This window comes from Girardinichthys multiradiatus, chromosome Y (assembly GCF_021462225.1).
Source record: "Girardinichthys multiradiatus isolate DD_20200921_A chromosome Y, DD_fGirMul_XY1, whole genome shotgun sequence".
NCBI classification, from domain to species: domain Eukaryota; kingdom Metazoa; phylum Chordata; class Actinopteri; order Cyprinodontiformes; family Goodeidae; genus Girardinichthys; species Girardinichthys multiradiatus.
This window is the reverse complement of record NC_061818.1, coordinates 5,771,806-5,915,984: the sequence shown is the minus strand read 5'-3', so window position 1 is coordinate 5,915,984 and position 144,179 is coordinate 5,771,806. Positions and strand designations below refer to the sequence as shown.

Sequence of the window (144,179 nt, the reverse complement as noted above, 5' to 3'; positions counted from 1 at the left end):
GATGGTTTTGTTTCTCTATCTCCACCATCTCCAGGCGCTTTCATCATGCCTTGGCAGGCATTTCCATTTAGATAGTTAGGCTTTCATGATCTCCGCCATTGGCCTGCGCATTCATTCATGCCTTTACAGGCGTATCTGTTTGGTTAGTTAGGCTTCTCTACCTTCACCATCTCCAGGCGCTTTTATTCATGCCTTAATAGGGATCTCAATCTAGTTGGTTGGGCTTCTCTATCTCCGCCATCTCCAGGCGCTTCAATCATGCCTTGACAGACATCTCATTTAGATGGTTAGGCTTTTCTATCTCCGCCATCTTCAGGCGCTTTCAATCATGCTATGGCAGGCATTCCCATTTAGATGGTTAAGCATCATGATCTCCGCCATTGGCAGGTGCTTTCGATCATGCCTTTACAAGCATCTCTACTTAGTAGGTAGGCATTCCTATGTAGATAATTAAGCTTACCTACATTGGCAGGCTCGTTCCATCATACCTCGGCAGGCATCTCATTTAGTTATTATGCTCATCTGCCTGTCAGACAATTCTTCTCTAGGCCTTGTCAGGCAACCTTTATATGGTTTAACTATCTTCATCCTAGGACTGAGCACCTCATCCTGCTCGTGATTTCAAGAGTTCATAACTCCCTCTCTAATATCAGCCTCAGCTCGGCCTCGACTTTTGGGGGAAGACATACCTAATCCTAAATTACTCTAACTAGCTCTCTTCATCCTCAGAGCATACGTCTTCCTCCAGGGTCCGAGCGCCAAACAGATATTTTTATTTATAAACCTGCTAAACATAATCTTGTTGTTTCGCTCCTTTGTGAGTCTTTCCAGGTTGAAATAAAAACTGTTTACCAATTGAAATAACTAAACTGGGTAAACTGACTTATAACTAGAAACTTAATGGAATGTATGCAATGGATTTTTATACTGTCTGTATGATTGAATTGCATTCACTATATACAGGGGTTGGACAATGAAACTGAAACACGTGTCATTTTAGTGTGGGAGGTTTCATGGCTAAATTGGACCAGCCTGGTAGCCAGTCTTCATTGATTGCACATTGCACAAGTAACAGCAGAGTGTGAAGGTTCAATTAGCAGGGTAAGAGCACAGTTTTGCTCAAAATATTGAAATGCACACATTATGGGCGACATACCAGAGTTCAAAAGAGGACAAATTGTTGGTGCACGTCTTGCTGGCGCATCTGTGACCAAGACAGCAAGTCATTGTGATGTATCAAGAGCCATGGTATCCAGGGTAATGTCAGGATACCACCAAGAAGGACGAACCACATCCAACAGGATTAACTGTGGACGCAAGAGGAAGCTGTCTGAAAGGGATGTTCGGGTGCTAACCCGGATTGTATCCAAAAAACATAAAACCACGGCTGTCCAAATCACGGCAGAATTAAATGTGCACCTCAACTCTCCTGTTTCCACCAGAACTGTCCGTCGGGAGCTCCACAGGGTCAATATACACGGCTGGGCTGCTATAGCCAAACCTTTGGTCACTCATGCCAAAGCCAAACATCAGTTTCAATGGTGCAAGGAGCGCAAATCTTGGGCTGTGGACAATGTGAAACATGTATTGTTCTCTGATGAGTCCACCTTTACTGTTTTCCCCACATCCGGGAGAGTTACGGTGTGGAGAAGCCCCAAAGAAGCGTACCACCCAGACTGTTGCATGCCCAGAGTGAAGCATGGCGGTGGATCAGTGATGGTTTGGGCTGCCATATCATGGCATTCCCTTGGCCCAATACTTGTGCTAGATGGGCTGCCAAGGACTACTGAACCATTCTTGAGGACCATGTGCATCCAATGGTTCAAACATTGTATCCTGAAGGCAGTGCTGTGTATCAGGATGACAATGCACCAATACACACAGCAAGACTGGTGAAAGATTGGTTTGATGAACATGAAAGTGAAGTAGAACATTTCCCATGGCCTGCACAGTCACCAGATCTAAATATTATTGAGCCACTTTGGGGTGTTTTGGAGGAGCGAGTCAGGAAACGTTTTCCTCCACCAGTATCATGTAGTGACCTGGCCACTATCCTGCAAGAAGAATGGCTTAAAATCCCTCTGACCACTGTGCAGGACTTGTATATGTCATTCCCAAGACGAATTGACGTTGTATTGGCCGCAAAAGAAGGAACTACACCATACTAATAAATTATTGTGGTCTAAAACCAGGTGTTTCAGTTTCATTGTCCAACCCCTGTATTTCTGTATATGAACGGAACCTTTTTGTAAAGTAATTTGATGACATGTTGTGAATTAGCACTATATTAATAAACTGATTTGAATAAAAGAACATGTTGAACATACGATATGCAGCTCAGAAGGAATAATGTGTCCATGGAATAAGCATACAATTTAAAATGAGAAGAAGGCTTTATTTACTGGTCTCTTAATTCATATAAAAACAAAGCTGTCCTCGTGAAGATGGTGTTTTCCAGTTCTTCAAAGCAACAACAATGAACAAGCAGATGGTCTGTTTGTAGGAAAGAATCTATTTGGTTTTGTTGATGCTTCAGAAATAATGAAAGCTGTGTTGATTCAGTGCTGCAAAAAAAGAAAGAAAACATGTTAAGTTAACCTAAAACATTACTCTAACAAGATGCTTTTTAAATGATAATAATAAAAATAATAACAAGCATTAATTACTATTATTGGCAATGGTATTATCAACAGCAGTAATAATAATAAGAAGCGGGAAAGGATGAAGAATTTTGTAAGCATAATAAACCAACTGTGACAAAGTGTGTGAGAATACCATTTCCCCAGAGAGTTTAGTCTATTATAATTTTAATCTTTATTATTTAGTCTGCAAATATTTACTATCACCCAGTTTTTATTTAGAAAAAACTGTTGTAACCTGATGAAGTCAATTCTAGGTTTTTTATTTCCCTTATTTTTGTATTTGTTGTGTGAGGTAATGGCTACACTCTAAAAGTTGTTTGTCTGTTGCTGGTATGAAGTAGCATCAATAAGTTGATTATTGTAATGTTTAGTCTTACCCTTTCTATGGAATATTCAGTTGGAAACTATTTTGTTGGAATAGCTTGAAAGTACAGTGATTTGCGAAAGTACTCGGCCCCCTTGAACTGGTCAACCTCTTGCCACATTTCAGGCTTCAAACATAAAGATATCAAATTCTAATTTTTTGTGAAGAATCAACAACAAGTGGGACACAATCGTGAAGTGGAAGGAAATTTATTGGATGTGTCAAACTTTTTTAACAAATAAAAAAACTGAAAAGTAGGCCATGCAAATCTCCCAATACCCAGCCATCCCTTTAAACTTTCACCTCGAACAGGGAGAAAACTGATCAGAGATGCAGCCAAGAGGCCCGTGATCACTCTGGATGAACTGCAGAGATCTACAGCTGAGGTGGGAGAGTCTGTCCATAGGACAACAATCAGTCATACACTGCACAAATCTGGCCTTTACGGAAGAGTGGCAAGAAGAAAGCCATTTCTCAAAGATTTCCATAAAAAGTCAAGTTTAAAGTTTGCCACAAGCCACCTGGGAGACACACCAAACATGTGAAGAAGGTGCTCTGGTCAGATGAAACCAAAATCGAACTGTTTGGCCACAATGCAAAACGATATGTTTGGCGTAAAAGCAACACAGCTCATCACCCTGAACACACCATCCCCACTGGACAACAATCAGTCGTACACTGCACAAATCAAATACAGGACCATTCTGGAAGAAAACCTGTTGGAGTCTGTAAGAGACCTGAGACTGGGACGGAGATTTATCTTCCAACAAGACAATGATCTAAAACATGAAGCCAAATCTACAATGGAATGGTTCACAAATAAACGTATCCAGGTGTTGGAATGGCCAAGTCAAAGTCCAGACCTGAATCCAATCGAGAATCTGTGGAAAGAGCTGAAGACTGCTGTTCACGAACGCTCTTCATCCAACCTCACTGAGCTCCAGCTGTTTTGCAAGGAAGAATGGGCAAGAATTTCAGTCTCTCGATGTGCAAAACTGATAGAGACAAACCCCAAGCAACCTGCAGCTGTAATAGCAGCAAAGGGTGGCGCTACAAAGTATTAACGCAAGGGGGCTGAATAATATTGCACGCCCCACTATTGAGTTTTTTATTTGTTAAAAAAGTTTGACACATCCAATAAATTTCATTCCACTTCATGATTGTGTCCCACTTGTTGCTGATTCTTCACAAAAAATTGGAATTTTATATCTTTATGTTTGAAGCCTGAAATGTGGCAAGAGGTTGACCAGTTCAAGGGGGCCGAATACGTTCGCAAGGCACTGTATTTAAACAACAGGATACAGTTGTTCAGGAGGAAAGAACCATGTCAGGGTAACTGAGTGCACTTGATGCTAATTTCAGTTTCTTTAAGTTCAGTTAGGTTTATTAACATAGTTAATAGGTTTTGAATTTTTGTAAAAATAAATGTGTCACACTTTTTGTTAAGTAAACCACCTGCTACACTGGACAACATCTGTCTACTGCCCTTCTTCAGCCACTTTGGCCAGGCTGTCCTACACAAACATTAATTACTATTAATATTATCATTTCTGTAAATACTACTACTAATAAAAATAATAGCATTAATAATAATAACAATAATAATAATTGGCCTTAGTTTAATCTTTTTCTTTTGTATCATTATTTTAAATTTGGAAATAAACCTTACATTTAAAGTGTTGAAATAAATAAAGTTAATAATTTGTGGCAATTTTAACCAAGAGTGTTTTTAAAAACATATCTGCCATTTGATTTTCTAAATGAAATCCTCTATGCACAGCTGCATTAAAGACATAGTTTGACATGTGTACCTTAAAGTCCCAGATTACCATGGCTCCATCCAGACCTACACTGCTGTAGCTCTCCACTTTGGCTTCCACCCCTGATACAATACACAGCTGCCTGCAGAACAAAGCATATTACAGTTGTAAGAAATGCCTTCAACCATCGAGCCAGTTTTACCTTCCCACAGTGACAGCATGTTGAGACTCTAAAAGAAGGGAAATGTTTAGAGAGGAATTCAAAATGTCAACAGTTGAAGAAGGGAAGAACTGCTCCTGAGGTTCTTCCTCATCCACAACCGTGCACGCACACATGTGGCTTGACCGTCCACTCTTTCAAAAGACTGACATGGAATACTTGATGGTTCTTCGGATGGTCTGTTTAGCTGCGTTTCAGATGAAGACACTAAGCTACTACTGCCATTAGATCTTTACGTTTCTTTAACTTAGAAAGTAGTCCTGGGTCAGTGTTTCTCCTTTTTTGTGTGTATACTATATATTCTCAAACATCCAATCATTCAAGGCAGATGGCCGCTCACACTGAGCCAGTTTCTGGTTTTGCTGGAGGTTTTTCTTGTTAAGAGGAAGTTTTACTTTCCCGTTCCTAGATGCTGGCCCAGAAGGAGTTAATGCTGCAGGTCTGTGACTCAATGATTTCCTTAGAAAGAAAACTTCATTACCAATTGAATTATTAAAGTGAACTTGAGGGCATTGTTTGATAGCGAGGATTACATTGCAATATATGTAACTGAGTCTGAATCTGTTTGTATGATTGGGTTTGACTCTTATTGTAAAGTGCTGTTAGACAACATTTTATGTAAATTGTGCTAGATAAATAAACTGAATTGAATTAAATCTACAAAATATAAAAGGATTAAAAATAAAGTTTGTACATTATGCTGTTCTGATGAAGAGCTTCTACTTCGTTGCTGTCCTCCTCAGTGGCCTTCTTGTCCAAGTTGCGGAAGTGCTGCATGGCTGACAAACTGCCTTTGGATGTCTGCTTTGGGACATCCAGCTTCTTCACAAACTCCAGGGCACCTGGACCTCTATAGGAGAACTGGTAGGGGCAACAACCGTGGCCCTGACATGGACAGAGGACATTAAACCGCATCAAGGACAAAGTCACCAGTTAAAATATGTTTGTGTAGATGAGGCATTTTTTTAAGGGTTTTGCTGATCAGGGAGAAATCACTGGAAATGGGTTCGACAAATATTGTAATAGAAGTCCTACAACCATGTACGGTGCCACAATTCAATAAATAAGTAAGCTATGGAATGATTACCTATGTGCATAATTTATTAATTAAAATTAGATGCAATAACATGGATACTTTTTAAAATAGGTTAACTAAATGTTAATAATAAATAAAAACCAATATATTTTATTTGAAAGAAACAATAATAATTATGTCAATGCTCATTTTTCAAGGTAATGTGTTTTAAAACATCCTGAATTGATCTTATCCATCAGCCTTACCAATAAAAGTTAGAGGGCAGAGCTATTGCTGCTTAGCTCAGTTTAATTGGTTTGAAGTAGACATGCTTTGCAGGGTAAACCAATCAGCTGTTGGGTTGTGTTTGATGTCCTGCGCTGACAGTTTAAATAATTTTATTATTTGGCTCTAATTCACAAGAACTTAAAGGCACTAAAATACTTCTAAACAGTTTAAACAGTTAATTCATGAATGAAAGTTATTTCATTATGTATTTCATAAATTGACACATTACAATATCATAAGTAATAACATTTAACTATTTATTAATGCATTTGTTTATTTACACTTTTGTTCTAACTCATGTCATATATAAATAATTTTATAATGAACTATTTATTGGTTACATTGTAACACTTTTGACACTCCACACTTAAAGTCACCAGATTTATTTTTATGTGTTGGCGGTAAGCAGAAGGCTGCTGATTCTCTAGGTGTGAATTTTCTAATTTTTTACTTAGATTCTTTGTTGACTCATGAAATCAACATCTTATATTTGTAATCCTGTTTGCTCAGAGAGGCTCTTGAAGCCTTTGTTCAATAATATTCCTCCTTATCCCCTGAATTATCTGTTGTTTTAATTCTTAGAGGCTTTCGAGAAATATTCTTCACCTGTCTGCCTTTTTTCTTTTTGAATATATCCAATGTTAATATACATTTTTGCAGAATACATTTTGGAATTAAATACTCAGCACACACACAAACAGTGAACATGTATTATTTACCGCAGCAACAATCTCCGTAGGGCTGACAAAAAGGACGCTCAGCAGCGGCAGAAGCTCTGTGGTCAGCTGGGTTACCCTGAGTTGAAGGTAGGAATACGCTATACTGTAAGATGCAACAATAAGATAGCACGAAGACTGCATGATTTAACTCTCATTTGTCTTTTAGCATAGACATAGCAACTGTACTCACTCCTTCCCCTGTGCAGCATCAATCACAGTGATGCTGCTGTTGTGGGCCACCCAGGCCAACTGGTCCCCACTAGCGGAGAAGGAGACGCTGTGCACCCACCCACCACAGTCTTTATGCTCCAGCAGCAACTCCCCAAAAGGCATCTTGGCCCCCCAAGGTGTGGGGCCGGGCTTGTCCTCGATGTCCTTGATGTAGGCTGAGAAAACTCTGAGAAGCACAGAGAGCATCTGAACTCACCGAGACTGACTTTTATGATTTGTAGCTGTGCTTCCAGCTTTAACCGCTACACTGTTTTGATTTGATTTAATGAAAACTATTTTCTGCCACAACCTTGGGTTTTAATAAAAGCAAGAAAATGTTTAACAATGGCACAAAAACCCATGAAGGTTTTAGGTTCCTAGCTGATCTAAAGAAGGTTAGAGTCTGGCCTTACCTACAGTGAAGATCTGCAGAGCCAGCTGCCAGCAGGACGTTGTTGGGATGCCAGTCCAGACTCAGAACTGTGGAACGGATGGACTTCTTAATGTGCTTGCTCAGCCACCTGAGACAGATAAAACTCCGTGTCTGATCTGCTCAAAATTCTCAACAATCTGCTTGTCAAATAAGGTTGACACGATGATATAAGAATAAATCTTTTCCACATTTGGTCCAGTACCAACCACAAACGTCAATGTATTATATCCCAATTTAATAAGGCCAATCATGCAATAAGATTCTGTCTTGAGATGTTGAGAAAATCTATCCTGGCACATATAGGCAAGCAGCTTTTCTATATGGTATCCCCGATATGCCAGACAGGACACGTTAAAAAAAGATTACACAGAGCTCTGTTCAATCCATCCTCTTCCCATGTTCGGAAGATGGACCAAATACAAGAATGCCAAGACATGGCCATCTACCTAGACCGGGGGTCTGCAACGTTTACAATCCAAAGAGCCATTTTGCCCTCAGTCCAGCTAAATAAAATAAATTTAGAGTCGCAAACATTACATGACTTTTAGAAAAAACACAACTTAAATTCTGCAATAAATATGTACTATAAGAAAACTGTTGTCTGTTTTGTAGAACCCCAGTTTTATTTCTATTTTTGTGTTTTAATATGAAGAAAAAGTAAAACCTTCACAAAAAGAAGATACATTTTCTTCTATGGGGTGTTACATTTCTGCAGTTTTTTTGTAGTTTTTTTCATTTCTAGTAAATAGTGTTGTTTTTTATGCGCAAACAAACATACATTCGTACATTTTTTTAATTACCCTACTAAGTAGCATATTTCTTTTAATATGAGTGGGTTGGACAATGAAACTGAAACACCTGTAATTTTAGTGTGGGAGGTTTCATGGCTAAATTGGACCAGCCTGGTAGCCAGTCTTCATTGATTGCACATTGCACCAGTAAGAGCAGAGTGTGAAGGTTCAATTAGCAGGGTAAGAGCACAGTTTTGCTCAAAATATTGAAATGCACACAACATTATGGGTGACATACCAGAGTTCAAAAGAGGACAAATTGTTGGTGCACGTCTTGCTAGTGCATCTGTGACCAAGACAGCAAGTCATTGTGATGTATCAAGAGCCACGGTATCCAGGGTAATGTCAGGATACCACCAAGAAGGATGAACCACATCCAACAGGATTAACTGTGGACGCAAGAGGAAGCTGTCTGAAAGGGATGTTCGGGTGCTAACCCAGATTGTATCCAAAAAACATAAAACCACGGCTGCCCAAATCACGGCAGAATTAAATGTGCACCTCAACTCTCCTGTTTCCACCAGAACTGTCCGTCGGGAGCTCCACAGGGTCAATATACACGGCCGGGCTGCTATAGCCAAACCTTTGGTCACTCATGCCAAAGCCAAACGTTGGTTTCAATGGTGCAAGGAGCGCAAATCTTGGGCTGTGGACAATATGAAACATGTATTGTTCTCTGATGAGTCCACCCTTACTGTTTTCCCCACATCCGGAAGAGTTGCAGTGTGGAGAAGCCCCAAAGAAGCGTACCACCCAGACTGTTGCATGTCCAGAGTGAAGCATGGGGGTGGATCAGTGATGGTTTGGGCTGCCATATCATGGCATTCCCTTGGCCCAATACTTGTGCTAGATGGGCGCGTCACTGCCAAGGACTACCGAACCATTCTTGAGGACCATGTGCATCCAATGGTTCAAACATTGTATCCTGAAGGCGGTGCCGTGAATCAGGATGACAATGCACCAATACACACAGCAAGAATGGTGAAAGATTGGTTTGATGAACATGAAAGTGAAGTTGAACATCTCCCATGGCCTGCACAGTCACCAGATCTAAATATTATTGAGCCACTTTGGGGTCTTTTGGAGGAACGAGTCAGGAAACGTTTTCCTCCACCAGCATCACGTAGTGACCTGGCCACTATCCTGCAAGAAGAATGGCTTAAAATCCCTCTGACCACTGTGCAGGACTTGTATATGTCATTCCCAAGACGAATTGACGCTGTATTGGCCGCAAAAGGAGGCCCTACACCATACTAATAAATTATTGTGGTCTAAAACCAGGTGTCTCAGTTTCATTGTCCAACCCCTGTACATTGTAATGGTAAATCAAAGCATATTTATGTGTTAGGATGATCCAGTCAAAGTCCAGTCCTACAACTGAGAATATGTGGCAAGACTTGGTTGTCAGAGCTGCTATCCTTCTAATCTGGCTGAGTTAAATTTTTTGTAAAGTATGGATAAAAATCTTTGCCTGTAGATGTTCAAAGCTGGTAGAGATATTCTTTAAAAGACCTGCTGCTGGATCTAACGAAAAAGCTGGCTCTACAAAGTATTGAATAAATAAAAATGCACTCCACATTTTCAGGTTTGTAAAGAAAATTAAACCTATGTAACATTTTCTGTTTGCTTTACAATTATATACTACTTTGTGTTGGTCAATCCTATGAAATTTTAATAAAACTAATGTTTGTGGTTGAAACTTCACAAAATGTGGACAGGTTCAGTGGGCATGAATACTTTTGTATGCCTCAATAGAATAATTATTAAACATTATAATTGAATCTAATCAGAACTTTCTAAGCTTGATCCGTGTTAGTATGAAATGCAGATAAGGGAACAATTTAATGGACTTTTTCTCTTGATGTCCTCAAGTTAGCAGTTCTTCATTCAGGACTGGTTACTCTTGGCAGTTTCTGCGGAGTCATCATTTTAATCCTAATCTTGCTCACCAGTCATTCTCCTTCTCAAAGTAGCAGACAGAGATAAGCCGAGCTCCACTGCCCAGAGCAAACTTGTTCTCCTGTGGGGACCATTTCACACAGGTGGCTGCACGGTTGATGCGCACCAGGACCAGTGTGGGCTTCCACACACCATCTTTTAGTGTCCACACATAGGCATTCCGATCAGAGGCACAGGTCACAATACGGTTGGACACCGGTGCCCAATCAATACCTGTGGACAGCAGATCCTTCTGTCAGCAAAAGCAGTTAACTTTAAGTCTTAACTATTTTATCATTTGGGAATAAAACGATGTAATATCCATTAACACAGTTTTCCTTAGGTAGAGGTTCTAATAAAGTAAACCTGTTCTTTTTTTACATGTACAGTAGGGTCCACATTTTGTACTGGGACATTTGTAAACAAGTGAAAACCAGTGAAATCCAGTACTTCTCAGCTGGAGCTACAGTACCTGTGATTTGTCCACTGTGCTCAGTCAGCTCGTGGATCTTAACCCAGTCTTCGCCTTTCTTCTCATAGATGTTTACCACAGTGTTGTTAGGACTCACAGCAATTTCTGCAAGCAAGTATGTGTCATGTAATGTTATCATAATGGCAAAAAGAACACAATCTATGAAATGTATTAAAGCCAGTCAGTTGAGGTGAAATTTCAGTATTTGTCCAAAATAACTCTGCTTGCTGCAGTGAAGGTGTGATGCTCATACAGGATTTTTATTCTTTTTTTACCATTTCCGATTGGCACATGTGTGCCATGAGGTTTTGTACCTCTGCGTTACTTTATGTTTGCACACAATTCACTGATATTTTCATTTATATCTCTTTATGCATCATGGCTTACTCTTGTTGGATCTTGTTGAAAGTATTAGCAGGTTATGGAATAACCTGAGTAACCAGTGGCTGTAAGGAATAACTTTTGTTCATTCTGGTACACTTCAGCAAACATAACACTTGGTTGATTACCATCACTCAGTTTAATAGTGAATCACTTTAAAGGGAACAAAGGATCCTGGCTCTCTGGTTCTCAGTGCAATGATGAGAAACAAAATTTTAAAGTCCAGTAATATGTTCAAAGTCCTGAAAAGTAAACTACAGTGCCTTGCGAAAGTACCCGGCCCCCTTGAACTGGTCAACCTCTTGCCACATTTCAGGCATCAAACATAAAGATATAAAATTCTAATTTTTTGTGAAGAATCAACAACAAGTGGGACACAATCGTGAAGTGGAATGAAATTTATTGGATGTGTCAAACTTTTTTAACAAATAAAAAACTGAAAAGTGGGGCGTGCAATATTATTCAGCCCTTGCGTTAATACTTTGTAGCGCCACCCTTGCGTCTCTCTAAACTTTCATCTCGAACAAGGAGAAGACTGATCAGAGATGTGGCCAAGAGGCCCATGATCACTCTGGATGAACTGCAGAGATCTACAGCTGAGGTGGGACAGTCTGTCCATAGGACAACAATCAGTCGTACACTGCACAAATCTGGCCTTTATGGAAGAGTGGCAAGAAGAAAGCCATTTCTCAAAGATGTCCATAAAAAGTCTTGTTTAAAGTTTGCCACAAGCCACCTGGGAGACACACCAAACATGTGGAAGAAGGTGCTCTGGTCAGATGAAACCAAAATTGAACTATTTGGCCACAATGCAAAACGATATGTTTGCCGTAAAAGCAACACAGCTCAACACCCTGAACACACCATTCCCTCTGGACTACAATCAGTCGTACACTGCACAAATCAAATACAGGACCATTCTGGAAGAAAAACTGCTGGAGTCTGCAAGAGACCTGAGTTTTGGACGGTGATTTATCTTCCAACAAGACAATGATCCAAAACATAAAGCCGAATCTACAATGGAATGGTTCACAAATAAACGTATCCAGGTGTTGGAATGGCCAAGTCAAAGTCCAGACCTGAATCCAATCGAGAATCTGTGGAAAGAGCTGAAGACTGCTGTTCACGAACGCTCTCCATCCAACCTCATTGAGCTACAGCTGTTTTTCAAGGAAGAATGGGCAAGAATTTCAGTCTCTCGATGTGCAAAATTGATAGAGACAAACCCCAAGCAACTTGCAGCTATAACTGCAGCAAAGGGTGGCGCTACAAAGTATTAACACAAGGGGGCTGAATAATATTGCACGCCCCACTTTTCAGTTTTTTATTTGTTAAAAAAGTTTGACACATACAATAAATTTCATTCCACTTCATGATTGTGTCCCACTTGTTGCTGATTCTTCACAAAATATTAGAATTTTATATCTTTATGTTTGAAGCCTGAAATGTCGCAAGAGGTTGACCAGTTCAAGGCACTGTAACTCCCCGCCTTGCAGCTAATACTTAAGGTCAGGCCAGATTATAACACTCTAAATGCAATGCATAGCAGCAGGTCATGTAATGATACTAATTTGTTACATTTTCTTTTTTTTATGTATCCTCGAGAGGTGGTATCGATTAAGGTCTGCTTCATACTGCTCAGCATAAATGTTGTGCTCAGTTAACCTTGGATGTCAGAACTCAGATCAGGGAATGATGTCAGCTGCAAGTAGAATTTTCTTATTATTGAGTCAATTTACTAGGCTAATGTTACATTCCACTGAGTTCTTGGATGTCAGAAGTCCAGAGTTTCAGGTAAGAAACAGGAAGTTGGAAATCTGACTTGGAAAATAAGCACAATATCTAAAATGGCTGTTGCATGGATAAAATATAGTGCTAGTTGCAATTGTTATCAAGGATGCTGACCTTGTTCGTGAACTGAAACCATTGAAGATACTCTGGTTAAAACCTCAACAATCATCTGGATCAGTGACTACCTAAAAATACACCACAGTTTGTGAGACTGAAGGGTTGTGTGTCTAACCAGGTAGTCAGCAGCACAAGAGCATCACACGGGACTGTACTCTCACCATTCATTTTCCCTCTGCACACCTCAGACTACCAGTTCAAGACAGACCCCTGTCATCTGCAGAAATACTCTGATGATGATGATTCTGCAGGCGTGCGGTGGATCAGAGATGGAGAAGAAGCTGAGTACAGAGAACTAGTGGACCACTTTGTGGTATGGTGTAGACACAGTCAAGCATCTTGAATGTAATGAAATCAAATGATTTGTAGATTATTTGTAGAGATGATTGTAGATTTCAGACTAAACTGGAATAGGTCAAACACTTTTTTCATCATGGGAGAAGACGTGGAGGTGGTGGAGGAGAATAAATACCTCTGGGTTCACCTGGACAACGGACTGGAGTGGAGATGCAGCTGTGAAGCCGTCTACAAGAAGGGACAGAGAAGACTGTACGTCTTGAGGAAGATAAGGACCTTCTGTGTTTGCAGCAATATGCTGCATATTGTCTGTAAGTCTGCTGTGGAAAGTGTGATCTCTTCTGCCATCATCTGCTGGGGTAGTAGCATCAGAGCCAGGGACTTAAAAAAGCTCAACAAGCTTGTTCTGTACTGGGGACTGCTATAGAACCTCTGGAGATGACTGTGCGAAGAAAGATGTTTTATAAAATGAAGAACAAATACAGACAACCCTGAGCATCGTCTTCATCAGAATCTATTACAACAACAGTGTCTTCAGTCAGAGGCTTCTCATAATACTAGCCGCTACAGGAGATCCTTCCTACCCCCAGCCATCATCATCTACAACTTTTTGAAGAAACCTGTAGGAGTTACAACATTCAATTTCTATTTGAGATTAAGAAAGTATTTTTAAATTTGAATTCAACCGATAAAAGTGTTCAGTTCACCAGCACTGTCCAAACTTCCATCTGTCCAATCCTCCTTCTGCTTGAAGCCCATGATCCCTTCATCCCTGAGCACACAGCTTTGATGTACACTACCGGTCAAAAGTTTTAGATACGCTTTCTCACTTAAAGGGTCTCTTTCCTTTCATGACTATTTAAATTGTAGATTCTCACCAAAGACAACAAAACTATGAATGAACACACATGGAATTATATAGTAAACAAAAAGTGTAAAATAACTAAACATTTTTATATTTTAGATTCTTCCAAATAGCCACCTTTTGCTTTGATTACTGCTTTGATCTCTTGGCATTCTCTCCATGAGCTTCATGAAGTCGTCACCTGGAATGGTTTTCCAAAGAGCCTTCGAAGAATTTCCAAGAGTTGCTTTCAGAGACGACCAAAGGTTAATATTTTAGTCATCACAGCAAAGGTCAGCTTTTTTAAGGAATCTCAAAAAAAAACAAAAAAAAACATATTTATAGTTCTAATTTCACATGTGTTCCTTCACAGTTTTGATGCCTTCACTGAACATAACATAAAGATACATAAAGAAAACCACTACAAGAGAAAGTGTATCTAAAATGATTGACCAGTAGTGTAGTTATGCTGGAGCTTGCCCTCCAGCATTTTTCCATACACCTCCTCTGCTGTCTCTAATCGTGACTTCTAAGTTGCTTCTGTATACTTGTCAATAATTCCTTGTCTCCCTCTCTGAAGGTTTCTTTTTTTCTTATTTAGCAAGTTCCCTCTGGTCACTGGTGATGCATCTCACTGTTCTGGTCGGGATGGTGTTATCCACACAGAAGTTTATAGTGTTGATGACACACTGAGTCATTGCATTTATGTCCTCTCAATGAGGCTGGCATAGTGCATCCCAGTCTGTAGCCTCAACCTATCTTCAACTTTCTATGAAAATCTCCTAACAGCTCTTTTTATCATAGGTAGTCTCTGCACCAGAGGTTATTATGATCAACAGGTACTACTTTTGAGATGTATGCATAATATAAACCCAACACATTTGTTTTCACAGCTGACAAACTATCACAGCCTTGTAAGTGTAGTAGAGAGTGATGCATGTCTTAAATGACCAGATATCACTACAAATGTAGATGGGGGTTATGTCTGTATGTTAGAAACAACTGAACCACTCATCACAATCAGTCTGCAAGAGCTGATGGTGGAATGTATACTGTTGCCAAACACTGAAAAAACTCCCTTGGTACATTACAGGTCCTTCTCAAAATATTAGCATATTGTGATAAAGTTCATTATTTTCCATAATGTCATGATGAAAATTTAACATTCATATATTTTAGATTCATTGCACACTAACTGAAATATTTCAGGTCTTTTATTGTCTTAATACAGATGATTTTGGCATACAGCTCATGAAAACCCAAAATTCCTATCTCACAAAATTAGCATATTTCATCCAACCAATAAAAGAAAAGTGTTTTTAATACAAAAAACGTCAACCTTCAAATAATCATGTACAGTTATGCACTCAATACTTGGTCGGGAATCCTTTTGCAGAAATGACTGCTTCAATGCGGCGTGGCATGGAGGCAATCAGCCTGTGGCACTGCTGAGGTCTTATGGAGGCCCAGGATGCTTCGATAGCGGCCTTTAGCTCATCCAGAGTGTTGGGTCTTGAGTCTCTCAACGTTCTCTTCACAATATCCCACAGATTCTCTAAAGGGGTTCAGGTCAGGAGAGTTGGCAGGCCAATTGAGCACAGTGATACCATGGTCAGTAACCCATTTACCAGTGGTTTTGGCACTGTGAGCAGGTGCCAGGTCGTGCTGAAAAATGAAATCTTCATCTCCATAAAGCTTTTCAGCAGATGGAAGCATGAAGTGCTCCAAAATCTCCTGATAGCTAGCGGCATTGACCCTGCCCTTGATAAAACACAGTGGACCAACACCAGCAGCTGACACGGCACCCCAGACCATCACTGACTGTGGGTACTTGACACTGGACTTCTGGCATTTTGGCATTTCTTTCTCCCCAGTCTTCCTCCAGACTCTGACACCTTGATTTCCGAATGACATGCAGAATTTGCTTTCATCCGAAAAAAGTACTTTGGACCACTGAGCAACAGTCCAGTGCTGCTTCTCTGTAGCCCAAGTCTGGCGAATGCGGCACCTGTAGCCCATTTCCTGCACACGCCGGTGCACGGTGGCTCTGGATGTTTCTACTCCAGACTCAGTCCACTGCTTCCGCAGGTCCCCCAAGGTCTGGAATCGGCCCTTCTCCACAATCTTCCTCAGGGTCCGGTCACCTCTTCTCGTTGTGCAGCGTTTTCTGCCACACTTTTTCCTTCCCACAGACTTCCCACTGAGGTGCCTTGATACAGCACTCTGGGAACAGCCTATTCGTTCAGAAATTTCTTTCTGTGTCTTACCCTCTTGCTTGAGGGTGTCAATAGTGGCCTTCTGGACAGCAGTCAGGTCGGCAGTCTTACCCATGATTAGGGTTTTGAGTGATGAACCAGGCTGGGAGTTTTAAAGGCCTCAGGAATCTTTTGCAGGTGTTTAGAGTTAACTCGTTGATTCAGATGATTAGGTTCATAGCTCGTTTAGAGACCCTTTTAATGATATGCTAATTTTGTGAGATAGGAATTTTGGGTTTTCATGAGCTGTATGCCAAAATCATCCGTATTAAGACAATAAAAGACCTGAAATATTTCAGTTAGTGTGCAATGAATCTAAAATATATGAATGTTAAATTTTCATCATGACATTATGGAAAATAATGAGCTTTATCACAATATGCTAATATTTTGAGAAGGACCTGTATATGGACAAAATGTTGTTGACAAGCAGTGCTATTCAACTTCCTTTGTTTTTGCTTTTGCCTCTCCTGCTCAAATCTTTTTCTTCTTGTATCATTAGAAAACTGAGCAGAGAGATATTGGAGTCAGCAATGTGATCCTGCAGCCATGGTTCATAGTGAACACTTAATGCTGCATATCCAATAGTCCAGTTGGGTCCTTGTTTGTCCTTAAAGTGTATCCATTTTGTTTGCAAGAGATCTTGTTTTTTTAATCATTATCAATTAAAGAGATAGGTTAAACCTCTTAATCCTCTTTCCACATTACTACTGCACATTACTACATCCATTATATCTCCTATTTTAATCATTTTGGATATAGGGTTCCAATTTTGGTATTATTTGAGCGTTTAAGTTGTTGATCATCTGCTCCTGGTTGTACAACCGACATTGTTGATACGGTTCTACTTTAAGGCAACTGTCCAAAAGTAAAAAAGTTGCGACAAAAATCCTTTCACCACAGCATCCAAAACACAGAAAAATCTTTCAAAAAGGCAATGTGACATTGTGTGGTTGCAGAGGAGGGCCCAGGCACAGACAGGGGGGTTAGGTGAATGCAGTAATTTATTAAATAAAGATAGAGAACATACAGGAGGCACAAGGGAAACAGGACAAGGAACACAGACATGAGAACGAGTGTAACAGTAGGAGAACAATGAAAACCAGTAAGAATATATACTGCAGGACAAGTGGAGAGTAGCACTGAATGCAGGTGTAAGTAATCAGGGGGATGTGTGGCTCAGCTGAGGCAGAAGGAAAGCGAGGAGACTGGGAAGGGAGCTGAACAGAAAAACAGAGAAGGAGTATCTCACAGACTTCTATCAGGAAATAATCTAGATATACAAAGAACACAACAAGAAACTAGAATGAACAGAAAACAGAACACAAGAAATAAGAAACTTAACCTATAAGAATGAACTGCTATGGCAAAAACTAGAGAGCATAAACAACACCCAAGGAACATAATAGGCAATGTTTCAACTAGAAAAATGAGGATGAACTTTTTAAAAGAATAAAATCACAAGCAGTGCAGCAAAGCTAACAAGCTGCTATTCTGCAACTATTAAAACACTGTTAAAATGGGTGAGACATCATTCCCAGATATGAGTCTGACCTCCAAAACATATAAAACAAAGCATAACTATAATTAGGAATGCATTGAGAAAATCACGTTTTTTCAGCATTTTATACAATCAAACACTGCAGCAACATGTTGACAAACAGGAGGTTGATTTATTGTTAAATGTTATTGTCAGAAGTGAAAATAGAAAATAGATGGTTTATTACGGCTCACAAGAAAAATATACCCCAACTTCAGGGGGTGCTGCAGTGGTCCAGGAACTTTAAAGATCTGAGTTCCAGGAACAAACAAATGCACTATTACGCTTTTTTATTTATTTAAATGATGATATTGTTCATAAAAAAAAAATATTTTTTCTACTTTTATTAAAATGTGAAAATTAATGTTTACATACACTTGCCACATAAAAATATATATGTTATTTTGGAAAATAATTTTCTGTTGCTAGAATGATTAAGTACAAAATTATGTACCTTTAAATAAATGATCCTTATCTACTTAAAGGACTTCTTTAGGCCATTAATTAATAAGTGCTCTCTATGAAGGGAATAGAAATGCATGTAACAACAATCAGAAACGTGATTTTATATAATCCAGCTAACAGTGGGGTGAGGCGTAGAACAAGCCAAAGAGCTATGTGTCTGCATTAAAGCTCTTTCACTCCATTTCCTGTATTGATAATTAGATTCCCTGTGGTTCTCCTACCAGCATTAACACAATTAGGACAGGAAGAACGTATAGGCCCACAGCATATCAAGTTTAATTCTTATTTTTTAATAAACCAACAGTTTATGGTGAACGAGCATGAAGGGTAGTAACATTTTTTGCCACAGAAATGCTTTTATGTTAGTATGAATGCAGTTTCACATACGTGTCCTATCTTTGTTCCAGGCGTGGCAAGAGAGCGGCTCAAGCCCAAAGCTATGGAGCGACATGTCTGAGCAGGAGGAGAGGCCACTGGAATGTGAGTGTTTTGCAGATGTGCTGCTGCGGGCTCCAGGATAAGATCAGGAAAAAAAAACAGGGACACGAACAAAAAAGAAAATCTTAAAACAAACAAAAACATCTTTACTTGTTGCATACATATTATATATTTAGGTAGAAAATGATACAAGAAGTGAGTTAAACACTTTTACAAAATATTTTATAGACATTGTTTTATACACAACACCCTAACACAGTTTACACTTGCCTATTTCATTGGCAGACTGTTGCACCTTTATACATTTCCTAGTTAGCAAAGTGAGTCATGACTTTAAGGTAAGCTTTATCAGATACTGTTCACATAGTGAAAATGTGTTGTAAATGTTTTGCTCAATCATTAACAGCACTGCAGTTTGAGCTGTAAAACCTTTGGATGTTAGACCATAGAGATAAATTCTACATCTTTAATAAACACATGATATTTGATAGTCTGAGATGTTATATGATTAGGAAGATTACATATGATCTAAGTGCCTTTTGCTAAGTTTCTCCTGACTTAAGCAAACAACTTCAGCAAATAGAAGCATGCAGTATCATGAAAACATAAGCTATTGTCTCAGCATATTCAAGTGTAAAGGTTTCAGATGGAATTATACTTTAATGTAGCTGTTTGCATTCCATGGAAAGCTTAAAACTAAAGCTATGCTGATACTCTTGGTAAAAACAATGAGAAGTGAGATCTTTGCTTACCTTTACTGTGTAAGGTGGTCACTTGAATTGGTGGTGATTGTGAAGCTAAGCGGAGCCGTATTCGTGGACTCTGGACAGTCGACACGAATAGAGCTGTACGGTCTGGCTGAGTAAAGTAAGTGGCTGTGGTGTAACTGTAAGGAGTGGGAGAAAGGTGGGTGTGTCCGCTAATAGTTGAGCCTGCATCTCATCCGAAGTAATTATGTAAAGAATACAGCTTTTTCATAAATACACCTAAAACAAAACATTCCTGTTTGCCTTTTAAGTTGATATTTTAAGAATTTACTTCAGAGTCAATTCTGTGGAGTAATTATCAGTAGTCAGTATGTTACCTGCTATAGCCAACATTAAAACAGCCCTAGTTATAAAAATGTTAAAGAAGATCAAGCAAATGTTAGATCACTAACAAGCCCTGCATTAAAAATAATAAAACAGTCATACAGTCAGAATGAGGTAAAACAATTTAAAAATCAATCTCAGATGATGTCAATGCCAGGGAGAAGAGATGGGTTTTAAAAGGGGACCAGGTTGGGTTTATTAAAAATCAGTGTACAATAAATAATACAAGAAGACTAATCAATTTAATACATTTTTGTAACATCCAAAATAAAAGCAGTTTCATTGTTTCATTAAATGCAGAGATGGGTTTTGACAAGGTTAACTGGAAATTTCTATTTGCTTATACAAATTTGGTTTTTGACACACTTTTTTGTCATGGATCAAACTACTATATAGCTCACCTAATGTTTGTGTAAAAGCAAAGGACTGGATTTCTCAGAGCTTCAGTCTTGATAGGAGCACCATACAGGGCTGTCCACTCTCCCCCTCACAGTTTGCTAAATTCATTGAACCACTGGCAGCTGCAATTCATCAAAGCAAAAATATTGGTAGAATTCAAACAGCTAATAGAATCTATAAAATGTGTACATACAGTACAGACCAAAAGTTTGGACACACCTTCTCATTCAAAGAGTTGTCTTTATTTTCATGACTATGAATATTGTAGCTTCACACTGAAGGCATCAAAACTATGAATTAACACATGTGGAATTATATACTGAACAAAAAAGTGTGAAACAACTGAAAATATGTCTTATATTCTATGTTCTTCAAAGTAGCCACCTTTTGCTTTGATTACTGCTACGCACACTCTTGGCATTCTGTTGATGAGCTTCAAGAGGTAGTCACCTGAAATGGTTTTCACTTCACAGGTGTGTCCTGTCAGGTTTAATAAGTGGGATTTCAAGTCTTATAAATGGGGTTGGGACCATCAGTTGTGTTGTGCAGGAGGTGGATACAGTACACAGCTGATAGTCCTACAGAATAGATTGTTAGAATTTGTATTATGGCAAGAAAAAAGCAGCTAAGTAAGGAAAAACGAGTGGCTGCTAGGAAACCACTGCTGAGGATAGGCAACAAGCAGAAGAGACTTGTTTGGGCTAAAGAACACAAGGAATGGACATTAGACCAGTGGAAATCTGTGCTTTGGTCTGATGAGTCCAAGTTTGAGATCTTTGGTTCCAACCACCGTGTTTTTGTGCCTCGCAGAAGAGGTGAACGGATGGACTCTACATGCCTGGTTCCCACCGTGAAGCATGGAGGAGGAGGTGTGATGGTGTGGGGGTGCTTCGCTGGTGACACTGTTGGGAAATTATTCAAAATTGAAGGCATACTGAACCAGCATGGCTACCACAGCGTCTTGCAGCGGCATGCTATTCCATCCGGTTTGCGTTTAGTTGGACCATCTTTTATTTTTCAACAGAACAATGACCCCAAACACACCTCCAGGTTGTGTAAGGGCTATTTGACCAAGAAGGAGAGTGATGGGGTGCCGCGCCAGATGACCTGGCCTCCATAGTCACCGGACCTGAACCCAATCGAGATGGTTTGGGTTGAGCTGGACCGCAGAGTGAAGGCAAAAGGGCCAACAAGTGCTAAGCATCTCTGGGAACTCTTTCAAGACTGTTGGAAAACCATTTCAGGTGACTACCTCTTGAAGCTCATCAACAGAATGCCAAGAGTGTGCGGAGCAGTAATCAAAGCAAAAGGTGGCTACTTTGAAGAACCTAGAATATAAGATATATTTTCAGTTGTTTCACACTTTTTTGTTCAGTATATAATTCCACATGTGTTAATTCATAGTTTTGATGCCTTCAGTGTGAAGCTACAATATTCATAGTCATGAAAATAAAGACAACTCTTTGAATGAGAAGGTGTGTCCAAAGTTATGGTCTGTACTGTACATGCTGATGATGTGTTGCTTTTCCTGGAAAATGCTAATCCGTCTTTAAGAGAGACAACAAGCCTAACAAATAAGTTCTCAAAAAATTTAGATTAATTTGAACAAATCAAAGGCACTTGATATGTCCTCTAATAATCATCTTTATCCAACCATTCCTTTACAGATTGGGTGTCAGAGTCTGGGAATTTTCTGTTTGTGTTTTTGCCTGCAACTAACTTTGCTTGGTCACTAGAGGGCACTGGAGCACCAGGTGGTGAAGGAACAGGTGTTCGTCATTCCCTGATTGCTCTTGGGTGTATTGAAGCCGGAGGCTGCCAGCACTTCAGCGCCTGAGTATTAGCCTTCAGTGGTACAGACTCACACCAAGACTCTTAAACTTTGCCTATAGTTTCTCTAGTGCCTCAACTTGCCTTTTGTGTGGTTCTTCTCAGTTTCAGACTGCACAGTCCTGCCATTCACTTTGATCAAGTGGACTCTTAGAAACCTGGTTGTCTTCCTGGAATTCAAGACTGAAACATCTAGTTATCTTCCTGGAATCCTGGCTGGCAGCTTCCTGGCAGCCTCTCCACGTGCCCCCCAGCAAGCCTCCTTCACCTGTGATCCTCTCAAATTACCTGCCCAATCTTTATGGTGAGAAGACCAAGCCTCTCCTACCTCCGGCAGAAGTCAAGAGGATCTTCACGTACTAAGCTCCCAGACTCCACAGCTCTGTTCCCCCTGGCGGTTCCTCTCCCTACTTATAGTAAAACAGAATTAAACTTAACCATTGCTTTACATTTTCCTCCTCCCACTTCCTCCTCACCTGTTTCCGTTCTTTTGTGCAGTTGGCGGTTCCTGGTTCCAGATCTGAGTTTAACTTTGTTGTGCAATAAACATCTTAAAATCTGTGTGATTATCTCCTGAGTGTTTATCTGCATGTGGGTCAAACAAATTCCTAAAACTATGATTTTGGGAACATAAGGTACCTGAGCAGGCTAAATGAACTAACTCAATTAAATTATACCCCATGAATCAAATTCATAGCAGACGACCTCACATGCGATAAAGTCCTATTGGCTGTACAGCACACAAGGCTGAAAACTAAGGGTGATAGAGCTTTTGCAACAGTATCTCCCCGACTCTGGAACTCTATCCCCTTGTGTATAAGGACTGCGGATTCAGTGGTGTCTTTTAAAAAACAGCTAAAAACTCATCTTTTTAGGCTTGCGTTTGGTTAGTTTATTTTTGATTTTATCTTATCTTCTATTTTACATTTATAAATATATTATTCCAATTGTGCTTTGTATTAGTGTTGTGAAGCACTTTGTGATCTGTGTCTTGAGAGGTGCTATATAAATAAAATTTTACTTACTTACTTACTTACACTATGGAGAACTCACTCTTTGTCATTCATAGGAAGAGTGTCTGCAATTAAAATGATGGTCATCACTAAAATAACCTGCATCTTTTCTATGATCCCAGGCAAACCACCCCAGACTTGGTGTAAAAGATTAGATTATATCATATCAAAAATTATATGGGTATTTAAACCCCTACGCATAAGTTTAAGTTTAGCCTAGTTTCCGTGTCTCCTGGGGTAACAGATTTGCCCTTTGTTTCTGAGATGTCCAGCTAGTAAGAGAATGACTGTTTGGTCATTGTCAGCTGTTTCATGTGGAGAAACGCTGATTTGGTGCTCTCCTATAGCCGCTTTAGTCTCTTTCCATCTGAGCCTCAACGGGCAGCAATACTTCTGTCCCTTTGCCCCTGCTATTTGACCAAAAGATAAGGGCTAATGTTATGTTGCTGCCTTGTTGTTGCCAGTTTTTATGTAAAAATCAAAACTCATAGCACCCTGTCACAGCTGTTTGACCTCTCATGTACCCGTGTCTACCTGGTTGTCTGTTTATGCTGTCAGTGATTGATCAGCAAGTTTGCAATGTGATTTGTAATGTGGTCTTATTGCTAGCAATTTGGCTCAATATTACTAATTACCTCTGTTTTAGCTTCCTGGTGTGCCTGTTGGCCTGCTACCTGCCATGAAATTTGTACTCGCTGACGTTTTCCCTTGGGGAAAAGAACATATGCCGTTGACCCAGCCCTCGCTGTAGAATTTTGGACTCTGAATGCACAAACCAAATTGACTGATTGCATTACTGGGAATTGTAGCCTGAATGTGAACATTTCCATCTGTGATGCTATCATGGTGGGATGGTACTCAGGCTGTTTTCTGTTGCAGGCACTGAGGCTCCAAATGTTGCCAGTGGTGACCCCTGGTGGTGGTGTCTTGTTTTGTGAGCCTTTGGAGCACCCCTTTTTTTTTTTGGTTTGCTGTGTTTTGTAGTGTCTAGGGCAGAAGTCACAGATTAGGGGACCAGAGTCCGGATCCAAACCCCTGTGTGGTCCAATCCAGACACAACCTGATTTTAAACATTTATATATCTCTGCATGTGGTGCAACAATGTCTAACTTCGATTGTGCCGCATCTGCCACCAGCCTGGTTAACAAAGCCCGGAAACCACACTGACACTCTCCCTTTCCCCCACACCCCCCCTTTTTTTGCTGACAGGACACCTGTAACCTGTAACTCTATGCGTTACATTAACGCTCAGCTTGGACTCCTGCTTACTTGCACTGCTTTACTTGCACAATGATCACCTGCACTGTTGTATTGCTCTTGCATCTTATACTGCTCTATATTTACTCTCACTCACTTAAAACTGTGCACTTATATTTATATTATATTGTAGATATGTTTGTACTGTTTAATTTGTACTGTATTGCACCGACTACGCCAAAACAAATTCCTTGTATGTCCAAAAACGTACTTGGCAATAAAGCTTTTCTGATTCTGATTCTGATTCTGATTCTCGTGTTAATATGGTATATATAGCACTGTGGAGCGTCTGACCGTGATGCAAGTCAGGCAATGAGCTGCTTCAGTCAGGGCTGCTGCTGCTACCCTAACCGTGAAGCATTTTCTCATTTACTATGTAGATATAAACATTTTATTCCTGCTGGCTACTGCGTCTGACCGGGGGAACGGACAGCTATGTAGGTCAGTGACTTTCGGGTCCACAATCCAAGCCAGCTGGTGGCAGTAATGCACCACCTCGTTGTTTGCCAACCACCAGAAAATGACAAGGAAGAAGCTATGCGGGTCCTTCAACACGGATTGCTAAGTTACTGGGAGCTTATGCTTCCTGATAGTACAATGACTTGGTGGTGCACAGATGAGTGAGTAAAAGAAAATGGCTTCATCAAAATTACATAAAGTGGACTATGAAAATCACACATTTAAAGATGAATGGACAGAAGCACACGATCACTTACAGCTCAACAGTGAGCATACGAGTGCTCACTGTACAGTGGATTTTGGGAAAACACAAAAAGCCTTTCACTGACTGGGAAATGATCAAAGAGTGCATTGAAACTGTGGCAGAAACACTTTAAGATGGAAAAGAAGGACAACAACAAGGAAAATGTTAAGCATTTTACCCCAAATTACCCTGCCTGTCACAAGTACAACAAGGAGATCAGAATTATACTAATTTGCACAGACCCAGCTCGACTGAGCCATTCAAAATGCATTTAATATTGGTACTTGAATTGCTCTTTTCTGTTCAGTGTGTGATCAGTAGTTTAAACAACTCTGATGTTAATTAAATGTTAAATAAAGATGAAAGAAAATATTTTTGTCTCTTAATTTAAAATGTTCGGACCCCAAAGTGTTTGGAGGAGGGACAAAGTGGACCTCGTGCTATTTTAATTGTGGACCCCTGGTCTAGGGTGTCCCTCCTTCTTCACTGGAAGCTGTCCGGTTATTTATACTTTACACTGAAAAAGAAAACCACATATTCTTCTTTACCAATATCATTATCTCAGATATTCAATTTAATTAGGCAGCACAGCTGTTTTAAAAACATCAACAGCAGTACATCTCCAACAGCCTGGTGCTAATATCTTAAAATTAATAGCTCTTCAACTCTCCCACACAGGCGGATACCTATTTGGCACAACCCAGCACCCTTCAAAATAAAAGGGCTCTTAACTTGTTAACATAAAGCAGTAAAGGAATAAATCATTTAGAGGACATGTTTGATGAAAAAAGATTTCATAGACTTTAATATTTTAGAAGAATCATATGGCAATGATAAAAATAAACTCTAAAATCTATCACCCAGTCCAAATTTAAGATTAAACAAGTTGACATAGAACTTAATCTAGGACAGGGACAGACTGCTCACCCTCTACCGATGATCCACTTGGCCCTGTCTTTCAGTGTTTAACCCTTTCTCTCTCCTAGACATAGCTACTGACTGAGCTTTTACTGTAACTAATTATATGTGCTTTCTTTCATTCTCTAACCTTGAAAACTGGCTCAGAGTTTATCTGTTCTTTCTTTCTAGATGAAACGACTAAAGAAGCTACATCATTAACATTTACTTTTCCTTCCCATAGAAAGTACTCCTGGATCAGTGCTTCTGTGTTCTTTTTGTGAATAAACAAGTTAATCAAAGATGGTTAAAAACCATGACCAATATAGTGATGTAATATTACCATGCAATAATTATGTTTGAGAACCAAGGATTATCTTGAAGAATCTGGAAATGAAGTTAAGTTTGTCTTGAAACTAACTTAACTTCATTGGCATACCTTTAGACAACCATTCACAATGCAAGATCAGATAAAAAATAATTTTAATAAAATAACATTTTAAAGAATGATTTGTTGAATATAACCAACCTTCTGGATGACCAATTCTCAACAGTGTTTAATTAGCTGCCTTTATTTAAAGAAATATCAAGGAAATAGGAAAATAATATTTAAGAAAATATTATTTTGAAAGGGAACCAAACCTTTCTGGATAAATAGGTCTTAATGGTGTTTAATTAGTTATCAAGTTTTGTGAAATAATATTTAGGGAAATATTATTTCCTAGATTGGAAACTAACATCCTTTTTGGGTAAATGATATTGACTCATAAAGAGGGCGAGCACGTGTTCTTAGCTGTTAGCGGTTGGGGCTAACAAAAGAAAGTAAATCTGATCACTAGAATCAAACACATACAAAAACAAACATCATTAAATTAACATTTTGAGTATTTAACTCTAAACTAATCTTCTCTGCCCAGACACTACCTCTTACGTGAAGCGTGCTGAGGAGGAGTTGTCCGGGGCATCGAGGAAAATACATCCACGTCTGGGTAACAAAGGTTTAACTTGCAGCTAACCTCCATAGCTGTGGGAAAGGGCTTGAGCTGGCCTGGCCGAACCATAAGACAAAGGCACCTTTGGCTCCTTGAGTGGCCATGTGGCAGGGTAGCTCTCGCTAAATTGGACATACACGCAGGAAGGCGTGCGATGCGGTCCCAATATCAGTTCTTTACATTATCTCCAAACCATGCATCATTGCAGGTCTCACTACCATCCTGCAAACCTTCCCTTTAAGTTTTGTAGCTAATGTATCTTTCTGTCACAATTCGCATCTGACCCTCATCTCTGTCCACTCTATCAATCCTGTGCTCTCTTGTGCTCTGTCCATTGCTTTGAATATTTCACGTATCAGAATTAATACATTTTAATGTTTAGTGACTGAAGTACAGTCTATGATTTTATTTTATTTGTATTATCTTTATCTTTGAGGGAGCTTATCTCTTTTTGCCATGGTATGTACAAAACATTGGTTATCAGCTGTTATCAGTTGTTTTAAATATTCTTTATGAATGTACCAGACTAGACTTATAGCCATTTTCCTAGAGCTTCGGTATAGTACTTGTTAAACCACAATAGCATTTAAGAAGGTCCAGTCAGAGGCTTTCAGTTACGGTTATTCCATCTTTTGCCTGTTTGGCAGATTGGTGAGTTTCTCCCTTTCATCCTGCTCCTATCAGCCTCCAGGCTAGGTTCTGAGGGTCTCTGCTTGGTCAGTACATGTAGCATCTGATTGTCCCTTCTGCTTGCCACAATCCAGAGCTGCTATATGAACTGTCCAATTCTCTACTCCAGTTTGCCCTTCAAACCTTTCACAACTGGTCCAAATCTGTGCTTTACGCATTATTTTTTCCTGACTACTTTGCCTCTGCCCTGCCTGCACTCTTTTCTTCACATTTCTTGTTCTGTGTGTTGTTTTGGAAAGTTGACCCTGTGTAATTAAATGTATCCACTTTCATCACCTCTACTCATTGCTTCACTATTTATTTTAAATAAATATTGGGTGATCTATCACCTCCATGTGAAAAAGCTTCTTAGCTGTTACTGAGTGGTGATGCAATAATTATATTACCGATTGCCTTTGTTTATTTTGCTTGTGGGCAATAAAGCAATAATAAAGCCAGCGCTAACTTTCCCAGGGGTCATCATCAAGTATTAGTATGCCTAGGCGTGAGTAAATGCCACAACTACCTTACTACTTCAAACTGTCTATGTCAGGCACAGCATATAGTGCAGCTAGAGGATGTCATACCAGCTTGTGTTTTTGTTATATTACCTGGTCTAGTCCTTTGTTTTCTGTCGTCCTGCACCCCCAGCCCACACCTGTTCTGTATTTTCCCCTGGTTGTCTGGTCCCGTGTGTAATTGGTTCCCCCTGCTGTCCAGTCATATAAAAGCCCGTTTATTTCCTTTGTTCCCTGCTGGTTCCTTGTGTTTCCTTGTGCCTGTTTGCTACCCTATCTGTTCTTGCCATGAGCATAAAAACTCATCTTACCTGCAAACCTCAAGCTTCTTGAGTCCCTCAATGCACATTGGTCCATCAAAAAACCCCTTTATGACAGAAGGAACCAGCCAATGGAACCAAGCAGTAAGAACGGAGAGGGAGTTCAAAAGAGGTGAAGTCCTTGTAAAATTTTTATCTTTATTTTTCTCTCCCAGCTCCCCATGGAGGAGGTTGGAAATAGCTGGCGGCCTTCAAGACTGGATGGAGGTGTGGAAGGATTTTTTTTTTTTCAAGATCCTCGGATCCACCACACCATAGAGGTCGAGCGTCAAAGGGCCCTGGGTGAAATCGTCGGTTCTATGAGGAGGCCTCCTGCTCCTACCTCCACTCGCCTCTCCACCGAAGCTCGAGCTGACTTTCCTGCTCATGGTTTGGCTCCTGATCAGCCATTGCCGCTGCCCACGACTCCTAATGCTGTTCCTAGTCCTGTTCCGGAGGGGTTCATGGATGAACCGTGTAGCGACTTGTTCTTAATAAAAACGAATGTAAGCCACTGAGAGGCTGCTCACTGGCATTTAGTTGACGCATTGTCCTCCTGGATCCAATGAATGAACACTTGAGGTTCTATGGTTGAAGAGCATTTATTGATCAGGTGCTCTCAAATGTTGGGGGTTATGATTTTTGATTGATTAATCTTGATCGATAATTATAATTAAAAATCCTAATTTGACAAAATCAATTTCTTAACCAAAATCCTCATTTATGAATCGAGACCAGAGATGTTTCTAGTGTTGTAATTGTGGCTCAACGCCTTTGACAATTACAACCGTTAAATACTAATAATAATTAATAACTATTGCCGGGGATGTCACTGTTTAATCGACGGTTTCTGCCGAAACGTGTGGAACTTTAACCTTATCTTGACTGATCATTTAACATTCGCACACAATGAACACAAAACGCTCTCTCTTTATCTATGTGGATATTTATTAATCTTCACCTACTCAACATGCAAAATTCTACATAACAAGGGTAACACATCTAACTAAGCAAAAATAAAGAAAATAGCAGTGGGGGTGTATTGAATCAACCAGCGGTTATGGCAAAATTGAGAATATGACGAAGAGGTGTGGTGGTGAGTGGAGAGTGGGGGGCGCAACTCCACTGTAACTCAGTTATTCTGAGTCATAAAACTTCCCCCAACTCCTGAGCAGACAAAGGGTTATAAAGCTTTTGGCGGCAAGCTAGCGAGCAGTGATATTGGAAACAAAGGAAAATGGAGAATTTTACCATGAGGTTATTTTAACAGTCCAGTCTTACAACGCACCTGCGTTGACTCTCATGTGGTAAAACACGCACAGAGCTGGGAGCGCAGCAGCTTCAGACATCAACAAAACACATCAAAGTTCCAATAAGCAAGGTTACATGCACATATCATTCAGAACACATGAGATCCTAACTAGCGATTCTGATCGCTCTACAACCTCTGACCCTGCCCAGGCCTTCTAATAAAGAAATAAAAGATTAAATAAAAGATGGGTTTTACTTGGTGAAGATCCTTCTGGGGCAGTGAGTGAGAGGGAAAAAGGGGGGGTTTGAAGCGTTGTTGCGCGTCCGCAGTTACACTCCAAGAGAGCGGTCAGTCCCGTCCTTTGGCCTTCTTGATGAAAAGGAAAAATAGGATCTGACCATCAGCAGTCGACTAGGGATGAAACACGGTGGCGGTTCGTTTCCTCGAACTCCGTGTTTTTAGTTACGTGTTAAACTCACGTCTTCGATCGGCAAAGTGAAATTTCTGGCCTTCCTAGTCCAGAAACCTCAGTTATAAATTGTTCGTGGGCCAACGAGAGAGAATAAATGAAGACTCCACGTGGGATCTCTTCTTCTCCAGAGGATGCTTCAGTTGTGTGGTAACCGTGTCAAGATTTCCAGCTGAAGGCGGGGTTTTTAAAACGGAGCCTTCCTATATAGCATCCTGTGACGTCAGACTTGGGACGCCCAGTCATATCAGTCGCAATGCTCGATGGGATATGTAGGAGCAGGCTGTCCTGGATACAAAATGGCCGATGCCATTGGAGAGGCACAGTGACGTCCAACAACATGCAGATAGTCCAATAATCAGCAACAAGTGGTCCAACACAAACAAGATGCGAATTGTAATGTTGCACACTTCAACCTATAACCAAAGGATTTTACATTTTGCCGCAACGCAGTGATCAACAACAAATGACGACAATAGTCAAAAACTGTATGTTTCCGCCATAATCAGCACACCTGCTGCTCGGCTACGTGTGATTCCATTTAAACATATGAAGCCACCCACTGTGATTTTCAGGTATTACACCAAACAAGAAAATAAACACAAAAAACCCCAAATATGGTTCTAACAAACCGTCTTCATACCATAATCCTGCTCCTGGTCTTGTTCTGGAGGGGTTCTTGGATGAACCGCCTCCACACCCTGGTCCTGTTCCTGGTTCTGTTCCGGAGGGGTCCCAAGCTGCACCACCATCACACTGTTCCTGTCCGTGAGAGGCTCGTGAATGGACTGCCTCCTCTTCCTGCTCCTGTTCCCAGTCCTGTTCTGGAGGGTTCCGGGGACGAACTGCTTCCATCTCTGGTTACCGTTCTGGCGGAGTTCATAGACAAGCTCATCCACTTCCTGTTCCTGTCCCTGAGGGGTGTGAGGACGCACCTTCTCCGCCTGCTGTGCCTCAGCGGCTCTGCTGCAGATCTCCATAGCCTCGCCGAAGGTCCCAGGGGTCTCTGCACCGCTTGCCTGGGTTCCAGTGGTTGCTGCAACGCGCCTCTGAGCTCCATCATGGGTTCTCCTGGTCCCACCGCCGGCCTTCAGATCTCAAGCTCCTGCGTTCTCCGGCCTGCAGACCACCAGCTCCTGCGTCGCCGGCCTGCAGACCACCAGATCCTGCGTCGCCGGCTGGCAGACCGCTGGCTCCTACGTCACCGTCTACCTGAACCATGGGTCTGCCGGGGACGACCCACGGGCCGTCCGCCTAAACTCTGGATCTGCCGGGGACAGCTTCCGCCTGAACTCTTGCTCTCCTTCTGAGGGCCCCTCCGCCCACCCTGGTCGAGTTGTTTTGTTTTTTGTTCTCATGCACCTGAACAGGTTTTCAATTATGTTGAGGAAGATGCACATCCTGTTAAAGTTTCCAAGTGGACTTGACCTAAGTCAAGTCAAGTTTATTTATATAGTGCTTTTCATCAACAAGGCACTCAAGGCGCTGTACACAAGGAGAAAAATTACAGTGATACAGAAAATCAAACAACAGAGGTAATTTAAAAAAATAAAATAAAGAGAATAGAATGATGGATAAGAAAATGAAAGGAAAATTGGACTGAAAACGTAACTAATAATGTTTAAATGGCACAGTCAAAGGCCACTCTAAACAAATAAGTTTTTTATCTTGACTTAAAGCAACTTAGGGTTTCTGCGCTTTTACAGTTTTCTGGGAGTTTATTCCAGATTAGTGGAGCATAAGAACTAAAAGCTGCTTCTCCACGTTTAGTTCAGGTTCTCGGGATGCAGAGTAGATTTGAGCCAGAAGACCTGAGAGGTCTGGGTGTTTGATACACTGACAACAAGTCTGTAATGTATTTTGGTGCTAAGCCATTCAGTGATTTATAGACTAACAGAAGTATTTTAAACTCTATTCTCTGAGCTACAGGGAGCCAGTGTAAGGACTTCAGAACCGGGGTGATGTGCTCCACTTAGTTCTAGTGAAAACACGGGCAGCAGCGTTCTGGTTCAACTGCAGCTGACTTTTTAGGCAGACCTGTGAAGACACAGTTGCAGTAATCAATTCTACTAGATGAACGCATTAATTAGTTTTTCAAGGTCCTGCTGAGACATTAGTCCTTTAATCCTGGAGATGTTCTTTAGGTGATAGAAGGCTGACCTTGTTACTACGTTTATGTGCCTCTGAAGGTTCAGGTCTGAGTCCATCACTACACCCAGGTTTCGAGCCTGACTGGTGGTTTCTAGCTGTATTAACTGAAGCTGTGTGCTAACTTTTAACCGCTCTTCCTTTGGTCCAAAGATTATAACTTCAGTTTTGCTTTGATTCAGCAAGAAAATTTTGGTACATCCATGCATTGATTTCTTCTAAGCATTTACCCAGCGCTTGAATGGGTTCATGGTCACCTGGTGACATCGTAACGTATAGCTGTGTGTCGTCTGCATAGTTATGATAACTTACGTTGTTGTTTATTAAAATCTGAGTTAGGGGGAGGATGTAGATATTGAATAGGAGGGGCCCTAAGATGGACCCTTGGGGAACGCCACATGTGATTTTTGTGGTTTCTGATGTAAAGTTACCTACTGACACAAAAAAGTCCCTGTCCTTCAAGTAGGATTTAAACCAGTTGAGTGCTAATGATCCTAGAGGCTATGTTGTCTGGGGCCTAAATGCCCCTGGTAGGGTCTCCCATGGCAAACAGGCTTTAGGTGATGGGTCAGACAAAGAATTGTTCAAGAACCCCTCATGAAGAACAAAATATCGAGGCACGTGACGTCGCCCGGTACGGCGGAGCCGGGGTCCCACCCTGGAGCCAGGCCTGGGGTCGGGACTCGTCGGAGAGCGCCTGGTGGCCGTGTTGCTCCTCGCAGGATCCGGCCGGGCCAAGCCCGAACGAAAGACGCGAGGCCATCCCCCAGTGGGCCCACCACCTGCAGGGGGAACCGTGAGGGACCGGTGCAAAGAGGATTGGGTGGCGGACGAAGGTGGAGACATCAGCGGCCCGATCCCCGGATGCTTAGGCTGGCTCTAGGGACGTGGAATGTCACCTCGCTGGGGGGGAAGGAGCCTGAGCATGTGCGGGAGTTCGAGAGATATCGACTAGAAATAGTCGGGCTCGCCTCCACGCACAGCGTGGGCTCTGGAACCCATCTCCTTGAGAGGGGTTGGACTCTCTTCTACTCTGGAGTGGCCCACGGGGAGAGGCGGCGGGCTGGTGTGGGTTTGCTTGTTGCCCCCCAGCTCAGCCGTCTCGTGTTGGGGTTTACCCCAGTGGATGAGAGGGTTGTATCCCTGCGCCTTCGGGTTGGGGAGAGGTCTCTGACTATCATTTCAGCCTACGGGCCGAGTGGTAGTGCAGAGTACCCTGCCTTCTTGGCGTCCCTGTCGGGGGTGCTGGATAGTGCCCCTCCCGGGGACTCCATTATTCTGCTGGGGGACTTCAACGCCCACATGGGGAACGACAGTGACACCTGGAGAGGCGTGATCGGGAGGAATGGCCTCCCCGATCTGAATCCGAGTGGTGTTTTGTTATTGGACTTCTGTGCTAGTCACGGATTGTCCATAACGAACACCATGTTCAAACATAAGGGTGTCCATCAGTGCACTTGGCACCAGGACACCCTAGGCAGGAGGTCGATGATCGACTTTGTTGTCGTATCATCAGACCTTCGGCCGCATGTTTTGGACACTCGGGTGAAGAGAGGGGCTGAGCTGTCCACTGATCATCACCTGGTGGTGAGTTGGATCCGCTGGAGGAGGAGAAAGCCAGACAGACTTGACAGGCCCAAGTGCATAGTGAGGGTCTGCTGGGAACGCCTGGCGGAGCCCTCGGCCAGGGATGTATTCAACTCCCACCTCCGGGAGAGCTTCGACCAGATCCCGGGGGACGTTGGAGACATAGAGTCCGAGTGGACCATGTTCTCTGCATCTATTGTCGATGCTGCTGCCCATAGCTGCAGCCGTAAGGTCTGCGGTGCCTGTTGTGGCGGCGATCCCAGAACCCGGTGGTGGGCACCGGCAGTAAGGGATGCTATTAAGCTGAAGAAGGAGTCCTATCGGCTGTGGTTGGCTTGTGGGACTCTTGAGGCGGCTGACGGGTACCGTGAGGCCAAGCGTGCTGCGGCCCGGGCTGTGGCAGAGGCAAAAACTCGGGCCTGGGAAGAGTTCGGTGAGGCCATGGAGAAGGACTACCGGTTGGCCTCGAAGCGATTCTGGCACACCGTCCGGCGCCTCAGGAGGGGGAAGCAGTGCTTTGCCAACACTGTTTATAGTGGGGGCAGGAGACCGCTGACCTCGACTGAGGACATTATCGGGCGGTGGAAGGAGTACTTCGAGGATCTCCTCAATCCTGCCATCACGCATTCCGTGGTGGAAACAGAGGCTGGGGACTCGGGGTTGGACTCTTTCATCACCCAGGCTGAAGTCACCGAGGTGGTTAAAAAGCTCCGCGGTGGCAAGGCTTCGGGGGTGGATGAGATCCGCCCTGAGTACCTCAAGTGTCTGGATGTTGTAGGGCTGTCATGGTTGACACGCCTCTTCAACATTGCGTGGCGGTCGGGGACAGTGCCTCTGGACTGGCAGACTGGGGTGGTGGTCCCCCTTTATAAGAAGGGGGACCGGAGGGTGTGTTCCAACTACAGGGGGATCACACTCCTCAGCCTCCCTGGTAAGGCCTACGCCAGGATATTGGAGCGGAGAGTCCGACCGATAGTCGAACCTCGGCTTCAGGAGGAACAGTGTGGTTTTCGTCCCAGCCGTGGAACACTGGACCAGCTCTATACCCTCTACAGGGTGCTCGAGGGTTCATGGGAGTTTGCCCAACCGGTTCACATGTGTTTTGTGGACCTGGAGACGCAGCCAAGGGCCGGAGGGGGTCTGGTTTGGGGACCATTGGATTTCGTCTCTTCTTTTTGCGGATGACGTGGTCCTGCTGGCCCCCTCTAGCCAAGATCTACAGCATGCACTGGGGCGGTTCGCAGCCGAGTGTGAAGCGGCTGGGATGAGGATCAGCTCCTCCGAGTCCGAGGCCATGGTACCCGACTGGAAAAGGGTGGCTTGTCCTCTTCAGGTTGGAGGGGAGTTCCTGCCTCAAGTGGAGGAGTTTAAGTATCTCGGGGTCTTGTTCACGAGTGAGGGAAGAATGGAGCGGGAGATCGACAGACGGATCGGTGCGGCTGCCACAGTAATGGGGGCGCTGTGCCGGTCCATTGTGGTGAAGAGAGAGCTGAGCCGAAAAGCAAAGCTCTCAATTTACTGGTCGGTCTACGTTCCTACCCTCACCTATGGCCATGAACTTTGGGTCATGACCGAAAGAACGAGATCACGGATACAAGCGGCTGAAATGAGCTTCCTCCGTAGGGTGGCCGGGCACTCCCTTAGAGATAGGGTGAGGAGCTCGGCCATCCGGGAGGAGCTCGGAGTAGAGCCGCTGCTCCTCCACATCAAGAGGAGCCAGTTGAGGTGGCTCGGGCATCTATACCGGATGCCTCCTGGACGCCTTCCTCGGGAGGTGTTCCAGGCACGTCCCACCGGGAGGAGGCCCAGGGGACGGCCCAGGACACGCTGGAGGGACTATGTCTCTCGGCTGGCCTGGGAACGCCTTGGGCTCCCCCTGGAGGAGCTGGAGGAGGTGTCTGGAGAGAGGGACGTCTGGGCGTCTCTGCTGAGTCTGCTGCCCCCGCGACCCGGTCCTGGATAAGCGGAAGACGACGAACGAACAAACGAACGAACGAACAAACGAGTGCTATTCCAGAAATACCGACCCAGTTTTCCAGGTGCTCTAATAAAATGGAGTGATCAACAGTGTCAAATGCTGCACTAAGGTCTTCCACAGTCTGCATTTATATGGATGTCATTGAACACCTTGACAAGAGCAGTCTCTGTACTGTGGTGAGCAGGAAGCCTGACTGGAAGACATCGAAGCCGTCCCACGTGCTGCACTGGGCCAATCCGACCACATCATGGTCCACCTGATTCCTGCATACAGGCAGAAACTAAAGCTCTGTTGTGAGGACGACAAGGAAGTGGAGCAGTGAGGCTGTGGAGAATCTCCAGGCGTGTTTAGGCTGTACAGACTGGGATGTGTTCAGGACTACTACCAACAGTCTGGACGAGTACACAGAGGCTGTGACTTCCTACATCAGCTTCTGTGAGGACAGCTGTGTACCATCATGCACCAGGGTGAGTTACAACAACGACAAACCCTGGTTCACAGCTAAACTCAGAAGGTTAAGACTGGATAAGGAAGAGATCTTCAGGAGTGGGGACAAAGACATATACAGAGAGGCAAAGTACAAGTTTGGCAAGGCAGTGAAAGAGGCCAAACGACTGTACTCTGAGAAGCTCCAAAACCAGTTCTCAGCCAACGACTCTGCGTCTGTCTGGAAAGGGCTCAAGCAAATCACCAACTACAAGCCGAAAGCCCCCCACTCCATCAACGACCGACGCCTCCCCAACGACCTGAACGAGTTCTACTGCCCCTTTGAAAGAAAGGGACAGTCTTGCAACCATCCCCCACGACGCCCCCCAACAGCTGCAGCCACAATCCACCACCCCCACCTCCCCAACCTCAAGAGGGGCCTTGGCTCCTCCAACCCCCACCCTGAAGTTCCCCCCCACCAGCCCCCTACCCACGCCGAGGACGGCTCTTTCCATCCAGGAGAGGGACGTCAACAAACTCTTCAGGAGACAGAACCCCCGGAAAGCTGCTGGTCCGGATTCTGTCTCACCAGCCAGCCTGAAGCACTGCGCTGATCAGCTGTCTCCAGTCTTCACAGACATTTTTAACACCTCACTGGAGACATGTCATGTGCCACCCTGCTTCAAGTCCTCCACCATCGTCCCTGTTCCCAAGAAGCCAAGGACCACAGGGCTTAATGACTTCAGACCCGTCGCCCTGACCTCTGTGGTGATGAAGTCCTTTGAGCGCCTTGTGCTCTCACACCTAAAAGACATCACCGACCCCCTCCTGGACCCCCTGCAGTTTGCCTACAGAGCCAACAGGTCTGTAGATGATGCAGTCAACCTAGCCCTTCACTTCATCCTCCGGCACCTGGACTCCACAGGAACCTATGCCAGGATCCTGTTTGTGGATTTCAGCGCTGCCTTCAACACCATCGTCCCAGTTCTGCTACAGGAGAAGCTCTCCCAGCTGAGTGTGCCCGACTCCACCTGCAGGTAGATCACTGACTTCCTGTCTGACAGGAAGCAGCGCGTGAGGCTGGGGAAGCACGTCTCTGACTCCCTGACCATCAGCACCGGTTCCCCCCAAGGCTGTGTTCTCTCTCCTCTGCTCTTCTCCCTGTACACCAACAGCTGCACCTCCAGTCACCAGTCTGTCAAGCTTCTGAAGTTTGCGGACGACACCACCCTGATCGGACTCATCTCTGATGGTGACGAGTCCGCGTACAGATGGGAGGTGGACCATCTGTTGGACTGGTGCAGCCAGAACAACCTTGAGCTCAACGCTCTAAAGACAGTGGAGATGGTTGTGGACTTCAGGCAGAACCCAGCCCCACCTGCCCCCATCACCCTCTGTGACTCCACAATTGACACTGTGGAATCCTTCAGCTTCCTGGGAACCATCATCTCCCAGGATCTCAAGTGGGAGCCAAACATCAGCTCCCTCATCAAGAAAGCCCAGCAGAGGATGTTCTTCCTGCGGCAGCTGAAGAAATTCAACCTGCCAAAGACTATGATGGTGCACTTCTACACAGCCATCATTGAGTCCATCCTCACCTCCTCCGTCACCATCTGGTACGCCGCTGCTACAGCCAAGGATAAGGGCAGGCTGCAGCGTGTCATTCGGTCTGCTGAGAAGGTGATTGGCTGCAGTCTACTGTCGCTCCAGGAACTGTACACCTCCAGGACCCTGAAGCGGGCAGGGAAGATTCTGGCTGATCCCTCCCACCCCGGTCACAGACTCTTTGAGACTCTCCCCTCTGGCAGGAGGCTGCGGTCCATCCGGACCAAAACCTCACGCCACAAGAACAGTTTTTTCCCATCTGCCACCAGCCTGGTTAACAAAGCCCGGAAACCACCCTGACACTCTCCCTTTCCCCCACACCCCCCCCCCCCCCCCCTTTTTTGCTGACAGGACACCTGTAACCTGTAACTCTATGCGTTACATTAATGCTCAGCATGGACTCCTGCTTTACTTGCACTGCCATACTTGCACAATGATCACCTGCACTGTTGTATTGCTCTTGCATCTTATACTGCTCTATATTTACTCTGACTCACTTACAAACTCAGGATATTAGGAGCATCTCTTTTCATCAAAAAAGTTACCGTCTCTCCAGCTGTACGACTGGGGCACGCTTCAGCTTTAATGAAGGCAAATGCTCTGTATGCACTTTCACGTGTGAATGTAAAAACATATTCCATCCCTGAAAATTCAAGGGTATGCAACCAAGATAATCTTTTCTTAGGCGTCTTTCCCAAGTATGTGGTGATTGCGTTACTGGATCATGATGCTTTTACAGGAACACGCAATCTCAATCCGTTTGACTTTAATCATTTTGATATGTAATATTTAGCTTTGTGTAAGGATGGCAGACAAATTCCTGCTAAAGCCTTCCAGCCCAATTTTAACCAAGGTCATTCAGTGAGAGAGTATTACAACTTGTTTACGGCTACAGGACAACATCTAAAAGATCTTCCACTGAGTATAACACGTCAGGAATTTAATCAAGGATACTCTCTATTCACATTTAATCTTAACCCGGGCGAGGACACAGATGCTCTATCTCCAGTTTCCAGAGGAAATTTAAGATTGGAAATGCGCTTCAGAAACCCGTTGCCTCATACCACCACGCTGATCATCTACGCTTGTATGACTCTATTTTAGAGATTGATTCAAAGAGGCGTGTGCTGGTGGATTATTATTAATCTAATCAGACATGAATAATCATGAAATTGAGAGCCTGATGCGTCATCTGCTGGGAGATTTGTTTTGTGGTGTATGGCCGTGCGACCAGCTGCCACTGCTAGCTGACAAATTCCCAGGGCCGGCCTACTTTATTGTGAACACAAATCCTTCACACATGCCGGGAGAACACTGGCTAGCTCTGACTTTGGATGAGAATGGTCAATCCAGCTTTTTTGACTCTTATGGATTCTCTCCGGATTTCGAGTTCTACCCGTCAAGCATCGTAACATTTTTAGAAGACAGATCCTCAAAAATATTGTATCATAATAATCAGCTTCAAAACACTCTGTCCATTGTGTGCGGTCACCATTGCATTTTTTATCTATGTCATAGAGCGTGCGGATTATCAATGCAGCAAGTGTTGTCGAAATACACCGGAGATGTGATTAAGAATGATTTAATGGTATCTAACTTTGTGAAAAAATATCAGAAATGTGTCGTTAATCAAAGTTGTACATTTTATACTCACGGAACATGCTCTTTGGAGATATTTATGGATTGTTATGGAATTTAAATTGTCTTATTTTTTTTTCATTGATTGTTTTTTTTTTTTCTTCTTATGATTTAATATTTGTGTAATGATATCATATGTTAGTGTGTGAAGTAGAGAACGAAGTTAGACTTGAAAAATATAATCAATAAATATTTTATTGAATAAAAGAAATAGGCTACATGTTTCATTTTCTTATAACGGTTTATGGTGAAAATGTAATCCATCGGGGTGGTAGTGTCGTCTTACGAAGAGACCTTTTTGATCTCCCATCAGCATTTTTTGGATCTTCCAGCTCAGATCTCGACCAGTAGGGAGAATAAGTTATATGCCTTCTTCTTCTTTTTCTTCTCTGCTTAACGCTGGGGGGTGTACCCCCATTTTCAATCGATGTACCCTCTGTTTTGAAACGTCTATATTCTTCACGAGCATAAGGGTTAATGACTGAAGATATAGGGATGTTTACCTCTGACAAGGTGTGTAGAAAGTCAGACCATCCTCGGGTTTGTGATGCTCCAGATTTTTTAAACGGAAGCATGAGATTTTTCAACAAATCAATCATGTGGGACCCTTTTATAACATTTCCTTTAAATACAAATTCACCTCGCGAAGTCCAACTCTCACTTCTTTCGGATAATTTCTTCAAAATGTACTCAGCATTTTTACGGTTGTGTTTAGGTAGGCTTTTCAGTACTTCGTAAGAACTTGATCCTTAGGGGCCTCGTCCTGCCCTGGGCCCTGTTTTTCTTGGGACCGCTCATGTTCAGGAACCTCTGTGTCACGCTGCAGCGTTAAACTTACCCGCTGTTTTTCTTCTTTGACACCTTGCTTAAGTAAAGGCAGATACCTCTGGAGAAGAGCATCGTATCTCTTGATTTTTTTCATAAGAAGTCAAACCCGGCTCGTTTAATATCGCTCTCATTTCAGCATCCAAATTCTCCTCCGCCGTCTGTCTGATGGACGTGTCTGACTGGGTCAGATGCTTGAATTGATGAGGTGAAATGAGAAACATCTTCTGCGATGTTCTGAGAGACATTATCTCCTGAAGATTCCACCCACTAGATCACCGATCAAGGGGGCAAGGGCCGTTAAGATGGGGAGGATAAAACCACCTCGTTGCTTTTTGAGAGCCAGCTGTTTAGTTTTTATCCCGGTTCTTTTATCACCCAACAATCTGATGATATTTCTTTGTTTCTTCAATTGTCGGTGTTGAGAGGGTGATAGTTTAATGTTACCTTTTAGGATATTCAGTGCAATCTCGCACAGAGCCTGAATAAAGTCGGGAGAGCAGTGTGCGAGAATATCTTTACGTTTCTGTGGACAGGCCTGGTACAAAGCTCTGAATAATGGTAAATTCCTTTTTATACGCGCAGACATGATGACTTACTTTGTTCTGGGTACGTACACAGCAGGCCACTGCTGAGGAAGTATCCCCGTTCTCAGTCTGAAATGTTCTGGGCAGGTAGGCGTAAAATCGATGATTAAATATCCATGAGCTTCTCTCGTTGCGTCTTCAAAACTCTCCAAGAAGAGACCCTTTTGAGATGGAAACATTTGGTGGGCCAGTATATTCAGCTGGAGTTTATCTCTCGGGTTTTTAAACAACACCATATAATTAGCGTTCAGGCTAATGGTGCGACTGAACCTTCCTTGATGAAAAACATTCTGAGTCAGCATAATAACGCTCATATTTCGATGATGTCGATACTGGGTAAAGACCTTCATCACGTTTTCATCATCTGAGGCTTGAGCAATAACATCGTCTAGAATAATCAGATGATTCTGAACAGGAGGAAACAGGTTTTCATCTTCAAAAGAATGAGGCAATCCTTCCACAAAGGTAATATTTTTATTCATCTTCTGCAATTCAGCATACATGGGCTGAAAAGATGTGTAAATCCATACAATATTTTCTGGAACAACATCCATGACATGATTACAGTTTTGTAAAATACTTTTTACAAAGAAAGTTTTCCCGCAGCCGCTGGGTCCAACTATCATACATGAGAAAGGTGCTCTAAATCTAGGATCAAAATCAATCTCCTGTAAATCCATGTGACTTTTTATTTTATTTCTTCTTCTTCTTCAACTCTAATAACCGAAAGGCAGGGTTGTCCCGTCAGAAAAAAGACGTCTCTTATCATACACCAATCGAAACTTTTTAAGAAATGTCGCGTTTGTCAAACAGAATCTCTTTTTATCCCTCCTGATCGTGTGTTGAGGGATTTCAATGACACCCTCACTTGACCCCTGTAAGTAGCCCTCGACCAGCCCTTTGATGCTGTCAAAATTGACCCTCTCGCTGCATTCATGCGTCTGAGTGATGCCTTTAGCACGTATCACTACTTTTTTACGGTTTTTAGTTTGGTATGCATAACTCTTGGGTCCTGTCGATGCAAACTCCGAAATGCTGTCACCATCTAACTCGTCAGTAAGATCACCCAGATAATTTCCCAATTCCAGAGGAGTTTCACCACTTTTTGTCACATAAATCAAACTGTCCGTGTCAATATAAATCAATCTGTCCTGTAACTTCTCCATGCTGCTGAGAAGTTTTAAACGTGCATAAGCGGTGGTGAATGCTGCAATAAACACATTGTTTGCCTTGCTTGGAGGAGAGATGACACGTTTACTGAAATTCCACTGCACTACACACATTTCAGGGTTGAAAAAATGAAAATAGTTAACCCTGTATTTACTCGAGAACATGAAGCTGAAAAATTCTTCAGGGTTAGTGATGACTGTGGTCTGAGACAGATCACTTCTTTGCGCAAATTTCCCCCAAAAACTGTTTAAACACAATTTTGCAACCTGCCTTTTGGCAGGATTCACCTCGATTTTCTCAGGGTCTAATTGGTTGCCCTGATGCAGTTTGTAGTCGCTTATATACTTTGACTTACTCTCCTGATCCACTGCTTCAGACGGATAGCCTGAAGCCTCCTGCTTACCCTTTAAAAAGCAATGAATGTAACCTTTAAAGATTGTATCACTTCTCTTTTCAAAATGACACACCTCTGTGATTTTAGCAAGACGATACCCACATTGTAATGCTTTACAGAGTTCTACACTCACCCATACACCCGTCAGAGCTCTGTCCTTATGCAGGGACCTGACTGGTTATTTATTTCAGCGCATGTGCGGCAGAGAGTGAACACAAGTTTACCTTGGGATGTTCTGTAAGGTAAAACAGGGAACAACAGGTTACGTGGTGGGTAGACCACAGCTTTGATTATCCCGAAGTAGCTGCTGGGGTCATCAAAATCTTTGTAAATGATTGTGGGGTGTCCGAGGGGAAAAACGCAGTTGGCGTTTACATAAGGGTACAGAGATGTGTAATCCACATAGTGTACAGTTTCATCCGGCCCCGCTGTGTACCTCAACCTCATAGGACAGGTGCGTCCACCATACAGAGCATCCCGGGGTGATAGCGGTTCGGGTGCATTAACTTTCTCAAGAAAGCTGATCACCCCTGGGTCTGATTTTTTCATTTCAGTCCACTCATGCTCCCATATGAACTCGAGACGAAGGCCATACACAGTTTGTAACACTTTACTTCTCTCAACAGTGGCTGCGTAAAACTGTTCAAATGCGACCCCTCTCAACGGACACTTGTCATGAGGCATGTAACACTTTTTACAGCCGTGGAAAAAACAGCCGTAAAATTCAAACGCAACTTTGACACCGTTAATCTCTGCATACCCATCCACTGAATATGGGCCGATTTTCTTTTCACCCCTATTTAATGCATGCTCGATAAATATGGCTCTGCTGTCTGCAATCCAGCCGAGCCATTGAATGGACGCGCTGGAGAACGTTTTACTGCTACGTCTGTAGTCCAGAGGTGATGGAATGGCTAAGGTTTGAGGAGGAAGGAAATTGGTTACAAAAACCTTCATGCAGGCTGATGCTATTGTGATACATTTAAACGGATCCACACTTGTCTCCTTAAAGAACTCGTCTCTGAATTTTTTAAGCATCCTTGAGAAAGAATTTCAACGTCATTTTTACAATAACGAATAGCTTCTTTCTTAAAGTCAAAGACCTCTTTGCTCGCTTCTCTGTACCAGCTGCAAAACACCTGTTGTTCTTGAACACTCATGCGTTCTACAGCGTAGCAGGATGGAGGAGGAAAAGGCCCCACATACTGGAGACGTTGTTCAGAGGAAAATAGGTGGGGAAAAAAACCCTTGCTTTGATCGGTAAAGCCTAACGCATTCGGCATGGCACTCAGCTTCATACACATGAAGGACAGGCTATCAATGTATTTTAACCTGTAATCAGGGTCGGTTAAACAGAGAACTTTACTTCCTAGCATGATGAGATGAGGTTTAATGCCTAACTGCAGCATTGCTGTAAGGATCAGGTAACCATCGTACCCACGCGCATTGTGCGCTATTAAGGTGAAGCCTCTGTACTTCGGCCTCCTGAAATGCAGGAGAAATTTTTGGGTGCAATTCAGTCCATAAGCATGCCATTTATCACCTTTCAACGTTTTAGCACAGACCAGAAAGGGGGTATGCACGCCGCTCTCATTGACGAGGCATTCGAAATCATAAAAAAATCAGTTTATCATCAAGCTGATTAATTGCACTGCAAGGCTGAATGTAACACTTATGATCATTGCATGTAATGTCTAGGCTGGGAGGTACATTTTCACCGCAAATACTGCATTTTACATTACACACGTGTGGTTTATTCGGTTTACTGATTGGAATAACGTATATCCATTTGCATACTTTACACAGTTTTACCAACTCACAGTCACTCATAGGACGGTGAGCACTATTTCTGATGCGCGGTTCCCTGTGTCTGCTGAAACATGAGGAATTACGACAGATTCTTTGACAGCCTGCACAGCTTACAGGATTGCTAATTTCTTGCATACATTTATATGTTCGACACACTGGACAATAACCTTCACAATGGTGTGTGTTTGCATTCTCATAGCTGGTGTAACAGTAATTACAAATATATCTGCACCCCATAAAACCTTTGAGATTTTTTATCCCACAGTAATGACCTTGAAATAACAGCAAAAACACAGGGTTTGAACGATCAGGGAAACTGGTCTCAAATTTACCCAGAGCAGTAGAGCCCGTGGTTCTGTGAAACACTACAATTTTTCTCTTCAGAATGGTTTCAAATTTACCAATATCACTAAAAGTAACTGCTGTTTGCTCATCGAGGTCTGCCTGGTCCTGCCATTTCCTCCCCAGTTCTACAGCACGGTGATCCGTGAGCTCAGGATCAGAGACGTGTGCGAGGCTGATTGCAAAACATAACTGATTACCGGTATTGTTTATAATATACAAATGACGCATTTTCTTATTAAACAGTTCACAGTCTAACGTTCCTGCAGCTTTACACTTAGAACCTCCTGCTGGGTCATTAACAACCTGAAGAACAAATTCCATGTTATTATCTACAGGTATATTTGCATTCGATTGTACTAAATCGTCGAGGATGTTCTCGAAAGCAGGCAGGATCATATTTCCATCATCTGTGACAGTAAATGTGATGTGACGATTGAGATTTTCACCCACTAATTCCAGCTGCACAACGTCGTTACGTCTGGTTAAAGATCTTGCAGCGTCGGCTAATTCAATGAGAATACGCATGATGTTTGTATAGAATGCGGCTAAATCTGGAACGTTACTTGGACAGGGCGGCGGTATGGTAAAAGGCCTCCTTATTTCATGGTTATTAAAATGTTCACGTTCAACCACGGGTGGTGGATCTCGCCCTATTTGATCAGAACTAACCGCTACTTCCGTATTGAAATGACCCCCGTGCTGATCTGCGGCGTGTGACGTAGAAGGATTTTGATGACTGTCAGGTGAATCATTTTGCTGAATGCTGAGTGGAGACGGTGCTCTATTTAAATCTTCAAGAGCCTGATTGATTACGTTTAAAAAGTCACCGTGCTGATCTGCGGCGTGTGACGTAGAAGGATTTTGATGAGTGTTAGGTGAATCATTTTGCTGAATGCTGAGTGGAGACGGTGCTCTATTTAAATCTTCAAGAGCCTGATTGATTACGTTTAAAAAGTCACCGTGCTGATCTTCATTTATTACATTTTCACTGTTAGCAGGAGATGCATTTAAAACGATGTTATCTGCTACTTCTGCATTAACGGGAATTTCGTTAAGTTCAATTACTAAATTTCTTATTTCATCCAGGGCAAGTCTGATTCGGTTATCCATTTCTATGAACATAAGAAAAAAAATTAAATAAAACTAACCTACAGAAAAAAACAAAACAAAACACAGTGATCAGTTCAGTTTAAAATCACCTTGATGTCATGCTTCTTTAACAGAATCTGACGTGCTGCCAGAAGCGTTAACGATGAGGCCTTATTACGAAGATCCCGTGAGGCTGTAGAGACTGTCTTCCTGCGCTGTCCGTTTCTGTAGCCAATCTGTCCTACCATCAACGTTACCTCTGTAAGGAGAATGAACAAAAATAAATAAATAAAAATATGTATACATATATATATATATATATATATATATATATATATATATTGAAATAAACACATTAAAGCTGAAAAAAACAAAAAAAGGGGAATTCAAATTAATTCAGTATGTATGAATTAAAACGTACCGTTCATTAAACCTCTCACTAGCGTAGCTCTGGTTTGTAGCGCAGAGAGTCGCTGTCTTTTGGCCGGGGTTAAATATTCTGTAAAAACAGAAGACAATAAAAGTTATCTTATGCTGCGCTGCACAGCGTTCATAAATAAACGATAATAGTTTTTAAAATACACAAGTTTTGTTTTTTTTTAAGGGGGAAAAAAAAACAAACAAAAAGAAAAACTATTTTTTTTTTATCTTACTCCGATTCTGTGCGGTAAAACCTCCAGATTTCACTTCTTGTTGGACTGAAACGGTGCCTCTCTGCTGAAAGCTGTCTTGATCTTTGAAAAGCGACCTTCTGGTGGGTGGATTCAGTGTGGCATCTGTAAACAGGTTTATATGATATTTTATTGAACTATGCTTAAAATATATTGTTGTTTTTATTTTATTTTTATTTTTTTCTACCCTGCTGCTTGACAGCTGTGTCTTCCACAGAGCTCTCTGTCGAATCTGAAAACAGTTTTATCTGATGTTTAAAACAAAGTCTCTAATAACACATAAAGAAAATACATTCACTCTCAAAGAAAAACAGATAATTCTTAGGACTTACTTTCTGGAGGTGCCGGTAACTTATCCGGTGTGTCTTCAGGGGAAATTATGATAATTGGCGGAGGAGTATTCAAAGAATCAGTATTAATTTCTGTGTTAGAAGAAAGTTCAGATGTTTTTGGGGGTTTTTCTTGTTTGGAAATAATTCGCCTTCTCAATTTTGACTGTCGATTCCAGCCGCTGAATCCTCCAACTTGATCATTCGGGTTTACCTCTCTCATCAAATCTATAAATTGAAACATTGTCAAGGGTTAACTATAACATATATATATATTTTATTGCATTTAACATTTACTTACCATATTCTGATTGTGTCAAGATGAAATCATCAAGGTCATCAGCGGTGGGTTCTATGACAAAGAAACAAATATATATATATATATATAAACAATATATATAAACAATATTAGAGAACATTCACATGCATTTAATGATTTCTTAAAGATGAATACTTACTTACTTACTTACTTACTTTTAAAGATGTCATTGTACTTTTGTGAATCATTAGAAGTAGAAGCCACAATTTCCAGGTTTCCTGAAATATTTACCGACATTTTTTTCTTGTCAGTACTGGTATTTTTTCAATGTAACAAGTGTTGTGTTTCAAAGACATTCAGCATTTGAAGACCCTGACACTGAGGTTAGCCAATGAAACAGAGCCCCCGAACAACATTTACACACAGTATTTATACCAGAACATGACAGTGTTATCTGTTGTGGAATTTTCCTAACCATCAAAACTTCTGATAATGGTTTTTGCAGCTTTCTCCAATAACACAGAGGTTCAGAGGGATGAGTCAACCCAAATGACAGTGTTATCTCAACTGCAAAGACTCTATGTTTTAAGACCAAAACCCTTCTTGAGTTCAAAGGTGATATGGTTATCTAAGGAACAGACCTAACTGCCCTTCCTGACATCGCCCCTAACAGATGGATATAGAATAACTGTAACCCCCTGAATAACCTTTTACTCTAAGATGAAAAAAGTAAATGTTTTAGAAAAGCTACAGGTAACTAAAATTATCATTCCTTTTTCCTAAAATGGAGTCTCTCATGATTCAAAACAAAACACATCATTGCTAGAGTCAATTTATAACTTGGAAACAGTATACTGAGGGATTGTAACGTTTTTTTTTTGTTTTTTGTTTTTTCTGTTAATCTCATATTCGTCTTACCTCTTTCATCTGCTTTCCTGTCTGTTGACGCAGAAGCTGAAGGTTTTCTTGTTCCATCGATGTAGGGAAGCACAATCTTTTATTTACTTTTTTTTTTTTAGGTCTTTTCTATTTTGAACTGATTTAGACTGGCTCATATATTCAACAAATAGGTCCTGCTGTAAAGCAAAATTAACTTACAGTTCTGTCAGGTTACATAGTTCATTTATTAGGATTTAATGTGATAGGTCAACATTAAGTTGATTATACCTTTAAAATATAAAAGGATGCATGTCTTTTTGTTTTTAGATGTATTAACGCCTGAAAAACATACAGATTATTAATAACACCCTTAAACACACCCCTGTGTGTTTTAATTGGCTCATTTAAGGCCTTCCCCGTAACACCCTTAAACACACCCCTGTGTTTTAATTGACTCACTTAAGGTATCGCCCCTAATGACGACAACCAATCAGCATCCACTGTTACGCCCCTTGGACACACACCCCCTGCTTGACCACGTGACCTCCGGCCCACATGGCCCCCACATGTCGCCAACCGGAAGTCCCGCCCTCACCGGAAGTCCCGCCCACCTGTCAAAAAGTTTGACGAAAGGTTGTACTTCAATTCTCTTACGTATATATATATATATACGTATATATATATATATATATATATATACAGGGGTTGGACAATGAAACTGAAACACCTGGTTTTAGACCACAATAATTTATTAGTATGGTGTAGGGCCTCCTTTTACAGCCAATACAGCGTCAATTCGTCTTGGGAATGACATATACAAGTCCTGCACAGTGGTCAGAGGGATTTTAAGCCATTCTTCTTGCAGGATAGTGGCCAGGTCACTACGTGATACTGGTGGAGGAAAACGTTTCCTGACTCGCTCCTCCAAAACACCCCAAAGTGGCTCAATAATATTTAGATCTGGTGACTGTGCAGGCCATGGGAGATGTTCAACTTCAATTTCATGTTCATCAAACCAGTCTTTCACCAGTCTTGCTGTGTGTATTGGTGCATTGTCATCCTGATACACGGCACCGCCTTCAGGATACAATGTTTGAACCATTGGATGCACATGGTCCTCAAGAATGGTTCAGTAGTCCTTGGCAGTGACGCGCCCATCTAGCACAAGTATTGGGCCAAGGGAATGCCATGATATGGCAGCCCAAACCATCACTGATCCACCTCCATGCTTCACTCTGGGCATGCAACAGTCTGGGTGGTACGCTTCTTTGGGGCTTCTGCACACCGTAACTCTCTTGGACGTGGGGAAAACAGTAAAGGTGGACTCATCAGAGAACAATACATTTCACATTGCCCACAGCCCAAGATTTGCGCTCCTTGCACCATTGAAACCAACGTTTGGCATTGGCATGAGTGACCAAAGGTTTGGCTATAGCAGCCCGGCCGTGTATATTGACCCTGTGGAGCTCCCAACGGACAGTTCTGGTGGAAACAGGTGAGTTGAGTTGCACATTTAATTCTGCCGTGATTTGGGCAGCCGTGGTTTTATGTTTTTTGGATACAATCCGGGTTAGCACCCGAACATCCCTTTCGGACAGCTTCCTCTTGCATCCACAGTTAATCCTGTTGGATGTGGTTCGTTCTTCTTGGTGATATGCTGACATTACCCTGGATACCGTGGCTCTTGATTCATCACAAGGACTTGCTGTCTTGGTCACAGATGCGCCAGCAGGATGTGCACCAACAATTTGTCCTCTTTTGAACTCTGGTATGTCACCCATAATGTTGTGTGCATTTCAATATTTGGAGCAAAACTGTGCTCTTACCCTGCTAATTGAACCTTCACACTCTGCTCTTACTGGTGCAATGTGCAATCAATGAAGACTGGCTACCAGGCTGGTCCAATTTAGCCATGAAACCTCCCACACTAAAATGACCGGTGTTTCAGTTTCATTGTCCAACCCCTGTATATATATATATATATAAACGTATATATACATATATACGTATATATATATATATATATATATATATATACGTACATATATATATATATATATATATATATATATATATATATTTATATATACAGTGTGTGTGTGTGTGTATGTGTTAATTTTTACACACACACAATTGTTATATATTGTGTGTGTGTGTGTTAATTGTTACTCTCATCTGTGGCCCTCTCGAGATCTCTCTCTCTCAGCAAAGTCCAAACTCAGACTAATTAAAATGTATCAATATTTTACTTTACTGTAGGCTGTCTGTATAAGGCAAGTTTTATCTATATCTATATATATATATCTATATATATATATCTATATATATATATATATTTATATATATATATATATTTGTATTGTTAAAGAACTGCCATGTATGAAACAGTGATAAACCATTTTCTGATGCATAACTTTTCTTCAGTTTCCATCTTCTCTTTTGAACAAAGAAGGAATGGTTCTCTTCATTGTGGTCAAGTTTTGATTTCATTTAAATTAAAAATTTGACAGTTCAGTTGTTTTTGCGGTTTTTATTTAAAAGTCTGTAGATGTTAAGTGATTTATTGTTCGTCCTGTCCTAATGCAAGTCGCGTTTATTATGTCTGTGCACCACCTGTGTAAAATCTCCCAGTCCATTAAATCGAATGCACCGATCTCCTTGGCAACTGTTCTGTTTTGGAGGTAAGCGCGCATGCGCTCTCGTGTAGTGTATCTCTGGTCATAAGCGGTGTTTTCGAGCTGTACTGTGTTGTTGTAATTCAGCAAAATAACATGAAACACAGCTAGTTACTCTCCCTTTGCTTTTAACTGGAACATTTAGCAGCAAGCAGACAGACATTAAACGTAGCGGTGCTCGTTTTAAAGGCCGGCCGTTCACAAAAGCCTTGAGCTCCGAGGAGAGAGAAGCAAAGCAAGAGCATTGAGGCTCCATCATAGCAGAACAGTTCAGAAACTATTTGGAATGAGGGGAAAAAAGCTATATTTATAAACAGATTAGGTCTTGTTTTAGACTGCCTGTTGATAGCGGATCTGATTTTCTTTGTGAGCTCGTGAATTTTGGCAGCCGCAACTGGTTCTGGATGACGGCTTCATAGCAGACAGCTTTTCTTCCCTCTTCCCGGTACTGTGTACCGGCGCAGAATCTTTTAGTGGTACGCAGTACCGGACCGTACCGGCTCACTTTCAACCCTGCTCCTGCGTCGTCGTCCGCCTGAACTCTGGATCTGCCGGGGACGGCCTCGGCCTGAATTTTTGCCCTCCTTCCGAGGCCCCATCCGCCCACCCTGGTCGGGTTGTTTTGTTTTTGGTTCTCATGCACCTGAAAAGGTTTTCAATTATGTTGAGGAAGATGCAAATCCTGTTAAAGTTTCCAAGTGGACTTGACCTACCTTTTACAGCCTCCTGTCTCTCCTAAGAGCCCAGTCCAGTTTTTGCTTTACCATGAGACTGGCAGATTTCAAGGGTTTCTATACAGAGGCCTCTTCAGTTCCTGTCTTTTCATCTTCTTCCTGGCTGAAAAATCTGTGAGTTTCTGCCTGAATTGCTGGTTCCACCATCTCCAGGAACGCTCTGTGCTAGGTCAGTGTAGACTTATAGTCACTGCCCTTCTTATTTACCCCTCCTTGATACACACTCTATCTGCCCAGCCTCAGATTTCTTTACAGCCTTGTCACACCTGCTCACAATCTATGATCACTTCACTTATTGTTCCTGCTTGAATTCTTCCCTGTGCAGATCCTTGTCAATGTGGTTAGCTGTTGTTTGCTACTGCCTGCTGTGTTTAAGCATGTTTTTTTCAAGGCTAGGGCATCATTATGTGTAGTGGAGTCCCTCCGAAGATCTGCCTCCATTTATGTTCTGCTTTCTTTACAAATAATGAATTCTACCTCCTTAGTACTATGTGTGGATCCACAGATCAATTAGAAGAATGTGGTAAAAATGTATCAGGCAACTATAATGTGCGTGGTGTGTCTCTGTTACCATACCAGTTTTTTTTTTTTTTTCATTGTTCCCTATGTCCTTTTATTTCTGAGTCTTTGTCTCCCCCTGTCTGTGTCTCTAGCTCTATGTAGCCTCTCCAGGAAGGGCGTGCTGATCCCTTCCAGTGTTTCTAACACCGCTGTTTGTCTCCAGGCATGCCATAATTGCCTTGGTTATATCAAGCAGCATCGGCAGGAAGTAAATTTCCTGAGTTATCTGGCTTCTTCCTGTACTGTCTGCATAATCTACCATCACAGACTCATGTACACACACACACACACACACACACAGGAATCCTGGGTTGAACAACAAATCACTGTTTTGTTTTTTGCAAAACACAACTTCTCATTTAAGCCAATGGGATTTAACATAAAAAGTGGTAAAAAGATTTTCAGTTAATGTCTGATAAGATTAATAACTTCATGCAAGGTTTAACATATACACTCAGCATGATGATGATCAATAAACACATTAACATCTTTGCACAAGGAGGTGTTTGTGAATAACTTATCAGGTTGTGTTTGGTTGCTACATTTCGTGTGAAGTTGTTACTCAAAAGGACCATCTCTCTTGTATAACGAAAATGTCTGTGGCGTTCCCTGGAGAGGGCATCTCTTATCTTTGTAATTTTTGCAAATAACTCCTTTAAAGCAGGTCTCAGTTATCGATATTGAATGAAATTATATAATACAGATTTATCCTCTGTAGAAGTCATGTTTTAGAGGAGGGAGTGCCCCTGATTGGCACATAAGATGTTGTAGTTGTCCTGAACCAGCATGCCGCGAAGTGAGTAGTTGAGTTTAATAATAATAACAAAGCAAGAACTTACAGATATAACTGGTCATGGGACGCAGGCAGGAAACAAAGACTCAAGCAGATAGATATCAGGGGAGCGAACAGTTAGCAAACAAGAGGAACCAGTTGAGAACAATAAAAACCAGAGAATAAATACTGAGGTAAAGTGGGGAATGGACCAATGAACACTGGGAACTAATCAGAGGGAGCAGCTGGTGAGAGTGAGACAGCAAGAAACTGGAGGAGGGAGGCTGAATAACACAGATGAACAAAGAATGAGAGAATTACAGGGGGATACGCCAAAGAACATAAACATCTAAACACAAGGATAAAACTCAAAACCTAACAGAGACAGATCATGACATAAACGGAGTGTGTTTATAGTATAATAGAGCTACATCTCAATTACTTGGCTTTTACTGGATTATAATAATTTCACTCTGCACTCTGTTGCACGTGTCACTTTAAAGGGAATGCAGTACATTTCCTGAAGAATACTGAGAAGATGTTTGCCTCACAGCTCAGTTCATGAAGGTGATTCCTTCATGTTCTTTGAATTGGGATTGGGAGATAACAGCTAACCATTACAGGTTGGATTTGCAGTTGTCTGTTCTAGAAAGGGCAGGTTTTACTGCAACGAGAAAACCTCAACACCTGAGTCCATCCCCACCTTACAGCTAGTTCTGCATGCCTTTTAGCTATCAGGCTTCATCTAGTAGACTGTTATGCTGAATCCTCACATAAAGCTGAACTTAGAGTAGATTTCTAAAGGGCTCTTTTGTTTTCTTTTTCATGTAATTTCATTATAAGCAGATACAGAGCTTGTTTATGTGATCTTTAATATGAGCACTTTCATGACCTATTTATTGTGAATGTACAGAAAGACCAGAGAGGTTTGGACATGGTAACTTCATAGGGATTCCAGTCAGAACAAAGAAGCCATTTCACAAACTGACTGGGCTGCAGCAGCCCATCTGCTTTAAAGTTCCACGTTTTGTATGTTCAGGGATTCTGTCAAAGGTGATGGATTTCGGAGTAGGAAATGCAGGCAAGCAGGCAGAGGTTAAGTGAAAAATGTTTTAAGAAATAACAAAAGGAAATACTAACAGGAGGCAGGCGGTAGTAGATGCAGGCATCAACATGGACAGGCTTGGCATGACAAACAGTATTCTCCAGCAAGGAGTAAAAAGAATGCATAAGTAAATATAGGGCATGGCACAGGTAGAAACAATGAGACTGATGGGCATGGAGCAGGTGGACCAAATAAAGCTTTTTATGGTCTGACAGTAGCAGGGAGCGGTAACAAAAACATGAATGAGCTAAACAAAGATGCAAGAAAGCAATCTAACCAAAGAAAGTTCTTACAGGTGTAACAAAACAAAAACGCATCCTGAATAGAATACATGACTTATTAAGGAACTAAACCCAAGGATTAAGATAAAACACCACATGGAAAACATAATCATAATCAGAGGAAAAACCCAAAACAAAACTCAAACACCTTCGAATAATGACAGGTTCTGCATACCTTGGTTGTAGCCAGTGGTTATTTAAGACTCTGATGCATTTCTATCATGATGAACCAGTGTTCCCATTCTCCTCTGACATTAACAAGGCATTTTCATCCACACAGTTGCTGATGGAACTTTTCTCTTTTTTAGACCATTCTCTGTAAACCTGAGACATGGTCATGTTAAGTTCAATAGTTAATAGGTAACATTTTTATGACTGATGTTCCATTCTATCTATTTTTATATGTACTGTTTACATGTCACAAACTGAAACATCTACAGTAAGAAATGGTTTAATAAAAAATATGTTTAAAACTGAATTTGTCAGTCAGGCCTTACTCCTTCACTGTCTACATTGCTGCTACAATGGGACTCTTCCTCACTGTCTTGATTGTGAGAAGTCATGTAGGAGCAGTACATGCTCAGTGTTGCGCTAACCTCTATAAAAGCCAAAGATGTTTATGTAAATAATTTTTTTTCAACTTTTAAACCATCAACATGTTTGCATTTACACTAAATCAAGTTATTATTTACATAGGACATGTACAGGGGTTGGACAATGAAACTGAAACACTTGGTTTTAGACCACAATAATTTATTAGTATGGTGTAGGGCCTCCTTTTACAGCCAATAAAGCATCAATTCGTCTTGGGAATGACATATACAAGTCCTGCACAGTGGTCAGAGGGATTTTAAGCCATTCTTCTTGCAGGATAGTGGCCAGGTCACTACATGATACTGGTGGAGGAAAACGTTTCCTGACTCGCTCCTCCAAAACACCCCAAAGTGGCTCAATAATATTTAGATCTGGTGACTGTGCAGGCAATGGGAGATGTTCAACTTCACTTTCATGTTCATCAAACCAATCTTTCACCAGTCTTGCTGTGTGTATTGGTGCATTGTCATCCTGATACACGGCACCGCCTTCAGGATACAATGTTTGAACCATTGAATGCACATGGTCCTCAAGAATGGTTCGGTAGTCCTTGGCAGTGACGCGCCCATCTAGCACAAGTATTGGGCCAAGGGAATGCCATGATATGGCAGCCCAAACCATCACTGATCCACCTCCATGCTTCACTCTGGGCATGCAACAGTCTGGGTGGTACGCTTCTTTGGGGCTTCTGCACACCGTAACTCTCTTGGACGTTGGGAAAACAGTAAAGGTGGACTCATCAGAGAACAAGACATGTTTCACATTGTCCACAGCCCAGGATTTGCGCTCCTTGCACCATTGAAACCAACGTTTGGCTTTGGCATGAGTGACCAAAGGTTTGGCTATAGCAGCCCGCCGTGTATATTGACCCTGTGGAGCTCCCGACGGACAGTTCTGGTGGAAACAGGAGAGTTGAGGTGCACATTTAATTCTGCCGTGATTTGGGCAGCTGTGGTTTTATGTTTTTTGGATACAATCCGGGTTAGCACCCGAACATCCCTTTTGGACAGCTTCCTCTTCCATCCACAGTTAATCCTGTTGGATGTGGTTCGTTCTTCTTGGTGGTATGCTGACATTACCCTGGATACCGTGGCTCTTGATACATCACAAAGACGTGCTGTCTTGGTCACAGATGCGCCAGCAAGACGTGCACCAACAATTTGTCCTCTTTTGAACTCTGGTATGTCACCCATAATGTTGTGTGCATTTCAATATTTGGAGCAAAACTGTGCTCTTACCCTGCTAATTGAACCTTCACACTCTGCTCTTACTGGTGCAATGTGCAATCAATGAAGACTGGCTACCAGGCTGGTCCAATTTAGCCATGAAACCTCCCACACTAAATTGACAGGTGTTTCAGTTTCATTGTCCAACCCCTGTAGATAGCCTTTCCAGCCAGAGTAAATGCAAAAAAGGAAAGCAGTGTCAAAGTCAATACAATTATTTTCCCTTAAACTGCTGCTTGATAGTGCATTACACTTATATCAAACTATAACCTTGACCAACATGCTTCACATTGTTCAGTCCTTGGTACATGTTTCACACAGAAAGATCGCTGGTGGTGCATGGCCTCCTTTTCCATGCAAACTATCACATGCTTCTATGTTATTAACCCAATGCAAACATGACAATGGTTTAAAGGTCATTGAAATTGTTGTGATGTTTCTGAGATTGGGGTGGAATTCCTCTTAGTCTTGGTCCATTTTGGACTAAGCCTTAGCATTGGTGTCAAGGCCGAATTAACCTGCATTTATTCATTTAAATGAAAATATCCAGAGAGTTATATACCTGATGTAAGATATTATAAACTTTTACTTCAGAAAATCTGAACTAATCCCCGTGAGACCCAACTTGACCTGTCAAAAGACTGCAGATGTGAATTAGCTAGAAGCTGTAATCTGGTCCAGCACATCAAATGTTGACAATTCAGTTGTACATTGCCCAGTTTTAAATAAAGTCAAAGTAGAAGAAAGTCAATTTTTAAATGCTACAGAAGAGAGCTGTGAAAATTATTTAAGGCTCAGATAAAAATGAATTTAGGTGAAAAAGCATGCTTGGAAAAGTAAAACTCAAACAAACAAATATGAAAAAGACAAAAACTGAACAACAGGGGGAACCAATGACAAATGTGACAGAACAATCAGGGGTGTTGGGATTATGATTATTGATTAATTAATATTCATCAAGAATTATAATTAAAAATCAAAATTTGAGAAAAGTAATTTCTTAACCAAACATCCTCATTTATGAATCGAAACCCAAGATGTCTTCTGGTGTTGTAATTGTGGCTCAATGCCTTTGATAATTACGTCCGTTAAATAACCGAGATGTCACTGTTTAATCAACCGTTTCTGCCGAAACGTGGGGAACTTTAACCTTATTTTGACTGACGAATCACTCTTGCACAAAATAAACACAAACAATTTATCTTTATCTCTGTGAATATTTATTAAATCAACAGCCTGATCCACCTCGCTATTCCGATTTAATAATCTTCACCTAATCAAACATGCAAAGTTCTACATCAAACAGGGCAAAATATCTAACTAAACAAAATAAAACAAAACGGCAGTGGGTGTGTATGGAATCAACCAGTAGTTATGGCAAAAGTGATAATCTGACAAAGGAATATGGTGTTAAACGGAGTTTTGGGAGCGTAGATCCCCCAACGTGTAGCTTAGTTACGGTGAGTCGTAAAACTTCCCCCACCGCTGGGGATGTTGGAGAACACAAAGGGTTCTAAAACTTTTGGCAGCAACTCATAAAACATGAAGTTGAAGACAAAGAAAATGGTTGATTTTCACCATAAGGTTATTATAGCAGTTTCACAGCACACCTGCGCGCAGGTGTTCGCACAGTAAAAGCACAATCTGGCGAGACTCGGCGGCCTCCGAAATTCAACAGCAGTCAAGTTTCAAAAAAACGTTGCATGCACATACAATTCAGAACAAATTAGACTAAGTGGCAATTCTACATCGCACTAAAACCCTACTCTACCCTGGCCGAGGTATTCCTAATAAAGAAATGAAAATAAAAGGGTGGATTTTACTTGTTGAAGTCTTCCTTCTGGGACAGCGAGTGAGAGAGAAAAAGGGGGGTGAAGAGTTCCACGCGTCCGCGGATACTCAGCAAAAGCAGTCCGTTTCCTTCCTTGGTGACTTCCGTGGCAGAAAGGTAGAAAAATTATGACGGACCATCACTAGATGACTGGTACAAAACAAGGAGGGAAAATTGCGTCTCCTTGAAACTCCGTGGTTTTTTTGGTTACGTGTTAAACTCACGTCTTCGATTGGTAAAGTTGAAAACTTACAAGCCTTCTTATTCCTGTAAGCTTAATTCGCTTAGTTTCTCGTTGGCCAACGAAGGAGAATGAATGAAATCCACTTGGGACTTCTCTCCAGAGGGATGCGCTTCAGTTGCTGGTCCGGTTTCCAGCGTGAAAAGCAAATGGTGGGCCGTCTCACACTGTTATATAGTTGACGGTGGCCTCAGGGCTGCGACTCCCCCGTCTTATCAGCCGCGGTGCGTGGTAGGATTTGTAGGAACAGGCTATCCTGCGGTACAAAATGGCCGATGACGTTTGAAAGGCATAGTGGCGTCCAGCAACGTGCAAATGGTCCAATATTCAGCAAACAAGTGGTCCAACAGGGGAAAACACAGAACAGGTGTGGGCTTGGGGTGCAGGGAGACAGAAAACACAGGACTAGACCAGGTAATATAAGAAAAACACAAGCAGGTATGACAGTATCATAATGGTTTCATGCTCAGTTGTTTTAACTTGACCTTAGCTTTAAGCGCTAATAGCCAAAATCATAATTATTGAGTTGGATTATTGGATTATGTTTAACTTAGACGTTCTGTTTTGGTAGTGGTTGGTACTGTCAACTCACACCAAGCAGGTTCATAGATTGAATTGAGGCCTTTTTGGGTGGAGTTTGTGTTTTTTCCATTTGGTTGTGTGCGTTTTTTTCCCCAGAGAGTTCAAATTCTTCTTACAAGAAACTAGATGCAGATAAGTTAAATGAAGTTTAATTTGTAAACTGACTTTAGGTGTGAGCACACACCCTTTAATGGACTGTCAACCTTTAGGAGTATTAGGTCTGTCACCTTTTAAGAGCCAAGAAAGACCCTCATAAATACTTAAAGGGTATAAAGAATGGATAAAAGAATAAATGAGAAAGTTACTTGATTCACTTTCTATTAATATTCAACTTGGATATATGAATCCTGGTCAGACCAAAATAAAAAATGTAGGACTTACATGATGTCCACATACCTCAGCTCTATCCTTTCACTCCAATAGGACAACACTGATATGTTAAGCAGGCGACCGAAAACAGCTGTTTTTCACATGGCATTTGGATCTCGTTTTTTCCAATAGTAAAGTATGAACTCATCAGACCACAAGACATTTGTGTATATAAGACCACACCCAAAGAAAGATGTGATCTTTATCAACACGGCTGAAACACTGAGTTCATTGCGTAATAAAGTTTCAGGTCACATTATTGAAACAAACACTGTTGAACCACACGTTTTTCAAAGAACTTTGGACAGCTAAAAAGCTAATATGTGTTTACCACTGAGATTTTCCAAGACTCTCTGAACTTTGTATTTTACTTAACATATTGTAGATGCAGAAAAAGCAAAAATCTTTAAAAATTCTTTTAAAATGAATGAATTTTCCTTTAGGATTAATAATGAATTGTTTATTTTAACTGAATCTGGCTTTCTAAAGAGGTTTGCTGTATTTACTGTATATGTACACACACACACACACACAAAACACAGAAGGTAGATCATTTTTACATGCTCAGGCATCTGTCTGTCTGGGCTGAGCTGAATATAAGCTGGAATTCTACATGTGAAATTTCAGGTGCGGGGAAACATGAACAGTGCAATATAATGGACATTGCCATTAACACACCATACCTGTGGTGAAACCTGCAGGTGGTAGCATCATGCTGTAAGTTTGCTTTTTTTTTTTAAGAATAGATCCGGATGTCAGAAGAGTAGTCATTGTTGAAAGAAAGCTATAAGATGTCCAGTAGGACAAGTCAGGTAGGAGTCATGGCAACCATGTAGGAGAAAGTGCTCTGGTCAGAGGAGACAAAAACTGAATTTTCACTTGAAATGTTTTTTGTTGGAACACTAACATTGCATGTCACCCTGAATACACTATGTCCACAGTGAAACATGGTAGTGACAGTATTATGCTGTAGATGCTTTTCTTTAGCAGAGACAGCGAAGTGGTCAAAGTTGATAGTGGGGGTGCATCTGAAAGTTACTGGTTAATAGCTCTCAAGGACTGGACTTGGGCACCGCTTCATTGGAGGTTCACCTTCCAGCAGGACAACAACCCCGAAACATACAGGAGCGCTACGATGGAACTCTATGTCAACGATTTTCTAGCTGCTTTGACCCACATGTAGAAATGCACTCAGGAAACAGTAAAAGGTTTAACAAGTTTATTATGAAATATAATTGAATACTGGAGAATCCAGGAACTCGATGCTGTATGGTGAAGGGATCAATGGTAAGTAGCAGAAAATATTCTGGGTTGTTGATCTTGATATATTTTGCTGAGTTGGAGATCCACCAGAGGGGATAAGAAGAAAGATTGAAACTCTGGGAAGTAAATGGTCCAGGTAATCCTGTCTTACTTGCACTTGAGGTAGAGGTGGCACCAGGTGGATAATCTTGGAGGCGAGCACCGTGGAGGATGAGCCAGGTTTGTTCAAAAGAAGCCTGAGGAGCCTTGAAACCCAAATGCAGCCAACTGAGAAGATAATCCATGAAGTTCTCTTGCGGAGAGAGAGTTTGGGTTTTCTGCACAAGCAGACTGGATACACAAGCTCGGAACTGGAGGCAACCTGGGAAGGAGGACACAAGAAGGTAAGTACTCAGAAAAAAAATCACAAAGATTTGTCATGGCCAGCTAGTTACTACTGCAGCTTAACACTCAGGCACCGGAGTGTTGGCAGCATTGGGTTCTTAAGCTCCTCTCCTGATGAGGCTGATGGAGAACACCTGTGGACTCAGCTCCTACCGTGCGTCTGGTGCCATCTAGAGGTTGGATGGGGTTAATAGCAGGTAAAACAGGTGAACAGAAAACTCCCAGAATATGGAAGCAAATCGTTACCATATTTCAAATGAAAAAGCATTTTCAGAAATGCTTTTTCATTTTAAGAATGTGGCTGCATTGTTTGACTCATAAATGAAATTAGTAATCAATAATCCTATTTGCATTTTAATTTTCGTCTTCAAGACTGCTCATTCTTTCACTTAATTAAAATGAAAAAGACATTTGAGATTTATTTTTTAAAATGTACCCCAGCAAATAGATACCAAAATTCAATTTGAAATGTAAAATTTGAAAATGAAAAAGCATTTCCAGAAATGCTTTTTCATTTTAAGAATGTGGCTGCATTATTTGACCCATAAATAAAATTAGTAATCAATTTGCATTTGCATTTTCTTCTTCACAACTGCACATTTTATGACATAACCAAAAAGAAAACAAAGCAGACATTGCTTTTTCGTTTTTGTGGTCTGCACGCAAAGTACTGCCCAGAACTCGAAAACGAAAAAGCATTCCGAGCGGCGGGCGCAGCAGAGTGACGTCATCAGCCGCTCTTCCTCAGCTCCCTGCTGACCGAGCTACCCAGCTTGCTCGGTAGGGGGCGCTGTGCACGTCTGCATTGCATTACATTGCAAACGTGCCGAGAATTTGATTGAATTGCAGCAGGGCCGAGCTCAATTTGTGGAAGTGGCAGGCAGAACTGGTAGTTCCGGTGGCAGGCTGTGGCATCCTCATGGCAGCCTTATGGCCTGGGACATCCAGCGTGTTTTTAAGCATTTATTTATAATTTTCTGTGAGTGACAGTTCAGAATAGCCGCTCGTGCTCAATAATAAACCGGCTGTTTGTGCAATAAATCTTCGTCATCCTTTCAACACGTCACACATACACATAGTGCTATTTATTTTCCATGTCAAGTAAATACAATCACCTTATGTTATGGGTATAAAGCTGTTTATTAAATAATAATTAATAATGACATCATTATTTAAAGGTAACAGGCTATAACAACAATGACATCCCATTTGCCGATAATCAGCATTGGCATCACTTCCGGTGGCAGCTCCACAGACACTATTAACAATAATGACAACCCATTTGCCAATAATCAGCATTAGCTTCCACAAAAACAGCAGCAACCGCATTGGCAAGCTTTTACGGCCGGTCTGGCACCTTCTGGCATCTTCACGGAATCCCCTGCGGCAGGCTGTGGCAGTTCCGGTGGCAGCTTCGGTGGCAGGTTGTGCCGGAACTGCCACAATCAATGCAGACGTGCACAGCGCCCCCTACCGAACAAGATGGGTAGCTCGGTCAGCAGGGAGCTGAGGAAGAGCGGCTGATGACGTTACTCTGCTGCGCCCGCCGCTCGGAATGCTTTTTCGTTTTCGAGTTCTGGGCAGTACTTTGCAGGCAGACCACGAAAACAAAAAAGCAATGTCTGCTTTGTTTTCTTTTTGATTATGGCATAAAATGTGCAGTTGTGAAGAAGAAAATGCAAATGCAAATAGGATGACTGATTACTAATTTTATTTATGGGTCAAATAATGCAGCCACATTCTTAAAATGAAAAAGCATTTCTGGAAATGCTTTTTCATTTTCAAATTTTACATTTCAAATTGAATTTTGATATCTATTTGCTGGGGTACATTTTGAAAAATAAATTTCAAATGTCTTTTTCATTTTAATTGAGTGAAAGAATGAGCAGTCTTGAAGAAGATGATTAAAATGCAAATAGGATTATTGATTACTAATTTCATTTATGAGTCAAACAATGCAGCCACATTCTTAAAATGAAAAAGCATTTTCAGAAATGCTTTTTCATTTGAAATATGGTAACGATGTGCTTCCATACCAGAACTCCGACCCTTGAGCTATTCAGCAAAAAAGGCAAGCAATGATTTGCAGCTGTTGTAAAAGAAAAGGGTGCTTCTACAGTAAAATTGTTCTTTACTTTGTGGTGGTCTTGCAAATAAAATCTTAATAAAATACATTTCTCAGAGTAATGTAACATAATGTGAAAAGGTTTATGCTTCACCCAGAGCTTTCACGCTTCCCGTCACTACTGCCTTCCTCTTAAGGTGGGAGCTCCGGTGTCTGTGTGGGCAGAGCCGGATGGAAGCTGTGGGAGGAGCTGCAGGATAAACAGAGCTGAGCTGGGGTTCTGTGATCAGATGACTCTCTGAAGCAGCTCAGGATGGTGGTGAAGCTGGAGAAAGACAGGGAGGGAGGCAGAGGAAAGGCTGGTGGCCAGAAAGAAAAGGACCAGGTATGAGCACACTAAGAAACATCTAGTACTCATCCCGTGGCTCTCAGGGGGGAAATAGCGCTGCATTCCTGGCAGATTATCTCAGCCATGTCCAGTCAGACTGAGGAGGGACACACCTGTGTTAGAAGAACTGTTCCTGTGCTAGCAGGAATCAGAGAGATATAGGTTAACTCACTTACGTTTCTCTTTTTCACATTTTGTAACTGATAAACTTTGCAAAGGAAAGCTTTTGTTACAGATTTATTACAGCACATAGCTGTTAGTGCATACATCAGTGGATTTACAGCGGAAGAGCAGAGATGGAATATAGACAGACTGCTTCTGTTTTAAAACTACAATAGTCAAGGAAGAGCAGCATCTCTGCAGCTGGCTACATCTGCAGATAGCCCAACTAATTAATATGCTAATTGATCAGCTTGGTATTCTACACTGTTTGGTTCAGACAATAAAAAGGTATAATATTCTGCACAAACAGCGCTTCAAAAGTACTAAAAAGTGTAGCTGCTGATTGTTCCATATATTTGCTTTAGTCAATCAAAATCAAAATAATGATTGTCGCAGACAACATTATTAAAATTGTAATAAAATGATATAATGTTTTAGGAAAACTGCTGCTTTTCTGTTTTAATTCCAAACAGCCCATGGCTCATTAAAGGGCAGACTTACAGGACTTGTCTTTTGTTTTTCCTTTAATGACAAGTTTGAGACATAGTTGGAATTGTTTGTCTGCTCCAACACTTCGCCCTGTGCATTGACATAATGACAAAGTATGCAGGTGTTAGTCCACTGTTAGAATAGGCTGCATTCACATTCATTTTTTGTACCTTTCTTTGAACTATGCATCCTTAATCAGGCTGCGCACGCATGACCTCTGACTTATTTAACATGACAAATACTACTCCAGGAGAGGGTAGGTTCGAGGCTGTAACTTTAGCTGTCACCTAATAGCAAGTTTGACATAAATGAATTATGTTTCTGTTTATTTTTGTTTGACATAGGAGCTGACTCCAGCTAGATTAAAACTTGCCTTATGTTCTAAATCCTGATTAAATTTCACTCAGGCAATTTATAATGAGAACAAACAGACCTCATAAAAGGGTACAGTATTGTTGTTCTGCATTTTTAGATTTGCCTTCTCATAGCAAGAAACATAAGAGTTCAACTTGGTACATTTTCCACACCCTGCATACATGTTAGCTCACAGACAAATTTGGCCAGGTGACTTTGAAGTACTGATCTTTTTTATGAGATTTTCCTGCTACAGGTTAAATTGTTAAAGCAGATCTGGAATTACAGTGGCTTGAAAAAGTATTGAAGTATATGTCCCGTTTCAACCAAAAACTTGTGTGTTTTACTGGGATTTTAAATAATAAACCAACACAAAGTAATTCATCATTATGAAGAGGAAGGAAAGTGATACATGGTTTTCAAACGTTTTACAAAGTATGGCGTCTACTTGTATTCAGCCCCTTTTACTCTGATTCAGATAACATTATCTGATCATGGAGAGAGGATGGACCAACTGCAAATCTACCAAGACATGGGACATCCACCTAAAATGGTTGGCCAGGCAAGGAGAACATTAACGAGAGAAGCAGCCTTTGGTAACTCTGGAGGAGCTGCAGAGAACAATTCTAAGTCCTGGACACCACAAATCTGGCCTCAATGAAAGACAGGCAATAAAAAACAGAGAACCGTGACACTGCACATCACTTTGAACAAACCATGCCCAAGGTGACACATAGCGGTAGCAGCATCTTGCTGTGTAGATTATTTTCTTCAGCAGGGACAAGGAAGCTGGTAAATCCTACAGATTGCAGAGGCAATAGAAAAAAATATAAAACTTACCAGTCAGTTATTGTTTTTATACAAATTCAGTCTGTGCAGAGTTGGCGCCCCCTGCTTGCTGTTGAAAATAGGTAAGTGGGTTTAACATGCTTTGTATTTGATGCAGAAATAGGGGCTTTCAAAATTCTACACATGAAAAAGGCTTTTCATCATAACCATAAACACTATTATATTTGCCAATCCCTTCTGAGCAACACTAAAGGCTGTCCAAGTACCACCAGTGGTTTGTGGACCAAAGTTAAACAACAATGGCTTTAGATTACAGGTTTAGCAAGTAAATCTGTCTTTTTTAATAACTGAGCCTGAGTCACTGCTGGGGCCACACCTTACCTTCTCACCAACAGAACATGAGTTCTTCTTAATCTTAGTTGTTTTCAATGGGCACAGATCCAGATTGGTGAATTCTGTGTTTTTATTGCTTCATTGTGGATCAGTTGATTGCTGGAGATATTAATCTTAGTTTGCAGATACAGTAGCTGAACATCCCTGACAGGTGGTGGATGAACAGAAGTTCACGTTTAGTTTTAAAATGTACTCAGCGGTGAGCAACAGGTAGTTTCCAGGTGTGTCTGTTAGATGAAAGCTTTCACGTGAGATGATGAAATGTCTGGGCTTATGAAAGGTTTTTATGCAGCATTATGTAAGGCCTTTTGTAAAATTCCACAAACCAGTTTTCACAGAACGCTTCAAAATGTGTAAGTACAACCAGGGATTTGACAACTATAACTCAATCCGTTGTGTGGCCAACAAGCAGCAGACTGGTAGAACCCGTTTTGTCACAGTAACCTGACATTATATCTTTCTGGAACACCTGCCTAATCTTGTTGAAACAAAGTCAAGCTCTGAAGTGGTAATAAAAGATAGGTGGAAAGCTAGGTTGCAACATCTTGCATAGCATGTTAAGAAAAATTATTTGCAAGCTAGCACATGTGTTGTATACCAACGAGCCATAACCCTGATTAAGACTTTGTTTGAGGCTAGATATAGCATATAAAGGACACAGAACCATTTATTCTCAGTCACTTAGGGTTATCAAAGAGAGAGAGAGAGAGAGAGACGAACAAGGTGTGACGAACACAAGGAACCAGCCACGAACAGAGACACCAAACCAACTAATATACTGGGGAAAGACAAAGGCAAGTAATCAAGGGAACTGAGAACAGGTGCGACAAGGAGGCAGGGGGGCAGAAGGAACAGATTAAACAAATAAACAATAAAGAGAAACCAAGACCTAAGCAGAACAATAGACTAAGATAAAATAACCAAAACATAAGAAATCTAGAATAACCAAGAGGTAAAGGAAACAGAAGAACTGGAAGGAACAGAAGAATAACAGGAATCAGAACTGGAACACTAGAAACTAAACATAAAGAACTAAGCTAGACAGAACAGAATAAGAACACAGAGAGGGAATAAAGACGAGGAGGAACAGAAAACAGACTAGAAAAACAAGAAGTGTGCAAGGTGAAAAAGAATACCAAACCATAAATAAACACAGAGATATTAAAAGAGGAGCTAACAAATCCAGGAGAACAAAGAACCTTAATACAGAGACTAATCAATAATAGAACCATAAAGAAACAACCATAACCATAACTGACCTTCCCTCCATCCAGGACTTATACAGGTCTAGGGTCAGAAAAAGAGATGCTAAAATCTCTGCAGACCCCACACACCCTGCACATAAACTGTTTAGAGTTTTACCTTCAGGCCGCCGTTACAGAGCACTGTTTACTAAACCAGCCGCCACAAAGACAGTTTCTTCCCCCAGGCTGTTTCTCTGATGAACATTCAATAGAGTACCAAACAACTGCATACAGATGTTGCAAATGCACCTTTTTATATATGTGTATATTTGTATATTGTATATATGTATATTCTTTAACGCAAAAAAACAAAAACAAAAACCAGAGAGCAAAGTGTACCGGAGTCAAATTCCTTGTTTGTATGTACGAACTTGGCAATAAAGCTGATTCTGATTCTGAAATAGCTGCATAAAGTTGCGCGTAATGGTGGAATGATGACAGCTTTAGCACAGCTGGGGGAAGTCGGAGGGACCGTTTTTTTCAGAGATCATGCTGATCTGCTGGCACATGATGATGGCTTATTAGCCGGTTTAGATCGCCCAGGTCAATCATTTTGAAGCTCAGTGTTACAGAGGGAAACCAGGAGGAACTGTGCGTCGCTGGTGCCAGTTCAAGTTCTCACTATGTTGCGGGTCTTTCTATTGCTTTTCAGAAGTTTTATTGAATTGAATGGACTTACACTTACACTGTTATAAGGGTTCCATCTCTAAGCTTTTTCCTCCAATGAAAATGCTTTTTTTTAATGCATTTTCATTGAATATATGTATTCAACCTTTTTCTGATGTGCAAATGTGTCTCTTGGATGCAACAGCACGCTGGCCTCCTTAACTCATGATTCCTTTATTCTATAATAATAATTATTCTATTAATAATAGTTGTGTTGGGAACAAACCTCAGTCAGGCTCTGTGCGCGATGGCTGGCTTCGAAGTCATTTCTTATTTATTTTATGTGACGTCCTGAATGGTTTCAAGTTCTTCACATAGTGTGTATGGTGACACTCTTCCAAATATAAATATAGGAGGCATATTCATGTCATTACAGGTGATTACATGATCAGCACTGACCTATAATTGAGCTCAATGTAGCAGCTAGACAGCGCTGTGTGGATTTTAAGCAGACATTGTAGAACTAAACGGGTTCGAGCCACAAACGTTTTATTTTCAGCTGGGTTTGAGTCACTAGTGTCATTCAAGAACTTGTTGGTTTGCTGTAATTCACTACAAACATCCCTCATGGTGTGTAGACACAGTCTCTCTTAACGTTTTTCCACCGAAAGGAACCGGTTTGCTTCTTTGACTGTCACAAGACATTGTCATGGTTATTTGGAATTACACATTGACCATTTGTGGAAAATTAAGAATCATCTAATATACAATTGCTAGAAGAGGCTCGTCTCCTCCATCCATCAAACAGTGTGCCAAGAGAGGATGGACGGTTTGCGGTTTCAAGAGTCAATCGGTAATATTAAAAGTAAAACACACATGTTTAATGCAGTTAGACAGGCTTCTTAAAGTCCTGGACATTGCTGCACCCACACTATCTACATTCTCTGCTTTAAGGCCTCTAAGATTAGTCAATGCCCTGTTCTGTGGCTGAATAAGAGGATGCTGCTTCCACTTAGACTGATTTAGCAAAATAAATTAAATCATCTGACCCAATATTGTTGTTTTGCAAGCAAGGTTTTTCATTAAATAGATTTTTGAAATAGATTTTTGTCATGAACACCTCTTGGAGTGGACCCAAACACAGACTGGCAAGAGATAATGTGGCTTGGTGGGTAGCAAGGTTTAACTGGACAAAAACCTACAGACACGCAGGTGGAAGCAGTTACAGGCATGGACATGGATAGGCTTGGCTTGGCAAGATAAACTGGCATAGACAGACATGGACAACAGACATGAGTGAAGGAGAACAAAGTAAACCAGCAACGCACAAACAGAAATGAGGAGTGTATATGTGGCATGGCATAGGTAACGCAAGGAGACTGATGGACAAGGTGCAGGTGGACCGAATGAAGCTGATTGCAAGCTGACTGTGGCAGGGAGTGGAAACAAGACATAGCTGGAACTAAACAGGAATACATGGACACAGTCAAACCTAAGGAACATCTTACAGATAAAGCAGAACATAAACTGACAAACACTATAAACAGAATACAAGAATCATAAGAAACTAAACCTAAGGAAATAACTAAAGCACCACCTGGATAACAATGATCAGAAGCAAGATCCAAAACATTAGAAAAACAATCAGAATCAGAGAGAAACAAAACAAAATTCAAACAGCTTTAAACCATGACACTTATTGTCTGTAACGAGTAAAAAGTCAGTATAAAGTTATGCTGCGATTTTGGTTTAAGCATAAGGTGTTATTTGGACAAAACTACTTTAGAAAAAGAATATATCCATATTAAAATTTTAATTTGAATGCTTGGCCAATTTAACTACATGGCCAACAAAGCGCTATAACAGAGAACTGAACAGTATATATTATGCCTCAAACAGGTGAGACAGGGAGACTGATTGGCATGAAGCAGGTGGACCAAATTAAGCTGTTTACTCTTAAAGAGTAAAACATGCAAAACGTGACTAGAACTAAGCAGAAAAACAGAACAAATAACTAAACAGAAATACAAGGACAAAACTAACCTCAGGAAATGTCACAGAAAAAACAGAATATAAACTAAAGTGCACAATGAACAGAAAATCAGCTATACTATTCTCACCAACAAGTCAGTCAGAAATGTTTCTTTATTTGTAAAGATTGTTGTCTTATGTTCATAGAGCTGGATTCCCAAGGTCATCAAGAAAAGAGTCTGCACGACCTTTGTTGAAGACACTTCCAGGTAATTTTTATTTCTAATTTTAAAAATGATGAAAATGAGCCATTTAGGCTTATTCGATGTTATTTTAATTTGATTCTTGTTCAAACATGAAGCTTTTGGTTAACAGCCAGTGTGTCATTCTCAAAAATCATGTTAGAACACTTTTGTAAAAAAAAAAAACTGAAAATTAAACCAAAACTTCACTGAATTCCTTATTCATTAGATAGTTTATACTTTTACGGTTTACCCGATCTTGTCAACCTAATAATTTGTGTTTCGTACAATTTATTGCACAGACTATTTAAAAGAAGCACATTTATTTCAGGTATTTTCATTCTCTTTTTGTCACAAATCTCTAAGTCTCTTTTCTGTATGTTCAATATTTCCTAATTTGCTCATAAATCCTATAATATAGATCCACGTGTGTTTTTACAGAACAGACATCCTCCACAAGATCCTAATGTGCAAGATGTAAACTGGATCTTTTAAAACTTGTTGCAGGTTTTTTATGACTCCCATCAGCAAATTGGCCTTTATTTTTTACAGTAGGTGTCTTCTAACGTTTCAGTGTCTGGCCTCCAAAATAACATCAACAGAGACAAGCTAATGCTGCTTGAAGCATGCAATGAGATTGTTTTGCACGCCAGGTCCTTAGGGCACACTGCTTGGTAAGTAATTATGATGGTTGTGGTTAAAAGAGAGACCCGAGTGCAGAACGAGGTTGTGTCAAAGCAGCATATTTAATCATGAGAAAAAGAACTACAAAGAGCAGGTTGTGGAACACATCTGGCAAAGCACGGGAACAGTACAGAGCAACAGAACAGAAGGCAGACAACAACAGAAACCAGCAATGAGTATCGACAACCAGAGAGCTTAAATACTGAGGGAAGTGTGGAAACAAGCATAGTAAGCAGGTGAGAGCAATTTGGTGAAAATGAGGAACAGCTGAGGCAGAGGAGCTGAATGGAATAAGTAAAACTTTAGGAAATCCCAACTGTGATAATATAAATGTACAAAGAACACAAGAATGAACAAACAAAATACACAAAGGAATGAACTAAAATGTCAACACTTTAAAGAACATAAACAACAGGGAAATTATGAAAACAATGACACAAAAGAATGTTCGTTTTTTTTCTTTTTCCCACGTATCTGGTCCAAATACTTCTGTTCCCTTATTGGCCTGTCCTTGAGATCTACAGAAGCCTGTTAATGATTTACGAATTTAAACTATGTAATAAAGAACGCAAATATGAAAAAAACATGCTGGCTGGTGTGTCCCATAAATCATAAGTCAAGGATGATGGATTTAGCCCAACATCTAAAGAGTTACAACAGTCCACACAAGAGTGGATAAAAGCATGGACAACCCTCTTGTGATCCCTAAGGCTTTGCTTCAGCAATGAGTCATAGTTGTAAAAAGCTTGACTCATTAACAGCACTCTCCCTTCACACATGATACCACCACCTATACTGTGGTTCTGGTCAGAATGTGCTATCCCCATGCAGACTGAGTCATTCACATTACAATGCTGGTTGGAATTGTGTTTATCTTTAGTCAAACTGATTACTGCAACAGTTTCTTCACAGGTCTGCCTAAAAAGTTCATCAAACCGCTGCAGCTGATCGCAAATACTGCTACCCATCACCCTAGTTCTAAAGTCCTTACACTGGCATCCTGTATCTCAGGGAATACACTTTATAATACTTCTGTCAGTTTATAAGTCACTGAATGGCTTAGTACCAATATACATTAAACACTTATTGCTGTGGTATTAACCTTCCAGACCACTCAGGTCTTCTAGTTCAAGTCCACTCTTCACACCCAGAACCAAATATGGAAAAGCAGTATTCACTTTTTATGCTCCACTAATCTGGAACAAACTTCCAGAAAACTGCAGAAATTCTGAATCCCCGAGTTCCTTTAAATCAAGGTTAAAACCCTATTTGTTTAGAGTTGCTTTTGATTCTTCTACACAGTTAAATAAAAAATATTGGTAAAAGTTTCTGCTGGGGATAAAGGTTGATTAGGATATTCCACCTTGAAACAGACATCGCAAAGGACCTTGCTGTCCTCAGACACAGTGAGAAGCAGTTCACTGTAAAAGACCCCTTCCCAGCAGACAATGACTGAGCTGGGCTCTCCTAGAAGAAGTTATAAGGAAGGTACAAAAAGCCAGTCTCTGACTCAGTTCAGACATGGACTAGTTTAAAAAGGAATATTCCCCCATTATCGTGATGCATAATGGGTCAGAACAGCTTGAAGGTGCTGCCTCAACCCCAGCCTCATCCACTATTTCGTGTTAAAAGAATTTGTCGTATTTTGTTGTGGTTTTTAAGGAACTGAAGAATGCAAAATCTAGGAACACTACTAACAGCAAAGAAATTGCCAAAAGGACTACATAGACAAATCCTGATTACCTCCACCACTGAACAGAGTTCAGGCGGGTGACCGAGAGGTCGTCCCGAGGAGGCACAGAGTTCAGGCGGCCAGCACCTGCGATGCAGGGAGAACCGGGAGGCCAGTGGCAGCAATGCAGGAACCTTGGAGGCTGGTTGCAGCAGAGAGAAAGCCTAGGAGACTGGCAGCACAGAGAATCTAAAGACTGACAGGGAACTGGGAGAACCTGAGTTCATCCCTAAACCCCTTTGGAGCACGAGGCAAGACGTCCTCAAACCCATCTGGATAAGAAACAAGAGGCAGTTTGTCCCCAAACCCCTCTGAATACCAAAGAGCATGCTTTAACTGCCACAGTGACAGATGTGAGCGCCACTGCCTCTGTCAACGTGAGACTTGCCATAGCTGCCGCAGCAGACAAAGATGAAGCAAAGAGGTCAGCTGTTTGTTATTTTTTGCAAAACACTGGAGGGCAGCAAAGGAGCACCGAACAAGCAGCACAGGAGCGGGAAAGGAAAGGTCTGCAGCTTCTCTTCCAACAGCAGTGGAGAAGGCAGGATCTCTATGGCTTCTCCATAATGGGCTCTCGCATCTTCCTCCTTCTGCTGGATCCCAATAGGTAGCTCTGAGGCTCCATTGACTGCTTGGTCCAGATGGCTGGATTCTTTTGTGATATTTTGTGAAGGTTTTGCAGAAACAAAGTGTAAGCAAGAGGGTCTGAGAAGCATGGTGAGTTAAAGATGTTTCATAAGAGAACTGATAACTTACATGTACAACAGGACATGTAGCATGGGCTGAGTACCTGGCATGGATCAGACAGGCAATTAAGAAAGACAGACAGTCAACGGACATAGAGCAGATGAGCAAAAAGTAAAATCCAGTAGAGAAAAATTACAACCAGACCATATGAATATATAGGGAAGAGTGGAGAAAGGCAGGGCAAAGGAGGAGATGAGACACAGCTGAGATAAATGAAGGGAAAAACAGCTGAAAGAGGAGAGAACATTGGCAGGAGAACACTGGAAGGATTCTAACAGAAATCTAAATATAATGGAATACAAGAATAAGAAAGCAACATGAAAAAAAAAACAGATAAAATAAGACTCAGAACCTAATACTAATGGACACAGGAAAATTAACTGAAGAATACCTTTTTGCCCTACATGCAAAATTATTTGTGTGGTGAAAACTAAAAACTGCACATCACCCTGAGCACAACATACCAACAATAGTGGCAGCATCATGCTGTGAGGATCCTTTTCTTCAGTCGGAACAGGGAAGCTGGTCAGAGTAGATAGAAAGGTGGATGCAGCTAAATCCAGGAGAATCCTGTAAGAAAATCTGTTAGAGGCTGCAGAAGACTTGAGGCTGGGGAGGAGTTTCACCTTCAAGCAGGACTGCCAGAGATACAATGGAATGATTTAGATCATTGATTCTTAACTATGGTCCTCACAAAGTGTTTTCCTGCTGTCACAGACCTGACATAATGTGTTAGATGTGATTAACAGGTTTCTGAAACACCTGATGGCATGCTAAAGATGTAATGCAGTCTTTTAAATTAGTGTGGTAGAGCAGGAACACATCTAAATAATGAAGGACAAGCGACCCTGAGGACCAGGATTGAGAATCCAACTGAGAATCAGTGACAACACTAGAAACTTTATGTTCAGACATTCTTGATTCAGTCTAACTGAGTTTAAACTATTTTGCAATGAAAATGGGCAACATTTTCAGTCTGTAGATGTTCAAATACCTGCGGCTGTAGCTGAAGTAAAAGGTGGTTCTACAAAGTATTGACTCAGGTTGGCTGAATATAAATGTACAGCATTCTAGATTTTTTCTTGTACAAATGTTGAAAGCCATGAAACATTTTTCTTCCATGTCACACAGCGGTATGAATGACTATTGGTACACACTTTTATATCACAGCTGCTGAATAATAATAATTGTATAGTTTGCTTTCCTAAATATCAGTTTTTCCTAATTATGTACAAAATCTTACCTTATTTTACACTTGTTACATCAGTTTCGTACTGTTCAGTAATTTGTAAAGTTTTAAAGTTAAACATATTCCTAAAATTGGACTAAATCTTGTCATTATCCATGAGATCTCAGAATAAATGGGAGGTTGTATAAGTCACAGAATAAAAGAATTATGTGTTTTGTTTATGTGGCAGTAATGGAGCGCAATGTCAGTGCGGTTGTCTACGGGAAATACATGACTCCGCGGCAACAGGAGACAACTTCGAACCAATGACTGTTACCAAGTGGGACAGCCAGCAGCACTCCTCTGAATATCCCACAGATGCTTTTGGACAGCTGGAGTTTGCTGGAGCTGGACGCAGACTCAGCCATGTGAGAAACATTGTCTTTACACACACACAATTATCCATACACACAGATTGGGTAGACTGATACCACCCTACTTAACCAATACAGGCAGAGATAACTCCTCCTCTGCCCCTAGTTAAATGTCAACAGGGTGTGTTGGGTCTGATCTATCAAAACATGTCAGCATTAATTTTCCATGGGCAGAATATATTTTAAACACCACCTAGATGAATAAAACAGTTATGTTTGTGTAGCTAATTTATATGACAGAAACTGGTACCCGCGGGGTACAGTAGTTTGGCTTCAGTGTGACTGTATGCTGCTATTTCTAGCCCTGTATATTTTGGAGTTCTAGGGACATGCAGACAGTCTCATAATGAGTGAATGTATTAAATAAAGAAATGTACAGGGCTGGAGACTGGAGGTGATAACCACAATAACCACAACTGAAAGCACTGAGATGTAAGAACACAACAGGCACAACCAACAGAAGGATCTTGCAAAGATTTAGACTAACTAAGAGATCTAAACTAAAGTGGTGATTGCTCAACAAGGAGCACAAGGAGGTTGTTGATTAGTAACAGGGTGTAGGTGTGAGAGAAGGCAAGGAACTTTAAACTGAATAAATGGAGAAGGAAAACTGAAAACGTGTGAACCAGGGAAGCAAAACTACAGAAAGCAGAAAAGTCTCCAAACCAGAAACAGAACAAAACCCAACACAAAAATAAAGGAAGATACCAACCAAACGATAGCAAAGAAACTCAGAAAAAGGAACAACAGGAACTAGGATCTTTTGATATAAACCTCAACTAATAATTGCAACTCAGATCTGAGTATAAATATGTTTAAATCAAAACACAAAACAGAAGTCACACAGTCATGGCAGACATTTGCTTCATAAAAAGAAGAGGCTTTTTACCTACTTAACAAGCCAAACTTATTTAGTCATCTTCTAACTGTCCTGTCGTGAACTTCAACCTTTAACCTACTAAGGCCTATAAAGTCTTACATGGAGTTCACTTCTCCGAGTACTGCTCGATCTGACTTTGGGTTGTATTTGCTGTCTTAAATGTAGTCCTTAAGTAATCTATGACTTTCTGTATGTGTAATAATGGACCTCAAACAGTTTGGAAATGGCCTTAAGTCAATTTCAATTTTATTTATATATCACCTTTAAAAACAACAAAGTTCACCAAAGGGCTTCACAAGATTAAAAGGGAGTGAAAATAAAAAAGTTAAATTAATAAAATGAGACTAAAATAGGTAAACACCACAACATAAAAAACCTGATGGGACTCCGAGCTGATGGGACCTGAATTAAAAGCCAATGTAAAAATACAAGTTTTTAGGCAGGATTTTCACAGTATGTTCTTCAATTTGGACGTAAAATGCACTAAAGGGACCTGGTAGGATAATCTCTGCCCCAAAGCATATAAAGGTTTAAAGGTAAATAATTTTAAAATCATTACAAAAATGTTCATGTAGTGTCAAGTTTGTAGGCCTGAAGTGCAGGCAGAAATTAAGGAGCAGCATGATGAATAGAAAGATTTTAATGATATCAAAAAACAAAAACTCACAGCCAGGCACAAGGAAAACAGGACATAGAGTACAGACAGGAATATGGGCAGAGCAATGGAATAATGGAAAAATCCAGCAATTAGCAATGACCACTAGTGAGCTTATATACTTACAGAAGTGTGGAGAAGGACATTGAATGCAGGTGTGCTAATCAGGGGATAATGTGGAGCAGCTGAGGCAGAAGGAAATCGGGCATATTGAGGGAGAGACACTGTACAAAGAACAAATGTACAAAAAACATAACACAAGAACAAACTCAGAAACTAAACACAGAGGGATTAACTAACATGGCAACACCTTTCTAAAACCATGATCCCAGTTCCAGTGAAGTTGGGACATTGTGTAAAACGTAAATAAAAACATGATACAATGATTTGCAAATCCTGTTAAACATACAGGTCCTTCTCAAAATATTAGCATATTGTGATAAAGTTCATTATTTTCCATAATGTAATGATGAAAATTTAACATTCATATATTTTAGATTCATTGCACACTAACTGAAATATTTCAGGTCTTTTATTGTCTTAATGCAGATGATTTTGGCATACAGCTCATGAAAACCCAAAATTCCTATCTCACAAAATTAGCATATTTCATCCGACCAATTAAAGAAAAGTGTTTTTAATACAAAAAACGTCAACCTTCAAATAATCATGTACAGTTATGCACTCAATACGTGGTTGGGAATCCTTTTGCAGAAATGACTGCTTCAATGTGGCGTGGCATGGAGGCAATCAGCCTGTGGCACTGCTGAGGTCTTATGGAGGCCCAGGATGCTTCGATAGCGGCCTTTAGCTCATCCAGAGTGTTGGGTCTTGAGTCTCTCAACATTCTCTTCACAATATCCCACAGATTCTCTATGGGGTTCAGGTCAGGAGAGTTGGCAGGCCAATTGAGCACAGTGATACCATGGTCAGTAAACCATTTACCAGTGGTTTTGGCACTGTGAGCAGGTGCCAGGTCGTGCTGAAAAATGAAATCTTCATCTCCATAAAGCTTTTCAGCAGATGGAAGCATGAAGTGCTCCAAAATCTCCTGATAGCTAGCTGCATTGACCCTGCCCTTGATAAAACACAGTGGACCAACACCAGCAGCTGACACGGCACCCCAGACCATCACTGACTGTGGGTACTTGGCACTGGACTTCTGGCATTTTGGCATTTCCTTCTCCCCAGTCTTCCTCCAGACTCTGGCACCTTGATTTCCGAATGACATGCAGAATTTGCTTTCATTCGAAAAAAGTACTTTGGACCACTGAGCAACAGTCCAGTGCTGCTTCTCTGTAGCCCAGGTCTGGGGAATGCGGCACCTGTAGCCCATTTCCTGCACACGCCTGTGCACGGTGGCTCTGGATGTTTCTACTCCAGACTCAGTCCACTGCTTCCGCAGGTCCCCCAAGGTCTGGAATCGGCCCTTCTCCACAATCTTCCTTAGGGTCCGGTCACCTCTTCTCGTTGTGCAGCGTTTTCTGCCACACTTTTTCCTTCCCACAGACTTCCCACTGAGGTGCCTTGATACAGCACTCTGGGAACAGCGTATTCGTTCAGAAATTTATTTCTGTGTCTTACCCTCTTGCTTGAGGATGTCAATAGTGGCCTTCTGGACAGCAGTCAGGTCGGCAGTCTTACCCATGATTGGGGTTTTGAGTGATGAACCAGGCTGGGAGTTTTAAAGGCCTCAGGAATCTTTTGCAGGTGTTTAGAGTTAACTCGTTGATTCAGATGATTAGGTTCATAGCTCGTTTAGAGACCCTTTTAATGATATGCTAATTTTGTGAGATAGGAATTATGGGTTTTCATGAGCTGTATGCCAAAATCATCCGTAATAAGACAATAAAAGACCTGAAATATTTCAGTTAGTGTGCAATGAATCTAAAATATATGAATGTTAAATTTTCATCATGACATTATGGAAATTAATGAACTTTATCACAATATGCTAATATTTTGAGAAGGACCTGTATATGCAATTGAATGCACTACAATGACAAGAAATTAAATTTTATTACTGAGAAACCTGTTTGTTTTTCTGCAAAAATTCACTCATTTTGAATTTGTTGCTTGCAACACGCTCAAAAGATTTCCTGAAGATGCTTTGAAAAAACTACATCACATAGAGACTCCAGGTGTCCTTTTATCGGTGCTCTGTCGAGAGCATAATGACCTACTGCATCTGTGTGTGGTACACCACCTGTACAGTGGCTCAGAGGAAATCGTTCCAGAGGGTCATTAACGCAGCCTAAATGATCATTAGCTGCCTTCTCCACACACTTGAAGAACTTCACAGTTCCCACTGTCTCCAAAAAGCCCATAACATCATGAAGGGCACTTTTCACTGGGGTCACTGTCTGTTTGAACTGTCACTGCCAGGCAGACGCAACAAATTAAAAGCAAGGACAAGCAGATTCAAAAACAGTTTCTATCCAACAGCAACAGCTAAACTTGATACAGCCACAATGTAAAGGGAGATGCAAAAATGGAAATTGTGTAATCAGTATGAATGTGTGTACATGTGTTTCTTCTGTCTTTCTGTTTTACATAAATTACTTATTGCTCAAGACCTTAGAGATGACCTTCTCTAACGTCATTGCTGATGTTTTTTCTTCTTGGCATTGGTTGGATTAACATATGTATGCTGCAGAGCAGCAAACTGTCACTTAATCCAGGGTAAAGACCAAATCATGTTAGTGTACCCTCCTGCATAAAATCCTTGGTTTAGAAGAGGGTTTACTTTTTTCACCGGGACTATTTACATCTGTATTTTTACTGAGAGATTTAATGTGTCAACAATGGATTAATGCTATGCTGTCTATCTGTTTCAGTTTCTGCGGCTTTCATGTGACACACCTCCACAGGTCATATACAATCTGATGACGACCGAATGGGGCCTGCCCACACCCAACCTGGTGGTATCAGTGGTGGGAGGTGTTGGCCATGAGAAGATTGAGCCATGGGTGAGAAATATCCTGAGGAAAGGACTGGTTAGGGCTGCACAGAGTACAGGTAAGAAGCCACCACTCTGCATTGATCTAGCCAATACTTAACATGAAAACTCTGAACTTTACAAATTAAATATGACCTAAAAATGAGAGCAAGTTTCTTAGGAAGATTTCTCTATTTTTAAATTTAAATTGTTCCTGAGGAATCAACATGGATAGTTTTAGATCCTGCTGTGTTCCAAGTACATCTAACATTGATCTGGCACCAATTTTACCTATTCAGGTAAAATTTGCACAAACTCTCTTAAAATGGCCCAAAATACCAATGAGAGTATGCGAACATGCCTTGAGTACACAGTCTCAATCTGTCTATCTCTCTGCCTGCTGGGTGACATCACAAATTTTGATAAAGAAATAGATAGATCCCACATGCTTCTTACAGTCTAACTATACTTGTCCAGGTGCCTGGATTTTGACAGGGGGTCTGAGAGAGAGTGTTTCCCGCTGTGTGGGAGAGGCTGTGAGAGACCATGGGGCTGTGGCTTCAGCTGTGTCCCAGAAAAAAGTCATCGCCATTGGAGTGGCTCCTTGGGGTCTGGTGCACAATAGGCAGCAGCTCGTCAACCCCCAGGTAGTCAATCTTCGGTATTCTGTTTCACAGCTGAGGTGGAGGTGTCTAATGTCCTAAAGCTAAGCATGACAATGATGGCTGACAATGGTGGCCTTTTGATTCTTGTGTTGCCGGTCTGAAGGGAAGTTTCCCAGCTCGTTACAATGTCCAGAAATCAACAAATGACATACGCTGTTTGGACAACAGCTGCCAAGCTTTCCTCTTGGTGGACAATGGGAGTGTTGACCAGCAAGGCGGAGAGACAATCTTTCAAGCTAATCTGGAGGACTTCATTTCCCATCAGCGCACAGGCATCTATGGTAAGATAGGTTTTTTGTGTCTTTAATCATCTTTTTTCTAGGGACAAAAGATAAAGATTTACTTCATCTGCTAAATGTTGTATTGGCATTATGCTACGGAAAATCGCATAAAACTGAATGAGGGTAAAAATTATATTTTTTAGTTAAGTTATCATTAGCTAAACAATGTGTGATCATGTGAGCAGCTGCCTGGCCTCTATAAAGCCGGGAGTCACTTTATAAATACTTTTTTGTCCCCATTTCTCATTCTTACATCACTGATTTGCATCATAGGTATACTGTTTAGACTTGCTAACGTTGGTTATGTTGGACTGTAAAGAACTACAGTGAACAAAAATCTAAACACAACACCTCTGTTGTTGCTCCCATTTTTAATGAGCTTCACCCAAATATTTAAGGCTTTTTCTATGTACACAATGGCATATTTCTCACAAATGTTGCTTACAAATCAGTCTAAATCTGTTTTTAGTGAACACTTTCCTTTGCTGAGATAATCCATCCACCTCACAGGTGTGGCATATCAAGATGCTTACATAATTATTGCACAGGTGTCCCTTAGGTTGGCCACAATAAGTGTTCACTAAAGCAGCTGTAGATAGACTTGTGAACAATATTTGAAAAAACTATGCTTCTTGTGTACATAGAAAAAGTCTTAGATCTTCGTTCAGCTCATGAAAACGAGCAATAACAGAAGTGTAGTGTGTATATTTGTTATATTTGTTTGTTCAATGTACTTTTCAAGTAGCCCAACCACGAACCAATCAAATTGTGAGCTTTTATATTTGTGTTTTAAATATCTTTAGTACAATGGCACCGCAACTTTAACATGTGTCTTCTTTGCCTTAAGTATGTCAAAAATTAAACACATCCTGCCTAGGTGTTTCCTGTCTGAGTTAATAATAATTAGGTAGTAAATCAGACACTTAGCATAACAAGGTTTTAGATCGCTCTAGCAGTAAATTAAATTATGTTAGGGCAGTAGAATGCATCTGTGTGAGAGGAAAATAGAGATAAATGGCACATCTAGCATCTCTGAAACTGCTCCTGTTGTTGGATTCTCTGGTCTCCAAATCTAAACAGTTTTAGGTGTGGATATTGCCTCCAAACTCCAGAACGTATTTGACCAGTTGCTGAATCTTTCACTTGAAAAGACCTTTAAAGGTCTAGGAGAGTCGGGTCCTAGATACAGGTCCTTCTCAAAATATTAGCATATTGTGATAAAGTTCATTATTTTCCATAATGTCATGATGAAAATTTAACATTCATATATTTTAGATTCATTGCACACTAACTGAAAAATTTCAGGTCTTTTATTGTCCTAATACAGATGATTTTGGCATACAGCTCATGAAAACCCAAAATTCCTATCTCACAAAATTAGCATATTTCATCCGACCAATAAAAGAAAAGTGTTTTTAAAACAAAAAATGTCAACCTTCAAATAATCATGTACAGTTATGCACTCAATACTTGGTCGGGAATCCTTTGGCAGAAATGACTGCTTCAATGCGGCGTGGCATGGAGGCAATCAGCCTGTGGCACTGCTGAGGTCTTATGGAGGCCCAGGATGCTTCGATAGCGGCCTTTAGCTCATCCAGAGTGTTGGGTCTTGAGTCTCTCAACGTTCTCTTCACAATATCCCACAGATTCTCTATGGGGTTCAGGTCAGGAGAGTTGGCAGGCCAATTGAGCACAGTGACACCATGGTCAGTAAACCATTTACCAGTGGCTTTGGCACTGTGAGCAGGTGCCAGGTCGTGCTGAAAAATGAAATCTTCATCTCCATAAAGCTTTTCAGCAGATGGAAGCATGAAGTGCTCCAAAATCTCCTGATAGCTAGCTGCATTGACCCTGCCCTTGATAAAACACAGTGGACCAACACCAGCAGCTGACACGGCACCCAGACCATCACTGACTGTGGGTACTTGACACTGGACTTCTGGCATTTTGGCATTTCCTTCTCCCCAGTCTTCCTCCAGACTCTAGCAACTTGATTTCCGAATGACATGCAGAATTTGCTTTCATCCGAAAAAAGTACTTTGGACCACTGAGCAACAGTCCAGTGCTGCTTCTCTGTAGCCCAGGTCAGGCGCTTCTGCTGCTGTTTCTGGTTCAAAAGTGGCTTGACCTGGGGAATGCGGCACCTGTAGCCCATTTCCTGCACACGCCTGTGCACGGTGGCTCTGGATGTTTCTACTCCAGACTCAGTCCACTGCTTCCGCAGGTTCCCCAAGGTCTGGAATTGGCCCTTCTCCACAATCTTCCTCAGGGTCCGGTCACCTCTTCTCGTTGTGCAGCGTTTTCTGCCACACTTTTTCCTTCCCACAGACTTCCCACTGAGGTGCCTTGATACAGCACTCTGGGAACAGCCTATTCGTTCAGAAATGTCTTTCTGTGTCTTACCCTCTTGCTTGAGGGTGTCAATAGTGGCCTTCTGGACAGCAGTCAGGTCGGCAGTCTTACCCATGATTGGGGTTTTGAGTGATGAACCAGGCTGGGAGTTTTAAAGGCCTCAGGAATCTTTTGCAGGTGTTTAGAGTTAACTCGTTGATTCAGATGATTAGGTTCATAGCTCGTTTAAAGACCCTTTTAATGATATGCTAATTTTGTGAGATAGGAATTTTGGGTTTTCATGAGCTGTATGCCAAAATCATCTGTATTAAAACAATAAAAGACCTGAAATATTTCAGTTAGTGTGCAATGAATCTAAAATATATGAATGTTCAATTTTCATCATTACATTATGGAAAATAATGAACTTTATCACAATATGCTAATATTTTGAGAAGGACCTGTAGATTACGGCTGTTTTGGCATTTCTGAAGATGAGCGGTTTAAATTCAGGCAGCTGCTCAAAATGTTATGGCTACCTGGTGCATAGTGGTTTGGTTATTGTAAAGTGTTTAATATATTTTTCTCAGTTACCTGCCGTTTTTTATTTAGCAAATGTATTTTCTTTACCAAACAACAGGTAGTGGCAATATTGAAATTCCGGTCCTTTGCATACTTATCTCAGGAAAAGCCTGCATGTTGGAGGTGAGGAAACTCATGCATTAATTCAACACTACTACATTACAAACTGCAAAATGGTTGGCACTACGGGGGATGTAACAGTATGTACTGATCTAAAGGTTTATTTCAAATATGCGACTTGGAAACGTTTGCGCCTAGAACTTAATTTGCCAGAACCTTCTACCTTCCCTAGCTATCAGTTGTGTGTGTTGAGATGGTTTCATGGGGAGGGTTACAGTTGTAAAGTTAAGTAAAATTATTCAAAAGTTTGTGGAAATATGTAACTGTTGTAGATTATTAATGAATTGCACAGGGGTGAATCACACCCCTGTTTGAGCGCCAGAAAGAGGAAAGGAGTTCCAGTTCCAGAAAAATAAAAAGTTGTGATTTTCCATAATACATTAAATAAGTATGTTTTATTTATAAAAAACCTTTTACAGGTCAAAAACCACCAAGTACTTTACAATAAATAAGTGCATAAAAAACACATATTATTAAAACATAAAAGAAAAGATGAAACCAGCAAACATGCAACATCATAAAACTAGTTAAATGGCAGTCTGAATAAATGAGTCTCAAGCTGCTTCTTAAAAGAATCAACAGAATCAAGACAGACAACACCTTCCACAACCTGGAGGCTACAGCTCAATAAGATTTATCACCTTTGATCTTAAAATGTGTTTGAGGAACCATAAACAGCCTTTACTGTTAGATCTGAGCCTGTGAGAAGAGGTGTGGTGCTCCAGAAGGTCAGAGATATAAGGCAGGGCTTGACCACACAGGAACCAAAAGTGAGGACTAAAACTGAATTCTGAAATCTACCTGTATCCAATATAAAGAGATCAGACCTGGAGTAACATGCCATCTATTTTGTGTGTTTGTTAAAAACCTCGCAACACCATAGAAATGGTAAGACAAATCCAAATTGCAATTTTAAACAATAGCTCAATAACTGCATGCTTTCTAGAACTTGGAGCCACACCTGTTAAATGTGAAGGATTCTAAATTTCTACAAGTCAAGGGCCAAAAGCAAGATGGTTTTATTTCATCAAGTAAAGATGAAATGTCATCTAGAGTTACTGGATTAAACACATTCAGAGATTCACATTCAGAGACTAAGAAAATGGAGAGCCAGAAATAAAGTAATGGACAAATGCTTCCTGTGGCATTGTTGAGTTTTAATTTTCACCAAAAACTTCAGAAAGTTATTAGTGTCAGCTTTAGAGGACACAGGTAGTGTTGGGATTACAGGGACACTTGAGAGGTGATTGTTTCAAGCAGGGAACTCAGAACTTTTCTTATATAGAGAAATTAGATTTGAGAAATATTCGATTCTGGCACTATAATAAATTTCAAAAAAAGAGATCCAAAGTTCCCTGAGGTGGAGCAAGTGAACATCAAGATTAGTGGATTTCCACATGTGTTCTACCTTATGACAGTCTCTTTTGTTTTTCCAAATTGATCGATTTATCCATGGAGAAACTTTTTTTTATATGATATGAAGGCAGTTTTCAGTGGTACCACAACATTAAGAATATCAGAGCAATGATTATTAAACCACTGCGTAGCAACATGATCATCAGGGCACTCCCTCAGCAAAGATCAAACAAATCCCAGATCTTCAGAGCAACATCCTCAGGACTCGACGTTTAGGTGGCAATGGGTCCAAAGCTATGTTAAAACAAAGGTTAAAAGATCAATGATCATTAACATGAACATCAATAACACACAAATTAGTGTTGTGACTATGAATCTGAAAATATTTAATTTGAATATTTTATCAAATAATATTTCGGTCTGTTAAGGGTTGTCCTGTGAATACCAGCCCAGTAAGGCGATGGTATCAGGACAAAATCAAAAGGGTGAGCCAAGCTCTGACATTATTGAACAGCAAAACTCTGCACACACATGGAATGAATTCACACAATTTCTTAAAATACAAGAATTTATTAACAAAAATAAGTCAACTCAAAGTCAAACATATTTCAATCAACAAACTCTACTATGCTAAAATAATCCAACTAAACTACCAAACAGAATTAAAGAATAAGGAAGACTAATGGACTATGTACAATATAAACAAGTTGATTAAAGATGATTGAAAATCATGACTGAAAGAGTGATACAACATTACCATGCAATGTTTATGTGTGAGAACCAAGGATTATCTTGAAGAATATGGAAATGAAGTTAAGTTAGTCTTGGAACCAAATTAGGCAATAATCAGCAAACGTTTAGACAACCATTCACAATCCAAGATCAGATAAAATGTTATTTTATTAAAATAATGTTTTAATTAATGATTTGCTGAATAAAACTAACCTTCTGGATGACCATTTCTCAACAGTGTCTCATTAGCTGCCTTTATTTATTAACATAATAATTAAAAAAATATTAAGGAAATAGTAAAATATTTAAAGAAATATTTTGAAAAAGAGCCAAACCTTCCTGGAGAAATGGGGCTTAATGGTGTTTACTTAGTTATCAAGTTTAGTAAAATAATGTTTTTAGGGAAATATTATTTACTAGATTGAAAACTGACAACTTTTCTGGGTAAATACTCTTTAGTATGCAAGCACGTATTCTTAGCTGTTAGCAGTTAAAGCTAACAAAAGAAGCTGAGAGCTTATCACCAGAATCAAACACGCACCTTTAAATACCGTCAATAAAAGGATTAAAATGCATAAGCGCGGACGGCGCGTTATGATCAATCTTCTGTGTTCAAAATCACTCTTTAAATAAAATTTGTCTTAACTTTAAAAACACACAAACACAGAACACAAAACTCAGCACGCATGCTGCAGATAACCTGCTAGCACCAAGATAACTGAGTTTCACACAAACAAAACTTCATAAAATGAAAAACATTTAGATCATTTCATCCTAAATCTCTGTCCAAACCCCTAACCTCATTTGAACCGTGTTGAGGAGGAGTTGTCTGGGCAACGACGACGTTTGAAGAAAGCTCTGTGAACAAAGGGTTAGCGACAGCTAACCTCCGGAGCTGTGGCTGGGCGGCTTGCTCTGTCCGCTGACCACACTGCACGTTAACTGCCGTAACCACGGTGATGCGTTCCATTGTCCTTGCTTTGGGAAACTGCTGCACTCTGCGTCATGCTGGGAACTCTTTAACTTAATGCATATGATCGATGATCGTATGACACTCGGATCCAGTTGAAGATTTATGTCTGTTTGCCAGCAAAGAGACATTAGCGCGCCGTCTCTCCTGACAGCCTCGCAGCAGAGTCTGGATGGAAGAGAGTGACTTGTGGGAGAAGTGGGGTTTTATATGGACAGTGGCATCATGGGAAGTCCGCTGTTACACCTTTCCTTGGCTGTGCCGGAAGTAGGTTAAATGCAATTTATTTTGAAAGTTCCAGAAACGTTTGTACCGAATCTTTCATGTTGTATCCATGGCTGTGGGTCCCAACATTAGTGATGTTTTGCCCAAGAGAAGAAACAAGTGTGTAGCCTTTTGTGTTAATGGGACCATAGACATACTGAATGAACTTCGATAAAAGGTCAGTTGCTGTGTTACAGTTAATGTCATCCACATGTATGTTAAAATCCCCAATCATTAAAACTTTCCCAAGTTCATTAAAGTTCACGATAAAAAGATTGTAAAATCAGAAACAAAAGCAAGACCAGGATAATGGTAAATTATTTGAAAGAGGTAAATGGATATACGTCTTCTCCCTCTGCCTATTTTTAGTGCAGGGTGCAGGGTGACAAGATAATCCAGTTTACAGGGTATTTGAAAACAGGATCCAATGTAAGTGACAAAAATCCAGAGAGACATCAAAGAGACATAACAACACTGCGTGGAACAAAGGACAAAGACGAACTTAAATACAGACAAAGGTGGACATGAAACAATAGGGAAGGTAATCAGGGAACAGGTGTGACATGGAGGCAGAGGGAGCAGGTGAACCAGATAGGGATAAACGAGGACATGGAGGAGCTTGACGAGACAAACAGTAAACAAACCCGAGGGACTAGAACACAGGGAGATAACAGAGCTAATACTACAATAAATAACACAGTCAAACAGAACAGAACTTAGGAAACAAAGCACCAGAAACGAGGACTCAGGGACTAACCAAACTAGTAGCAGAAAAACACCTGACAAAACGTAAACAGTTACAGAATCAAAAACCACACACAGAGACCACACAATAAACAGAACAGAACCTAGAAAATAAAACACCAGAAATGGGAACTCAAAAACTAACCATACTAGAACAGAAAGACACCTGACTAAACGTAAACCAATACCAAACCAAAAACACACACTGTGACACAAACATCTTTCCAAAAATCTTTGTAGTTTAGATTAGGTTCTTCTCTGCCCTGATAGGGAACTGGTTCAAAAACTGGGTACGTAATCCACCAGAAAAGCAGAGGTGTCCTTTTCAAAAAGCACTCTTTGTCAGTTTTAAGGCTAGGCCTGCAGCCCCTTCTTTTCAGTCTCATTTTCTTTGTTCTCGCCCCCGTTTACTTACTCGGGATCATAGGAACAGGTATTCAGGAGAGAAGGAGAACCCAAAAGGAGATGAGGGAAAAACTGTCTGTAGTCCTCCCACCTGTCAGAAGTTTTTTTTCCATAGATACTGATGTTCAACAAAGTGCATGGATCACAGGTTTGAGCAGCGAAGATACCATTATGGCATAACAAAGCTGTTCTGACTGCATAAAAACTATAAAATAATAGAGACACCCAATACAAACACAGAGGAGCAGAAGCAGCCAACCCAAACAATGGTGCCATCTTCCATCAAACACCAAAACTGAGGATTCTGGTACATCGATTATACTTAACTTATGTCAAGTCACTCCACACTCCATGGAAAGGTCATAGCTTTAACAATGAAATAAATTGTGCCAAAATGTGTTTTTTCAATTTTGATCTGGGTGGGTGAGGTTGTTTTTATTTGTTCTGTCAGAACAATCAAGGGTTCCAAAGTCTAAAAATATTATTTTGATCTGAGAATCCAGCTCCTCTGCTGTGGAGGCAGAATAAATATCTAAAGCTCTAGAAGCAGAGAAACAGTTCAAACTAGTCTACGGTTTATTTTTTCTGTAAGTTTTAACCATAATTGGATTTTAAATCACAGAATTCTGTGAAGTATACTTAAAAATATACTTGTTTTTAATTAATGTATTTCACCACTAATTAAACCATCTAATTATCAATCTGACAGGAATTATTCTCCTGTCCCATTGAATGATCACTTCTTATATAACTGAAAAGACCAGGAGTTACAGGTCCTTCTCAAAATATTAGCATATTGTGATAAAGTTCATTATTTTCCATAATGTCATGATGAAAATTTAACATTCATATATTTTAGATTCATTGCACACTAACTGAAAAATTTCAGGTCTTTTATTGTCTTAATACAGATGATTTTGGCATACAGCTCATGAAAACCCAAAATTCCTATCTCACAAAATTAGCATATTTCATCCGACCAATTAAAGAAAAGTGTTTTTATAACAAAAAATGTCAACCTTCAAATAATCATATACAGTTATGCACTCAATACTTGGTCGGGAATCCTTTGGCAGAAATGACTGCTTCAATGCGGCGTGGCATGGAGGCAATCAGCCTGTGGCACTGCTGAGGTCTTATGGAGGCCCAGGATGCTTCGATAGCGGCCTTTAGCTCATCCAGAGTGTTGGGTCTTGAGTCTCTCAACGTTCTCTTCACAATATCCCACAGATTCTCTATGGGGTTCAGGTCAGGAGAGTTGGCAGGCCAATTGAGCACAGTGACACCATGGTCAGTAAACCATTTACCAGTGGTTTTGGCACTGTGAGCAGGTGCCAGGTCGTGCTGAAAAATGAAATCTTCATCTCCATAAAGCTTTTCAGCAGATGGAAGCATGAAGTGCTCCAAAATCTCCTGATAGCTAGCTGCATTGACCCTGCCCTTGATAAAACACAGTGGACCAACACCAGCAGCTGATACGGCACCCAGACCATCACTGACTGTGGGTACTTGACACTGGACTTCTGGCATTTTGGCATTTCCTTCTCCCCAGTCTTCCTCCAGACTCTAGCAACTTGATTTCCGAATGACATGCAGAATTTGCTTTCATCCGAAAAAAGTACTTTGGACCACTGAGCAACAGTCCAGTGCTGCTTCTCTGTAGCCCAGGTCAGGCGCTTCTGCTGCTGTTTCTGGTTCAAAAGTGGCTTGACCTGGGGAATGCGGCACCTGTAGCCCATTTCCTGCACACGCCTGTGCACGGTGGCTCTGGATGTTTCTACTCCAGACTCAGTCCACTGCTTCCGCAGGTTCCCCAAGGTCTGGAATTGGCCCTTCTCCACAATCTTCCTCAGGGTCCGGTCACCTCTTCTCGTTGTGCAGCGTTTTCTGCCACACTTTTTCCTTCCCACAGACTTCCCACTGAGGTGCCTTGATACAGCACTCTGGGAACAGCCTATTCGTTCAGAAATGTCTTTCTGTGTCTTACCCTCTTGCTTGAGGGTGTCAATAGTGGCCTTCTGGACAGCAGTCAGGTCGGCAGTCTTACCCATGATTGGGGTTTTGAGTGATGAACCAGGCTGGGAGTTTTAAAGGCCTCAGGAATCTTTTGCAGGTGTTTAGAGTTAACTCGTTGATTCAGATGATTAGGTTCATAGCTCGTTTAAAGACCCTTTTAATGATATGCTAATTTTGTGAGATAGGAATTTTGGGTTTTCATAAGCTGTATGCCAAAATCATCTGTATTAAAACAATAAAAGACCTGAAATATTTCAGTTAGTGTGCAATGAATCTAAAATATATGAATGTTAAATTTCTATCATTACATTATGGAAAATAATGAACTTTATCACAATATGCTAATATTTTGAGAAGGACCTGTAATGTTTCTTAGCACTTAGCACGAATAAAAAACAAACAATCTACTTCTACTGATCATCATTTAAAGGGGCTCCTGCATCTCACCTGCGCCTCCTGACACTGATTGACACTTAAGGTCAGACTTGATCTGCTGCAGCTATCAGCGAAAGAGGGGGTCACCTCAGAATGCAAACCACACAAAGACTCTGTCCTGTGGATGGCAGGAATACAAAAGCACAGAGTGACTGGCACATATGCATTGGCAGATTTTCCTAGCAGTCTTACAGAAGGTCCTACAGATAGCACGTCTTGTTGGCATATTGAGCTCTGACTATATGTTTCTTGCTCGGGACTTCTTCGGAAGTCCATACCACATTGAAGAAACTAATCAGTAGATGCTACCATACTGGTTTTGCATCTTAGAAGACGCTTAGAGATTTAAGTTCACTTCATCTATAGTATGAAATGGGAGATATCATTTAAAAGGGATCAGGGAAAAACCATCTAAAGACTTTGACTCACTAAAACAATAGTAGATTCAGAGGTGAAAATTGTCAGGGTAATAACATTATGGTATGATGATTTAAAATGATTCAAGTCAGAATCATATCGTTAAATAGAGTATCACAATGAATTAATTGTGTAATTAAATCTTTAACTTGTACTAGAAGTAATGACTCCACTTTTGTTAGCAGGGACTAGATGAATATTTCTCTTCATGATCTTAGTCCCAGTTTGTAGAGAAACAGTTATTCCGCTGCAAAGCCAGGATACTAGAGGTGGCATTGTGAAAGATATGATAGTGAGTCACATCAGCACTGCTTTCAGGTATATCTTGACCAAAGCTATCTCTTTTTTCTAACCTCTTGTCTATCCAACACCAAGAGGACATTAATGTCTGCATTGGCAAAATCCCTTAGGCACCCTTACTCTGTCGAGGTGACAGGAGACTCGATTCTGCTCTCATTAAGTGAGTCCTCAGTCCACACAGCTGCAGAGTCATTGTTAGTGACTTTACAGTAAAAATGCTCACAAAAAATAAGGCCTTGGTAAATATAGGTTCTAGATGAAAAGGTTCAAAGATTTCCATCAGCTTTAAACTAAAGGGCTATTTCACAATGTTTTAAATGGATGTAGACTGTATTTGAACTGGACATATCAAAGCTGAAGTGAATACTTGAACAGGGAGTTTTTTGAAAACATTTATAAAACCTTTATTATTATGTGAAAATACAAATTGGTAACGTTTAATTTCCAATTTACCCCTGAATTAGACAAGCACAAAAAAATGTAATATAAGGACTAGTTAAACTCAGACCAGAATATTCAGCAATGACAGATTCTTCAAAAGAGTTGTTAATTTGTGAAAACAAACTAATAGGGGTTTTTAGATTTCCCAGGAATTTTGCTAATATCTCGTCTCGTTCTCATGAACCCCAATATGATGCATGGTCTTGTCTCCTGAGCTGGACGCATCTTTACACCGTTAGTTGTCACTGATCTTACTAATCATATTGGCTCTCATAAGAGAGCTTAAACTTTACTACAAAGTATCATTCTGTGTCTACTATTTGCGATTATTATCATAATTATTACCACTGTGTCTAGGTGTGGCAATATTTGTGTTGAATTTTTTTTACTGAAACTGAAAATATTTTAATTGTGTTAGTCCTGTTTTCTGTCACACTACTTGGTTTGCTGTATTGTGTTCTAGTAATGTGATGTCTGTACATTCATTTTTTGGCTTAGAGATTAGATATGTCTCTGAAGAAAACGACGCCCTGGCTTGTTTTTCCTGGTTCTGGTCCAGCAGCAGATTTCATCAGGGACCTGTTGGATGACCCATTGGCTGAGATCCCTTCCTCTCAGGCAGCAGATGCGGTGGCCGTTAAGGGTGTCAACACAGAGTTCTGTGAGCGGGTCTATGAGAAAGTCCAGAAGCACTTTTCAGCTGAGGCTGAACTGGAAAAACTGGTCGATAGCGTGAGTTCTTACCGAGTCTGTGTAGGTGTTTTCTTAGAAACTACAGTTATGCAAAAAGAGGTGAGGCAAATAAAACAGAGATAATAAATGGATATGACACATCTAAGGATGTAAAAAAATATTTTGTCACATGGAGATAAGAAGCTTGTCCTTTCAGAGCACACATGTAACATCTGTTTATTCTGGCCGCAGTTCCTTAGAAAAGTATTCATATCTTCCAAACTTCCTCACATTGTGTTACATTAAAAACAAAAACATTATATTTGTTGGGATTTTATGTGACAGCAACACAGAGTATTGCATAATTTTTAAGAAAAATTATATGGTTTTTAAGATTTCGTATTAAGTACAAGTTTGAACTATGTGGTATATATTTGTATTCCGCCCCATAAATTCAATCCCATAAATAAAATCCAGTGCAACTAGTTCAATTCAATTCAGTTTTATTTATATAGTGCCAATTAACGACATATGTCATCTCAAGGCAATTTGCAAAGACAATTCAGTGGAATTATACATATTTCAAGTCGGGTAGATACATTCCAATTAATCCTATCTATCAAACAGTGCAGTCGGATTCGGTTATTTATTCAAGTTGGTTAAAAAGTTTTTCTATCTAAGGAAACCAAGCAGATTGCATCGAGTCAGTGACTTGCAGCAGTCACTCCTGGATGAGCGTGTAGTGACAGCGGACAGTCACTGGCGTTGACTTTGCAGCAATCCCTCATACTGAGCATGCATGTAGCGACAGTGGAGAGGAAAACTCCCTTTTAACAGGAAGAAACCTCCAGCAGAACCAGGCTCAGTGTGAGCGGCCATCTGCCACGACCGACTGGGGGTTTGAGCGAACAGAACAGTGACACAAAAAGGACACAGAAGCACTGATCCAGGAGTACTTTCTGTGTTAAAGAAAAGTAAAAAATTAATGGCAGTAGTAGCTTCATCTAGGAGAGAAAGACAGCTAAGCAGATGAACTCTGAGCCAGTTTTCAAGTCTAGAGTATGAAAGAGACCACATACAGTTAGTCACAGTAGAAGCCCAGCCAGTAGCTATGTCTAGGAAAGAGAAAGGACTAAACACTGAAAGACAGGGCAAGGTGTATCAACGGTAGAAGGTGAGCAAGAAGTTGTTGGCATCAGCAACTCAGCCAATAACCCCCTCCAGAAAGGTGTCACAGGTAGACACAGAGTCAGGCCAGGTGTAGCTTCTAGGAAGAGAAAAGAGAGAGAACATAAAGTTAAAAGCTGAAATAACAGCAAATAATGCGAAATTGGAGAGTAGAATGAGAATGTAGCAAAGAAAGTGAATGTGGTCATTATGTCCTCCAGCAGCCTAAGCCTATAGCAGCATAACTACAGAGATAGCTCAGGATAACCTAAGCCACTCTAACTATAAGCTTTATCAAAAAGGAAAGTTTTAAGCCTAGACTTAAAAGTAAACAGGGTGTCTGCCTCACGGACTAAAGCTGGGAGCTGGTTCCAAAGGAGAGGAGCCTGATAACTAAAGGATCTGCCTCCCATTCTACTTCTAGAGACTCTAGGAACCACCAGTAAACCTGCAGTCTGAGAACGAAGTGCTCTGTTAGGAACATATGGAACAATCAGATCTCTGATGTATGATGGAGCTAAATCATTTAGGGCTTTATATGTGAGAAGGAGAATTCTATTCTGGATTTAACAGGGAGCCAATGAAGGGAAGCTACAATGGGAGAAACAAGATCTCTTTTTTTAATTTTCATCAGAACTCTTGCTGCAGCATTTTGAATCAGCTGAATGCTTTTAACTTCCTTTTGTGGACATCCTGGTAGTAAATAATTACAATAGTCCAGTGTTCTAAAACAATATCTCAAGCTTTTAACATCTCCCATTCTGTTTAATCTGTGATCTGAATATGGAAAGAGGATGGACCAACTGTAGACCTGTCAGGATATGAATGTCTACCTAAGCTGACAGGCTGAGCAAAGAGAGCATTAATCAGCAAAACAATCAAGAGGAGCTCTGGAAGAGCTGCAGAGATTCACAGCTCATGTGGAAAACCTGCTGACAGGACTGCTATTAGTCATGGACTCCACAAAATTAGGCCTTCATGGAAGAAAAGCTAGAAAAACACATGCAAAACATCATTCAACATTTGTATGGTAGAAAACAAACACTGCAAGCCACCCTGAACTCTCTATACCCACCACGAGGCTTGGCGGTGGCAGGATTTTGACAAGGAGTCTGAAAGAGGGTGTTTCCCGCTTTCTGGACGAGGCTGTGAAATGTTTTTCTTCAACAGGTACAGGGAAGTTGGTCATAGTTGATGGGAAGATGGATGGAGCTAAATACAGTCTTCCAATTCTAGAAGAAAACCTGTTAGAGGCTGCAGAAGACTTGAGACCGGGTAGGAAGTTCACCTTACAAGAGGACAACCACCCAAAACTTACAGCCAAAGAAATAATGGAATTGTCTAGATCCAATGTCTTGGTCAATGGTTAGACCAAAATTGACCCAAAAATCTGTGGCATGACTTGGATCTTACCAAATGCTTTCCATTAAATCTGACTTAGCTTGAGCTATTTAGCAACATAGCAAAACCTTTAGTGTGTAGATATTCAAAGGTGGTAGAGACATGTCCCAAAAGACTCAGAGCTGGAATTTCAGCCAAAGGTGGTTCCACAGAGTACTGACTCTGGGGCTGAATACACATGGATGCCAAACTTTTTAGATCATATTCATGAAAGGCTTTAAATACTAGCTCTCATTATCTTCCCATTTAACAATTGTGCCCTACTTTGTGTTGGTCTGTCATGAGTAGTTGCCCATTTCTATTTTTTCTTAGCAGATCAAATCATTTTCTGCCAATTCTACATTTTAAACTTAGCCAACATAGATTTGACTTGATTTTGGATTGAACTAAAAGTAATTTTTAATACTGTAATAATGTTATATTAACTGATAATTCATGATGTGTCCATTGGGCCAGCTGGATATATAGGCGTTAATGACGTCTAATGTGTTACCATGTTTCAAACGCCGATTGTTTGCCTTTTCTGCTTGTGTGTCCAGGCTCTGAGTATTTTTGAGAGGAGAGCTCTCATTACTGTTTTCGATGGGGAGCAGGAGGGTTGTGAGGACTTTGACACCATTCTTCTAAAAGCCCTGGTCCGAGGTAGGTGATGCTGGTTCATTGACAGGGTTGTTTTAGAATGCAAGCATCATGATCAAAAATAATCTGTGCACTCAAAATGCTTATATTAAAAAGTAAAAAATACTTTAGAGTTTGAAACAGCCTCAAGCACACAATTTCTGTGAAATATACAGTAGGCCTGGAGCAAAGAGTAGCAAATAAACCCTGATTAAGCAATACAATGAATAAAAAGATGTAATGATCCACAGCTCTTTCAGTTTATGCTCCTCTCTCTTGTGTTTGTATCTGGATCGTTTTGGTTTGTTTATTATTATCATTAAGATCTTTCCGTATCAGTTAAATACTTTGTGTTGAGTTTCTTAGTTCTTTCGTCAGGTCTGTTCTCTGTGTAGTTTGGTTTAATTCCTAATTACTGTTAGTATTTAGCTTTTGGTTAGTTTTGTGTTCTGGTTAGTTCCCTCTTTGTCCCTTTTTAGATTCTCCTTTCAGTCGTTTTGAATTTATCAGACAACTCTCACCTGGTTTCAGACTCCCTATTTCTCTATTCACACCTCCTCAGTATTTATGCCTGCTGTTTTCATGGTCATTGATTAATTGTTTTTATTGTTCTCACTCTAGTTTCATGTCCTTGGGCTCCTTGTGTCAGGAAGTTATTTCATTCCCTTTAATAAATCCTTCTCACCAACATGCACCTGCCTCTTTTGGGTCTGTCTCTACCAGCTTTGCACATACAGACTGAAACATTTCACCTATTCTCCTTTACATAATGACTAAATGTTTATGTTATTTTTACATTATTACAGCCCTTTAAAAAGGGTTTAGTTATATCCAATTCTTAGTTGTTTTTATGTCTGGACTTCGACTAGGGCACATGGATGTGGGTCAAAATGGCCTGCAGCTTTTCTTCCAAGATTGTCCTGGATTTAGCTTAATCCACCCTCTCATCAACTCTGACCAACTTCTCTGTTCCTGCTGAAGTAAAGCAGCGCCACAGTATGATACTACCACCATGGTTCACCATTGGGATGGGGTGTTCAGGTTGATGTGCTCAGTAAATTTTTCTCCACACATAATGTTTTGCGAGAAGACCAATGGTTTCATCTGAGCAAATAACCTCTCTTCCATATGTTTGCTGTGTCTCCTACATGACTTGTGGCAAAGTGTATACAGGACTTTTTCAGCTTTCTTTCAGCAGTGGCTTTCTGCATGCAACTCAAGGCCAGATTTGTGGCTTGCACTATTAATAGTTTTCTCCCTTTGTGCTGTGGATCTCCGCAGTTCCTCCAGAGTTACAATGGCCGTCTCAGCTACTGTTTTGACTAATGCTCACCTTGCCCTAATAATGCTTTAGAACGTAACCCTGTTTTAAACCACCCCACAGCTTTATCTCTGACCTCCTTTAGGGATGCTGTTTGTTCTCTAATGTTCTCTAACAATCCTCTGAGGCCAGAAACATAACAGCTGCAGTTAGACTCACACAAAAGCACCCACATGCTGGCTCTGTTTGCTAACAAGGTGGCTTCTAAATGCAATTGTTTACACTGGATTTAATTTAGGAGTGGCAGGGTGAAGGGAGCTGAATATAAATGCAAACCACGCTTTTGAATTTTTTACTTGAAGACACTAAAAGTTATAGATCAATTTCTTTTCATTTTACAAAAACGCACTACTCTGTATCACACTAATAAACATTGAAATGTTTGGTTAGAACATGATAAAATGTGTAAAATTTGCAGGGTTTTCAATTGTTGCAACAATCTGTGATGATGAACAATCTGTAAATTGTATTGAGACTTTTATCCCACTAATGGCTGAATTCACATCATTAAAATATTGCAGCTACAATTTTTGTAAATTAAGGTATGACACTAATTATCCACATTGGGCATATATGGAATACAACAAATGTTCCAGTCTCATTTGGGAAATTTTAATATGACTTTAAAACTGAGATATAGCATGCTTTTGATCAATCGTTGCTTTTCCTATTATCACAGGGATTTAAATACAGCTAGGTACTGCGATATTACTGTGTTTTTGCCCTTTATATGCAAGAAGAAAATAGTATATTAAGGTATGTAATTATTTATTCATCAATATCAACTTGTCATCTAAAGTAAACATTTAATTTAATGTTGTTTACTTGAACTATGTGCACATTACTTCAAGTTTCTACCAAATTGGTACTCAATCAATGATGCTCATTTGCATTCCGTTACTGCCTAATACAGTGAAAATTACAATTAACTTTGAGAATTTTGGTCACATGTTGTCTATCCTTCTACATGTATCATTTGTAGAAGTCATCAACAAATTGGTATAAATTGAATTTTTTTTTAGCTTTGTTAAATTGTATAAATTGAATTTTTTTTTAGCTTTGTTTTGTGGCACTAGTGACCATTATTATTATGCATAGGCAGACAGGAAATGGGGTGGGGGGGAAGACATGCAGCGCAGATCGCCTTGGCCAAGACTCGATCCAAGGGACAGCTGTGTCAGGGGCTTAAATCCTCTATACATGGGTTTCGTGCTCTACCGCTGCACCAGCACCGCATCCAGTATAAAATTGTTTTTAGAGTTGAATAATTTTGCCAGCAGCCAAGCGACCACATCCACTTTTATGAACTAGTTGACATACAGTATAAATCAAGCAGGATTATTGTTCTACATACACCAACTCGCCTGTATTCAGACTGGAATTAGATTGATGCTAATTTGCCACCTTAAAATGCAGAGTAGCCAGTTCTACAGAAAAAGAAACAAAGACAGTACAATATATTTTAGGAACAAACTTACTTCCTCCTTCCGTATTAGTGAGATATACTTTTGGCTTCCCCACCGTGATGAGTCTGTTTGCAAGAGCAACTTCTGTTTGTCAGTGTTGTTTGAATGAAATCTGTGCAGTCTAATTTTAGAAAGATTAAAAACTTTGTTTTTAACTTGATGTAATATGAAGATGATTTAAATGGTTACAAACTCCATAGTGGAGTGTGGGCCTCCTTTTTAAATGACGTGACAATCACACTAAAATAATTTGTGAAAACTCCGAAAGCCTTGTCCTTTATTTCAACAATAGACTCCAGAACTAAGACAATGTATTTTTTCTGTTGCATGAATAATGTTACCTTTTTGGTGTGTTTGTGATAAGCTAGCAAACATTTATCCAGTGATGCCAGTGAGTACACAGATGAGCTGAAACTGGCTGTGGCCTGGAATCGAGTGGACATTGCTAAAGCTGAGCTCTTCAATGGAGACATACAGTGGGAGGTAATTTTTTTATGTATCTGTTGAAACACCAAACTTTGTCCAAGTTTGAAACATCTAGCTCAGGGGTTTCTCAAACTTTATGTTCAAATGTGTGAATATGATTATCTGGTCCAGAATCTGGTCCAGAACAACCAAGGATGAACAAATCCTGTTGATTACATTTGCTTACATGTCACAGGAAAACAGGAAAATGCAATGAGCTCTCTAACTTAAGAAATTTGACCAACTTTCCTACTTTTCATTTTTCGACAAATAAAAAGGCCTTACTTTGCACACAAGAATAAACTAAATTAAAAAAAACTGAACCTAAAAGTGCAGCAAGGCTCAGTAACATCAGAACAACTGAGGTAACACTTCCAGTCTACCTTTAATGAGCAACTTAAACCTAACACCCTATACATTTCAAATTCATTTTGATTATTTCCCATATTTCATAGTTGCACACTTGTTTCATATGAAAGTTATGAAACAATCCTTTAATGTGAAATAAAACCCAAGGTTAGGGCTTTCACATTTTCAGTATTACATCAACTTTGTAAATGTGTTCTAACTTAAACATCCAGCATGATGATCGGGATGCTCTCCAGAAACTCTGTGTTCTTTGCTCCAACAGTTTTATACAGCTGCTATAATGTTCTGTTCTCAAAACAAAGAAATCAATTTTACCATGTGAAAATGAACTGTCAGCTTATTTTAATATATTTATCATTATATTTAACCAACATTATTATTAGACTATTACTCTGTTTTGGAAGGCCTCTAGAAATCATTGCATGATGTAAAGGCTTAATACTGATGAGGTCTTTTGCCTTTCAGTACGATGACCTCGAGGACTCCATGACGGATGCTCTGATTAATGATAAGCCCCAATTTGTGCGTCTCTTCTGTGAGAATGGTCTCAACATTCTGAATTATCTGACACATGGGCGCTTGGAGAGCTTGTATTGCTCGCTGTCAGACAGCTTGCTGGCTGACATTCTCCTCCAGAGGCGTCTGAGTGAAAGGCAGAGCCTGGCTGGATCCCTGCCCTCTGTGAAAGGAGCTGCACCAGATTCAACGAAGGCTTCACATACTGAAGTAAACACAGCTGCTTCATCAATGGATGTTAGTTTGTTTGAGGTGAGTTGGGTACTTTGGACAGCAGGTAGGGGTTTAGTAAAACAACTGAGTAAAAGTAGCAGTCAGATGCTGCAGCTCAAATGCACTCGATTTCCAATCACTGGTTTCATAAAGCTCTCACCTGCCAATACAGATTATTGCCAATCCCGATTTCTCTATAACAAAACAAATTTCGAATTTCTTCTTAAATCAAAATTTAAACTGTTATGTCTCAATAGCCTCCTGAAGTTCTTTCCCACTGTGAATAGCTCCTTTTCCACCAAAAGCCTTGAAATTTAAAGCCCTGGGATTTGTTTTACCTGGGTAAAAGGAATCACAGGGAGTTTTTGTGCCTTCTGTTTCCATTGCTCAGGAAGGCCATCGTACATTTATTTAAATCAACCTAATGACATATTGGGAAATTCTGAAAAAAACTAGACTACACCTTCAGTCAAGCAGGTGGCGGTAATAAGGAAAACTAAGGGCCAAACAACCAAAGCCCGACTAAGAGGCCAGGTGTTGGACTCATAGTCAACTGTGGGGTCCCTCAGGGATCAGTCCTTGGCCCAACTCTGTCCAGCCCTTGTATACTTCCCCTTGGTCTATTCATCAGTCATCACAGGATTTATTTTCATTGTTACGCAGATGACACACAGCTTTACATTACATTACTTACTCACTTTTTTCTCGTGTAACATTTTGAGATTTTAAAATGTAAAGTACATTATAAATTTTACGAATAAATATTATTATCTCTGTCCACTCTACAACTTAGCATCCCCGCAGACCCCGCTCTGTGATATTATGTGACCTAAGTTGTTATTCTTTCCAATCACTTCACCTTTGTTATATTATCACCAACAACTGACTTTAATTTCATAAATGGACATATTGCACAAGTGGCATCCTATCATATTACCATGCTGGAATTCACTTAGGTCCTAGGACCGACCCATTCTTTCACAAAAGTTTGTTGAAGCAATCTGCATGTCTAGCTTCTGGATTTTATTCATCTGTGGACAACCAGGCTTACCAACACTTTGGTAATGTCGTGGATTTGCCTATGATTGCTCTCTGACCCATTACAAGTAAGACCACTTGTATATATTTTATTTCCATTATTATGTTTTATATGCTATGGCAGAGGATCCACTGAAATAATAACCCTATGTCCAAAAACAAATAAGTGAAACAACCCTTAGCACATATTAGTTCAGATAATTCAGTTGCAGTTCTTACGGTAATTAAACTTCCTTTAAAAATATATACACTATATTGTCAAAAGTATTGGGTCACAGCACCAAATCAATGATTTCCAGTGTTATAAACACTTTCATGGCTGCAGGCATATTAAATTTGGTGAGGAGAAACTTGACTGGCCTGACTTCTGGCCACATATATATATATATATATATATATATATATATATATATATATAGATAGATAGATAGATAGATAGATAGATAGATAGATAGATAGATAGATAGATAGATAGATAGATAGATAGATAGATAGATAGATAGATAGACAGACAGACAGACAGACAGACAGACAGACAGACAGACAGACAGACAGACAGATAGATAGATAGATAGATAGATAGATAGATAGATAGATAGATAGATAGATAGATAGATAGATAGATAGATAGATAGATAGATAGATAGATAGATAGATAGATAGATAGATAGATAGATAGATAGATAGATAGATAGATAGATAGATAGATAGATAGATAGATAGATAGATAGATAGATAGATAGATAGATAGATAGATAGATAGATAGATAGATAGATAGATAGATAGATAGATAGATAGATAGATAGATAGATAGATAGATAGATAGATAGATAGATAGATAGATAGATAGATAGATAGATAGATAGATAGATAGATAGATAGATAGATAGATAGATATTAAAGCAAAGTGTGTGTGTGTGACTGTGCTGCAGGTGTCCCGGCTGCTGCAGGATCTCTTAGGTGATGTCTGTGAGCCTTTCTACTATGAAGCCCTGGGACTTAAACCCACAATGGCCACTAGAACAGCACAGAAGGTGAGTGAATATAAACTATTTCCATCAGCATCTGGTGACCACTGCATGACAAACGCCTTTGTTTGACTCATTGTATGTACCTATTACATCTCAGAAAAAAGAAACAAAATTAATCTGAGATGGTGGTGAAAATTGTCTGAAGAATCTTCTAATATTGGTCTGCTGATCATTCTTGAATGTACTCTTATTGTAGCAGCTGGTGCCATAACTGCAGAACAAAATCTCTGGGCTTATTGTTGTGTTAGAACAAGAAGGACTTGTCGGTACACCAGTTTATTAAAGTGGCATTCTCTGGCAATATTGTACAAAATGAAAAAAAAGAATTTGGAGTGACATCAACATACTGCAGAAACATATATCTACAGGTCCTTCTCAAAATATTAGCATATTGTGATAAAGTTCATTATTTTCCATAATGTCATGATGAAAATTTAACATTCATATATTTTAGATTCATTGCACACTAACTGATATATTTCAGGTCTTTTATTGTCTTAATACGGATGATTTTGGCATACAGCTCATGAAAACCCAAAATGCCTATCTCACAAAATTAGCATATCATTAAATGGGTCTCTAAACGAGCTATGAACCTAATCATCTGAATCAACGGGTTAACTCTAAACACCTGCAAAAGATTCCTGAGGCCTTTAAAACTCCCAGCCTGGTTCATCACTCAAAACCCCAATCATGGGTAAGACTGCCGACCTGACTGCTGTCCAGAAGGCCTCTATTGACACCCTCAAGCAAGAGGGTAAGACACAGAAAGACATTTCTGAACGAATAGGCTGTTCCCAGAGTGCTGTATCAAGGCACCTCAGTGGGAAGTCTGTGGGAAGGAAAAAGTGTGGCAGAAAACGCTGCACAACGAGAAGAGGTGACCGGATCCTGAGGAAGATTGTGGAGAAGGGCCGATTCCAGACCTTGGGGGACCTGCGGAAGCAGTGGACTGAGTCTGGAGTAGAAACATCCAGAGCCACCGTGCACAGGCGTGTGCAGGAAATGGGCTACAGGTGTCGCATACCCCAGGTCAAGCCACTTTTGAACCAGAGACAGCGGCAGAAGCACCTGACCTGGGCTACAGAGAAGCAGCACTGGACTGTTGCTCAGTGGTCCAAAGTACTTTTTTCGGATGAAAGCAAATTCTGCATGTCATTCGGAAATCAAGGTGCCAGAGTCTGGAGGAAGACTGGGGAGAAGGAAATGCCAAAATGCCAGAAATCCAGTGTCAAGTACCCACAGTCAGTGATGGTCTGGGGTGCCGTGTCAGCTGCTGGTGTTGGTCCACTGTGTTTTATCAAGGGCAGGGTCAATGCAGCTAGCTATCAGGAGATTTTGGAGCACTTCATGCTTCCATCTGCTGAACAGCTTTATGGAGATGAAGATTTCATTTTTCAGCACGACCTGGCACCTGCTCACAGTGCCAAAGCCACTGGTAAATGGTTTACTGACCATGGTATCACTGTGCTCAATTGGCCTGCCAACTCTCCTGACCTGAACCCCATAGAGAATCTGTGGGATATTGTGAAGAGAACGTTGAGAGGCTCAAGACCCAACACTCTGGATGAGCTAAAGGCCGCTATCGAAGCATCCTGGGCCTCCATAAGACCTCAGCAGTGCCACAGGCTGATTGCCTCCATGCCACGCCGCATTGAAGCAGTCATTTCTGCAAAAGGATTCCCGACCAAGTATTGAGTGCATAACTGTACATGATTATTTGAAGGTTGACGTTTTTTGTATAAAAAACACTTTTCTTTTATTGGTCGGATGAAATATGCTAATTTTGTGGGATAGGAATTCTGGGTTTTCATGAGCTGTATGCCAAAATCATCTGTATTAAGACAATAAAAGAGCTGAAATATTTCAGTTAGTGTGCAATGAATCTAAAATATATGAATGTTAAATTTTCATCATGACATTATGGAAAATAATGAACTTTATTACAATATGCTAATATTTTGAGAAGGACCTGTAATTACCCGTGGCTTCTGAACCATCCTCAAATGATTGTGATAATTTGCTAACTTCCATCACCTCCTCATTGAGCTTTTCGGTTTTGGTTGTTACCTGCCATGTTGCAGACATTTACTCTTCTTTCAAAATATTGTACTCATACAGCAAAAAAAAAAAAAACCTACAGTCTAGGTTAAAAAAAAGTACAAATTTCTTCAGTTTTAGGGTTTTACAAGATGCAAAAGTGGTTCCAAGCTAAGTACAAATGATTACAAATATTTTTAATCCTATGTTTCTTTTCCCATCTACATTGATTTTATGTTGGTCTCATAAAATTCTAGTAAAATACAAATTACTTTTTGATTATAATGTGAGACAATCTAGAAAAGTTCAAGGTGAGTGAATAGTGTGGCAATGCTCTGTTTTTGCTCACTGGATCTGACATGTTAGCCTGATTATTAGTGAGTTTGATGTAAAATTGCCTGTCATGAGATATATCTATATTAAATTAGCTTATAACTAAAGCCAACATGTAAAATCAGAGATTACCTGTGTGTAGAACAGTGAGATAAAAAATGTTTGCTGACTCTATTTGCTTTTACTCTTCTTTTTCAAACCTCAGCAACTCAACAAGATTCAGCATAAGCAGCATGGTACATACCGTGAACAGTACTGCAACTCACCCTGGGTGGCTCTCTTCATTTGGGCTGTTTTACAGAACCGCAAAGAAATGTCGATATTGTTCTGGGAAATGGTGAGACCCAAGAAGAAGATGTTACCTTAAAAATATTTAGTCCAATACTCATGTCCAGTACTGATATGTGTGAGAACTTATTAGGTTTAAACTTGACCATTTGAAGGTGACTGTTCTAGCAGAACCTGCAGCATTGCATGTGCTAATGCTGCATTTTTTTCTAAACTGCCTTCAATTTAGTTTTATTTAAGTGAGTATTAATTGACTTGCTGTGTTTCCATCTCAGGCAGGTGAGTCTGTGCTGAGTGCTCTTAGTGCCTGTAAGATACTGAGGGAGCTTTCCAAGCTTGAGAGCGAGGCAGACAGCAAGCAAACCATGAAACAATTGGCACAGAGGTTCGAGAACCTGGCAAATGGTGAGTTTGCACACAGGAAATACTTGTCTTCAAAACTGAGTGATGAAAAGTTTTTACAAAGACTTAAATTAAATGCTTGGAATCTGGAAATAGTCCTAAACATTCATCAGCGGAAGGTCAGAATAATCATCATGAACAGATCTCTGTCATGTCTCAGTTTATGATATTTGCTTTTTGAATTGAATTACAGAAATTAATTGACTTTTGCATGATATTCTAACTCACTGAGATGTACCTGTTTACTAAGTCTATGATCAATCGTTTGGTCAAAGTGTGAATGTTAAACATAGCTAGCACTAGCTTACTTAGCAGCTAAAGCTAATGTTAGCTTAAGTCAACCATGTTATTTTTTTTCTGAGAACTCATTAATGAGAAGTCATTAACACAACCCAGGGCCTTTACCATTATTATAAAGCATCATTATATCACCATTTTATCATGTCTTAATGCATCCTGTGGAAGATCAGTGACATCTGATCAGGTGGTGGTATTCTTCAAAATGGCGGTGTGAAGAACAATAAGGCATTTTCTCGTCTCTTCTATGACCAAACTAAGACAGATTTTGACCCAGTGTTAACCCACCCAGCTTCTGTCCCACAAGTAAAATTTTTTGTTTTTCCTGTATGTTCAGGTGTTTTTGGTGAGTGTTACAAAAGCAGCGAGAGCCGTTCCTTCAAACTCCTTATAAGGAAGTCTCCTTTGTGGGGCGGGGCTACATGCCTGCAGATGGCCACAGCAGCTGACGCCCGTCTGTTCTTCAGCCACCATGGTGTTCAGGTAGAGAAATACACACTGCTGAAAATCTGAGTTGTCACTGTTTGAGTTCCATGGATTTGTTTTTCCATTTGTGGATAATGGTTCTCACTGTGGTTCTCTGGAGTACCAAAGCTTTAGACATGGTTTTGTATTAGACGTTTATGACCCAGAGCTCCAGGCTGGAGGCCAGGTCAAAAAATAAATTCCTAGTTTGTAAATGCCCATTACTCAACTGTAACGATGTGAGCAATGCAAAGGGTGATAATAAAGCAAATTTGCACCCAGTTCTAATCCAATCTGTTCTCTATTTCATTCCATCATTTCATTTTGCATTCAGCAAATTATGTTTGCTCAAGTTATTCAAAGGATCGTACTTTCCACATAATTGTCTTGCGCTTTAGATCTTTTTAATATCATAATGAACCTTGTTAGTGCTCCACCACAGAAACACGTTGAGATGCTAAAGCTTCCTCACATTCACTCTTTAGCTCGATGAGGATGATAATTAGACACAGAAAGCTGTTATCTCTTTCAGATCTTTGTCTACATGTGGAAGTCAGAGTAACACCCCTAAATTAGGTGAAACATTTCTGGATGTGAGGTGTGTGATGTTGCCTTCAGTTTTATTTGGTTACATTTCAATAAAATCCTAGTGTTTTTTTTTCAACTACAAAAGCTCATCGCCATCCTCTCACACTAAAAGAAGCATTGTCTCTTTGTTTTTAAGGTGGAAGTTTCTAAGCAGAATTGTAAAGAGAAAGAGTAGATAATAAAAAAGAAATAGCTTTGACTATGTTTTCTTGAATTTCTTTAGATCAGGAAATGTGTCATTTTTTGAGATCTTTTGGCCTACTTCATGTTCTCAACAGGTTATATCTCTGTCATTTATGGATTCTACAGGCATGAGTGTTGCTTTCACAAGAAATCTGTAAGGAGGGAAATATCTTTTCACAGTACTGTAGTCATAGTCCTTAGAGCTAGTTACATTTCTAAATGCAGCAGTGAGCTGAGCTGAGTGACACAAGGTTTCCAAGATTCTTGGACTGATCTTAGCTGCAGAAATATTCTTAGATGGAGATTGAATTTTCTCCTAAGTCTGTCATCAGTCCTTCCTCTTTCTTTTATATGTCTAACATTCTGCTGCTCCCTGCTCTAGTCTCTCCTGTCTCAGATCTGGTGGGGTGACATGGAGAGGACTACTGAGATCTGGAAACTGATTCTTGCCTTCCTTATCCCTCCCCTCATCTGCACCAACCTGATCAGCTTCAGGTCAGTCGTCTCTTATTGTTCTGCAAAGCTGCGAGTTTAGTATTTGGGTTTGTTCTTGCATTAATATTTGATCCTATACATCCCTGAATCCTCCAGCAATGCACAGGAGTTGAAAAATTTAAGAAATAAAAATCCAGACTCCGTGTTCCTCAGTGTCGTTACAGAGGAAAAAATAATTGATACTGTAAAAAAATCAAAAGATTCTCTAATTGACATGTTATTGATATGTTCTTGATAAAATATGTGATTGAGGGGATTTCTGTACGACTACAGTATATCAGTAATCTTTTATTTCAAACTGGTTCATTCCCTAAAAAAGTCTAAATCAGCAAAGTAATCCCATTATACAAAATATGAAAACATCAATTTTCTATCTACAGATCTATATCTCTGCTACTACAATTCACAAAGGTATTGGAAAAAAACTGTTTAATAGTATACTGGGAACATTCTTAGAAAAACATTAATAATCAGTGAAAGTCAATAAGGTTTCAGATGAAAATCAACTATTAAAGCTGTTGGAAGCTATTAAAAAATAACTATTGCTGTTGATAATAAGAAAATTATTGTTTGTTGACATCAAAAAAGCTTTTGACACATAAATCATGATTTACTGATAAACAACTGGAACTATTGGATGAGAAGGCTTGTGTTAGCCTTGTGTTATACCAGGTTAAAAGTTATTTAAGTAACAGACAACAGTATGTAGAACTGAGAGATGTGTGCTGTGAGTGTTTGAACATTGTTTGTGGGGGTTCCTCAGGGATCACTCCTGGGTTCTAAGTTCTTCATAATGAATGTAAATGACACATGCAATGTGCATCACCTGAGATAATGAAGTTTGTGTTATCTGCCAAAATGTCTGTGTCAGTAATAACTTAGAATAACTGTCAAAAAATGCAATTGCAGAAATGAAGAAATTAAAATCATGGTTTGATAGTGATAAATTGTCTTTAAATCTAAAAAAAACAAAACTAATGTTATTTAGAAACTGTAGACAAAACATAAAGCTCAAAATATCCTCATGCATCTGTATTTACCGATAAAGTTAATCTAATGTCATGATCCTAGTGTTTGGGTTCAGGGTTTCTTTATATATATATATATAATCTGTTTCTTCCATTTTATTTAGATTCTCTTAGTGTTACAGTTTTAGTTATTCCTGTTTTCTTAAGCTCTTAGTTCATTCTTGTATATTTTGGATTCCCTGTTAGATTTCCTTCCTGTGTTCCCCTCTGTCTGATCTTGCTCACTACTCCATTCTCCCTCACCTCTCTCACATCATTGGTCTCATCTGTTCGATGTTTTATTTGTGTGTTCAGGGAACAAGAGGAGGAGGTTATTACTTCGGGGGTCTACGTCAGAGACAATGACAGCATAGAGGGAAATATCGCCCTCTCCATGTCTGACATACCAAAGTAAAATCAAACAATATATAAGTTAGACCATTGTTAAATAGTTTTATTCCTGTTTTTAACTATAGAATCCCTTGCTTGTTTATTATAGCAGTGACGAAGACATGGAAGAATTGAAGACTCTGAAAAAAAAACCGAAAGGTATGTTTGGAGGTGCATTCTGCAGTTGAAATGTGCTGGAGTTTTCTGATTATTAATGTATAAAATCTATTCTTGCATGTCAGTAAGAGCCCCAATTTATAAACATAGAAACAGTGAAGTGCTTTTAATTATTGGAAAAGATCACCAGGTTCCCGTTTGTTTGTTGCCGTTGTTGTTTGTTGTTGTTTTACCCCCTTTGGCTGGTAGATTGGTCTTAGATCCTTCTATCAGTCTCTGATATCAGTCTAAGGAAATTTTGTCCCATTCCTCCCTTTCATTCTGAGATGTTTCTTGCATGTTCTGCCCATTTTCACTAGGTACAAGACTTTCCATATGTTAATTCTCAGCCTGTCCCCAACAGAGTCATATTTATTGGGACATTCTAGTGTTGCAGCCAGGGTCCAGTTCTGCTTCAGTTTTAATGTCTTACAGATGTTTTCATATTTTCCTCAAACACCTTAAACACAGTAGAATCCATGGTGGATTCAATTAGGCTGAACTGGCCAGATCCTGCTGTAGCAGAGCATCCCCATGCCATGACAGTTCCACCTCCATGCTTTGGTATGAGGTTCTTTTCCTGGAATGCTGTTTTTCAGAATCAGCATTATTGGCTAAGATTGTGTGCACAAACAAGGAATTTGATTTTGGTTTTACACGCTCACAGCGTAGTCATTCATAATGTCTTATTTCCTTAGAGGAAAAAAATGTGTATGTACAGCCAATTTACTATATAAAGAAAAAACTAAAAGATAGGCAGGTTGTGGTAGTGCACTCTGCTTATCTTGTTTCACAACAGAGTAGTTGACTACTCAGGCTATGAGGTGTTCATTATGTTCATTTAAGAGACAGCATGTGATAGAAGGTGGCTGGTTTTTGCAAAAAGCGCTCTGTAACACCGACCTTGAGGTAAAGCTCTAAACAGTTTGTGTCCAGTGGGGTCTGCAGAGATGCAGACCAGCCCCAATGATTCTCTCTGGTTTATGTCAATCATGTCCTCTGTTCTGGTGTCCAAAAAACTAAACCTTGTTTATTTATCACAAGTCATATTGTTTTCACAACACTCACCAATATCATTAAATATTGCATGTTTTACAAATTTAGCCCCCATTACATATGTCCAAATATGTTAACAATGCATACAGGCTGTTGGAGGTTGTCCCTAATTTTTTCACATCACTGTATTTTATCATACTCATAAATGTAGTCAATTCAGAGAGACTAACCTTGCAGTCGTGTTTTTAGGCTGTGGTAGGAAGCCAGAGTACCCAAAGAGAACCCATGCATGCAGAGTGAAAACATATGAACTCCATGCAGAAAGACCCCAGAATGGGATTTAAACCCAGGACCTTCTTGCTGCATGCTGCAAGGCAACAGTGCTACCAACTGCACTATTTTGTTCTCCCCTGTTATATGAAATGGAGTTTAGCGAAAATTCAACATGGAAGACTGACCACCCCCGCCACGTCCAATCACTCCTCACTGGCTGCTCCAATCAACGGCAGGTCCGCACTCCTCCTCAGCCAATCATCTCCCAGGGCATCACTTTTAAAGACCCTCTGCATGGAAACACCACTCTTCTGCTGTGCTTCGACCCTCTGCATGGAAAACATCGCTCTTCTGCTGTGCTTCGACCCTCCTCCACCCCTTCTCCCAACTCCTTCCATACCAAGGCCTACACCGCCACCAGGATCGGATCCCAGGGGGGGAAGACGTACCTAATCATAATCCTAAGATGTTTATTCAAACCTACTTCATCCTCAGCGTTTACGTCTCCCTCAGGGTCCGAGCGCCAAAGAAATAATCTTTCATTAATAAATTCTTTAACCGTTTTCTTGTCGTTTCTCCTTTATGTGAGTCTTCCCAGGTTGAAATATTCTCATATAAATAGTTGACAGGATAAATTATTGATAGTGTAAACCAGAGCTGCTGTAAGTGCTATTTGATGGGCTCACCTCCATCTTGGTCACATTGATGGGGTTCTAGATGTAGTAAAGAGTGTAAGTCAGATCTTTTATTTATGTCGAGGTTCTGTGTTTCTTATTTCTGGCAGTGTTTGTAGGTGAAATCTTACCACAGAAGGTGTTGTAGGATTTATGCCCCATGACCTGCTGGACTGGATATGATTCATTGTAATCTATAGTAATGTCAAACATTATTGTTTAAACCAACAATTACTAAAGGACATCAATTTACTGATGCACATGTCTGTTTTGATGCTTTCAGTTGTCCTAGTTCAATTTTCTCCTAATTGCCAGTAAAATAGCATTATTATTATACTATGTACACAGCCACATTACTTGAAAGGCAGTTAGGTTAACCATTGAGACTGATTTCTGTAGTGGGATCTGGGTGACAAAATTAGTTTTTTGTGTTGAAAGGACAGACCAGTCGACCAACAATAATTAACTTTCCTCTGGCTTAGTGCCATAGGGTACGATGGGGAAAAAAGTATCTGAAACCATCCAAACTGAATAATGTAGAATAATAGTGATATTATTCAGTTCTTTTGTTTGATACAATTCATTTTTATTGGTTTGACTTTAATTCATCCTGTGTTTTCTCTTGTGCTTCTTTTTTACCCAGAATCTGAGAAGATTCAACCCAAGAGACCATTTATTGTGTCAAAGTGGAGACAGTTTTGGTATGCGCCTGTCACCTCATTCCTGGGCAATGTGTTGATGTACTTCCTGTTCCTTTGCCTGTTTGCCTATGTTCTATTGGTGGATTTCAAGCCTCCACCCCCCGACGGACCCTCATCTTTGGAATTTGTGCTTTACTTCTGGGTCTTCACATTAGTATGTGAAGAGATCCGACAGGTTGGTTGTTTTCACACTAGTATATCTACACTGTTGCACACTGTGTTTTCTTAGTAAATATATTAAACCTGGAAAGACATGGTCCTCCGCCTAAATTGACATGGCAGGCAAGGAGAGCATTATTCTGTTAGGACAAATACCATTAGGGACTTTTGATACTTTCACATATTTACAGGTTTAATTTTTTATTTAAACAAACCAATTAAATAAAAGATTTAATCCCTGCTCTGTCTTCTGTTCACAGACCTCTTATGAGGGAAATTTGTTTTTTCTCCAAAGAATGAAGAAATACATCCAGGATAATTGGAACAAGTGCGACCTCACCGCTATTCTTCTGTTTCTGTTGGCTGTAATGTGCAGGTGATTCTTGTTCTTACACGAACTTTACCCAGATAAGACTCATTGCTGATCGTGTTTTAGGTATATTTCCAGAAGGACTTTAAAACAAATGTGTTAATTTTGTGTCTGCATCTGTCTGTGTTCTCGAGTGGAATTATGGACAAGTTACACAAAATGCAGTGATATGAAGTTTATTTTTTCAGTTTATTTTTAAGAGCTACCTTAAACATTCATTCATTTATCAAATTTGGAGCAAAGGCACCATCACCCTGCTGTATGAATAAGCAGTTGCTGAAAATTATTCTATTATTTTCAATGACAAAATGAACTTGGAGGGGAGATCTTAAACTGGCCTAAGAATCCTATATTAGCACTGTCTGTGGTTGGCAAAAGTAGCATTGCAAACAGAAACAACAGTTTGCATGCGTATTTTTTGTAGAACTTAGATCATTACCTTAAGTCTGAGATTGTTAAAGGAACAACTTTAGAATTGTGATGCTGTAGGTGGCAGTATATTGGAGTGGGTCTGTTACTTTCATTCTGATATATTCTTTTTAAAACTTTAATTCCTCCTTTTTAGGATAAAAATAGCTTTTTTGAATAATAATTCCCTTTAGATTTTGATGCTGTGCAGCGAGAAAATTTTTTGCCGATACCTTTTTAACTTTGGACGATGTATAACCTCAGCAACAAGGTATTTTTTTTGTGTTGTTTTTTTTTTTTTTTTTTTTTGTTACAACCAGGAGCAGTTGATTAACGTCCTAAGGCTCAAATAATACCTAAACTACAGCCTGAAATCCCAGATGACTTAAAAAGGAGGCGGTGGCATGCAGAGCAGGAGAAAAGAGGAGAGAGAGGAGGAGGAAGCTCAAGCCATCTTTTCCATCAGTTATGACAGGCAATGTAAGATTGTTGGGAAACTAGTTGGATGAACTTCAAACCTATTAAGGACTAACTAGAGAAATCATGAATGCAGTATTATATGTTTCACTGAGACATGGCTTCAGGTTCATATTCCTGACTACAGAGTCTCTCTGCCAGGCTTTCTGATCATACGAGCAGACAGATTTACAGAGGAAAAAAGCAAAAGCAAAGGAGGTTGATTAGCAGTGCTTGTGAACAACAGATGGTGTAATCCAGCACATGTTACTGTGAGGTTTTGCCTCTACAGCCTGGATATTAAACTGTTAGTAATATAAGTTGTATCATATTATTTACCGAGAGAGTTTACCATTGTTATTTTGGAATCACTTACATTGCACCATTTGCTCTAACTGACACTGCATGTGATGATGTTGTCCAATTGGTTGTTCCTGAGGTACAGACGCAACACCCCAATGAATTTGTGGCAATGTCTGATCATTGCCTCACAATCTATTACACTTCCAACGTTTCAACAGTTTGTCAGCTGCTCTACCAGAGAAAACAAAATGTTGGATTTGTTTGATGCAAATGTCAAGGACTCATACATCCCCACTGCAAGACCGTATCTATGTAAATCACATCACAACCCTGTTTTCCTTTGCTTGGAATATAAACCCATTGTTCAGAGGCAACCTGTAATAAAGAAACCCTGCAGGGATGTTTTGAGGCTAAAGACTGGAGTGCACTGTGCCAGCCACATGGAGAGGACATCAGTGACATGAGTTAAAGATGCCATCATACACCTGCTTCAACTGACTGTCATCTGGACAAAGCAGGCAGCACTGTGAGGATCATGTTCTTTGATTTCTTCAGTACCTTTAAAACAATTCAGCCTGATTTGCTTCGTAAGAAACTCCAGAAGACTCAGGTGGAGGCCTGAACAATCACCTTGATCATTAACTAGCTGACAAACAGACCACAGCTTGTAAAACTGAAGGGCTGTAGGTCAAACCAGGTGGTCAGCAGCACAGGAGCACCATAGTGGATTGTACTCTCACTATTCCTTTTCGCTTACCTCAGACCTTTAGTACAAGTTACACTCCTGTCATCTGCAGAAATACTCAATGATTCTGTTATCATGAGGTGCATCCAAGATGAACAAGAAGCTGAGTACGTGGAGATGGTGGACCACTTTGTGGCATGGTGTGGAAACAGTCAGCTTATCTTGATTGTGAACAAAAAAGGAGATGATTGACCTATTCCTGTTTTTCCTGAAATCTACAAACACTATAAGGAACCTGTACCAGGGCAGCTAAGAGAAGCTACAGCAAGAAGCTAAAAAAGCAGCTTTTCAGCTAACAATCTAGCTTCAGTTTGGAATGGTTTGAGAAACCTTACTGCCTACACCTCCACCCTGAGTTGAATCCTCAACAGCTTCTACTGCAGGTTTTAAAAGAAGATGTTCACACCTCCCACCAGCTCCTCCACATCGCATTCAAAAACAAAAGCTATCAATGCACCAACCGCCATCCTTTGCTTAGATCCCCCTGTCTGGACTTAAGATCTCTGAGGAAGATGTAAAAAGGCTTTTTCAGCATCTAAACATCAAGAAGGCTGCCGGAATTAATAATGTCTCCCTTTCTTGTCTTGAAAGCCTGTGCTAACCAACTGGCCCAATATGTTCACTCATTTCTTCTTCAGTCACTGGAGCTGTGTGAGGTTCCCACCTGCTTCAAGCACTCCATCATCATCCCAGTCCCCAAGAAACACACCATTGCGGGGTTTAATGAGTTCAGACAGACCTGTCGTCCTGACATCTGTGGTCATGAAATCTGCAGGATCCCCTGCAGTTGGCTTACTGGGCAAACAGGTCAGCAGCAGATGAAATGTAGTCCCAAGTCAACTTGGGACTACATTTCATCCTGCTCCACCTAGACCACCCAGGGATGTACACCAGGATCCTGTTTGTAGACTTCAGCTCAGTCTTCAGCACCATCAAGCCAGACATCCTCCACCTGAAGCTCACCCAGCGTAAAAGTACTGGCCTCTACCTTTCAGTGGATCGCCAGCTTGTATGACCAGCAGCAGCAGGAGAAGCTGGGGAGAATTTTCTCCAACACACAAACCATCAACACTGTGTGGTCAGAACCACCTGGAGCAATGTGGAGATGATGGTGGACTTCCAAAAAACACCCTCCACAGTGCACATTGCGCCCCCACTCACTTCAGAGTTAGAGGGCCCAGATAGATACCATGCATATTTGCACACTTCAACCATGTCCTTCTTTTTCATGAAAACACTGTATATTTACATACAGATTTTGTTTTTTATTTCCCTTTCAGTTTCAGAAAAAAACTGTCCCTCTAAATGGAGACAGTTTTGGCTCCGGTTCCAATTGCTATTTAGAGCAACTGGAAACGAAGCCAAATTTGTTGTTCGTGTGCACAAACGTGACAAATAAAGCTGATTCTGATATCAATATACATGTAATACAATGTATAGTGCACTGCCTTAAGGAAAATAAGATCAATAACCGATTGCTTTATTTGCAGGATGTTTCCCTGGTCATTTAAACTTGGGCGAGCTGTGATGTCCATAGACTACATGGTCTTCACACTGCGCCTGATCCATATCTTTGCCATCCACAAACAACTTGGACCCAAAATCATCATTCTTGGAAAAATGGTAACGGAACTGCTCACAACTAATAAAAATATTTTTTTAAAGAGAAATTATATTGAAGTGTGCAGAAAAAGTTTGAAATCTTTGAAACTATATGTTTACATTTATAAGGAATATTCAATTTGTTTCAGTTTATTTATATAGCGCCAATTCACAACACATTGTGTCAAGGCACTTTAAAACATAATTTCAGTCAAATCATACAGATTTCAAGTCAGGTGCATTCATTGTAATTTATCCTAATAATCAAATTCAAGGTATTTCTATCTAAGGAAACCCAGCAGATTGCATCGAGTCAGTGAATTGCAGCATTCACTCCTCCTGGATGAGCATGTAGAGATAGTGAGAAGTCGCTTGCATTGACTTTGCAGCGACAGTGGAAAGGAAAACTCCCTTTTAACTGGAAGAAACCTCCAGCAGAACCAGGCTCAGTATAAGTGTAAAGGAAACAGAAATAGCCAAAAACTCACTCAAGGTCGCCATCTGGGGTGTCGAGGTCATCCATTTTGGTCGGATAGACCGACTGGGCTGCGCAGTTCAACATGCGCAGCTCAGTATTTGCCCTAACATTTGACAACATGTTGACAAGCTGACATCATCGGAGCTATAAAAAGCTGAGGAAACAAAGTTTTTGCAGCCATTTCCAGCGTCTCTCACGGGATGACGCAACAAAGGCGCATATCTGGAGACAAAAACTTGCAGGCGAACTTTTCCTCCACACAGCCATTCCCAGAAGAGCTTGAAAGCTGGAAATCTGTCTGATACAAGAAGATCAGAAGATTCATAAACTGATCGAAGACCCCCGCCGGCATAGTTATCTTTGAAACATGATTCAAAGATCACTAAAATATGCTTCGAGAAGAGACTAAACAGCGGCTAAGTGCGCAGACAGCATGCAACCAGATCAACTTGTATCTGTTTCTGTGGTATTTGAACTGTAACAGGCCGCAAAATGCAGAATAGCATTTAAAATGAATACATTAGGATCCCGGGGCTGCACGGTGGCGCAGTTGGTAGCACTGTTGTCTTGCAGCAAGAAGGTCCTGGGTTCGATTCCCAGCCTGGGGTCTTTCTGCATGGAGTTTGCATGTTCTCCCCGTGCATGTGTGGGTTCTCACCGGGTACTCCGGCTTCCTCCCACAGTCCAAAGACATGCTTGTTAGGTTAATTGGTCACTCTAAATTGACCTTAGGTGTATGAATGAGTGTGTGCGTGGTTGTTTGTGTCTTGCCCTGCGATGGACTGGCGATCTGTCCAGGGTGTACCCTGCCTCTTGCCCATAGACTGCTGGAGATAGGCACCAGCTCCCCCGCGACCCACTATGGAATAAGCGGTAGAAAATGACTGACTGACTGACATTAGGATCCCTTTGATTTAACTGTGGAAATTGAGATTTTCATTCAACATTGTTGGAGTAAAACCACAATTATTTCACATGTTTCATGTTGGAATCATACGTCATTATGGTAAACTGAACATATTCTGTAAACATATAAATGTATTTAACACATCCCTGTGACAAAAATGAGTACACTGTATATCATGTAAACAAATGCCTTGTGTCTTTCAATGGAAGCAATATAATTGCGTTTTCCGCTAAAAGACCTATAAGCACCTTCAATCTTTGTTCATTCAGACAGCTCCAAATATGAACCCTGGATTGCAATAGTATTTAAGAAAGCTGCACAACACATAAAACTGATCATTTTGAAAGATTTCTTGACATTCAGAGTTTTCTGTGTTTGGCCCATTTACCCAGAAAGAAATGACTGATCAAACTACATCACCCTGATTTCACTGTAGTTCCGGGATTCCACTAATCCTCCTAGCAACGTTTTATTTTGATTCATACGGTGCCATCAGTGGTCATTTAATCTGTTATGAGCGTGATACACTATTTAACATTGCACACACTATTGAACAAGCCCATTCTAGTGCACTTGAAAGCTCCACCTGGCCATCAGGGATTCTTAAACATGGAGCAACACACAACTTACCTCAGCAAAGGACGCTGAAGCACAGAGGGAGACAAGTTGGGTCCGAAACCAATTGAGACCGAGACCACATTGTCCACCTGTGTCTTGCTTGCTAATGTTTATTCCTTGGACAATAAGGTGGATGAGGTATGGGCCAGGGTACGTTTCTAAAATGACACACGGGACTGTAATATTCTTTGCTTTGTGGAGACTTGGACTCATTTCAAGACCCATAGAGATCAGGCTTTTCAGACGATGGCTCCAAGGCTCTGGAATTCCCTTCCACTATCAATGTGCCCCATGTTTTCTACTAAATCTTAAAAAACATCTAAAGATGTACTTATTTAGACAGGCTTTTACTTAATTTGTTGTTTTTATAATAAAAATTGTTTTTGCGAAGCACTTTGTGATTTTTGTCTGTAAAAGGTGCTATAAAAATTACTTACTTGATAAAAAGGGGCACTAATTCTATTAAATGGAACTCTTAATACTGCAGCATACCAATACATTATGGATAATTGTGTACCCCCAACTTTGCTGGAACAGTTTATGGATGGTCCTTTCTTGTTCCAACTTGAATGTGCAACAGTGAAAAAGGCAAGTACCAGAAAGATATAGATAAACAAGTTTACCATGGGAGAGCTTGACTGGTCTTTAGAGTGTAGAGTCCTGACCTTATCCTGATAGAAAACATTTGGGATCAATTAGAGCAGTGACTTACTGAAATATTCGTATTTAACAAAGGAAGAGATCGGTGACCGTCACTCAAATCAGCTTTAATATATTTTGGATCTAGGGAATCCTTCCCGGGCATGTTGATAGAATTCAAGGCCTAGAATGGCATCTTTATCTTGTCTCCCTAATCTGAGAACCATCTTTGAGACGGCTGCAGCAGAAGGAACAGGGAGAGGAAGTGGATACTTTCATCAGGTCTGACAATATTAGGTGACATAGCAAGGGAATTATCAGATTTTTTCACCACAATAGTTATGCACAGGGCACCTCCTCATCACCACTTACCCCAAGTTGTTCGTAAGCATCCACACTTTTCTGTACAGGTATGAAAATAAAGTTAGTTTTAGAGAAAACATTTTTTTTAAATGGAACATGCATAATCGGGGTCATATTTACATGCTTCTGAAGTCCCTCACTGAGTCACTTCACAGGATTCCACCAACCTCCCACACTTATCTTCCTTTGTTGCCCTTAGGTGAAAGATCTTTTTTTCTTCCTTTTCTTCCTGGGTGTTTGGCTTGCGGCCTATGGAGTGGCCCATCAGGCTCTCCTTTTCACATACGACCCCCGACCCAATTGGATTTTCCGCAGAGTGTTCTACAGGCCATATTTGCACATATTTGGACAAATCCCTATTAATGAAATGGATGGTAAGTATTTTTACAGATCATAAAATACATATTATATAATATAGGATTTCCTGTCATTCTGTCTTACAATGAAATACCTTTCAAAATTACTACTGACATCTAGAATTGAAATTATGACATTATATAATGTCATTAGCTGTTGTATATCAATATGGTGCAGTTCTAAGAAATGACTAAATAAATTTAAAGATATGAAACCGGTGTTCCATAGATGGATGGTTGTCCAACACGTCTTACTCATACTTTACTAAAGTAAGATTTTGTGAACATTTTTAAGATGGCCCTACACATTGCAGATTAGTTTGCATCATTGCCTTTGAGGAACAAGTCTTGAGTTTGAATCCCCAGCCTGACTCATGCATGGAGTTTGATGCCTTTACCATGCATACGCAGATTCTCTTTGGGTAATCATTTGATGGACTAGTGTCCTGTCCAGGGTGGACCCTGCCTCATTCCCATTGACCTCTGGTTTTTGTTTCCAGTGGAAAAGTATAAGGTCATTTTTTCTCATTCTGTCAGTTAGTTTTCTGACATCCAAGTTGACAAATGTTCCGATTTGGCTCAGCTGACCTACAATTCTGTATGAGCATGACTTTGTCAATGAAACTTTGTGGCCGATTTCCAATCTACCGTTTCCGTAAAACATTGATTGGCTGTAGCTCACTCAGATTTCTCTTTAACAGCTATGTATAAGAAGATATAAAAACAGCACTGAAACTATTTTCCAGCCTTCTGTGTTACACTGTGTCTTTGACATATTAGTCCCCGTAAAACAGGATTTTACTATGATTTAAAAAGAAAAAGAAGAAATGATTACCATGTTGACATGTTAAACTGACTACTGTGTTGCATTAGTGATTACCCAGGTAGCCTTTGGTAATCAGTGTGCATTGCAGTCTGTTGAAAATAATTTAAAATTAGACTATTAACTATAAAAGTAACTTGGACAATTGGATTTTTATATCACTGAGATCTATGAAGGTCGGTTACTGATGGTCCTCTGATGTTCTTCATTCTAGCTGACAAACTGTTACAACCTCTCTGCACTGACAACCGTACAGAAATTGAGGCAGGAGCAGAACCATGTCTGAGTATCTATGCAAACTGGCTTGTTGTCATCCTCCTTGTCATCTATCTGCTGTTTACCAACATAGTGCTGGTTAACCTACTCATTGCCATGTTCAGGTACCCAGATGTTTTACATCAATCATAATCTCATTATTCTGTACTTCTAGGATCAACTTTCTTTCATGCTTTCATGTTCCGCCTGCAGCTACACTTTCTCCAAAGTACAGGAACACAGTGACATCTACTGGAAGTTTCAGCGTTACAACATCATTGTGGAGTACCACTCCAGACCCTGCCTGGCACCACCTTTCATCATCTTCTCCCATCTCCACATTCTTATCAAGAGACACATCCGCAAGATTCCTTCTCTCAAGAGTCAGCACTTTGGTGAGACATTAGCAAGTAAAAAGCAGGGGACGTCTGCAAAAAGGACTAATGTTTAGCTGTATAAGAAGAGGCTTCTCAAAGCTACACTCAGGCCTGCCGACAGGTTGTTTCGCATTGTTTAAAGTGGAGGTGTTGATGACGGAGTTGGCGATGCAGTTAAATAAAACTCTGAGTTCGATTGTGTCTCTCTCCTCCATGGCAGGCAGCTGCTTCCAAATCTCTTTCATCTGCTCTGCTCTGACTTTTACAGTGCTCACTGACCCAACCCCACCCCGTTTGTCCCTCTATTTTAGCAGGCCTGGCTACACCTGTGTTGATTGTGATGTTGCTGCACTGGCATGTACTTGCACCAGAAGGGTCTATACTGAGATTTAGGAGCAAAAAGAGCTGGATAAGTAGAAGACCAGCAGCAATCAACAACATGCTGAAAGGACCAGTTTAGATAAAATCTCCCTGCAGATAGTCTTACACAGTTCCTCACAAAGGTTTTTTTTTTTTTTTTGTTAGAGTCAAACCATAAACTTTATTGTATTTTACTAAAAAAAAAGCAACACATGATTATGAAGTAGAAAAAAAAACAGGCTATATGGTTTTCAACTTTTTTTACAAATGAAAATGTGAAATGTTTTTTGTTTTCAGCTCTCCTGAGTCAGTTCTTTGTTGAACCCCCTTCACTGCAAATTTAAATACTTAAAACAGGAAACAAGGATGCCTGTCTAATATTTAAAGGCAATGTGTTCCAAAGTTTTGGGGCCTTTTATGGGACACCTAAAAGCAGCTGGCCGACTGATCTAAGCATCCACAAAGGAAGATAAGGCTGGAGAAAATCAGAAGGGTACAGAGGAGCGAGACCATTTAGGCATTTATAAGCCAAGGATGTTAAAATTTATTCAGTGCCAAAGTCAATAAAGGTAGAACAAGATAGGTGAGATGTGCTCATGTTTGCATGGACCAGTTTAAAGACAAGTTAGATTATTTTGCATGTGAGCAAAAGTTAAGTCTCATTCGACCAGAGCACATCCTTCCATATGTTTGTTGTGTCTCCTAGATGGCTTGTAAAAAACTGTGAACATTACATGACTTTCCTTCAAGAATGCCGGTCAGCTTTGTGGAGTGCACGACTAATAATTGTCCTGTGGACAGATTCTCACACCTGAGCTGTTGATTTTTGCACCTCCTCCAGAGTTGGCCTTTTGGCTGCTTCTCTGATGAATGCCCTCCTTTCCCAGCCTGTCAGTTTACCATCATCTTTACCATCTTTATTTAGTTTATTTAGATTGGTGGACCCTCATGTCTTGGTAGGTCTGCAGTTGGTCGATCCTCTCTCCATGTTCAGATGATGGATTGAACAGAACTCTGGGAGATGTTTAAAGCTTGTGATATTGTTTTAGAACCTAACTCTGCTTTAAATTCTCCACACCTTTGTCCTTGACCTGTCTTCCGTGTTCCTTGGTCTTCATGATGCTACTTGTTCTCTGGTGTTCTATAACACATCTCTGAGAGCAGAAACAGAACATCTACAGCTAAATTACACACAGCTAGATGCTGTTTAAGGAGCGTGAAGACTTTTTGGAGCTAGTGTAGCAAAGCAGCAGCATTCCACACAGTCCTTATAGGATGTCTCTGAAGATACTTATGACTTATACGCATAGTCCAAATATGCATGTCTCCTTCTGCTCTCACCACCATCCATTTATTGATCTTTTTTATCCTCAGTTTTGGAGGTGACAGGCATTACAGCCAGCCACCTGAATGCATGGGAGGCTGTGCAGAAAGAGGACTTCCTGTCTGCTCAGAATAAGCAGCAGAAAGAGACCGACACAGCACGACTTCAGCGGACTTCTGTTAAGTGAGTTGTTTCTTGTTTTAAAACATGTAAAGGTTAGAGCTGACCATCATTTTATGACCTTTCAGTTTAACAGGATGAATGGTGAAAGATTATAAATACATTTCCTTCAGAATATGACAAAGACGAGATTACCTGTGTGGTTCGTCTATGTTTAAATCAGGTGATTTAATTTCCAGGAGCATGATTTAAAAAACAAAAATAGTAGGTTATTTAATTTTTGTTGTGAAATGTAAAATTATGAATTAAAATCCAAACATTTTCTCATACATACAAGCGATACATTTTACAAATGATTTGATTTTCTTTTCATGTTACTATAATAAAAGATTTTTTAAAATCCCTGAGAAAGAGAAGTAAAAACACCAGATGTCCTCATCATAGCAAGAACTCTAGATTACCTACAGTCTGCCAAAGTTGCTCCATGATTGCTCCATGAAATGCATTTGGTCCAATGTTTAGAATTAATTTCAGACATAGTAAAATAGTGAAACATCTGTGTAGTTTTCTATGGAAAAACTTTACCACTGGAAATGTCAGGAGATTTTGTGTTTATAATCTAAAAGGAACCTCAGTGAGCACAGAGTTAGAAGTGGCAAAGCTAGAACTGAGGTAAACAATTAATGTTCTGCACACAGGTAAGGGAAATATCCATCACCTCACATCATTTTAGAGCTCAATTTGAATTCACCAGTCAGCGTTAACAATAAAAGATTTTTGAAGTAGGGTTCTTTTAAAATTTTCGAAGCATTTCTTATCGTACCTGCAGCAGACAACTCACTTGGCAGTTTAATTTAGTATAACTCCAGATTAGTTGATCTTGTAGGCTGAAGCTACAGGCTATTACAAGATTGACCAAGTCCAAAGTTGACTTCTGCCATCTTAGTGCCCCACCTATAAATGTTCTGTGTGAAACAAGTACTGACCTTTACAAAACATGTTAAACATTCCCAGTCAGTAGAGCTGTGTGTATAACAGAGTAAAAAGATAAATTATCAGCGGTTTAGGTCAGTAGTTCTCAAACTTTTTCTGTTGCGCCCACCTTTAAATAATAAGATTTGCAGATTTGCATCCCAACAAAACTTCAACAAAATAGGTGGAAAATTCAACTTTTATATAAGATGACAAAAACTGTGTGACTATTATAATATAATAGTCATATATATATATATATAGGGCTGCACGGTGGCGCAGTTGGTAGCACTGTTGCCTTGCAGCAAGAAGGTCCTGGGTTCAATTCCCAGCCAGGGGTCTTTCTGCATGGAGTTTGCATGTTCTCCCTGTGCATGCGTGGGTTCTCACTGGGTACTCTGGCTTCCTCCCACCTGTCCAGGGTGTACCCTGCCTCTTGCCCATAGACTGCTGGAGATAGGCACCAGCTCCCCCATGACCCACTATGGAATAAGCATTAGAAAATGACTGACTGACTATATATATATACAGTACAGACCAAAGGTTTGGACACACCTTCTCATTCAAAGAGTTTTCTTTATTTTCATGACTTTGAATATTGTAGCTTCACACTGAAGGCATCAAAACTATGAATTAACACATGTGGAATTTTATACTGAACAAAAAAGTGTGAAACAACTGAAAATATGTCTTATATTCTAGGTTCTTCAAAGTAGACACCTTTTGCTTTGATTACTGCTCCGCACACTCTTGGCATTCTGTTGATGAGCTTCAAGAGGTAGTCACCTGAAATGGTTTTCACTTCACAGGTGTGCCCAGTCAGGTTTAATAAGTGGGATTTCAAGCCTTATAAATGGGGTTGGGACCATCAGTTGTGTTGTGCAGGAGGTGGATACAGTACACAGCTGATAGTCCTACTGAATAGACTGTTAGAATTTATGTCATGGCAAGAAAAAAGCAGCTATGTAAAGAAAAACGAGTGGCATCATTACTTTAAGAAATGAAGGTCAGTCACTCCGAACAATTGGGAAAACTTTGAAAGTGTCCCAAAGTGCAGTCGCAAAAACCATCAAGTGCTACAAAGAAATTGGCTCACATGAGGACCGCAACAGGAAAGGAAGACCAAGAATCACCTCTGCTGCTGACAATAAGTTCATCCGAGTCACCAGCCTCAGAAATCGCAGGTTAACAGCAGCTCAGATTAGAGAACAGGTCAATGTCACACAGAGTTCTAGCAGCAGACACATCTCTAGAACAACTGTTAAGAGGAGACTGTGTGAATCAGGCCTTCATGGTAAAATAGCTGCTAGGAAACCACTGCTGAGGACAGGCAACAAGCAGAAGAGACCTGTTTGGGCTAAAGAACACAAGGAATGGACATTAGACCAGTGGAAATCTGTGCTTTGGTCTGATGAGTCCAAGTTTGAGATCTTTGGTTCCAACCACCGTGTCTTTGTGCGGCGCAGAAGAGGTGAACGGATGGACTCTACATGCCTGGTTCCCACCGTGAAGCATGGAGGAGGAGGTGTGATGGTGTGGGGGTGCTTTGCTGGTGACACTGTTGGGGATTTATTCAAAACTGAAGGCATACTGAACCAGCATGGCTACCACAGCATCTTGCAGCGGCATGCTGTTCCATCCGGTTTGCGTTTAGTTGGACCATCATTTATTTTTCAACAGGACAATGATTCCAAACACACCTCCAGGCTGTGTAAGGGCTATTTGACCAAGAAGGAGAGTGATGGAGTGCTGCGCCTGATGACCTGGCCTCCTCAGTCACTGGACCTGAACCCAATCGAGATGGTTTGGGGTGAGCTTGACTGCAGAGTGAAGGCAAAAGGGCCAACAAGTGCTAAGCATCTCTGGGAACTCCTTCAAGACTGTTGGAAAACCATTTCAGGTGACTACCTCTTGAAGCTCATCAACAGAATACCAAGAGTGTACGGAGCAGTAATCAAAGCAAAAGGTGGCTACTTTGAAGAACCTAGAATATAAGACATATTTTCAGTTGTTTCACACTTTTTTGTTCAGTATATAATTCCACATGTGTTAATTCATAGTTTTGATGCCTTCAGTGTGAAGCTACAATATTCAGTCATGAAAATAGAGAAAACTCTTTGAATGAGAAGTTGTGTCCAAACCTTTGGTCTGTACTGTATATATATATATATATATATATATATATATATATATATATATATATATAGATATATAGCACATTCAGTCTAAGTGCTATGTGACCAGCTGGCCGGGGGATTAAAAAGAGCACAAACAACTGCAGAAACAGCCAGTAACATTCTAGCAACAAATTATTTATTTTAATGCCTTTTAAATAATACAAATGGCAAATGGACATCTTTTGCTCACAGAGCATAAGAAGACATCTGTTACTCATATTTTGTGTATTCCTCTAAGTCTTTAGCATGGTCTTCCACTTAACAGTTCATTTGGTCCCAGAACTGAGTAATTTTTTTAAAGCTCATGTCTGTGAAAATCTTTTTCTTTCAGGATTTACAAGAATGCCTATAAGGTGAAAGTGTATTGGTAAACCTTATTAAATGAACTAAATTAACAGAAAAAACAACAACAATCTGAGAATCTTACAGAGGCGAATAATACAAAGCAAAGTAATGAACAATATTCAGTAAAGGGGCACCGAGTGGCTCAGTAGTAGAGCAGGTGTACCACAGCAGGAGGTTCTAGTCCTTGGTGAAGCTGTTCTGAGTTCAGTTCGTGAGCCATGTCTTCCCCTTCTCTTTGTGCTTTAAGTGACCCTTCTCTGCAATTCTTCCTGTTAAGCTACGAATAAATAAAGGCCAACAGTGCCTCAAAAACCCAAAAAATAAAAATAAATCATAAGGTCAGGGCATCTTATCAACAAACAGATGGTAGCTCAGAGTGGGAGTATGTGAGGAGAAGCAGGGTCTGGAACTATGAAATGAAAAATAAATGTTAGGTTTTTGGAAAAAAAAATTTTTATTTAATTTGTGATGTAATTCAGGCATTAATAACTGCTTTGGAAAAGGTCCAAAGCTAACCAGGGCTGTGGAGCACATTGTGTGTGGTCAGATGGAGAAGAGGTAAGAGAATAAGAGCGACTGAAGAAAGAGAAGCATCAAAACCGATCATGTAAAGAAAAAATCAAATGAAATCTGAAAAAAAATCATAGCTGAATACTGTTTTTGCAGTAAGAGAGAGGAGATTCTGATGCAGCTGAAAGCAGAAAGTGAGAGACATACAAGACTTTGAAGTACAAGAAAATCTATTTAAGATAAACTGATTTTTGTGCTGTGTTGTGTTTCTGCAGGGTGGACAGTGTTCTGAAGCAGATGACAGAAATCCGAAACCACGACCAAAGGCTGCGTCTACTTGAGACACAGGTCAGCAACACCTACATATACTTTTATGTCTTGCACAAGTTTCCATAGTTTCACAAGTCTTGATCAGATAGTTGTAACACAATGGAATTGTGTGTGTGTGTGTTTTCTGTGCAGCTGTCAGTTCTGCCTTTTTAGCACTCATCCATCTCTATCATGAATCAATCTCTTCCCCAGTTGCAGTACTGCTGCAGCGCCCTCTCCTGGATGACTGAAGCTCTATCTCAAAGTAATGTGGTCGGTAACATCCGGCCTCCTCCACTCCAATAGAATAGAATAGAAGGTAAATTAAAGCACTTTTTTTTTTTATTGTTTTGTCTTTACTGTATTGATGTACAGTTTTTCTTTTGTACAGCACGTTGTCATCTATGTCTTGAAAGGTTGTATATAAATGAGGTTTCACCTAATTACTCTTTTTAATTTTTTTTATTTGTCATTTTGTTGTAGATGTTGCACCACTGCTTCCAAGTTGATCCTCAGAATCACATACATGCACATGCAGAATGACATTTCTGTCATAGGCATTTAACATCTCTGGACCACCTCTGAACACAACAACCTCTTGATTAGCCTTAGCCTCCTGGCTAAATTTAAACGTCTACTTAAACACTAAAAGGCTTGTTTTGAACACCACAGTCATGGGTCAATGATGTATACTTTTTTAAAGACAGTTCAGTCAAGACATTGATGATATTTAGTTTTCTGTTTTTACAGGGGTGTTTGATATGAGGCATTTCTTATGAGAACATCAATATTTTCTCTTTTTTTGTTTGTTTTTAGAGCTAGAATCTGCCAGAGTCTGAAGGTCCATTCCTCCCAGTGCGGGTCTCTGGTTATTGGGGAGCAGCTTTAGCCAGCTTTAGCCTTTTCTCTTACCAAACACTACCTTGAATAAATATAGAATTCCTGGCCTTGTCAAGATCACACTAAGTGCTGTCTGAATTCATTGGTGCTTCACCTAAGGATTTCCTGTACATAATGGAAATTACTTGAATGTTAAAAGTCTTTCTGAACTTTTTTCTTTCTTACTCTATGTACCCCATAATGACAAATACAAAAAAAGGAATAGCTGACTTGTTTCTACACAATATCTTAAGACTCTAATAGACTGAAACCTGAAGCAATCAAGATGTGCCACGATGTGGAGGTATTTGGGTTTTGATTTTTATTTGACTGTGTATTTTGATCATACCCCTGTTATGTTTTTCAGATAGTGCCTTCTTCAGCTAATTTCCCTATGCTTTTCATTACTAGGTGTTTTTCTTGTTAGCTCATTCTTTTGTTTTGTTCTTCATCATTTTAGATTTTAGATATTTTTCTGTTAGATATCTGTTAGCGGTGGTGCTCCACCATGTAAAGAGGCTCCAGCCCTCGAAACAGCGGTCCCCTGGTTCGAGTCCCAGACACAACAACCTGTGCAGGGCTGGAACCTTTCTGCCTGATTTCAGGACGGTTGAATGCTGTAGGTCACCGACTCGATGCAATCTGCTGGGTTTCCCTAGATAGACAATTTTCAACACATTTGAATAATATACTGTATTTCACTAAATTTTTTGATAATTAGGATCAATTTAAATGTATGTTCCTGACTTGAAATCTGTATGATTTGATTGAATTGACTTTTTAAACTGCCTTGAGATTTCATGTGTTATGAATTGGCGCTATATAAATAACTCAAATGAAATGAAATTGTCATCATAAGATGACAAGATCAAGTCCATTAGTGCAGCAAAACAAATATTTAAAAAAAGATGTTAGATATTTTTTCTAGGTTTTTTTGTTTTCTGTTCAGCTTCATTTATGTTTATTAGTCTTCCATCCTCAGCCACAGCCATATGCAATCACTTCAGCCGCCTTAAATAGTACATAGCCTGCACCTGTTTGTTTCCCTGCTGGATTCTTCTGTTTGCCTGCCTGTTTTATGTCCGTAACAATGCCCTTTTTCCTTCTCTCCATGCTCAGATCTCCTTGTGCCTGTGTCTATGTTTTGCATTTTATTAGTATTAAAAACTTCATTTTCGCCAATTTCACTCTGGACTTGGGTGCTTCTTTGCATACATCATGACAAAATCTCCCGGTACCTCTCTACTACTCCACTGCTTCTCTCAGGATCAGCTAAGTTTAAAATCACTTAGAAATTTAGCCATATACAACATTACATAACGCACCTCAAAAAAAGATGGAAACAACCTCAATCCAAGGTAAAATGTAAATATTTCTCTGTCACTTGTAGATTGGACAAGGGATGACTTTCATTCTCACTGAAAATTAAATGGTGGTGGATCAACAGATTAGGCTAATGCCTAACAAGTCATGTGTAATGATCCCTAGACAAGGTGTAGCCAGTCATACATGTCCATTAATAACTCCGTAAATTTGTGCGTAATTGTGGATCAATAGCAACTATGGTACAGTTGGAAGACATCGCCAATGGAGGGATTCGGAGGCACCATTTTTTCACATTGTACTGACCTGCCGAAAGGTGCACGTACTTATGAATGCAAATTTATTTAGTGGTAAATGCGGGTCAATATAGAACATTTGTGTATCTGTCAACACCTGAATCTAAACACCTGTGGGACTGAGTGTGAGACCGCATGTGCTTACAAGGTTTCTCCATAAAAATATGCAATAGTGAGTGTGAGGAGCCACAGAGGAGATCCGAGCCACAGACATCCAAAGGCCCCCCAGAGCAGAGGCCCGACCGAGCCTAGGGCTCCAGGCCCCAGCAAGCAGCCACCAGGAGTGCAGGAGTGAGCGAGCACACACCAAAGCACCCAGCCCCGGATACCTAGAACCACAAGTACACCGGCGGGCAGTGTGGCAGGGAGGGAATAGACCCCTCATTCGATGGGGGTCTAAACTGATCCAGGAGAGGGAGCAGCCCAAGACCCAACCTGACACATAAAACACTCACACCCACGCACCCAACGTAAAGACAAACAACAATGGATGTCGTACACTCACTTACACTCCCCATACATACTCTATACACCCAGGTCCAGGTGCCGATACCCCATAGGGACAACCAGCCCCCGGACCCAGGAGGTGGTCCCATTCCCTCCGGGGGTGGATACAGGCAGACCGCCCCAGCACCTGAACCTGGTCTGGGCTAGCCCGGGCTCGTGCCTGAACCTAAGCAACCCCGGCCCGGACCCCAACCACCCCCATCCTCATCCAGGGAGGGGGCCATGTACAAAAGAGGGGTCTACATGGTCCAAACAAACCCGCCAACCAGAGCCGCCACTGAATAAAATAGTCCCAACCCCCAATGAGTTCCGATCCCAACCCCATGAACCCTCCACCCCCAATGAACCCGACATGAATCTCCCCACTGGGCCACCCCCAACCAGGACACAGATATCGAACACATGCCCCCGAACCCAAATGCCATGAATCAACCCCCCACAGCACATGGGCACACTCCAAAAGGAGACAGCAACGCCGCGACAGCAAGGCAATGCTGTCCCATCCCCTGCCCACAGGCGCAATAGGGCAGACACCGTCGAGGACCGAGCTCACAACGGAGCCCCCGACCCCACACCAAGATGGGACAAACTTACTCGGCAAGAGGTCCCCATCCAGCGGCAAGTGCTCAATGCCGGCGTCAACCATCCTGCCCCTGCAACCACTCAGACACACCACATCACTGCAACAGAAACGATAGCCCAGGCAGAAACATTATCCAGCTCAGCTCTACCATCATCGCTCAGACGATCCAGATGCCGGTGACCCCACATCCAAGAAGAGGACACAACCGCCTCACCCGCCTCACCTCACGCAAACTGCAATCCCCACACAACCCCCTAGCCAGCCACCCTGATCCCCCCCCTTACACAACCGCCAGCAGAGCAGTACACCGCCAAGCCCACCCAACCATCCGGCCACCGTCAGCAGCCCCAGCCCATCAGTCCAAGAGAGGGAAACATGCACCAGCAGGCCAACCGCTCCAGGCCAAGCACATCTCATCAGCCGCACCAGTGCAGGCACAAGACATGCTCCACCACCCCACCCGCCTGACCGCCAACCGTAGCCCTGCGCCCAGCCAGGGGCAAGAGCCACAGAAGGAAGCATTGAAGGAAGGCCACCACAGCACGTCAAGGACCGGGCACCCCACCAACCCTACACCCAAATCCCAGAGGAGCCCCAGGATGCCGGCCACCCACCCTCACGCACGGCACACCCCACCGCACCAAGCAAGCTGGCCAGCCCCTCCATCAAAGCGAAGCCACATCTCAATCAACACTGCACACTGCCAGGCCAAGACCCCCTCGCCGGAGCCCGACGCCTCCCCAAACGATGGACCAGGCACCGAAGCCGGGAACCGAGATCCAAGGCAATCCAAACGATCCCGAGTGTCGAAGAGCCAGCCCCAGCACCAGACAACCCCCAAGACCCGAACCTCAACCATAGTCCAGATCCCGACCAGAGGGCACGCTCCTTCTCCCGGCCTCTGACCCCGGACGGCAAACAGCAAAAGAGGGTGGGAAAAGACCCCAAGCCTACCTCCGCCCACTCAAATGTGGTGTTGATGTGTGTTGTTGTAGTGTGCATTTAAAAAGAAAAATGGGTGGGGAATAGGGTCTGCTTGCCCACCAAGAGTGCGGCTCCACCACAGAAAAAGAGCAGACTGACACGGAGTGACATTTTTGTACTCTGTGGCTTTGTGTTTGTTTACCTTTTGCTTAGATGTTTCTATTTTGGTTTTTGTATCATGTTTTCTTTTCTCCCTCTTCCGCCTCCTAGTGTTTACTTCTTAAGTTCTTTTATGGATGTTTTCTTATTACTTTGTATGGTTTATTATTATTATTGTAATTATTATAGTTCTTGGTCTTCCCTGGATTCTCTAGTTTTATTTCTCTTTAGTATGTTTGTGTTTCTTTGTGTTTTATTATTTGTTCCTTTGCACTCTTCTTGTTTACTAGTTTATTTTCTGTTTCCTTTCCAGTTAATTCATTCAGTGTGGTTAGGTTTGTTTACTTTTGTATTCAATTCAATTAAATTCAAAGATACTTTATTGATCCCCGAGGGGAAATTATGATTCCAGTACAACCCATCAAAACATACATCATGACACAAGACAAGGGGGGGACGGCTCACTGAGGCTTTGCTGCCCACTCACAGGCGCTGCCCTTGCTAGATGAGAAAAGAGGCCACATTAGGTAAGTAGAGGGAAAAAATCATATTTCACACTTTATCCTTAGCAGGATACAGTTTGAGATTGCAAAAAACCTCAGCACAAAGAAGCAACAAGTTTACAAAACAACATCATGCTGGGAACGGTGAAGGCGGTGTGAGGGGGTGCATATGTTTATCTTGAGCATGTGTGTGTGTGCAAGTGAGTGTGTGCAAGTAAGTCCATGAAGCACTGTCCCAGAGGCCATTGTCCTTGATGGTACGTTGGAATGTTCATCAACCGGCCACAAAGTTCTGAGCAGGTCCACAGATGTCCTCAGGGAAGGGAGGGTGCAGAGGGAGCAGAGCGTCATGTTTACATAACTTCCAGGAGATGTTGAAGATAGCCGGCCATCAAGGCCGTGCAGGGGAGCCAGATTCAGAAAAACAATAATTATTTGGGTTAGGCTGACTCTTAACTTTCCATCAGCCTTGAGAGTCTTGCTGGTGCTTCTCAAAGGCGAATCCAAACAGCCAAATTCCTGGTCTTTCGCCAGATCCGAGCGAACAACTTTCTCCAAGATTTATCCCATTTCACCCCTGAGTCCAGGAACCGCAACCTGCCTGCAATCCTGTGTAAGGATCACATCCAGTCTGCGATTCAGCTCACGTAACATCTCAGTCTGAGTGCTGATCGCCCTGAAGATCCCATCATACATACCAGGCAGCCTCACAATTGCCACAACAGCTGCTGACATTCTCCGAATTTCTCGATATGCCAGGTAACCGCTGACTCCAAAAAGGAGAAATCCTGATATCAAACATCCAATTATATACATATCTTTCACATCCTCGACTGACATTATCGACAAACACACAATCCTCCACTTCTGCCAGGAGTCCATTGTGTGTCCAGAGAAAAACGTCCTGTCTGGACAAGTTGGGCTCTCCTTCACTCTGTCTTCTCCTCAAGAAAATTTGATCAATTGCATTGAGAGACCAGCTGACCAAATCCATAACTAAGAATTTGGAAGATATGCAAGAAGAGGCACCAAAAAGAAGACAAGACACAGAACTGAAGCATGGCAGATATGGGAGACAGGTTTTCTTTATGGGTTCTTTGTTTGTTCTCAGGTTGTTATTGTTGTTCCTATGTTCCCTGTAGTTTCTCTGTTTACTTTAGTCATGATTATTCTAGTTTTCTTATTCCCCATTTGATTATTTATTTTTGTCTATAGGTTTGCTTGGTCTGTGTTTCTGTTTATTGTTTATTAGTTACTTTGCCCATCCTCAGCCTTTGTATTTGTTTCACCTGTTCCTTCTGCTTCCCTGCCTCCTTGTCACACCTGTTCCCTGTTTTCTCTGATTACCTGCCCTTTGTTATCCCTCAGTATATTAGTTGGTTTTGTGTCATTGTTTGTTGCTGGTTCCTTGTGTTTGTCATACCCTGTTCTCAACCCACGTACTTGTGCTGAGTTCTGCCATGTTCCTGCAGAACCTCTTGAACGTTTTTGGATCAGGACTTTGTTTGTATCTGCAGTGCCTTGTTTGTTTTCTTTTGAAAACCTCTGGAAATAAAGCTAAAACCTTTTACAACATGTTGCTGCCCAGCTCTTGTCTGCACTTTGGTTCGCCCGCAAACCACATTATGACACAGACCAGCCGGCCCAGCACAACCAGAATACACCACACAAAGGAGGGCACATGACCAACATGCCCAACCAGCAGGATCATGATCCAATGCTTGGAATGACCTAACCAAAGTCTGGACTTAAATCCAATTCAGCTGGTCATATGTGAAATTCCTCCAACGTGGCTGAATTAAAACATTTCTACAAGGGAGAGTGGATCCACGTTTCTCAATGGAGATGTTAAAGACTTATTGTCAGTTTTCATAAACTCTTCATGTCAATTTCTTGCTGCTAAGGGTGGCACAACTAGTTATAAGGTTTAGGGGGCAATTACTTTTCAACCAGAGGGCCACATTGGTTTGCTTTATCCCCAAATTAATGACATCATTATTTGACAGCTGTTTTTTGTATTTTCTTCAGTTATCTTTATACAAGTTTAATATTTGCTTAATGATCTGAAACATTTAAATCTGTGATGGGCAAACACTTATTCACAGCAATGTAACGTCTCTGCAAACTCCACACATCCTGGACACAAGCTGAAAGCAGTGTTGTCGCGACCACAGGCGACCGCATCGCCCCTCAAGCAAGCCTGCCGCTCCGCACGTTGCCACTAGGCGGCACCAAGAACAAGCATCGTTGATACTTTCAGTCAGGCTGAGCTCTGCTCCGGCTAGCAATTTTTAAAATTTAGCATTAGTCACCTTAGTATTGAAGACTTTCTGTTGTGTTTTTAAAATGTCATCTAAAAGTATCTGTTCTTAGATAAAGTTTAAAACATCTACAGACTGTGAAGAAGGATGATTCACCACAAAACCTGGTGACTTTATTCTCAGTGGGTAAAGTAATGTCATAAATTGAGCATGTCTATGTGTTGAACAGTCATCCATAAGGAAGCACACAAAATTTGGAGCAGGTGTGACAATGCAACAGGAAGATATAGTTGTTTGAAATATTCTAGTGGGCCAGCAGATTGATATTCTAATGTAATCTAGTTGTTTGTAGGTCGACAAAGATCATTGATACTGAGTTTGGAGCAAATCAGATCATGCATGTTGGATTTAGAACCTTTCCTTGTGTAAATGGCAAGATATCGAAATTTGCCATGCTGCCTCACCCACACATTCCAGCCAACAATCACTGTTCAGAGTATGATTCAACATCACCATGTTCTTTGTCGTCAGACCCAGCTTGAAACTTGTATGAGTCCGAGTATGAAAAGGGGAGATCCACCAGTGAAACGATCTGGAAACTTACCTTTTGGTAAAGGATAAACTCAACCCAGTCAAGCCATACCAAATAGGCGTAACATGGCTACTTTAAAGAGATAAAACCATATACTTGATGATGGGAGAAAACTAGTTTTAACTAACTTTAAAGAAAAGTTCTTAGGGCAGTGTACAAACTACAAAGACTACCATAAAACATACATGAATGTCTTTAACTGTAAGTGTAGACAGGCAGGGTATTCTGAATGACGGGGTGTTAAAATAGTCACCATATCTGTTGCCTAAATTTACTTTTTTGTACCAAAACAAGTTTAAAGATCAATGTTATTGATTGTTAAGTACACTGCTGGGAATGTTCTCCGCTTTAGGCATGCCTTGCTTGTGGTCGTGGTTCTTTGGTTATATCCTAGCAGCACAGTCTGCTAACACTGAATTAAATTAAACATAAATGAAAGTATGAGAGTAAGTGTTGTTTGCTTGGGGCCAGCACTATTATAAAGCACTTAGACCCCCCCGAGAACCAGACCCCTTAGGTAACAGTATCTTGGAAAGTGATTTCCCTCTTTAGACAGTCCCTACATGGAAAGAGCTTGGGATGAATTTGGCATTGGATTCATTTTGGAGAGGGAAATGAATCCTGCTGGGGACTTTCAGATCTGGTTGATGAATGGGCCGATGAAGGGCACTCGCTGTCATCTCTTTGCCTCAGCCCACCCTTTCCAACACTTCTGTTTTTTAGAAACCGATATTTACATTTTGTGTGTTAATATCTACTTTTTAACCTTACCAACATTTTCCTTTAGATAAATTAGCCAAACAGCCTGATTTATGTCACTTAATATTCTAATCTGTTACTATGACTGAAAGATTTTCATTAGCAGACAATAGACAGAATAGGCAGTTAACTAAATGGGCCCTGTGGGTCAGAGTGAGTAGACCCCTGGTCCAAACTAAGAAAGAAAAAATGTCTTTGGCATGTCTCAGCTCTTCTCCACTTTCAGCCACTTTGCAGTCTTCATATTGACCTGATCTCCTCTCTCATTCTGTCCTCGGCTTGGTCCAACTCAGCTGTTTCTCGCTGCTACTAACATTTCACTTTTAGAAGCTTCAGTATACCAAGCCTGCACCAAAGATTGCACACTTGGTGATTATATGCTATTTAAAGCTAAAATTATGACTGATACTAGTGTTTATGTCAAATGTAATTTTAAACACAAAGTTAAGAGTATTTGTTTAATGCGCTGGGGTGGGCTTGTCCCATTATTGCACAAGAATCTGTCATCCATGACACAAACTGGTCACTACAGCTCAACTGAATTGATGACCGATATTGCTATTTAGCCAACATAAATAGCCATTGCTTAGCTGTTTGTTACACAAAATTATGTCTGACAAGCTCTGTTCATGTCATTTTTATACTGACCCTCTTTCATAAAACTTTTGTTTTTGTTTTATCTCACCACAAAAGTGACTTCTTTGTCATGGATCATAAACTTACCTAAACTTAATCCTTCCTGACAAAATAATTTAAACACATCAAAAAGAAAAAAAATACATCAGACAGAAATTTTGTGTTTGTTTCAATCAAAATGCTAAACAACAAATATCTGTTTTCTTTAGCATCATTGTTGCAACAGTGTGCAAACAAAATAGAGAGATGTTTCTTAATTTTTGTTATGAAGGATAAGGAGGTGTCTCAGATGTTCCTGTCACCAGCCTCCTTTTCCCTGCATGTGGAGGTGAGAATTGACTGAAGGTGGTTGAAGCTGTGTTGCTGTCAGACAGAGCCAAGCAGGCTCACATTACACTGACTCTAACAGTGTGTGGTTTTAAATAGAGCAGTTTTCAACTCCTCCCTTACAAATCATTCTATTTTGGGGATAGCATGTTGGAGGTGGAGGAAAAAAAGCAGAGTAGTTGCAGATCAGTGTCTTTCCTTGGCCATGAATCTTGGTGGTGCATATGCGTTGGCTTTGTCAGCAGATTCTGAAATTCTGAATTTGTGAGACATTGTTTATTAAAACAGGTTTAGCAAATGTTACAATATCCCACTCTACCCTAAAAATGATTCTTAGGATCTTTATAGGCTAACAGTGTCAGGCCTCGGTGGAAGTGCCAAGATGCTGAGATGTTCATTACACCCCATGATAACATTACACAACAATGTTATAATTTACACAGAGTAACGAAAGGTCCCAGAGTCATTAAATGCGAATGGATTTATTCCCTTAGAACCATGGATGTGCTTACGGCTGTCTTCCCATTAAATCATAAAAAGGCTCTGGCCCATGGCTCTAGGAATCGAGTTGTATAGGGCTCCTATGTTGAACACTGATGGGATTTAGTAATCGATTGCTGTTACAGGCAGTAAGGTAACCTTTATGAAATAAGATAAACGACTATTGGGTCAGAATAAACAAACATAGCCTTTATTATATCTCCTTACAATTGCTGGGATTGTGTTTGACTCCATTTTTATTGGCATCCAGCCTCTTAGAACCTTAAACAGAAGAAATCCAAGAAATTGTGTCCTGAAAGGTTACCTTGAAAATGTACAAATGAACAAACTGTAACAACCTCTGACAAGAACGTATAGAGATATCTAACCCTTGAACACAGCAAGGATGCCACATAATGACCTTCTCCTTTCCAGTTTTTTTACAAGCAAAAGTTGTTGGAGAACCAAACTAAAACTTGAGGTTACACAGTATCAGCTTGTGAGGTGTACAACTATATTTTCCTTTATCCTTCCTTCTAAACTGGTCATGCTTCCTCTTGCAGCATGGTGATCTTCACCTAAACCTACTTTAATAATGCAGCTCTCTTCAGTAAAACCTGAACATTTGATCTTGTTCATTTGATAAGTGGACCAAGTGTGGTCCACTTATTTCTTATACCCCCCCTTGAACCACTCCCTCTTTCCCTGGTATCTTTACTTAGGGATAGCACAGGCCTGCCCACCAGCATTTGCCCCTGTCAGTCAGTCTGACTGCCCCCCTTCATCTCAGCTTACCTCTTTTTCTGTCGCTCTCACATTAGTCCTGTCTGTGCCTCCAACATCGACCAGTTACTGACGGCTCTCCGCTCAGAGTATTACAGCAGTCTTAATTCATCTTATGTGCTACACTGGACTAAAAGACAAAGTCTTAAAGTGGCTCCAGATTCAAGGCTAGGCCACCAGCTTTCTCTGGGATATTCTTTCCAGGACATTGTTGCAAGTATCTAGGTTTCAGCTGGGACTATAATCTCTGGACAGAACCTTGCTTGTTGGATGCTCATTGCTTGGGTTCATTACCAACTGTCCTGTTGTATTACTGTATAGCTTTGAGTGGGGTTTAATATTTCAGGCTGAGCGTGTTGTGGGCAGATAGGCACAGAAGCTGCAGTGCTGGACTCCTGCAGTGATTCCAGGTTATTTTCACCTTAGTTGACTAAACCTTGGCTGCTAACATGGCCTCATTAAGAAGTTTGATCCTCGCAATACTGCTTGCACTGCTCTGCTCCTTCCACACACCACTGGCACCCTCTGCAAAGGCCCAAGATCTGCCATTCCAGTCTGAGGAGGGTCTGATGGCTGATGATGATGATGATGATGACGACGACGACAACGACGATGATGATGATGACGATGATGATGAAGATGACGACGATGATGATGATGATGACGACGATGATGACGATGATGATGACGACGATGATGACGACGATGACGACGACGACGACGATGACGATGACGATGATGACGACGACGATGATGACGACGATGATGATGACGATGATGATGATGATGATGATGATGATGACGATGATGGTGATGACGATGATGATGACGACGACGACGACGATGATGACGATGATGACGACGACGACGACGATGATGACGACGACGATGATGATGACGATGATGACGACGATGACGACGATGACGACGATGATGATGATGATGACGACGATGATGACGATGACGACGATGACGACGATGATGATCATGAAGGTCAGTCTGTATAGATGCAGCTGTTTGTGTTGTCACATGCCTTTGTGTTTTGGCTTACATGCAGCCCATTGACCTGCAGCACACTGAAAACTGGGTGTAGCTGGAGCATCAGCCACTGCTGACTTCTGAATTTATTCTACAGTTTTTCCTGGCAAGCTTTACTAGCTTGTCAAATTTCAGGTCCTGATAAAGACATTTTACCCAAATGCATCGTCATATTGAAAGTTAGAATATCAGCAATGGCTGATGTTACAGTCAGTGATGTGATCACATTCAACTGTTTCCCAGTATGCTACAGGACTGATAGCAAAAGGGGAGTGGCTAAGACAAACAGTAGCCACTCCCCTTTCCATAACATTCCTACAACCTCATCATCTCTTTGTCAATATGTATTATCTAATGTCTCAGAGCTCATTGGTAATCAGTCCCTCCTCCACCCCTTTCAGCTGTCCATTTTCCTTGCTGTCTCTGACACTGTGTTCTTTTTCCCTGCTTAACTAGAGTTATGAGCAGTCTGGGGAAATTGAACTGGCCCATCTGAAGTCCAACTGTCCGAGGTCCTTCGTACAGTACACTAGATATGAACTTGGGGACTGCAGAAGCAATGATTTGAGAGAGAGAGAAAGAACCAAAAACCAATTCCACTCAAGCCAAGGCCATCTTGGGATTCAGTCATTGGGGTCACTAGTCTGAGACCTTTTGATTTGTGTTTCATTTGAAAACATGGTTCGTCCACTGGGATCTTCCTTTCTCTTTTGTTTTGGATCAGACTGACATGTATCTTTATATGAACCTGCAGAGAAAGAAAGAGAGACAGTGATATTGGGAGTGTGGGGGGGCGAGGTGCCAGACAAACAGACAGAGGGAGACTAAAGCGCGAGGGGAGGTGCAGGAGGGCCAATACCTAAATTCATTATTTACAAGCTTTAATTACCGTCAGATTTTAAAGTTTCTCTCTTTCCCCATATCTCGTGGTCTCTTTCTTTCTCTGTGGAGCATTTATGCCATTGACCGTTGAGGAGGCAGGTAATGCACTGATTTTTATTTTTAACTTTGCTGTGCATACATGTGAAACTGCTAAGAGCAGGAAACAAGAACTTTTGCTCATGTGTCTGTGTTCACTGTTATGGCGTACCTCATTTCATTTTCTAAAATGATGATTTTCAGAATCCAGGCTTTCAATGCACATTTCAGCTTTTTTTTTTTACAGTAAAATGCTTTAACCCCTTTGTTATTAGGAGAATATTTAACAAAGATTTATCTGAATCAAAATATGAAGGATAAGTTAGCTCAGCATTTAAATTTATCTGTTGTAAAATGTTACCTCAGTATCTTTGCTGATGAGTTTTCAGGGAACGAGTGTTTGGGAAAAGAGAGAAACAACTGTTCTTTTTTTATCAAATTGTAAAGAGATGTAAGGGTTATCTGCTTTTTCTCTTGTTGTTTGGTAAAAAATTTGTGAAATATCATGTGTATAACATGACTGTCCATATTTCTTTAGCTCTGCATTTATTCATTCAATAAATCAAATTATCACAAACTGCTTCAGCGCAAATCTGTTATCAAATGGTGGGGGCTTTGAATTTGGGCTGCACAGCTGCATGGAGAGCATGATTCATCCCAGATCTGCACAAAAATCTGTTTTGTGATATCTATGTGAGGATCAGGCCCACGGACCCTGGCTACCTGAGTCAGTGAGTATCTGTTTTGACAATAATCTTTTAGAAATGAGCTGTAAATGCATCGTTCTGGAGGGTCCAGGAGGTCTAAATCTAGTGGAAAAGCAGATGATGGATGGTGCTTAATTTCCCTTTATATTGCATGCTGATAATATGGAATAACTAATTAATAAATACATGGTCAAGAAGAACAAAACAATCTTAATTTATTTCCTCTCTGTGCTTAACCAAACAGAAACACACACACTATCATTCATCATTTCAGAACTAGTACCTATTCCAATTTGTTTACCAATTAAACATTTTACTTAAAGGTAACTCAGATTTAACAAATGTGTAAACTTTGTATGGACTTGATAAAGAGTGATTAAACATCTAAGCAACTAGAAATTTTATATGACAAGTAAGCACCTTAAGCTATTTTGTTTGATCCATTTCTAAACCAGTTTTTTGCAATGAGGATCCTAGTCCTTTTGAAACACCAAACTGTATCCGAGCTGTAACCATTCAATTCAAACTGTCACCCTCAAATGAAAGGAATTTGTTCAGGGTGTTCAAGAATAACCTATGAACCACAATGGCACAAGCTTCTAATAAACAGGAAAGTTAAATTTTACACTAACATGAAGTTGGTATATTATAATGATTATATTATTTAATATTTAATTAAATTATAATTTCGGTGTGTTAAGTGTTGTCCTGTGAATACCAGCCCAATAAGGCAATGGTATTAGGACAATAGAGAAAAGGGTGAATCAAGCTCTGGCATTACTAGGCAGCAAAACTATCCACATACATGAAATAAATTCACCCAGTTTCTTAAATTACCGTACTGTGCAAATGTTTAGGCAGGTGTGAAAAAATGCTGCAAACAAAGAATGCTTTCAAAAATGGAAAAGTCAATCATTCATTTTTGTCAATTAACAAAATGCAGTGAATGAACAAAAGAGACATCTAAATCAAATCAATATTTGGTGTGACCACCCTTTGCCTTCAAAACAGCATCAATTCTTCCAGGTACACTTGCACACAGTTTTTGAAGGAACTCAGCTGGTAGGTTGTTCCAAACATCTTGGAGAACTAACCACAGATCTTCTGTGGATGTAGGCTTTCTCACATCCTTCTGTCTCTTCATGTAATCCCAAACACACTCCATGATGTTGAGATCAGGGCTCTGTGGGGGCCATATCATCACTTCCAGTAAGTCTTGTTCTTCTTTATTCTGCAGGTAGTTCTTAATGACTTTGGCTGCATGTTTGGGTTCGCTCACTTAGCATTTTGTAAATAGATAAAAATAAACAATCATCATTTATATTTCTGAAAGCATTCTTTGTTTACAGCATTTTTTCACACCTGCCAAAAACGTTTGCACAGTACTGTATAAGAATTTATTAACAAAAATAATGAAACTAAAAGTCAAACATATTTCAATTAACAAACTCTTTACCATACTAGAACAATTCAACTAAACCAACCAGGTGAACTGAAACAATCAAGAAATTAATGAACTATATACAAATGAGGAACAAGGGAATCAATACAAATGATTAAAAATCATGACCGATAAATTGATGCAATATTACCATTCAGTGTCATTTATGTTTGAGAACCAAGGAGTATCTTGAGGAACCTGAAAATGAGGTTAAGATAGTCTTAGGACTAACTCAGAACAATAATCCAAACCATTTACAATGCAATATTAGATAAAACTAAAATAATATTTTAATAATTTGCTGAATAAAAACAACCTTCTTAATTCTCAATGTTGTTTAATTAGCTATCTTTATCTAGTAAAATAATATTTAAGGAAATATTATCTGGAATGGGAACCAACCTTTCTGAATTAATTATTCTTAATTGTGTTTAATTAGCTATCACATTTAAAAATGGACTCCTAAATTGGCGACAAGGAACGTCTATGGGCTCATAAGATGGCAGCGAGACCTGACTGGCGCTAGCCATTAGCTTCAGTTAACAAAGGAAAGCATATAGCTTCTTTAAAGTCAAACATGTACCTTTACATGTACCATGTACCATGTACCATTTATACGATAAGGATTAAAACGCAGGGGCGTTGACAGCGCATTATGACCGCATTATGGCCGTCCATGCTTAAAACAGCCGTCTTCAAAATCAGCCCCTTTAAGAAATTTCTCGTTGCTCACATGAACAAGACAAATGTCTTCTGACATTTAGCTAAGGACCATTAAACCAAATATTAGTGGGCTTTTCTATATTTGAGCCTGTATGTACAATTTGGATGAAAGAAAATACACAATAAAGGTGAGATTAAGTACCCAGTTAATGTTTTTAAAATTCAGTAAAGTTGTATGTTGTGTTGGTCGATTAGGTAAAAAGAAGATCTCAAATAAATCATCATGCTCACAATTTATCTTACTTCATGCTGAAGTTGATAAATATTGATGAGTGTTTAGGGTCTGAAATAAGTATTTCTTTCTTAAACTCTGAAGTCAAATGTTTATTTCTGTTTTCAGATGATGATGAGGAGGAGCATGCTTATCAAAAAGGCTCTCTGTGCTCATTTTGTGAATTCTGTGAGGTATGTCCAAATGAAAAAAATAATGTGAACATAGTAGAACAAAAAATAAACATCCAACAAAGGAAATATTTTTTTGTTGTAGAATTCAGGGCAACCCTGCAAGTGAGATTTCTTCGTAACTGCTGATCTTTCTTCCAGCACTGTGACAGCTGTGATAAATGTCCTTGTGAAGAAGGAGACAAGTCTGAACACTGTGATGACTGCAAGGTGAGAAGAGAGGCGTGTGACATTTGACCTTTGCCTATGAACTTTGGTTTTTTAAAAGCCAGACACTGATAACTTAAATTACAATACCTCTTACCAAGAGCTATACAATTACACATTCGTATTCAGCCTTTAATAGAAGCTGAGGCTCAATCAGACTAATAAAAGCATGACTAAACAATTTCCATCACATTTTCTCGAAAGTTGATTCCTCCTAAATATGTCAGATTTACAGTGACTTACATAAGTTTGTCATATCCTTTGAACTTTTTAATGTTTTGTCATGTTAAAAGCACAACGTTCAGTGTATTCAAAAGGATTATATGTGATAGTCCAACAGAAAGTAGTGCACAACTGTTAAGGGGAAATAAAGAAATATAAGGTTGTCAAACATTTTAACATAGAAAAATCCGCAGTAGCACCTTCACCTTTTTTTACTTACTAGTTAGGAGACTAGATATTTGTTCTTTTCAGGCACTAGCCACCTTTATTTCCTCCCATTTTTTAAGCTAGGTTCACAGGAAATAGGGTGGAAAGAGCAGGGGTATGCAGTTGATATTCACAGGCTGGGATTTGACCTGACGACAGCCTCCAATGAGAACTAAGGCCTCCGTACATGGGTCGCGTGCGTAACCCACTGCACTACCAGCACTCCGCCTGATAGGAAACTTCTTAACGTTATCGGTTGCACTGTTATCTGAGTAAAGGGAATTGAAAACATATGCGTACTATATTTCTAGGCTTCTCATTTATAAAATATTAATTGGTTCCACTTTACAATCATGCACTACTTTGTGTTGGCCTTTCACCTAAAATACCAGTAAAGTTTTTTTGTGGCATGACAAAATGTGTCATGTTCAGGGGCTATTTATGATTTTGCAATACTCTTTACCTTATAGTGTGCAGGTATTCCTAGTTGTTGTTAATAATGAATGTTCTACAGATTAACAAATAATTAATTAACAAATAAACAGAGATAGCTTCAGAGAAGCACAAATGACAGCAGGACTGCGCCACTCAACAGATAATTTAGTAACCAGTTAACTATGTAAGTTTCCAATGTATGTCTTTCTGGGAAGAAACTGGGACACCAGAAGAAAATCCAAACAAACAGAGCAAAAACAATTGATAGCCATTGCACATTCACTCATCTGTCTGTTCTTTTTGTCCACAGATGTGCACTTACTGCAATGTGTGTCCTCTTTGTGAAACAGTTTGCAAGCCTGGTGAGTATCACAGGAAAATGTGTTTTCTGCTTATTTTACCCAAAACAGCTCTACAACAGTACAGAAAGCTTTCATTTGATTATGTGTTAGAGTTTAATCCACACAGGTTCAGATTTATACAAAGAGGCTCAAATATACATTCACCTCATCTAAATTCTGGATGCAAGTAGCAGAGAAACTGTAGTCTTTTTATAGCTATGAACAAGCTTCTGGTATTATTCTGGCTGGATTTCTGACCACCCTTCTTACCAGAATCAATAGAATTAATTTGAAATAAATTGTTTCCTGTTTGGTTTCACTCATCTGACCCCCTCAGATGAAAACAAGTTAATTAGGATATTCAATATCAACCCAGGGAAACTAACCAAAACTCAAGTCTATCAGACACTGGAAGATGCTGAGACACCAGCAAATCTGTCTACAGTGGGGTGAGTGTGACATCAACCTGGACAGTGCTGCTCTAAAACCCCAAATACACAGCTGCCCAAATGGACAATACAAATAACTCCTGGAAAAGGATTTGTGCTAAAACAAGACAAAAATGTAGCTCTTTCATCACAATGTCAAGAACAATGTTTGGAGGAGACAAGGCAAGGCTTTCAAACCTGAAAACACCAAACCAGCTGTAGGAGTTGGTACTATCATGCTGGAGGGCTGTACCGGTGCACTGCACAGTGACTTCTTTAACTTAGTTTGTTTCACTGATAGACATGGCTCTTCAACTTTACCTTAAATACCTCACTTAGTGCTTAAAAACACAACTTCCAGATGGTGTGTTTGGGATCAGGACAATAATTATAAACATACATTCACGTTGGGTTTGGAATGGATAAAGCAGGTTAAAATGAAGCTTCTAGAATGGCTCAAACCTAAGCTATAATCATTAAAAGTCCAAAATTAATATGACAATCATGTAGATAATTGCACTGTAAAATATTTTACTTTTACAGGTCTGCATGTTTCCCAATGCTGTCTGATCAAAATTATTACATTTCCTGTTGATTCTTCACTTCACCTATCTTTATCCTTTTTTACTCCAGGGGGATTTGTTGATGAAGTAACTGGATCAATTTACAAGTAAGTCTTATTGACAGTCACAGCAGATAGAAAGTACTCCCTCAACATCATTCTAGGTTTTTAACTAATAAATGATCTGGTGTTTGCTTTTAATACCCTCACTGTAGACTGTAGACGCATTTATAACCTGCAGCCAATTAACCCTTATCTCTGCATCCAC

General features: G+C 40.6%; 3 protein-coding genes across 7 annotated transcripts in view; 2 read left to right on the top strand and 1 right to left on the bottom strand.

Annotated features, from left to right (window-relative positions):
- Positions 1 to 2,374: 2,374 nt before the first annotated feature.
- On the bottom strand, positions 2,375 to 19,877 carry LOC124863968 (actin-related protein 2/3 complex subunit 1A-A-like). Of its 3 annotated transcripts, none has more exons than XM_047358559.1 (10): positions 19,733 to 19,877; positions 18,930 to 19,052; positions 10,853 to 10,957; positions 10,392 to 10,614; positions 7,632 to 7,739; positions 7,199 to 7,405; positions 7,009 to 7,084; positions 5,681 to 5,871; positions 4,818 to 4,908; positions 2,375 to 2,564 (listed from the first exon to the last, which is right to left on the bottom strand). In XM_047358559.1, the coding sequence occupies exons 2-10, from the start codon at positions 18,991 to 18,993 to the stop codon at positions 2,559 to 2,561; spliced, it is 1,071 nt and encodes a 356-aa protein (XP_047214515.1). In that variant the 5' UTR covers positions 18,994 to 19,052; positions 19,733 to 19,877; the 3' UTR covers positions 2,375 to 2,558. The 3 variants fall into 3 exon arrangements, with proteins under 3 accessions (XP_047214515.1, XP_047214516.1, XP_047214517.1); XM_047358560.1 differs by having other exon boundaries at positions 18,930 to 19,104; positions 19,733 to 19,865; XM_047358561.1 differs by having other exon boundaries at positions 18,930 to 19,045; positions 19,733 to 19,857.
- Positions 19,878 to 63,077: 43,200 nt separating this feature from the next.
- On the top strand, positions 63,078 to 127,334 carry LOC124864702 (transient receptor potential cation channel subfamily M member 4-like). Of its 3 annotated transcripts, none has more exons than XM_047359578.1 (28): positions 63,078 to 63,176; positions 69,395 to 69,456; positions 74,011 to 74,188; positions 78,567 to 78,747; positions 79,145 to 79,314; positions 79,436 to 79,613; positions 82,585 to 82,649; positions 91,225 to 91,458; positions 94,506 to 94,608; positions 97,736 to 97,854; positions 98,671 to 98,973; positions 100,906 to 101,007; positions 103,583 to 103,714; positions 103,941 to 104,070; positions 104,702 to 104,847; positions 105,983 to 106,095; positions 107,418 to 107,513; positions 107,602 to 107,651; positions 110,235 to 110,467; positions 110,712 to 110,827; positions 114,224 to 114,356; positions 117,540 to 117,714; positions 118,734 to 118,899; positions 118,988 to 119,169; positions 120,886 to 121,018; positions 125,235 to 125,307; positions 125,482 to 125,587; positions 126,085 to 127,334. In XM_047359578.1, exons 1-27 carry the CDS (start codon positions 63,105 to 63,107, stop codon positions 125,572 to 125,574), a joined length of 3,738 nt encoding a protein of 1,245 aa, XP_047215534.1. In that variant the 5' UTR covers positions 63,078 to 63,104; the 3' UTR covers positions 125,575 to 125,587; positions 126,085 to 127,334. The 3 variants fall into 3 exon arrangements, with proteins under 3 accessions (XP_047215534.1, XP_047215533.1, XP_047215535.1); XM_047359577.1 differs by having other exon boundaries at positions 125,752 to 127,334; XM_047359579.1 differs by lacking the exon at positions 126,085 to 127,334 and having other exon boundaries at positions 125,422 to 125,562.
- An 8,907-nt stretch (positions 127,335 to 136,241) lies between these two features.
- LOC124864741 (germ cell nuclear acidic protein-like) overlaps positions 136,242 to 144,179 on the top strand; it is an 8,402-nt gene continuing 464 nt past the window's right edge. The window contains exons 1-5 of the mRNA XM_047359634.1: positions 136,242 to 137,273; positions 141,448 to 141,512; positions 141,651 to 141,719; positions 142,891 to 142,942; positions 143,983 to 144,019. Of these exons, the coding sequence (XP_047215590.1) occupies positions 136,730 to 137,273; positions 141,448 to 141,512; positions 141,651 to 141,719; positions 142,891 to 142,942; positions 143,983 to 144,019 (767 nt within the window). The 5' untranslated portion in view covers positions 136,242 to 136,729. The remainder of the gene's footprint in view (positions 137,274 to 141,447; positions 141,513 to 141,650; positions 141,720 to 142,890; positions 142,943 to 143,982; positions 144,020 to 144,179) is intronic.

Bases quoted from the DNA above. Each gene is read 5' to 3' on its own strand.
- LOC124863968 (XM_047358559.1), bottom strand. From the start codon at position 18,993: ATGTCGCTCCATAGCTTTGGGCTTGAGCCGCTCTCTTGCCACGCCTGG. The intron at 7,740-10,391 runs GTGAGCAAGATT...TATCTGTCTCAG, and splicing joins TTTGAGAAGGAGAATGACTG to GTGGCTGAGCAAGCACATTA. The intron at 7,406-7,631 runs GTAAGGCCAGAC...TGTGCTTCTCAG, and splicing joins TCTGCAGATCTTCACTGTAG to AGTTTTCTCAGCCTACATCA.
- LOC124864702 (XM_047359578.1), top strand. From the start codon at position 63,105: ATGGTGGTGAAGCTGGAGAAAGACAGGGAGGGAGGCAGAGGAAAGGCT. The intron at 117,715-118,733 runs GTAAGTATTTTT...TCTTCATTCTAG, and splicing joins CCCTATTAATGAAATGGATG to CTGACAAACTGTTACAACCT. The intron at 119,170-120,885 runs GTGAGACATTAG...TTTTATCCTCAG, and splicing joins TCTCAAGAGTCAGCACTTTG to TTTTGGAGGTGACAGGCATT.